A 110,748-nucleotide genomic window follows, 5' to 3' on the forward strand; every position below is an offset into this window, starting at 1 on the left:
CTCAGACTAAACAGGTATTCTTGACTGGACCATTCACCCTTTCTTTTCTTTTTTTTTAAGATTTTATTATTTATTTGAGATGGAGAGAGAGAGAGAGAGAGAAAGCACAAGACAGGGGAGGGTCAGAGGGAGAAGCAGACTCCCTGCTGAGCCAGGAGCCTGATGTGGGACTCAGTCCCTGGACTCCAGGATTGTGACCTGAGCTGAAGGCACTTGCTAAACCGACTGAGCCACCCAGGCGCCCCATGCATGTATTTCTACAGTATGCATAGGTGATACTTAAAAATTCTCTACTACAATAATACATTGATTTGAGATTTCAAATTAAAACCTAATCCATTTTCAGGGGCACCTGGGTGGCTCAGCTGTTAACGTCTAGCTTTGGCTCAGGTCATGATCCCAGGGTCTTGGGAAGTAGCCCCGTATTGGGCTCCTTGCTCAGCGGGAAGCCTGCTTCCCCCTCTCTCACTCCCTCTGCTTGTGTTCCCTCTCTCCTGGTCTCTCTCTGTCAAATAAATAAATAAAATCTTTAGGAAAAAAAGAAAACAAAACCTAATCCATTTTCAGCTTCCCAATGTTCATATTACTCAAATTTATTTACTCTTTGGGACATGCTATCTTTGTGATATGCAGGTTGTGCATAATCACACTTCAATAATCTGGTAAGTCAGAAACAAAGACCGAAATCAGAACCACAACCTTGTTGGATGAAATAACTTCTTGTTGAGTACATCCTTTAATATACGACTCTCAGTAGATGTTTCAAAGAGAATGTTCCCTTTGGATTTGGATAGCATAAATTTATTGTAGAACTTACACTAAACTAGAATCAGATTTAGAAGAGAAACAAAACTGTCCTTGTATCCAGTAGTCTGAGAATGATTTACCATCACCACAGATATTATTTCTTTCAAAAGACAACTTTTGTTTTTCAAACTGCTATACACAGAAAAATACAAACTTTTACATTAAAATTGAGAAATTTATTGATATTTTTTCATGATGGAGTAAGCAGAAATTAAACAAAAAATATACAGCTTGAAACAGTGGAAATAATCCTAAAAATTTTATGACAGTTACACACTTATGGCCAAAATAAAATGAACAGTTTTTAATAATTAAATCACTTTAAAAATTCTGCCCAATAATTTATCTGAAATTAAACACATGTGACGATAACTGGGTTCTGGGTACCTTGTAAAATGAAATGTCACTTTACCCTTCCCCCAAAATTGTGATCCTAGTAAAACAGTGGTTCAGTTCGGCTCCTCACCCAAAGAAGCCACTTCTCCATTCTATCACTTATAAGCAAGTCAACTATCAGTCTTTTCTGATCTGTAAGGATGACAATTTTGGTTCCATTTAAAAAATGTTTCCATAGGCAGTCAGAGATGTAGAACTCAGCCTCACTCAGAAGAGTAGAGGATCAGTATTTCAACATATCGGTCATGGCTTTCTTCTAGTGCTCACTGAGGTCAAATGTCCTCATTTAATTATAAATGTTAAAAGGTAAAATTACATCTTAACAGCAGCCAAAAATTTATATCTTTTTTTATGTATTTACAATATTGTACATATTTACATGACCACATCAAATACTGAATTATAGAAATAAGAGACCATTTACAGAGGCATTCATTTAATGCCCCAGCATTATTTTCTTGTGCAAACTAAAACTGTTCTCAAACTTCCCAGAAAGCTAAAGACAGTCAACATTGCGAAGGCCGCCATCCATGGTTAAAGAGCCAAACCTAAAACACAAAAGGAAAAAGGAAATCTCAGATGATTCCTTTATTTGGCCCCAACATTTTAAAGAAGAATATAGGAGACTTTTCAGATGAGTAAGCTATTAAAGAATTTAAGCAACTATGATTTGCTCTATTTCTTACTGAAACACAGTGGTATTATTATAAATATGTGAAAAAAAATCAGTGGCTTAGAAGGACTTTTTTTTTTTTAAAGATATTTATTTACTTATTTATTTGACAGAGAGAGAGAGAGGGAGGGAGCAAGCACACAAGCAGGGGGAGGAGAAGAGGGAGAGGGAGAAGCAGGCGCCACACTGAGCAGGGAGCCCGATGTAGGACTTGATCCCAGACCCATCCCAGATCATGACCTGAGTCAATGGTAGATGCCTGACCGACCGAGCCACCCAGGAGTCCCAGAAATTGATTAGGTTTTAATATGGAATCTCAAATCAATGGGAGGACTTCTTAAGAGAAAAGGATGAGGGATGTGATCTAGGAAGTGTTAGGAAAAACTGGGTAAATTTTTTTTGGTGGGGTGGGATTTAGAAAACCAAAGGTAAGAAGTTGGGAGTAAGTGTGACATCTCAATGGAAAGTAAGGAATGCAACTCTGCTGTTCTAGAGCAGAATGTTATTTTAGGGGCCAGCAGGAAGTAAAGTTGAGTGAATGAGCTGGGCCAGAGTATTCTATTCTTTGAATTCAAGTGTGAATTTAGATTTGACCTTTTAGGTAACAGGAGTTTAGAAATTTCTGAGCCGAAGGAGTATGTCAGTAGATAGTGTTTGGGAAGATTGTTTTGGCTATAATAGCCATGACAGATGGGAAAAGCCTGGTCTTAGGAAGATAGGTGGTAGGTTATCACCACAGCTCCTGTGTGAGGAGGAAGGAGGTCTGATGAGGCCAAGAGGGGGAATATGGAAACATTCTGAAGGAAGATCACCAAACTTGATGAAAGGCAGCAAAAGAGTTAGTATCTAAAATAACCTATGTTCAAGGGATCAGGAAAACGGTGGTTCTATTGAAGAGAATGAGGAAATTGGAGGGGAAACTGAGTTGGGAAGGGTGGTATGATGAGATTTTAGATACAAAAGAAGTGATAATGAGACAGCCACATGGAGACAGTGGTCAAGACCTGGAGTCCATTATTAGTTCTGGTGAAAATCCTTAAGCAGTCATTTAACATTTAAGCTGTGATAATGCCATGTTAAATCACCCATATATTGTCAAATAAATTTGCAAATAAAACAGGGGAAAGTGACTTATGGGACATGTTTTAAGAAGTGGGATTTTACGTCACAAGGCAGAAGAGATTCAATATAAGTTTGTGAAAGCATATCTTAATAGTCTTTTCTTGCTGATATTTAAGCTCAAGTTGTGAAAAAACTAAGTTGGGTACTATAAAAAGGTTAGATAATTACTATGTAATTGCTATAAACCAACAGAAAAAAAGATTTTAAAACCAAAAGGCAATTCACATACACAAATTTGAATAAAACATAAAAAGATGCTTTCATATCACTATTAACCAAAGAAATGCAAATTAAAACAAGGTATCAGTTTTTACCAAATAAATCAGCATACATTAAAAATGGTAACATTAAAAAAAAAAAAGGTAACATTTGGGGTGCCTGAGTGGCTTAGTCGATTAAGCCTCTGTCTCTTGATTTTGGCTCAGGTCATGATCTCAAGTTTGGGAGATCAAGCCCAGCCTCGCTCTGAGCTCACCAGGGCATCTGCTTGAGATTCTCTCTCTCCCTCTCATTTTGCCCACCTCTCACTTGTGCATGTGCACTCTCTCAAATAAATATTTTAAAAATAATGATTCTAAATTTATTTATTTAGAGAGTGAACAAGCATGGGGACGGGCAGAGGGAGAGAAATCTTCAATCATATTCCCTGCCAAGCACAGAGTCCGAGGCAGGGCTCGATCTCCTGAACCTGAGATCATGACCTGAGCCAAAATCGAGTGGTATGCTTAACCCACTGAGCCACCCAGAAACCCCAATAAATTACAATTCTAACGAGAAGATGTATGAAAAATAATGTGCAAAAGATTTTCAGTTTCACAAATGGATTCAAATTAGCAAATAATTCTATTAACCAGTGCTACTATACAATGGAATCAATCACAGTTGACTTGTCTTTATCCAAGCAACCCCAAACACATTAAAGGGCACCATGGAAATCACAAAACAAAAGGGTTCTGACTTTATATCCTTTCCCCACTACTTTAACCTAATTAAAAAGGAAGACAGACAGGTACAAATATAGATCTATATGTATTCCACTGCATGTAAAATCACAGGGCAGAGTTAATATTTGCATTACTTACCTTTCTAAGATATGATTATTTTCAGCAAGTTCTTTAACCACCCCTTCCATTTCTTCCTTTAATTTCTTCATACTATACAAACAAAACAAGTATCAATGTCTCTGCTCAAAGAAAGTATGCAAATGTTTTAGAATTCTATTAATATGTTTTAGTTCTCTAGATTGGACTAAGCCATTAAATACCATTAATAAATGTATTCACAACAAATACCAAAAATTTCAAAATAAAAGAGCAAGATCACAAACTGAAATAAAAATGAATGAAAACATCATAGCTACCAAATAATAAATCTCTTACCCAAGAGTCATTTCCACTAATGTATTAGAACATGGATAAATTGGGGTCATGGTATGTTTGATTCCACTGGAGGCTGCAAACATTTTCTGGGGCAAAGTTTCTTGTAACTGAAACATCAAAAAAACCTACATCAATCACTGAACAAAGTATAAACTACAGATCTTACATTAAAGGTTACACCTTTTTTTGCTTTTGTTTTTTTAAAGATTTGATTTACTTATCTGACAGAGAGAGAGCACAAGCGGGGGGAGTGGCAAGCCCAGAGACAAAGGGAGAGGGAGAAGTAGGCTCCCTGCTGAGATCCCAAGACCCTGGGATCAGGACCGGAGCTGAAGGTAGACATTATTAACTAACTGGAGCCACCCAGGTGCCCCAAATGTTACACAATTTAGTAAGCCCTTATAGCTTTAAATTTTAATTTCAAATGTGTGAACGATACAGTACTTAAACCACCACTTTAAAAAAGGTTCTTTTCATAGATGATTAAAAAGAATGATCTATCAGATGCTTTTTAAAATAATTTTTAAATTTTTTATTTTATCAGATGCTTTTAAGTGTAAAATATCTAAGTTCTGAAAAATTGGTTCAAAACACGTATAACAAATGGGCAAACAGAACTGAACATAAGGTGTATTAAATCCTATTTCTCTCTTTTCAATCATTTCAAATATAAACTGAGAAGAAATGTATTTTTTCCTAATAGGAAAAAGATTTTTTTCTGGACACTTTTGATAGTTATACCTCATTTGTGTAGTCTTGATACTTTGATACTTCTTCTTCAATATCAAAACACTGATTAGTTAGGGATAATAACTGTTTCCTAAGATGAAGCATCTTTCTAAAAACCAAAAAGAATCAATTAGTAAGCAGTCTAATGAGATACTATCTTACTTACAATATACAATGTACACCGAATTGTACTTTGCGCAGTCAGCCACTAAAGTTCCTTACCTCATCCATTCTTCTGACTTATCCAAAAATGCCTCATATTTTTTAACACATTCGTCTGTAAAGTGGGTCATAGCTTTTGTTGCATGGTAATACAGTTTTTGCCTATAATTTAGAGATAATCACATGCTTAAACCAATGTGACGGTTTCTATTTCCAATATTAAAAACTTTTCAAATACATAAAATTTATGTTTCTTAATAATGACTATTCTGGCTTTAGAATATTGATAGTAGAAAGCCAAAGGTTTCTAAGATAGGCATTATAGCAGCAAGACATGAAAGAGAAGGTTCATGATGGAGAATGGTTAGAAAATATTTTTTAATGAAGTTAAGGTTAAGAAAGTGGTTAATTCTGTCCTTGCTTATGTTCTCTATTATCTATCCTTCTGCAATCAGAGCACATGATGTAGAAGATTCCCTTCTACATCATTCTCCCTTCTCCTTAACCTCTCAACCGGACCAGACAAAGTGGGCCTCAAATACATGCACACACAGTAACAATTCCGTAAAGCCAAGATTAAAAACGTACTTTTTATCTGAATTAATTTCAACTTTAAGAGGAACTGTATTAATTACATAACCAGAAATAATTATTAAACACAATAAGGACACTTACTTATCGAATTTGTGGATCTGTTCTTCATTGTAAGCTAATCCTAAAAATAAGAAATATCACTTCTGCAAATACAGAATCACAAAATCATGCACACTTCTTTTTGGGAGTATGACTTCGAAAAAGCTAAGAGTTTAGAGTAGATGACACAACCTTACAACCCATGGGTTAGATATATAGCTTACAAACATTTTTAATTGATCTCTACATTGTTAACATAAAAAAAATTAACTGCCAACATTTAAAAATCAGGATATTTCTTTCTTTTAAATATTTATTTATTTATTTAAGTGCTCTCTACAACCAGTGTGGGGTTCAAACCCATGACCCTGAGATCAAGAGTTGCATGCTCCACTGACTGAGCCAGCCAGGTACCCACAGGATATTCTAATAAAATCTGTATTTCCAGCTTCTCTTAAGAATAGGAAGATTTTGGTGCAATGAATTTCATGAATCTGAGTAGTGACTCTCCCCTTCAGATGGGTATCTACTCTCTTATCCTCCTCCACCAATTTTGTTCCCTTTAGTTACATGACTGGGCTCTAGAGATTTGAGAGTTCAGGACCCTTAATTTAAAATACTCAAAAAACGTTGGTTTTAAGAATAATTTTTAGTATATTCAACCTCCTTCCCAAGAGAATCAAATCTCTGAAATAAGGAGCCACCCTTATAAATATACCAAATTAATTCACCTGAATTACAACTAGTAGAGCTGATTCATTAGATTAATAAAAATTTTACTTACTACGTTCTGCTTTGTCTTTTTTGAACTGATAATAAATCTCTGTGATGCAATTTAGCAGGACTTGTAGCTTTTCTACACTATATAAGGAAAAAAAATCCAAATAAATTAATTGAGTCAATGTGAAAAAGGACATTTAATAATAAGAGCAGACGCTACCAATAAAATTATATAACCTACTGTCTATCTTTTGGATGAGTGCCTTCTTGATGGGCCCATGTATCTGCCAGCAATCCACCTGGAGATAATTTGCTTTCAATATCCTGAAGACTGGTTTCTATTGTTCCCTGAGAACTGGAAAGCTAAATAAAACCAGTGGGTTCAGATTCAGATTAGCAAAATACAGAAATGATACACTGCCAATGGAGTCTACAGTCTGAATCATATTTCTTTTGTAGATTATGGCAATTCAAAGTCAAAAAAATTATTTTTATTTTTATTTTATTTATTTATTTATTTTTTTTTAGAGAGAGAGAGACAGACAGACAGACAGACAGACATATCACAAGTAGGCAGAGCAGCAGGCAGAGAGGAAGGGAAGCAGGCTCCCCGCTGAGCAGAGAGCCTGATGCGGGGCTCGATCCCAGGACCCTGAGACTGTGACCTGAGCCGAAGGCAGAGGCTCAACCCACTGAGCCACCCAGGCGCCCCTTATTTTTATTTTTAAATGCAAGGACAGTTTCTTGGTTTGATTTTCCACAAAGAGTATCACATGATAATAAAATAAGAGATTAACTAGTATTAATACATTTTATAAAGCATTTCTTACACTAAATATCCTTTCTTAAAAAAACATGCAAAATACTTTCCATCATTCAATTAAGCTTGATTCTTTACCTGTAAAATATGGTTAATACTCTGTATCTCATAGAGTTGTTGCAAAAGTCAAATAGAACCATTAGCATAGTTAACCATTAGCATAGCAAACCAATGACTGTCATAATTTTGTAAATACTTACTCTCAACAATTTGGTGTGTATGTCTGAAATTTCACCTAATTCTGCTGCTTCTAGGTTGATCTTCATCAACTTTTCGTATCTGTATAAAAAACAATTATGGAACAATTAAATGAGCATAATGAATACATAGATTTTAAAATTTATAAATTATAAATTTTATAAATTATATCTGAGTTTTTAATCACAACTATTTGAGAATAAAATATTGAAATGCAAAGCCTACAACAGATTCCAAAAAAAGTTGATGTCTCTGTAAAGAAGGAATTTCCAATAGTCTTATGCCAAGAAAACAGTCAAAATACTAGACTGCAGAATGGCAGTCAATAGTACACACTGATTTCATTTATTATATTTCCTCTGCAATATAAATAATACAGCCCAGGAACAGGAAAATCTAAAATATTCTGTTTCAAAAAATAGTCTCAGGGATAAGATTAATTAATAAGTACTAGTAAACTAAAAGTAAACCCCAAATTCTGTAAATCCTACCAAAACACAGTTCTAGAACACCCCTTCCCACTTCCTTTGTTGACTGCAGTTTTTGTATTTTCCTATTCAGAGTGGCTGTTTTTGCAAGGTTAAAAAATGAGACGTTTCTATGTCAGAGTACCTTTTCCTTTGCAAAGGGTAGGAGAAAAATGTCACCAATGTTCTCTTCTTACTGAGAAGACTAAATTTTGTCTTTGCAAGGAATTAACTTAATCTAAGGTTGTATCTTAATACAAATATTTGCACAGCATACTGTATGATGCCAAGGATATGGGACAATATTTAACATTTTAGCCACTATTCGTATGGAAGTAATCTACTCACACTTTCACAGTTTTTTCAATGTTTCTGATGCAGAAATCCAATGTGATCACAACTTCTGTCTTTTTGTGAACAGTTTCATTATAATCATCTTTAACTAATTCTCTAAAAAATAATAATATTCTCATTAGTTTATCTAATGAATGATTTTTTTTTCTAAAAACACTCAATTTATTTGCCAGAGAGACAGACAGCAAGAGAAGGAATACAAACAGGGGGAGTGGGAAAGGGAGAAGCAGGTTTCCAGCTGAGCAAGGACTTGATCCTAGACCCCAGGATCATGACCTGAGCCAAAGGCAGATGCATAACGACTGAGCCACGCAGGTGCCCCTGTTTTTGTTTTTTTTTTAAAGAATTATTTGTTTTCTCCTATCACTAATTACACTACTGTTACTATTGTTCAGACAAATTTATTGATAATCTTGTTATATTATGAAAGCCAGTTCATTTCCTCCCTGCCTTGGGCTGAGTCTTGCCAATTCACTTTTTATTACTGAAAGCATCACTGTGACCCCTATGCTTTCCCAAGACACAAACTATTAATTACTACCTATTAAGAGTTTGGAAATCTAAGGCATTAAAATTATATTAAGGAATTAAAAACAAATCTATAATCACATGAATAAGCTAAACAGCATTATGCCTTATACCACCAGAATTAATTTTAATTATTATTACGATCTCTGAAGAAGCAGAATGACATAGTAAATAATAAAACTGGAGGGCTTTTGGTTTACATTAAAGGTCAACAAGCCAAACCTGTTTTTGCTAAGGATGACATTTATATTTTCAAAGGTTATAAAAACAAAGTAAAAACAAAGAAGAGAGGGGTGCCTGGGTGGTTCAGTCGTTAAGCATCTGCCTTCGGCTCAGGTCATGATCCCAGGTCCTGGGATTGAGCCCCACATCGGGCTCCTTCCCCAGCACGAAGCCTGCTTCTCCCTCTCCCATTCCCCCTGCTTGTGTTCCCTCTCTTGCCATGTCTCCCTCAGTCAAATAAATAAATAAGATCTTTAAAAAAAAAAAACAAAAAAACCCAAAGAGAACTCATGTAGCTCATGGAGTCTAAAATATTCACTAACTGAAAAAGTTTATCAACAGTGATCTATCTTAAAAACTATTAAAAAAAAACCCAAAACCAAAAAACAAAGCAAAGAACTATTTTCTCATGGCTTACTAAACTACAAGTTACTAGATAAAAGAAATCCAAGCTTTATGGAGCAGTGACTGTAGTAGATAACAACTGCATGAACATGAGAGAGTAAGTAACAATACCACAAAAGTAAACAGAGTCAACACTTAAGAGTTTTCTAGAAATTATTTAGTAAAAATGAAGAGGCTTTTTAATAGAAAGAAAAAAGCACAGGCTTACAAGCTGGGTATGTGAACACCTAAAAAACCCCATCAATTTATGGATTTAACATAAAGGTGACAGGCAAAAAAATGTCATTCTTCTTTCTTCTTAAAGCACCAGCAGAATGAGAATGATGAAATACTTCAAGTTTTTGCAAGAAAGGATGAATAGGTGTGAGGCAGATATACATAAACTGTCACAAGCATGAAAGCCAAGCAGCATTATGAGCCCAGGGAACATGAGGCCAGTACTATGTGTACATAAAATTCAAAAGCCTCAAATGATGTACAGAAACTGGAGGCACGACGTTCAAGGGAGACTATTTGTTCTCTGGTTCTAGCAGGTGAAAGACTGCATCTACAAATCATGAAACATAAAAAAGGGCAAGTCATACTCATCCACAGAACATTTCTTAGGGTTACTTTCAGGGAAGAGAATACTTAACTAGATGATCAATATTCTGACCTAGAATAACTATATTAAGTGATTCAGTAAAAAAGTTTTTTATTGGGGCGCCTGGGTGGCTCAGTGGGTTAAAGCCTCTGCCTTCGGCTCGGGTCATGATCCCAGGGTCCTGGGATCGAGCCCCGCGTTGGGCTCTCTGCTCAGCGGGGAGCCTGCTTCCTCCTCTCTCTCTCTGCCTGCCTCTCTGCCTATTTGTGATCTCTCTCTCTGTCAAATAAATAAATAAAATCTTTAAAAAAAAAAAAAAGTTTTTTATTGCTTGTCAAAGTGACTGTGTATTTCACTGTATAATTTCACTTACATGAACAGTTTAGAACAGGCAAATCTATATAGATAGAAAGCATATTTGTGGTTGCCTGGGGATAGGAGGTTATGGGGGAAATAGGGTGTGGCTGCTAATGGGTATAGGATTTCTTTTTGGGGTGACAAAAATAATTTATGAGTGGTGATGGCTGCACAACTCTGTGAATGTACTAAAAACCACTGAATTATACACTTAGAAATGGGTGAATTAAACAGTATGTGAATTGCAGCTCAATAATGCTATTAGAAAAATGAAGTTGAATGTATGCTTCATTTGAGAAAAAGGCAAGAAAGAAAGGAAGATTCTGAGGACATAAACTCTAGAACAAGTACAGATTTGTACTGCATTATAATAATGCCAAAGCCAGGGCAGCTGGGTAGCTCAGTCAGTTAAGTGTCTGCCTTTGGCTCAGGTCATGGTCCTGGAGTCCTGGGGTCCTAGGGTCCTGGAGTCAAGCCCCGTGACGGGCTCCCCTGCTCAGCAGAGAGCCTGCTTCTCCCTCTCCCTCTTCCCCTTGCTCATGCTCTTTCTCTCTCTCAATTAAATAAATAAAATCTTAAAAAACAAAACAAATAAACATAAAACAAAAAATGACAAAGCCTACCAAGACAGTGAAATGACAGCCCCAGCCAAGGTCCTTGGAAAAAGATTTCATTTACCATCACATTGTATAGTGTGGCATGTTTTAAAATTCAGATACTATTTGTCCTATCTGTTTCACAAGGTTGTTGTAGGTATCAAATGAAAAAACAGTTGCTAATTTTTTTAAAAAGATTTTATTTATTTATTTGACACAGAAAGAGAGACATCACAAGTAGGCAGAGAGGCAGGCAGAGGGAGAGGGGGAAGCAGGCTCCCCACCAAGCAGAGAGCCCGATGCGGGGCTTGGTCCCAGGACCCTGAGACCATGACCTGAGCCGAAGGCAGAGGCTTAACCCACTGAGCCACCCAGGCGCCCCAGTTGTTAAATGTTTTGTAACCAAATGTAGAACAAATGTATCATCATAAAACCCAAGGGACACCCGGCTGGTTTTGCTGGTAGAGCATGTGACTCTTGATCCCAGGGTCACTGAGTTCAAGCCCCACCACTGCCTGCAGAGATTACTTAAAAACAAAGTCTTTAAAAACAAAACAAAACAAAACGAAACAATAAAAAACCCCCAAGCACTTGACCCTACCTAGTCTGAAGAGGTAAAGTATCAATGATGGGGTGGTTACCACTTATTTTTAAATTTCAATTTCTTACTTACATCAACCATCGTATCCCCTTTCGCATTAATTCCTGATAAAGCAGCAAGGTACTGGCAACTTTACAGGCATAACACACAACTCCTGTTATTGCCTAATGAAGAAACACAATATTTGGTGCTAATTGTGGTACAGGATAAAAAAAAGCTTCTACATAACAACTTTCCAGCTTATATATTTTATATATAAAATATATAAATATATATATAAATATATCATTTAAATGAATAATTTCCTAGATCACATACGCATATGTAAAGATAATACATTTTGCTGTTTCCACTATTGATAATTTTAATTCACGTTTACAGAGTAATTTTTTTTCATAGTAATTTAATTAAATACTAACCTTAGCCATGCTAGCATCTCCATCTAAATCGTAACGTGGATGTACTTTAGGGAGGGAAACTGAAATATGAAGTAAAATAATTAAAATCAGAAATAAATTATTTTGAATAGGTTACTATATCCTTTATATAGCATTTTTCAAAATTAAACATTAACCTCTAAATTAAACATTAGTAGCAAAACTCTTTAAAGTTCTTTTTTTTAACTATTTCATTTATTTATTTGAGAGGGGGAGAGAGACACTGAGAGAAAGAGGGAGAGAGCACATACACAGGAGCAGGGGGAGGGGAGAAGGAGACTCCCTGCTGAGCAGGGAGCCTGAAGTAGGGCTTGATCCCAGGACCCTGGGATCATGACCTGAAGGTAAACACTCAACCTACTGAGCCACCCAGGCGCCCCAAAGTTCTTTTCCAGGTTAAAAAAAAAAAATCACCCGAAACAATTAGCACTCAATCCTTAACAACGAAGAAATTACCTGAAATATTTCTAAAGAATTCAGTTTTTTCTTAAATGTATTTCTACACAATAAGCTCAATGCTTCTTTTTAAATCTAAATCAAATCCCAAAGACCCAAACAGAAAAGTAAAAATCTGGGGGCTTTAAAATCTTTAAAAACAACAAAAAGATAAAAATCTGGGTAACCCCTCACCCCCCACTGGTAAGATTAATAATTTAAGATCTCAAAATGTAGATCTAATTTTTCTTAGACTCCAAAGCCTGGCAAAGTGTCCTAGTCACACTGGACACAATAAACATTTGCTCATATTTATGATACAAAAGGTTATTTTGAGTGTTAGTAAAATACTAAAAGCAGAGAGCTACAGTAAAACATACATGGCAAACTATTTTACCATTTTTTTAAAGGATTTTATTTGTTTATTTGACAGACAGAGATCACAAGTAGGCAGAGACGCAGGTAGAGGGGGGGGGGGAAACAGGCTCCCTGCTGAGCAGAGAGCCTGATTCGGGGCTCGATCCCAGGATCCCGGGATCATGACCTGAGCGGAAGGCAGAGGCTTTAACCCACTGAGCCACCCAGGCACCCTTACCATTTTTTTTTTTTTAAAGATTTTATTTATTTATTTGACACAGAGATAGAGGGAAGCAGGCTCCCTGTTAAGCAGAGAGCCTGATGCGGGGCTCAATCCCAGGACCCTGAGATCATGACCTGAGCCAAAGGCAGACACTTAACGCACTGAGCTGCCCAGGTGCCCCTATTTTACCATCTTTTGAAACAATATTTAAGGTCAAATTCTGTAGTCTACAAAGGCTCTTCAATTTTATTACTAGTCTCATTCAACTAATTTACAAAATACTAGTATTTATGAAAATTCTACATTACTATCATCATCAAGCTTTATGAAGATGCCAATTATTTCTACAGATCATCTTTTTTTTAGTGGCTAGCAGGATCACTAAGAAAATCCCCACTTACTTTTTTCATATATCAATCCAATGGTATTCAGAGGTTCCCGACTTACTACAAAGATGGGATTTTCTTCTGTTGTTTTAGGGAAATGCTGTACCAGTCTTCCAGGTTCGATGACTAAACGTCGTCCCTCATATATAAGTTCTTGATTTGAAGAAATAATTTTGGTTTGTTTATACACCAGTTCATGAAATACAGTAGCACTGTGTGAGAAAAATTCAAAAGGACAACATAATTGGGGTGGAGTAAGAAGTTTTAAAATCTTTTTTTTTTTGTGCTGAGTATAACATTCATTTCTACGTGATACTTCAGATCATGGGCAGTCTATAGAAACACTGCTTTGTTGATGTGGGTACTATGATGTCTACTAAACTGAAAATTCCACATAACCTGTCTAGACAGCTATCAATCCCAAAATACTTTTAGGTCTGAATACCCATGTTGGATATGTGTAAGATACAGGATTCTTAATGTTTACTAATGGGGAGCCAACATGGCAGATCACTTCAGAGCATGGACTCTGGATCAGACTACCTGGGTTCAAATTCCAGTTCTTGCTGAATTACCTTAAGTTACTTAACTACTTTGTGCTAAGTTTCCTCATCTATAAAACACAAGCAGTATCACCCACCTCACAGAACCGTGGAAGATTTAATCCCTTTAACAGCTGAGAACGGTCTCTGAGATATGGTTGTAGAATATGTTAAATGAATGAATAAAACCAGATTTTTTCAAAATGATATTTTGGGGAAAAAGGCAGATTCTCCCTGAACAGACCTATGCAATCAAAGAAACATTTCATCAGCAATGCTGTGATTTGTCTCAGGCTTGGGTGGGCTTTTTTATGTTCAAATGTATTCTGAAAATGAAATAATGACCAGCACCTAACTATGATATATCTTAAAATCTTTTTTTTTTTAAGATTTTATTTATTTATTTGACAGAGAGAGATCACAAGTAGGCAGAGAGGCAGGCAGAGAGAGAGAGAGAGGGAAGCAGGCTCCCTGCTGAGCAGAGAGCCCGATGCGGGACTCGAACCCAGGACCCCGAGATCATGACCTGAGCCGAAGGCAGCGGCTTAACCTTACACTGAGCCACCCAGGCGCCCCTATCTTTAAATCTTTTTAAAAAGATTTTACTTATTTATTTGAGAGAGAGAGAGCACGAGTCAGGGAAGGAGCGGAGAGAAAGGGACAAGCAGACTCCCTGCTGTGCTCAGAGCCGGACTTGTGGACTCTGGGCTTGATCCCAGGGCCCTGAGATCATCATGACCTGAGACAAAATCAAGAGTCAGCTGCTTAACTGACTGAACCACCTAGGTGCCCCTATGATACACATTTATTCATGCTATCACATACCAAAACAAAGATGAATAATACACACCTAACCTAATGTTATATTAATATTTTATAATATCGATGTTATATTTAATGTTTATATTATTATTATACATGTTACATATTAAAATCTAAAATATTATTTTATCTAATTGATTTTACTCTTTGATAAATTGCCAGTAAAGGTATCTTTTTGAGTTTTATGAGACATCAAAACTGCTATTTGAATCTTGTCAAAACAGACACTGAGGTACATAGAATGGGTGTAATTTTTTTCCCCTTCATTTTATTTATTTTTTAAATAAAAGATTTTATTTATTTGACAGACAAGGATCACAAGTAGGCAGAGAGGCAGGCAGAGAGGGAGGAAGGGAAGCAGGCTCCCCGCTGAGGAGAAAGCCGATGCAGGGCTCGATCCCAGGACCCCGGGATCATGACCTGAGCTGAAGGCAGAGGCTTCAACCCACTGAGCCACCCAGGCGCCCCTCCCCTTCATTTTGTTTAGTTATTTATTTTTATAAAAAGATTTATTTATTTATTTATTTGACAGACAGAGATCACAAACAGGCAGAGAAGCAGGCAGAGAGAGAGGAGGAAGCAGGCTCCCCACTGAGCAGAGAGCCCAATGCGGGGCTCAATCCCAAGACCCTGGGATCATGACCTGAGCCGAAGGCAGAGGCCCTAACCCACTGAGCCACCCAGGCACCCCGCTCCCCTTCATTTTAAAAAACATTTGAGATCACTGTAGATTCATGCAGTTTTGTTTTTTTGTAGGATTTTATCTGACACACAGAGAGAGAAAGAAACACAGTGAGAGAGAGAACACAAGCAGGGGGAATGGGAGAAGGAGAAGCAGGGTTCCCACTGAGCAGAGCGCCTGATGCGGGGCTCAATCCTAGGACCCTGGGATCATGACCTGAGCAGAAGGTAGCTGCTTAACGACTGAGCCACCCAGGTGCCCCGATTCATGCAGTTCTAAGGAAAAAATACCCATTGATACTGTATGCCCTTTGCCCAGTTTCCCCCAATGGTAACATCTTGCATATATTATAGTGTAATATTATAACCAGGATATTCTTATATAGTCCACCTATGATTTCAGATTTCCCTAGTTTTACATATAAGTGTGTGTGTATTTAGTTATATGTAGTTCTATCAAATAGGTAGATTTTTAAAAATAATATAGGCATAATGTGTGTTTTTTAAGGTAAAACAAATACTTATTTCTCCAACACCTAATACAGGGTTTATGCCACATATGTAAATAATAACATACTGACTATATTTAAGACATATGCTTTAATGTTTTTTAAGTGACAGGGTAATACTCTTAAATTTTTTCTTTTTTTTTTTTTTAAGATTTTATTTATTTATTTGACAGATCACAAGTAGGCAGAGAGGTAAGCAGAGAGAGAAGGGAGGAAGCAGGCTCCCTGCTGAGCAGAGAGCCCGATGTGGGGCTCGATCCCAGGACGCTGGGATCATGACCTGAGCCAAAGGCAGCGGCTTTAACCCACTGAGCCACCCAGGCGCCCTTCTTTTTTTTTTTTAAGTAGGTTCTTTGCCTAACATGGGGTTTGAAATCAGGAACTGGAGATCAAGAGTCACAGGCTCCTCTGACTGAGCCAGCCAGGCAACCCTGACAGGGCAGCACTCTTAACCCAGCCCATTCACTGGCAGATGTTATCTGTGGTTATGTGATTATGTAAGAGAGAAGGCATGGAAACAAAAACAGTTTTGTAAAACCTGCACTTTAAGAAGAAACCAAGTTGACTACAAATTTTATAAAAGTAGAAAATTAATCCTTTCACTCTAAAAATAAGTGAAAAAGAATTTACTAAGCACGCAGACTTAATTTCCTAAGTGGGAAGTGGGTGCCTTTGGAGAAGCTGAGACATCTTTTCCATTTCTTCTACTAATTTAGAAAGATAATTATACAATACAACATTATGGTATAGGATGAAAACATAAAGAGGTACTTACGTATTATAGCTATGAATATAAATCTTATGAGCTGTCATTTGTTGCAGTGAAAAAACATGAATTATCATTCGATGAAGTATATCACTAGTTTCTGCAAAAAACTGGTCAAAACCCCAACACTTTTCCTGATCTGCCTCCAGGATGTTTGCAAGAACAGGGGTAAGTAGAACCTGAAGACCCCTAAAATAGTATTGAAAAAGTTACTTGAAAAGTGAATGTTGCATTTGCTCTAGATACAAAAATATTAATATTTACAAAAAATCAAAGTAACTGCTATTGCTTAAGATTGATCTAAATTTTTTTTTTAAGATTTTATTTATTTGAGAGAGAGAAAGACACTTTTCCAAACACTCCAACGTTATACACCCATGGACATCAAGACAAGATCAGTGGATTAGAACCAGGCAGTGATGAGGATAAGATAATGGCTTAATTTCAAGATCTTTAATATTCTTTTAATATGGCTCTCCAATATATAATTTTTAATGTTGAATTTATATACTTTTGTAGTATACTTTTTTTGGTAGTATATTTCTTTAGGAAGTAAAATTAATATAATCATCTAGAGATCAATGAGTGCCAATTCAACTAGAGATAATCTTTGACTAATAAGCTTAAATTTTTAAAAAATAAAAAAAAGAATGTAAAGTTTTTTTTAATTAACATATAACGTATTATTTGCTTCAGGGGTACAGGTCTGTTAATCAACAGTCAAGAATTATTTTTTCTCATGCTTTCACTGAATTATACAATACACTCAAAAAGACTCTCAATTATGGAATTTCAAAGTTTTTTATATATATATATACACATACATGTATATATATATATGTATTTTTAAGCTTTGCGCAGTGGCAGTATCATAGCCAATGAGGTTTATCCGAGGCGCGATTATTGCTATATATGTATTTTTAAATGCAGGCTCCATGCCCAGCATGGGGCCCAATGTGGGGTGTGAACTCACAACTCTGAGATCAAGACCTGATGTGAAATCAAGAGTCAGGCGCTTAACTGAGCCACCCAGGTGCCCCTAAAATATATTCTTGACTATCTAACAGACACTGGAATAATCCCTTGGTGTGCTTAATTACAATTACTTAGAGGTGGACAGGTGATAGCATGCAAGTTAGTTAAATGAGAACCAGAAATCTTTGCTATCGGTCTCTCTTCCTACTGTGCTTTCAAAGCTTTGAGAATGTGAGTCTGGGAATGGCAGCAGCTACCTTGTGGCTGTCAGCAAAGAGCCTGACCTAGAGTAAAGACGAATCAGAGAAAAGGAGATGTGAATGATTTGAAGAGACCAAGTCTTGACGTCACAGTCTAAGTCCAAGGATTCAGCTGGGCTTTGAGTCATATGCACATATGAACTTTCAATTATATCCTTTTTCACTTAAACCAGCTGAATTAGGTCTTTCTCGATTGCTACCCAGTCTTGGCTAATACATATGACTGTTCTTTTTTTTTTTTTAACAGTTGTTCTATTTTTCATAGTTGTTTTCATTGCTGATTTGTAGTACTTAAAGTACTTACTATTTCAAAAAAAGATTATATAATATACTTTCTGGTACCTAAGCAAATTTTTTTTTTTTAAAGATTTTATTTATTTGTCAGAGAGAGAGAGAGAAAGCGAGCGAGCAATGGCAGATGGAGGCAGAGGGAGAAGCAGGCTCCCTGTTGAGCAAGGAACCCGATGTGGGGGACTCGATCCCAGGACGCTAGGATCATGACCTGAGCCGAAGGCAGCTGCTTAACCAACTGAGCCACCCAGGCATCCCCCCAAGCAATTTTTATAAAAGTATTTGTAACTTGGTGTGCTAAAGACTGATAGGTAACACCTGCATCCTGAAATATACAATCTGTAGTTCAGATTGTCAAATTACTCATTCCGAATTTCAGCAATATAATGATTAGCCAGTGCTCACTTCCTGACCCTTTGACATTTTATCAATTTTGCCTGGAATTCCAAAAATGAGTATTTTCTAAAACAAAATTTAACACAAACCACTATTAAAACGTTCAACTTCTGCTCTCCAATCAAATGAATTTCTCTGGATAATACTGGCTGCATGACCCAATTTCATTTCAGAGACTTTTTTTAAACACACAAAAATGAAACTGTCAGAATAGTGGTTCTCAAAACTGATTTTATACCATGTTGTACACCTGAAACTAGTATAACACTGTGTGTAAACTATACTCAAAAAAAATTTTTTTAAGCCCCCCCAAAAGATTTTAGAACTCTTAGTTTAAATGAGTATTACAGACATCAAAAATATAAAAAACAGTAATAGATGGTATTTTATTAGCTTATGTTATATATGGTTTTTTGGATATATATGGTTTAAATGAGTAATATCTAATATTTAAAATATTAAATATTTAAATTTATTTATTTATTTGTAGAAAATCATGCAAAAAGCACCCACAAATTACAATGGATGTTAAGCCAGTAAATCATAACCTATGTTACTTGTAGATTATACAACTGCCAGACTCAGGAAAAATGGAAGTCTATTCAGTAATCAGAAATTCTAAATATTGATGAGTGTCTTGGGTTTGTTTCCAGAATAAAACCTAAAATAATTTACTCTCTAAATTTCTTTCTCCTTAAATTTTTCTTTGTGGTAACAGAATTCATGTCTGACAATAAAATTTTTTTGAGTTCTGCTTACTAAGTTAAATAAGACCCACCTGAACACTTGAAATAGTGAAAAAAGTAGTAGAAAAGTATTAATTCTCACCTTTACAATAATATACTTTTAAAAATGAGGATAATACTAAACTTTTTTTTTTTTTTAAGATCTTATTTATTTATTTGACAGAGAGAGAGCACAAGTAGGTACAGCAGAAGGCAGTGGGAGAGGGAGAAACAGGCTCTCCACGGAGAAGGGAGCCCAATGCGGGACTCGATCCCAGCACCCTGGGATCATGACCCAAGACGAAGGGAGCTGCCCAACCAAGTGAGCCACCCCTAAACTTCTTGACTGTTTTGTTTTTTTTTTAAAGATTTTATTTATTTGACAGAGATCACACGTAGGCAGAGAGGCAGGCAGAGAGAGAGAGGAAGGGAAGCAGGCTCCCCGCTGAGCAGAGAGCCCAACTCGGGGCTCCATCCCAGGACCCTGAGATCATGACCTGAGCCGAAGGCAGAGGCTTTAATCCACTGAGCCACCCAGGTGCCCCTTGACTGTTTGTTTTTTAGAACTCTAGTTATTACCATCTGTATCACTATTTGTGGTCTGTCCATATGGATGGTCAGTACAAAATATACCAAGGTCCTAAGCGAAATCTCTACATTGGACAGAATTCTAAGACTAGTGATTAGCAATCTCAAAAATGCCTGCCCTGTATCCTAATAGAGATCTGGCAAAACTATTTATATAGATCTATAAATCTTTACATTGCCACAAAGACAAACACCACACTTCAAAGTACGCTTAAAATATAGTAACATCTTAAAAAAAAACCCCAAACCAAACCACACTAAGTATTTGCGATTTTAGTCAACAAAGATCTCAAACATCAAAGTGCAAAAAAGAGAACTGGATACACCATACTGACCGAGAAAGACTACAAGAAATAGGCATGTCTCCACTCCAGTCGATTGGTCCATTTTCTGCTTTCTGTACGCCAGATATTGCACCAGAAGGCTTTCCAGTAATTATTTTATACCTTGGGAGGAATAAATGCAAAATAAAATAAGTAGTTCATTATTTCATAGCATATCAATGGGCTTTGCAAAAATATTTCCTCAGTTGCACCTACAATTATCTACTAGACGAAACTTTGTGATTGATGTTCACAGGATCCATAAAACAATCAAAATACTTTGAATCTGACTGACTGAAGTAGAATAGTGGTTGTACGATTATTTTATATATGCCATAATTAATTTTCATTGGGATCTCAGAGTGCCATATAACAGCATCTTGATGTTCACAACAAAAATATTAATTTTTCCATCTGAAAAAATCGAGCAAACACAAAAAAAGTTATGTTACAGAATGTTTCTAGGCCATAAAAATCCCTTTTACCCATATTATCCAAAGGCAGTCAACTGGACTATGAAATTACCGCAGAATGAACAGTAGCATTTTTTTCTTTTAAAAGAAGACAACACTATACACAGCACAGTATCACAAAGATTCTTTGCAAATTGAAAAAATATGTAACACATACAAGAATAGGCGTGTGTACCAAAATTAAAAGCCAAATTTAACTGGATCCTTGAGGTAGGTGATAAAAATAAAGATGGCCTAGAGAAAGAGATGGAGGGGGAAGCAAAAGAATACCATAAAGATGGAGCAAGTCAATGAGAGCAGTCTGGCAGGTTTCAGCACTTTTCTAAACAAAACCTGAGAGTGGGAGAGAAAGAAGGGTTCCATGCTTTCAAAAATACTTTCTTCCAGATGAAAATGCAAAACATAATACAGCAGTCTTACATAAGTTTATAGACATTTTTTCTAGCATATTTTTTATTTTTTAAAAGATTTTATTTATTTATTTGACACAAAAAGATCACAAGTAGGCAGAGAGGCAGGCAGAGAGAGAGGGGGAAGCAGGCTCCCTGCTGAGCAGAGAGCCCGATGTGGGGCTCGATCCCAGGACCCTGAGATCACGACCCGAGCCGAAGGCAGAGGCTTTAACCCACTGAGCCACCCAGGCGCCCCTCTAGCATATTTTAAAAAAAATACTTTTTTATTTGACAGAGAGAGAGAGCACGAGATGGGGGAGGGTCAGAGGGAGAAGCAGACTGCCCGCTGAGCAGGGAAGCCCTGAAGTGGGGCTCGATCCCAGGACCCTGAGATCACGACCCGAGCCGAAGGCAGAGGCTTTAACCCACTGAGCCACCCAGGCGCCCCTCTAGCATATTTAAAAAAAAATACTTTTTTATTTGACAGAGAGAGAGAGCACGAGATGGGGGAGGGTCAGAGGGAGAAGCAGACTGCCCGCTGAGCAGGGAAGCCCTGAAGTGGGGCTCGATCCCAGGACCCTGAGATCATGATCTGTGCCGAAGGCAGACACTCAACTGACTGAGCCACCCAGGTGCCCTTCTAGCATAATTTTTTTTCATTTGTTTAATGTGCTCTGAGCGTATCAATATATTCTCTAAAAAAGCAGAAGACACCAGGTACCACTGATTTGGACCACTTGCTGCTTCTACAGGAGAGGCAGCAGGAGTTTTGCCTTAACGTATTTTTCACAGAAGGAATTTAATGTGAAAAATAAGTTGCATTCATATGAGAAAGATCTGACTGTGGAAGAATAAGTAGAGATATGTGAGATTAATGCAAAAAAGAAGAAGTGAAGAGAATGATGGCAGAACCCTTAAAATATTTGGAAAAGCTTTACTCATTTTGCTAAGACATATATATAAATACACTAACAAAATGTAAATGATAGGCTGAGGGAACGACACTGATATAATGTGAAACAAAAGCATCCTTCAATAGTAAAACAGTCTTTATTACTATTTCAGGCACCTTGGAACATTATCAGGGTTCATGAAAAGCTGTGCATAGAAAGAAATAAATTCTTCTGGGGCGCCTCGGTGGCTCAGCGGGTTGAAACCTCTGCCTTCAGCTCGGGTCATGATCCCAGGGTCCTGGGAACGAGCCCCGCATCAGGCTCTCTGCTCAGCAGGGAGCCTGCTTCCTCTTCTCTCTCTCTCTGCCTGCCTCTCTGCCTACTTGTGATCTGTCTTGCAAATAAATAAATAAATAAAATCTTTAAAAAAAAAAAAAGAAAGAAATTCTTCTAATGGTATATCTGTGCACATGATGACAAAATTATCAGGTATTTCTAGCTGCTGATGAGTCACATGTTTCCTTCGTTAGGGAGCATGATGTTTTTTAGGGCAGCAAGAAATGCGCAAAAGCTTTAAAGTGTACGTGTGACAAAAACATGATTAAACTGTTAGGCACAATTTACGTTTAAAGAGAAAAACACAGGGCGCCTGGGTGGCTCAGTGGGTTAAAGCCTCTGCCTTCGGCTCGGGTCATGATCCCAGGGTCCTGGGATCGAGCCCCGAGTCGGGCTCTGTGCTCAGCCGGGAGCCTGCTTCCTTCCTCTCTCTCTCTCTGCCTGCCTCTCTGCCTACTTGTGATCTGTCAAATAAATAAGTGGAATCTTTAAAAAAAAAAAAAAAAAGAGAAAAACACAAATTGACTCTCAGCCTTCATTAATGAAGAGATTTTATAAAATGGGCACTGCTACAAAGCAGGCTCAAAATAACATTATACCAAAATCATCAGTACAGTAATGGATGTCTTCCTCCCATGAATATGCAGACTGTTCTTGCTGAAAACATTTAGATAGCCAGCTTTTAGCAAAAGTCATTGTATCAGCTGGTTTTACCTCCTCAAATCAACAAACAGAAAAATACCCTTCTCTCTCGATTTCCTGAAGTAAGATTAGATGAAAGATTATATTTTTATAGTTGTGATTACTGAAGTCATGTTTACTTACAAAATGCAGGGGTAAATATAAAGGTCTGAGAGAAATGTTAAGATCTAAAGAATGATTGGACACACTGGGATGTCAGTGAGTTACTGTCCCAGAACATGCCCTAAACAACATTTATAACCTTATAGTTTTATGTGTACATAGATTAGCTATTTCTCATGACACAGGCTCATTCACTAATTTCTTTTATGATAAAAAGATGTATGATTGGTGTACAGATGTTTATAAAAAATTTTACATCTAAAGGTGCCTGGGTGGCTCAGTCAGTTAAGCATCTGCCTTCAGCTCGGGTCATGATCTTGGGGTCCTGGGATTGGGAGCCTGCTTCTCCCTCTCCCTTTGCTTGCTGCTCACCCTGCTTGCTTCTCTCTCTCCGTCAAATACGTAAGATCTTAAAAAAAAAAATTTCATATCTAGAATTCCATCTCTTTCCTTCTTTTTGCTTTTTAAAATTTTATTTATTTGGGAGAGCAAGCTTAAGAGAGAAAGCAGAGAGAGCACGGAGGGCGGAGGTTGGGGTAAAGGGGCAGAGGAAGAGGGAGAAGCAGGCTGCCCGCCGAGCAAGGAGTCCGATGTGGGGCTCGATCCCAGGACCCTAGGATCATGACCTGAGTCAAAGGCAGACACTTAATCCCCTGAGTAGAAGGCAGCCACTACCCAGGCACCTCTCTCTTTTCTCCTTTATTTGGTTTAAACAGTGATTTTATACACAGTAACTATTTCCCATTAATTATGGCAGTAGATAAAGGTATAATGTACTAGTAAAATACATTCAGTCTTTGACCGAAACCACACTAGAAAAAAACTTATTAAATGTTATATATGTATATTAAATGTTATTTCTGAAATGGTAAAAAAAGATCAGTTCAGGGTAAAATTTTTTTCTTTCTTTTTAAAAATTTTTTTAAATTTTTTTTTTTTAAGATTTTATTTATTTAGTTGACAGAGAGAAACACAGCTAGAGAGGGAACACAAGCAGGGTGAGTGGGAGAGGGAGAACCAGGCATCCCGCAGAGCAGGGAGCCCGATGTAGGACTTGATCCCAGGACCCTGGGATCATGACCTGAGCCAAAGGCAGATGCTTAACGACTGTGCCACCTGGGTGCCCCGTTTTTAAAATTTTATTTCTTTTAGATCTGGTAATGGTTCTAACAGAAATACTATTTTTTTTTCCAGTTATATAAATGAAAAACCCTGATAAGTAGTACACAAAGAGAAATAAACAGTGTGCTGAAATAGACTCCAGAAAGCAGGGTATTTTTAATAATGGACCAAAGGCTGATGCCATTTACACTTTGTATATAAGATACTTAAACACAATATGAAAAATTATGCCTATATACTTTATAAAGCTGTATTCTTATTCAAAACAAAATAGATTAATACATCAGAAATGATGGCTAAAATCAATATTCATTAGTATACACCCCTAAAGTATGATGACACAAAGACAGAAATACATTTTTAAAATTGTTTTGAATTTTTTTTTTTTTTTTTTTTTTTTTTTAAAGATTTTATTTATTTATTTGACAGATAGAGAGATCACAAGTAGGCAGAGAGGCAGGCAGAGAGAGAAGGGGAAGCAGGCTCCCCGCTGAGCAGAGAGCCCGATGCGGGGCTCGATCCCAGGACCCTGAGATCATGACCTGAGCCGAAGGCAGCGGCTTAATCCACTGAGCCACCCAGGCGCCCCAAATTGTTTTGAATTTTAGACAGAGAAACCACTTACATCACTTCCTTATTCCTACGTGGCCCTTCAAATGGTCTAAATGGCAGGGATCCAGTAGCTGCATGGTAAAATGTTACCCCAATGCTCCAAAGATCAACTGTTGCTCCATACTTCTTCTGATGATCTTTTCTCAGCACTGCTCTCTCATACATATCAGGATGCTTTAAAAAAAAGGATGAAGAAATGAACTTGTGTTCTATAGTAATACATTACACACAAATGGGTAATCAATAACTCCTACAAATTCCACCATATTTTCCTTATAATTTCACTTTCCCAATCTAAAAAGACTATTTCATGTTTTCTTTTCCCTCCTCAAGCCTCCAAACTACCCTTCTTTGACTCTCAATTTTGAAACCTCACTTCATACTTCAGCAAGGAAATGGAAGCAATCAGAGATCAATTCTCCCTATGCCTTTTATCAAATACCAACCTATCTGAATCTGTGTCTAGACTCCAGGCCTACTTTCCAGTTACGATGGAACTGCTCCTGTCAAGGGCTAACTTTTCCATCTCTGCTGTGGAACCCACCTTATTGAGACTCACCAATTCCAGAAATCAGTTCCTGCAATTAACCCTTTTATTTTAAGTATCAATTTCCCCCTACTGGATCATTCCTTTCAGCTTACATACATGCTTTAAGATCTCCCATTTTCCTTCTCTTTTTGGAAGGGGGTGGCGGGAGAGGGAGTAGGGGAGAGAATCTTAAGCAGGCTCCACACCCAGCACAGAGCCTGATGCATGACTTGATCTTGCGATCCTGACCTTAGCTGAAATCAACAGCCACCCAGGTGCCCCTAAGATCTCCCCCTTTTTTTTTTTTTTTTAAAAAAAAAAGCCCTAAACTGACCCCACCACCCTTTCTACATATGACCCAATTCTCTGCTTCCCATCATAGTAAAACTTCTCAAAATAGCTGTTTACATTTATAACTGTCTCATTTCCTCATCTCCTATTTAGGCCTATGGCATTAAATATTATTTATATACTCTAAGATTTTATTTATTTCAGAGAGAGAGAGAGAGACAGCACAAATAGGCAGAGTAGAGTGGCAGTCACAAGGAGAAGCAGGCTCCTGATGAGCATGGAGCCTAATATGGGGGCTCAATCCCAGGACCCCGGGCTCATGACCTGAACAGAAGGCAGATGCTTAACCGACTGAGTCACCCAGGTGCCCCTTATCTAATACTTTAATTCCCAAAACTATCTCCCGCCCTGAGCTCCAGATTCATATATTCTACTGATTTCTCTAATATCTAAAAAGTAGCTCAAACTTCACATATCTAAAATAGACTCTTGGTCTTCATTCTCAAACTGGTTTCCTTCTAATCTTTACCCTCTTAAGTAAGCAGTACCACCATCTACCCAGTGGCTTATACCCCAAACCTTTCAGGCAGCCTTGATTCCTTTTCCTCGTCCCTGACATGCAGTCCATCAGAGCAAGTCAGATGGACTCTGAGATAAAAATCAAATTTTCTAAAATTATTTCACAGACTAGCCTGACTGGGTTGACTGGGATGGAGCAACCCTGACAAGTAGGTGGTCTGATGTTGAACACATGACTTTAAGCCCAGGAGATACTATACGAGAGTTCTGGAGTAGAGACAAATCTTAGAAGACATGGCTTAGGAGCTTACAGATCCAGACAGAGATTCTGGTGGACATTAAGCCCTGCAGAGTATAACCAGGAGTCATACATGCTTTGCCTCTGGACATTTGCCTTCACAGAAGTGACGCATTAGAACTTTAAGATTCTTGAAAGATAAAGCTACAAGAGTGTATTATTATGGACCAAAGTAGAGCAGAGTTGACCAAAGATTTGATCATCCAAATCAAAACAAATGCCTTATGACACTGCGATATGTGGCTGTGGCCCAAGGGCCTGGGAACCAATGCAAATGGCACTACTAGGAGGGTGTTTCTAAATAACACAATCTATGAATCTGACTCCCAAAGGGTCACAATCCCTGGATTTTGTGTGTGGTGTATGGGAGGGGTGGGAGATGGGGATGGGGGATACTCTTTCGGGAAATACGCTTTATTTTTTTAAGATTTTATTTATTTATTTGAGACAGAATGAGAGAGAGAGAGAGAGCATGAGAGAGGAGGTCAGAGCAAGAAGCAGACTTCCTGCCAAGCAGGGAGCCTGATGCGGGACTTGATCATGACCTGAGTGGAAGGCAGTTGCTTAACCAACAGAGCCACCCAGATGCCTGGGAAATAGATTTTAATGTAAAATCAAAAGAGATGATAAGCATGAGGGGTTTGAATTGAGTGTCCAAACTTATGCCTACCAGACATATGGGGTACAAGTGGTTTTGCTGTTTTATGGTGTAGCACATAAACTATTGTCCTTAGAAGTGCTAGCCAGACCTTTGACCCAATAGATGGTACTTAGTATATAAATGGGGCTGTGAACAGAGTACCTGGATATGCCTGATAATCCTCTAGCACACAAGGAGTAGATACAGTGATTCTAGAAGAAGACAAAGGGGGAATCTCCTCAAAAGGTACAATAATACACTACCTAACTGGTATAATTCCCTGCAGAGTGACTGAATGATATTGGCTTAATACAGGGTGGTTAGATGTATCTGTGTTCACTGGCTCTCTCCTGAATGTAAGACTTGTGTTTCTGGAGGGTTTGGTATTACTGGGCCTGGCCTTCCACACTTGGAATAGGAACATAAGAATAAACCTACTATAAAACTCTCAGTTTATATTATTAAAATATCCATCATATTAAAAATGGTGGAAGAATGAATGTTGACGTTTTCTTTGGACTTTCACAAACAAAGGGTGGTGGGAGATTAAACATCTGGCCTGGGAATTCCAAAATGAGAAATTTTTTCATTTAAATATAAATATTTCTGTGGGACACCTGGGTGGCTCTTAAAAAAAAAAATATATATATATATATATGTATGTATGTATATATAAATGTATTTCTAGATTGCTGAGCTTCAGGCTTTTATTTAACTCTTTTCTTTTTTTAAAGATTTTATTTATTTATTTGACAGACAGAGATCACAAGTAGGCAGAGAGAGAGGAGGAAGCAGGCTCCCTGCTGAGCAGAGAGCCCGATGCAGGGCTCGATCCCAGGACCCTGAGATCATGACCCAAGCCGAAGGCAGAGAGTTAACCCACTGAGCCACCAAGGCGCCCCTTCTTAAGTGTTTCAAATGCTTACTAACTTTACACAAACACACCTACACAGTTTGAAACACAGAGCTTTTCTAGCTTTCTAGCATTTCAAGTTAGATCTTTTCAAAAGCATTTCATTTTTTGTGTTTCTAATAATGTTCCTTTCTGTCTTTCAATAACCAACCTCCCTGAATAGAATCCTATGCTTCAGAATTATAACGAAATTTGCTCTATAGGGGTATCATTATAACAAACTTGTAATATATACTAACTGCTGTGATCCAAAAAAGGGAGCATTTACTAGCTACATGCTTCTGAAACATATATACAGCTTTTTCTCTTAATATAGATCCACAGCATTAGAAAAATTAAAAAACTTGAGTGTTATAAAACTTAAAAGAATCTTTAAAAGAAAAATAACAGCATCGCTAGATGGCAATATCTAATTCCCTCATTACACACCATACACATGAGAATAAAAGCTTAATTTTTGTTGTAAAAGTTAGTGACATTTTATAGTTGACCAGTCACCCATATTTACAACATATTCAGCTTTAAATAAGTGATACAGGACTTACCAAATATTCTTCTGTGCCATACAGAGAAACAAACTGCTCATCATCTTCTAATTCTCTAGCTGCACCAAAATCTGTGAGTTTGTACACAGACTGTCCATCTTCCCCTATAACACGCATGATATTCCCTGGCTTGATATCACGGTGCACTATGCCATTCTCTCGGAGATGATTCATTCCACCGACTTGATAAAATAAAACAAAGGAAATCATAATGTAGGCATCTATGTACATGTGTATGCACATCAAATTCAGCCACATTCACTCAGTATGTTTTTCCATAAGTTGGTCTAAAATCATTTTTACCAAAGAAATAATACATGGTGTTTACATTTTATATCTCATGTCTGAGTAATACAGTTTAAGGATAAGGATCAATATGGTTTAGGGAAGAGTCCAATCTCTCTTAATTAAATACTATTGGAAATGGAACAAAATGGTCTTCAGCATAAAGACTTCCTGAATTACTTCTGGTTATATACATGTGGGTAATGTACCTAAACTTAAGAATAATGATTCCTGAGAAATTGCCAATCTTTCACCACAGTTTCATATTTCTTTAGCTTGGAGAAAAATTCCATAAAATAGTAAACTGGACTCAATACATAAAACAGTAAAAAAGTAATTGAGGCAAAGTGTCAGACTGGCTTCCATAAGCATATATTTCTTACATGCTTAAAGCTATTCTTCAAAGGTCATTTTCCTTTTTTTTTTTTAAGGGTAAAGGGGCTACATTGCTGAAATTAATCTGTTTTGGCTAACTGACAAGCAGTGCCACTGAACACTAGTTTGAAACATTTGACAGCTGATAGATGGATGTCCAAATAGAACATACAAAAATAAGCTTATGGGTATCACACTCAATTACGAAAATTCAGGGCTACCTGTACACTTAGGAAGTCATCAATTATCTATAACTTCTACTTGGTTAAACGGGCTGTAGCATATATTGTTTTTCTCTCATCTTATCCTCACCTAAAGGGTCTCCACACTGCTTTCACTATCAAGTTCAAGAATTCCCACTAACCTTATGCCTTCTTTATCACTGGACTTTTCCCATTCCTCAAATACTGATTCACTTCTCGTCAAGAAGATATTATTCCCTTTGGTTGCCATATTCTTTTTTTTTTTTAAATAGCTTTGAGATAAAATTCATGTATCATAAAATTCAGCCTTTAAAGTATACAACTGAGTAGTTTTTAGAAGAGTAAAAGTGTACAACCATCACCACTATTCTCAGAACATTTTCATTATGCCAAAAAGAAACCCCATACCCGTTAGCAGTCACTCCTCATACCTGCCATCCCCTCAAATCCCTGGAAATGACTAATCTGCTTTCTGTTTCTGTGGATTTGCCTATTCTGGACATTTCGTATGAACAAAATCATAAATATTATGACCTTTGTGTCTGGTTTCCTTCACTTAGCATCATTTTTCAAGGTGCATCCATTTTATAGCATGTATCACTACTTTCTCTTTTTTTTTTTAAGTAAGCTCTAGGCCCAACTCATGACCCCAAGATCAAGAGTCACATGCTCCACCGAATGAGCGAGTCAAGTGCCCCATTTTTCTTTTTCATGAACGAGTAATATGTCATTGCATGGATAATGGACATTTTATTTATACATCAGTTGATGGACACTTGGGCTACTTCCATTTTTGGCTAATAGGAATACTGGTATACAAGTTTCTGTATGGACAAGTTTTTAATTCTTTTTTTTTTTTTTTAAATATTTTATTTATTTATTTCACAGACAGTGATTACAAGTAGTCAGAGAGGCAGGCAGAGGAGGAGGAAGCAGGCTCCCTGCTGAGCAGACAGCCCGATGTGGGGCTTGATCCCAGGACCCTGGGACCATGACCTAAGCTGAAGGCAGAGGCTTTAACCCACTGAGCCACCCAGGCGCCCCAAGTTTTTAATTCTTATAGGTAAATACCTAGCATTGGAATTGCTAAGTCACATGGTAATTCTGTTTAATCTTTTGAGGAACTGCTAGACTATTTTCCCAAGTGGCTGTACTTTTTTACGATCCCACCACCTATATATTAGGGTCCAACTTTTTCACATCCTTGCCAACACCTGTTTTTGTTGTCTTTTTTTAAAAAAATAATTAATTAATTAAGAGAGACAGAACATTCATGAATAGAGGGAGGGGCAGAGGGAGAGGACCTTAAGCAGACTCCCTGCTGAGTGAGGAGCCCAAGACCAGGCTCAATCACATGACCCTGAGATCATCATCTGAGCTGAAACCAAGGAGTTGGACACTCAATGGAATGAGCCACCCGGGTGCCCATTTTATCTTTTTGATTTGGCCATGCTAGTGAGTATGAAGTGGTATCACTTTGTAGTTTTGATTTGCATTTCCCTAATGGCTAATAATCTTGATTCTCTTTTTATGTTCTCACTGGCCATATATGTTCACCTTCTTTGGAGAGATGTTTATCATTTTTATTTATTTTTATTTACTTATTTTTTCCTTTTGCCCATTTTTAAATTGCGTTATTTGTCTTTTGATTAAGTTGTTAGGATCAAAAATTCCTTATCGTATATGTGATTTGCAAATAACTTCTCTCGTTCTGTGGGTTGTCTTTTTACTTACTTGATACTGTCCTCTGAAACACAAATGTTTTTAATGTTGATGAAGTCCAGCTTACCTATTTTTTCTTTGTGTATGTATACTCTTGCTGTTGTATCTAAGAAAGTACTGCATAAAGATCTTCAGTTTTGAATACAAAAATAATATATTTAAAATTCTTACGTCATTAGGGGCACCTAGGTGTCTCAGTTGGTTAAGAGTTAGACTCGATTACGGCTTGGGTCTTGATCTTGGGGTCATGAGTTCAAGCCCCCTGTTGGGCTCCATGCTGAGTCTGGAGCCTACTTAAAAAAAAAAAATTCTTGGGGCACGTGGGTGGCTCAGCTGATTAATAATCTGCCTTTGGCTCAGGTCATGATCCCAGGGTACTGGGATTGAGCCCGGCATCCGGCTCCCTGCTCAGTGCGGAGTCTGCTCCTCCCCCCACTCCTCCCACCACTCGTGCTCTCTTTCTGTCTCTCAAATAAAATCTTAAAAAAAAAAAACCCTTATGTCATTAAATTATATACACATATAACTATAAAATCACACGTATATTTATATACACATATATTTATAAAATCATATAAACAAACGTACCCACATCTCGCAAAACAATTAAAAATTCAGACTCTGGTAGTCCATAGGCATTAGATGGCTCTTCTAAAACAGTGTATAAACTTCCACATGGACAAAATTCCATAATAAGTACTTTATGTCTTGTTGTTGTCTGGAAAAAAAAAATCACCGATTGGGACTCAATATAAAAGTTTTTATTATAGGCTAGTACTTATCTGATTTCACTTAAATGTAGAATATACTACAATAATGAACGCACTATGAATTGCTTTACCTGGGATTTGTTAACTACCTATTGACTATACTCATATAATGATTAACAGCTTCTAAATTCCTATTGGATTTGTTTTTGAAAGATGATCAAACCACGACGAAAGCTGGCTAAATCTGAAATAGGAAAAAATCACTGCTACACTGTTATAATGGTTCTTTAAAAATTTCTTTAATTTCTAATACATAATAGTACATTTAGGACATTAATGTTTGAACAGAGCTCTTAAAACACTTGAAATTCTTCTCATGACAAGTACTTCCACTTCAGGGAATGGAGTGCTAGTCTTAAAAACAAACAGATGGCAGAAGAGCCTAGTGGTTCCCCTCACAGCAGTCTGAGCTTGCTGATTTGCATATGAGCTGCTGATTTGTTTCAAACCTTTCAATGCATCATTGATTATAAGATACATCACCAATTTAATAACAGCTTTTTAGGGAAAAAGAAATACTACCAAATTACATATATACACTGATTATAAGATACGTTCCCATTTCAGGAACTTGAAAATGTGATTATGAGTCTTAAAATCCAGTATTCGTCTCCAATTTTTTTTGTGGTTATTTCCAATTTTTTGTCCTTCCTTCCTTTTATATTTTTTTCCTGCATATCCCCAAAACACTTTTATTGTTTTTTAGATTTTATTTATTTATTTATTTGATAGAGAGAAAGAGAAACAGCAAGAGAGGGAATACAAGCAGGGGGAGTGGAAGAGGGAGAAGGCTTCCTGCCAAGCAGGGAGCCCAACTCAGCTCCGACCTGAGCCCAAGGTAGATGCTTAACGACTGAGCCACCAGGCGCCCCAGGATTTTATTTATATGAGAGAGAGACAGCATGAAAGGGGGAGTCAGAGGGAGAAGCAGATAGCACAAGAGGGGGTAAGGTCAAAAGGAGAAGCAGACTTCCTACTGAGCAGGGAGCTGGGAGTCTGATATGGGACTTGATCCTGGGCCTCCAGGAGCATGACCTGAGCCAAAGGCAGTCATTTAAACAGCTGAGCTACTCAGGTGCCCACCCCCCCAACCACTTTCATAAACTATTTTATTTATTTTTAAAAATATTTTATTTATTTGATGGGGGGGCGGGGACACAAGCTGAGGGGAGGGGCAGAGGGAGAAGCAGACTCCTCACGGAGCAGAGAGCCAGAACCGGGACTTGATTCTAGGACCCCGAGATTATGACCTGAGTTGAAGGCAGCCACTTAACCAACTGAGTCACCCAGGTGCCCCTTTCATAAGACTATTTTAAATTTCTCTACTATTGAGTAGTTATATAAAGAGAGAAATAACTTTAAAAGATTTTTGTTTTTAAATAATGAAGTAGTATGATGATGGTTGAAAATCTGGGAAATACCCATAATTCCATTACCCAGAGATAATTATGCTAATATTTTGGTGCATTTCCTTTCAGTCTATTTCTTATCTATCAAATCACATAAGAGATACACAACATGATACTGTATATTCAAGATCACATTGTGTATTTATTTTTAATCCTGTTTTTCTGACATAACATTATACATAAACGTGTTTCCAGAAAATTAAAACTTTGGTAAATACCTCTTTTCGTTACTGCTTAACTATTGTGTAGTGAAAAATAAATTTCACCCCAAGAGAGGTCAGGCTTTTGTTTGGCTTTGGCTACTAACAGGTGATTACTAGGCATCTGGAGTATCCTGTCTGCTAGAAGTCTTTCTCTGAATGGGGGCTTTGGCCATTAACAGTCTAATGATGTGATTTATGATGGAGGTTTTAGGATGTACAAGTCCATCTCAATTTCCAAAGGAAAACACAACTAAAGGTATTAGCCTGAACTTCTGGAAAGGGCTAAAGACTAAAAGTCAGCCATCCAGGCAGTATGTGATTGAGTCCCAACACAAACTCTAGACACCAAAGGCTCAGGTGAGTTTCTGAGGCTGACAATATTTTGTGTACACTATTATACATCAATACCAGGAGGGTACTGTATCTGTGAGGAAAAGGAAGATTCATGTTTGGAATCCTCCTATATTCTGTTCTATGAATTTCTTCCTTTGACTAGTTCTAATTTGCCTTCTTTTGCTAGAATAAAACTGTAACTACATTCCTTTCCTGAATTCTCTGAGTCATTCAAGATTCTATTTTTTTTTAAAGACCTTATTTATTTATTTATTTAGAAAGCATGAGCATATGAGCCGGGGGAAAGGGCAGGGGAAAAAGGAGAGAACCGAAAGCAGAGTGCGAGGGCCAATGTGGGGCTCAATCCCAGGACCCTGAGATCATGACCTGAGCGGAAATCAAGAGTTGGACATTCAGGGCACCTGGGTGGCTCAGTTGTTAAGTATCTACCTTTGGCTCAGGTCATGATCCCAGGGTCATGGGATCGAGCCGTGAATCCAACTCCCTGCTCGGCAAGAAGCTGGCTTCTCCCTCTTCCACTCCCCGTGCTTGTGTTCCCTCTCTCACTGTCATTCTCTCTGTCAAATAAATAAATAAAATCTTAGAAAAAAAAAAAAGAGCTGGACACTTAACTGACTGAGCCACCCAGGCATCCTGAGTCATTCAACATTCTAGCATATTATCAAATCTGGGGGTGCCTGGGTGGCTCAGTGGGTTAAAGCCTCTGCCTTCGGCTCAGGTTATGATCCCAGGGTCCTGGGATCGAGCCCCACATTGGGCTCCCTGATCAGCAGGGAGCCTGCTTCCCCCCTCTCTCTCTGCCTGTCTCTCTGCCTACTTGTTATCTCTCTCCCTGTTAAATAAATAAATAAATAAATAAATAAAATCTTAAAAAAAAAAAAAAATCTGGGGGCGCCTGGGTGGCTCAGTGGGTTAAGCCTCTGCCTTCGGCTCAGGCCATGATCTCAGGGTACTGGGATCGAGCCCTGCATCGGGCTCTCTGCTCAGCGGGGAGCCTGCTTCCTCCTCTCTCTCTCTGCCTGCCTCTCTGTCTACTTGTGATCTCTGTCAAATAAATAAATAAAATCTTTAAAAAAAAAAATCTGGGGACAGTCATGGGGAGCCCCAAATTTGTAGCCAGCTTGTCTGATGTGATGGTAGCCCTAGAGGACTGGTGAACTTACAGCTAGTGTCTGAAAAAGCACAGTCTTCTGGGGACTGTTCTCTTTGTACAGTACGCCAAACTCTTCTGCAGCTGGTATCGGAGATCTTGAACAAACCTGGCAGGTGGAAGGCTACATTCTTTTTTTTTTTTTAAAGATTTTATTTATTTATTTGACAGAGAGAGACACAATGAGAGAGGGAACACAAGCAGAGGGAGCAGGAAAGGGAGAAGCCAACTTCCTGCCAAGCAGGGAGCCCAATGTAGGGCTCGATCCCATAACCCTGGGATCATGACCTGAGCCAAAGGCAACCACTGAACGACTGCACCACCCAGGTGCCCCTGGATGGCTACATTCTTAATCTCGAGTGTAACAAACTGAGTAACTATCCATCACATATTCTAACTTATTTAACCATTCTTTATCATAAACAGGGCAGCAATGAACATCTTTGTGCATAAAACTCTATTTAAATTTCTGATTAGTTCCTAAGAAGTACTCACTAAAAATGAAATCACTATTATAAGGAATATAAAAAGTGCCAAATTATTATTTAAAAAGTGTGATTTGACTGATTACTCATCCACATCTACGGGGATTAAACTAAATTTCTATTTCCATTACTTCTAGATAATTTTTCTTGTGACATTCTTTTTTCTTCCTAATGACATTCTTCTTTTCAGTTTCTTCCTAAAGTCAATTGTATCTTTTATATACTGTATTAACATATACAGTATGTACTTATATACTGTATTAATTTCTGGATTCCTAGGATTTTTATTCTTTTACAAAGCCTTCTTCGTATTGTTTGACTTGCTCCTTTTATAATTATGTCAATTTAACTTCACTTAGTTTTTATTTCTAGTAAAAATACTAGTAACCACAGCCTAGTATAAGAAATAGACTACTTTTTCTGATTCCATGATACTTTATTTCCTTTTTATGTCTCTTCAAGAATCCTTGAGGACAAAAAAAAAAAAAAAAAGAATCTTTGAGGACAGGATATTTGGTTATATGAGCTCTAATTTTCATCACTTAAAAAACTTCATTGTTTATAAAACAATTTTTTATATTAGGTCATTTCTCCCGGATTGCAATAATTACAATAAATAAGATAAGATTAACTAAAGCTTGACTACTTACCTCCTCTTCAATAGCAAATAATTTGACAATATTTTTGTGATTGAGTTTTTTTAACACTTCAAATTCTCTCATTTGAACATCCACTGGACGAAGGAAGCTTATGTTATTAAATACTTTGATAGCAAATAAGTCACCAGTTTTCTAAAAAAAAGAGAGAAAGATTTTATTTATCTATAGTATTATAAAGAAGATTAAAAGGTACTATTAGAACTATAGCAATTTATTTATCTTACAGAACATCCAAATATTTTTTAAGCATAGGTAACTGTACTAGAGCTCTTGATTTTTTTTTTAAAGCTAAAATCAATTAGTCAGCTGCTCCAAATTTCTCTCAAATTGTATGCTTTGAAATGAAGTAAAGGCTTTCTTTCAAAATAAAAAGCTTCCAGGGGTGCCTGGCTGGCTTAGTCAGTAAAGCATGCAACTGTTGATCTCAGGGTCTTGAGTTCAAGCCCCACACTGGACCTACAGCCTACTTAAAAATAAACAAATACATAAAAGTTAAAAAAAAAAAAAAAGCTTCCATTATATGAGGCAAAGACAGTCACATATAAGAAGAGCTCTAGTAATATCAAATGTGAAAGTATATTTTAGATAGGAAAGTAGTATTTTAGAAGGATTTCTCCAGGACTTAATAATTTAAACAAAACAGGAAAAGAGAGATTGAAAACTATACTCCATATACAAAATTTCATTAAGAAGCTCAAAACAGGGATGCATGGATGGCTCATTCAGTTAAGCGTCCACCTTTGGATCAGGTCATCACTCCAGGGTCCTGGGATCCAGTCCTGCATCGGGTTACCTGCTCAGTGGGGAGCCTGCTTCTCCCTCTACTTGTTCTGCCTGCAGCTCTCCCTGCTCATGTTCTCTCTCCCTCTGACAAATAAAATCTCAAAAAAAAACCCCACCAGGGACGCCTGGGTGGCTCAGTTGGTTAAGCAGCTGCCTTCGGCTCGGGTCATGATCCCAGCGTCCTGGGATCGAGTCCCGCATCGGGCTCCTTGCTCAGCGGGAAGCCTGCTTCTCCCTCTGCCTCTGCCTGCCACTCTGCCTGCCTGTGCTCGTTCGCTCTCTCTCCCTCTCTCTCTCTCTGACAAATAAATAAATAAAATCTTAAAAAAAAAAAAAAAAAAACCCCACCAAAAAACAAAAACCTCGAAGTAATGAAATTAACCGTTAAGAAATACTCCAGAGCACCTGGGTGCCTCAGTTAGTTAAGTGCCCTACTCTTGGTTTCAGCTCCAGTCACGATGTCATGGGTCATAGAATTAAGCCCTGAGTCAGGCTCCATGCTCAGTGGGGAGTCTGCTTTAAGATTCTCTCTCTCTGGGGGCACCTGGGTGGCTCAGTGGGTTAAGGCCTCTGCTTTCGGCTCGGGTCGTGGTCCCAGGGTCCTGGGATCGAGCCCCGCATTGGGCTCTCTGCTCAGCAGGGAGCCTGCTTCCACCTCTCTCTCTCTGCCTGCTTCTCTGTCTACTTGTGATCTCTGTCTGTCAAATAAATAAATAAAATCTTTAAAAAAAAAAAAAGATTCTTTCTCTCTGCCCCTCCCCCCAATTGCACATATGTGTATTCTCTCTCTCAAAATAAATTAACAAAATCTTAAAAAAAAGGAAAAGAAAAGGGTCAAGGAAAAGAAAAATGGGTGCCTGGGTGGCTCATTCGGTTAAGCCTCTGCCTTTGACTCACATGATCCCAGGGTCCTGGGATCAAGACCCATGTTGGGTTCCATGCTCCGTGAGGAGCCTGCTTCTTCCTTTTCCTTGACCCTTCCCCCGTGCATGTTTCTCTCTCTTCCCTCTCTCTCAGAGAATAAAAAAAAATCTTAAAAAAAAAAAAACCCTAAAACACAAAAACACCACTCCCTAGCTGTAATACTGTGTGTGTGCAGATGTGCTTATGGAAGTAGAAGCTGGAGTTGGTCAGGTTCAAGTAGCCTATCCTCACTGGATTGCATCACTGCTGCCTTGGAGATCTTTCTGCAACTTCACCCAGATGACTAGAGCAGATTGTTTCTTTCTTTTTAAAGATTTTATTTATTTACTTGACAGAGAGAGGCACAGCAAGAGAGGGAACACATGCAGGAGGAGTGAGAGAAAGAGAAACAGACTTCTTGCTGAGCAGGGAGCCCAATGCGGGGCTCAATCCCAGGACCCTGGGATCATGACCTGAGCCGAAGGCAGATACTTAACCACTGAGCCACCCAGGTGCCCCAAGATTGTTTCTGTACAGAGCCTTCTCTTAGAGGATCAAAGACATTTCCTTTTCTCTATGGATGTACCTGCAGCACCCCACTCTCACCCTCTCATGGAATACTGAAGTAGATTGCAAAGAAAATTATAATGCACAACTGTAGCTGGGAGGGACTCTTAGAGGTGCAAATGCTTAATTTCAGGTAAACATCACCTTCTTATATTCTTCATATTAACTTTGCTTTAAGGTTCTCTTCCAGACCCTCCCACCTCCTCCCAGTCATTCCAAGTGGCAAGCCTTTCCTTGGTGGTCAGTCCAGATTCTTTGAGTTTAATCTTACTTTTCCCATAATCCAAGGCTGAACTTCCCTGGAGCAAGTGGAACGATCATTTCCTCTTTGACTTTGGGGTTTAAGCACCACCTGCCTAAAGATATTTCATGGGGGCCTGTCTGTCAGGATCTCCGTGCTATGCCTGCTTTGATGCCCTCTCCATAGCTTTCCACACAGATTCACTGCTCATAGCCACAATCACCTCAGAAGCTCACAATCTTTTTCTCAGTCAGAATCTCATGATCTTTTCTCTTAAAACCATTTAACTGCCTGGGACGCCTGGGTGGCTCAGTTGGTTAAGCCGCTGCCTTAGGCTCAGGTCATGATTCCAGGGTCCTGGGATCGAGTCCCACATCGCATTGGGCTCCTTGCTCAGCAGGGAGCCTGCTTCTCTCTCCACCTCTGCCTGCCGCTCTGCCCTGCTTGTGCGCTTGCACACAGAGTCTATCTCTCTCTCTCTCTGGCAAATAAATAAATAAATAAAATCTTTAAAAAAACCCCAAAAACCCATTTAACTGCTTCACAACCTCTCATCAACATCACTATTTGGAGACCACAATCTATGTGACATGATCACACCTCCCTCACTTTAGCTTACCACCCATTTTCAGACAATACGAAAACAGAATAATAACCAAACCACAGTTTAATTACACCGTTTTCCTATTTGTTCAACCAAAGTAAGAACACTGCTAAATCTATCTAGCTAAATCTATTTACCAAAATATACCACCAAGATTTCTCTTGAGGATACTTATTTTCAACTTAATCTAAAATTAGGAGAATCCTAACAGAGGAGCAACTAGGGAAAATAATACAAGATTGCAAAGTGCCCACTGTGATCAAGGCTAGCATTTTCTATACTTTTGTAGTCCAAATTATACCTGTGAGATTACCGGCATATGTGTGGGAATGTACTGTTTCCCCTTTATTCAACTGCACAGTCACCTGTCATTCACTGTCCCTAACTCAAAGCACAGAGGAGGAATATTTAAAGGATCTCCATGTAGTTGCGATCTACATATAGCCAACCCTCGAACAATGAGGGTTAAGGGTTCTGACCCTCTGTGCAGTCAAAAATCCATATTTACCTTTGACTCTCCAAAGACTTAACTACCAATAGCTTATTGCTGCAGCCTTACCGAGAATATAAACAATTGATTAACGTATATTTTGTATGTTACATGTATCCTTACAATAAAGCCAGAAGAGAAAATGTTATAAGAAATCATAAGGAAAATACATTTACAGTACTGTACTGTATGTATTGAAGACAAAATTCACATATAAGTGGACCCACACAGTTCAAACCATGTTGTTTAACGGTTAAATGTATACATATAGGAAAATCAACACATCCTTCCTATAGCTCTTCCCTTTAACTTCACCATGATTTTTTTTTAAGATTTTATTTATTTATTTGACAGACAGAGATCACAAGTAGGCAGAGAGGCAGGCAGAGAGAGAGGAGGAAGCAGGCTCCCTGCTGAGCAGAGAGCCCGATGCAGGGCTCAATCCCAGGACCCCGGGATCATGACCTGGCCAAAGGCAGAGGCTTTAACCCACTGAGCCACCCAGGTGCCCCTAACTTCATCATGATTAACATATACATACACATTCATCACATACACTAGTAACTAAAAACAGCTCAATGAGAAAGAGACAGATTACAGAAGTAATATACTTTGAATAACAAATAGTAAATTTGGAAACTTGGTCCAGGCGGTAATACTAAAAGGTCTAACTAATATCATGGTTAAAAATTCTTAAATAGGGGTGCCTGGGTGGCTCAGTGGGTTAGGCCTCTGTCTTTGGCTCAGGTCATGATCTCAGGGTCCTGGGATTGAGTCCCACATTGGGCTCTCTGCTCAGTGGGGAGCCTGCTTCCTCCTCTCTCTCTCTGCCTGCCTCTCTGCCTACTTGTGATCTCTGTCTGTCAAATAAATAAATAAATAAATAAATAAAACCTTTTTAAAAAAAAATTCTTAAATAAAATGGTGAGTGCTGTGAAGTGTGTAAGCCTGATGATTCACAGACCTGTACCCCTGGGGCAAATAACACATTATAAGTTAATAAAAATAATTAATTTAAAAAAGGGGGAGAGGAAAAAAAATTCTTCTTCTTCTTTTTTTTTTTTAGAAGTGCAGAGGGAGGGGCGCCTGGGTGGCTCAGTGGGTTAAAGCCTCTGCCTTCGGCTCAGGTCATGATCCCAGGGTCCTGGGATTGAGCCCCACATCGGGCTCTCTGCTCAGCGGGGAGCATGCTTCCTCCTCCCTCTCTGCCTGCTTCTCTGCCTACTTGTGATCTCTGTCTGTCAAATAAATAAATAAAATCTTAAAAAAAAAAAAGTGCAGAGGGAGAGAAAGAATCTTTTTTTTTTTTTTAAGATTTTATTTATTTATTTGACAGAGAGAGAGATCACAGTAGGCAGGCAGAGAGAGAGGGGAAGCAGGCTCTCCGCTGAGCCAAGAGCCCAATGTGGGGCTCGATCCCAGGACCCTGAGATCATGACCTAAGCCAAAGGTAGAGGCTTAACCCACTGAGCCACCCAGGCGCCCTGGAAAAAAAAATTCTTAAATAGTTAAGGGCAAGCAGGATTTTTCGGGTATAGTCCTCAACCTGTGAAATTGATGTCACTGAGAACAAACATGATTTCTCAAAATACATCCGTGGGAAGAATACTAGGGACTGAATACTAAACTGACTCTTCACAGTCTTTTAAGTAAATTCCCATGACTCTCAAATCCTTATTTTAGGCCTTCTGACTATACGGGATAAAATACATTTCCATTCCCTTTGAAGAAGAACTTTGGGTTATCTTAGGGTGGTCTAATCTGTCCTCATTCTTCATTCTTTTATTCCACAAACATTTGCAGAATGCCTACTATATATAGGAACTTAAATGAAGGACTCCAAGTATCTAAGTAAGGAAAGAGAACCAGAATACATGGAATATGCCTCACCTAATTTCTGTCACTACTGACTACCTATGATCCCATCAGTTTCCAATTTACGTCCTTTCCAACACCAGCTAAACCCAAAACTCTTTGTGGGACGGAACTGCACGTTATTTGCGGTTATGTTCACTAGATCCGTCACAGTGCCTGTCATGTACCAAGTGATTATTAAAGTATGTTAAGTTAATCTGGGTCACAGGAAGACAGACAGTCAGATGTGGTCTCAACACTAAATCTTGTGTCACCACCCATTTTCTTTTCTTCTTGGCACAGGGCATAAAACAAAAACAATTTCTAGGACAGGAATATCCAAAGTTGACCATATGGACTTGATAAAGGACCCAGAACCTGTGGACAATTCTGGAATCTGAGGGAAAAAGGCTAAAAGCTGTATGACACTTCCGATTCAGTCGCTCCGAACCAGAGGCTGTTTACAGTCAGTGTCTCTCCTCAGAGGAAACAGCCCCTCCCCTCTGAATGCTTATCTTACTGTTTCTGACAGAACTGACTGGCAATCACACAGCTATAGGAAAACATGAAACTCCTCCTTACTCAAATATCTAAAGCTCTTGTTTCTGAAAACAAGAATTTAAAAGTCTCCGAATGTCATTTAGTCAAAAAGTTCACAGTGCTGAAAAATTAGTGGATTATTTGCACTATAAAAGATTTTTTTCCTCTATTATTTTTCCAGCTTTCTTCCCAGAATAGAAACTTTAATGATCTTAAATTTCTTCATTTTAAGTTATTTTAATTATCTTTAATTTCATCTTCCAATATAGAATCGGGCAGAAAATCTTTTTTGGTTCTTGAAGTGCCTCCAAGATTAGCTTTTTATTGTATTCTCACTTCCACTAACAAGTTCTGTTTACGTCATACCTTTTAAGTGTGGGCTCCTTGCTGATAATCTCTTTTTATTCCAAACTACCTTGTAGGATGCTGTTTACTAGGACATGAAACTGTAATACAGCATATCAGAATCATCTGTGGATTCCCCTCAAACTATACATCTGCCTTTGCATACTTCCTTCATCTGTTGCCCACCCCAATGCACTCACTGCCATAAGGAACTTCTCTGCTAGTGAGGTCATTCACTATGAGGACTAGGTTGGGGAAAGAATCAAAAGGCACAACACCAATCTTCCTAGTCCCTTTTTTAAACCAATCTCTTTTTCTCCACTCTCAACACATAACCTCTGCCACTATCAGGTAGGTATCACTAACTCTAACACAAGCTATACTTGAACCACAAAAACAAGAACTCTCTTTAGACAGGATAAGCGAAAACATCAAGTCTCATATTTTAGTACAACTGTACTTCCCAAAAGAGAACATATACAGTGATAAAAAGCCTTCACAGTTTTCTCTGAACCAACCTTATGCCTTCCACGAAAGACATTTGCAGTAGCTCCTTGGCCTAAAATATCAGATAAAAGCCACAGATGATTAGAAGTGCTCTGCATCTCGGCCTGGTCAGGAGTTCTTGTTAAACTAAGAGAGAAGAAAAAAAGTGCATGCTGTTTTAAGGGAACAACACATTTAAGAACAAATGTTAGCTATTTTTAGTCTCCAGTAAGATCATCACTTAGTTATTGCTAAACTTAAAAGTGCAGTCTAATGTAAAAATCTAAGCTTCCAACAATATTAAAGACTAAAATGCCGTGTGGGCTCTGAAAAAAACATTAACCAATGACATCTTATATATTCACTTTAACTCACTTATCCCAGGGTGGCATAAAATATCTATTTCCCTTCTAATTTTATCTTTCTCAGGAGAGTGATACTGGCCACTTATCTCCTTCAAATGTTTTGAAAGATTAGTCAGTGATGAATTATAAGGTGTTTTAAAGTCATAAAGTAAAATATAACAGAAGTATAGAAAATAATTACTTTGTTTCTTTAAGGGCAGGGCTACACTAATGAAAACAACTGTTGCCATGGCATAACATTTCCATAAGGTAAAATTTCATCTGCATGGTGCCTGACAATCATAATGGAAAGGTGCAAAAGTTTTTATTCTTGAAAGGTTGCTAACTCTTGTGAAATTAAGGATAATCTGTCCAATCTCCAAGTATATAAATATACACATATTAGGTGTATATTACCAATGTCTTAAAAAATAAGCAAATGGATGCTATTATGTATTAAGTAAAATCTCTGTATCTTCTGCTCACTTTTGCTAAATCTAAAACTGCTCTAAAAAATAAAGTTGATTTAAAAAAAAAGCCCCACCCCTACCTAGCCTTCTCCTTTAGTAACTGGAAAACTACATCACTACAAGGATATTAAAAATACTTGAGCTCCATGTTGGAATAAAAATTAGTAGCATAAACAATATTCTCACCATGCCACATTAAATCTGCTGTAATATCAGATCAAATCAGATCCTGATATCCCTTTGTAGTCCACTAGAACAGACTAGGTATTCAGTGATGAATTAATGACTACCAATATTCCAAGAAGGATTAGAAACATAAAGAACGGTCCATTTTCAATAATCTTATATATTAAGATACATAATCTTTACCATCCATCTAATTTAGATAAGGAATGTTATCTAAACAGCAACTTATTGGAAATAAGCAATAAAAATAAGAAGCACTTTTCACAAGGAATACACATCTGTCAGCTGAGGTTAATAGTATCAACTATCTTTTCAGTATTTTCAAATATTTTTCAATAATGAAAAATCTTCCCTAATTACTGTAACTGTGCTGAGATAACTGTAAATGTAAAACAGTGTAGTCAGGTACCCACACGTACCTAGTGAATAATATATAAGCACTTTTATCAGCTAAGATATCTGCTCTCTATATGAAGATTTAAGACTAGTTTCACAATGATGAGGGGAAATGTCTTTTGAAACTATCTTCCAATAAACCCACAATAACAGCATGCTAAAACATGACTCAGCGCATCCACAAGGTGTTTGCTTTTTAAATCTTCCCCAAATTTTGATACATGATAGGCAGGCACTCAACAAGTATGTTACTAGTGCCTGCCTTAAGCCTACTTCCTCATACTGTCCAAAACGAAAGTTACCATTTGTCTATGGATGAAAACAAGTTTGATGACAGGCATCGGGACAAAGTTCAAGGATTTCCAAACTCTACCACTATGTTAATAATTCAGCGTTCTAGAGTGAAAAAAGTGGGTCTTTGGTTATGCACTGGACAGTTAACGGGTAGACCTTGTTTTGAAGCCATCTACTGAAAATACCTGGGAAACGGACAGGAAGATAAACCCGTAAGCAATTTCCCAAAGGAAATGTTTGGGAATTCACATTATATGTGTGTATACTAATAGACGTCCTCTGCTTCCAGCTTCCGGTTAGTCAATCCCCGCCGTTACCATCACCAAAACCCTAACGAAACGTCTCTTGAATCATCTGTAAAATCAAACCATTTGAACACTGCTGTTCGTGTCAACGCTCAGAAAGGGGTAGAAAGCTGTCAAACTCTTTAAAAAAAAGGGGGAATCCCTCTCTCCGGGGCGGCCAGGGCCCATACCCGGTAATGAGCACCACCTCTTTCTTCGTGCCCAACGTCGCTGAACGCTGACCCGGGAGGGCCCCGGTCAGAGGGCCGCCCAGGGGGGCGAGAAGTAGAGGTGGAAGGGACCGGGCCCGCACGACCATTCTACCGGGTTTCGGACGCACCTAACACCCGGGGAGGAGGCGTCCACCCAGCCAAGGTCCCGGCAGGGTTCGGCCTCCGGTCGTGCTGGGCTTCCCGGGTCGCCCGCCCCGCCCCCGCTCTGACTCAGCAACCCAATTTCCCACAGGGGGCGGGAGCGCTCCGCGCCGGCCCCTGAGGGCCTCCCTGCCCGTGCCCCGCGCGGCTCGGCCCCTCTGCCCGCGCCGCCCCACTTACCGCGCCCGGTCTCCGTCGCACCACCTCCAGTGGGCTCCCGCGGCCTCCGTGAGCCTCGGGACACTTCCGGCTTCGCGAGCCCTGGCCGGGGGCCACGTGACCGACGGCCGGCGCGCGCCGGTGCGCGTGCGCACCTCCGCCGGACGGGCCTCGGCCTCCGCTGCCTACCCTGCAGCCAGGGCTGGTGGGGTTGCTGGTTTCCACGTTCTTCGTAGAGAGGGGCGGGGAGACTGGGGGGTTGCCTGGAGTCGGAACTGGTCCACACCCTCTGCCTGCCCCTCCCTCACCCTAAGGGTGAAGCTAGGTAGCCCTGCGCAGTGAGCAGTTTCGGTTTCCCAGAACTGCAAATCCCGCCCCGTCCTCGAGAGCCACCGACAGAGCGCGACGTGCGGTGACAGTGGGGAAGACAGACATTGAACTGATTGCAAACATTCTAATAGTCACAGGTGTGCAGAATGCTGGACACGTGCGAAGCTGTCCCTGGGGAGTAACATTAAGTCTGGACGGATAGATCTGAAAGTGTTTTAAAGGCTGTGTTGGCTGCAGGGGAGTCCCATGATCGCCTCAGAGTAATCCAGACGTGAAATTCTTAATATAAATAAGCTCATTTAATTACTTATTTACCTTTTTTTTTTTTTTTGGCGTTGAGTGAGGAAGTCAGGAATGAAAGTTGTCTTAACTCCCTCTTTACACGGTATTTGGAAAATGGCAGTATTGGAGAACTTGACTGAAATCAGGTCCTGAATACTCGTGCCTCCAGGATCTCAAGCAGCTCTTCCCTATAGTGATCCCTTCTGCCCACTGACTGCACTGCAGCCTTTCTCAACATAGGGAGAGGTCAGAGACACTCCGGCTGTTTCAGGGCTAAACTTAAAAGACTGACGAGGAAGAATTCTTCCCAATTGAGAACTACAGCAACCAGGAATGAAATAGGAAACCAGGGGCTTTTGAATGGAACACATCCGGGTTTGCAGTCCCAACTCTCCCCACCAAATACTGACTCTAAGCACGTTCCCCCGCCCCATAACATAAGTCTGTTATGTTCCTTGCACAATGGAGATAACAAAAGTCCACAGTAATGCGTTGTTACAAAGGAAGTTACTTTATTAGACTTTTAAACAATGTTAAAATGAACCATTTAATTAACCAATGTTAGATGGAATCATTCTAACAACAAATCTATTTACTGCTTACAATTCCAACCAATTTCAGTTCTGTATCTAACACCAAGAAGGGGACCTGTCCAGGTTCCTTACAACAGTAAGACCTACAGCTCAAAAGTTTTATGGGAGAAAATGTAATTAGCTGAGCCAAAGGCCTTGATTCAAATATTTACCAAATTATTTATCACTGAAATACCACAGGTATTTTCTTAAAGGTAGAGCTGTTTGTGAACCAATTAACGTTAACATTTAAGACTTTAAATAAACTGTTAGGCACATAACTAGACCAGGCATCTTAAAACCCTTGCTGTTCCATAGTCAAGCCACACAAATCCATCTTTGCCTTAGTGACCTCACCTTTCAAGAGATGAGATTCACTCTTGTGACAATTATTTGGGGGCTTATTTTTGGAAACTAAATACAAGTAAGTAATTCATGAGGAAGCAGAATTTCCTAATTGCTATGGTACTCCCTAAAAAAAAGTGCTCTGGGTAACTTCAGGGAAAGATGGGTATTATACATGAATATAGAACATGAAGTTTATTTTCTACTGCAGACTCTTAATTTCCATGTTTTGTTTTCTCTTGATCCTGAACATACACAATCTTTTGAAGGGCTTTAAACAGGGAAAAAGGAGGTGTCATCTTTACATATATGGAACTAATAGTACAGCGATCATAGCTAATACTACCTTCGTGCGTAGGTAGTGTAAGAAGATATTCATACTTAAATTCTTGGTTGTGAGGTAGCTACCATTATCTCCCCCATTTTACAGATGTGGAAATGTATATGGAGAAGTTATTTAAATTACTTAAACTTTTTAAAACCAGTGACTAGTAGAACTGTTATTTGAACCTACTTAAATCTGCAACCTGCCTTAGCTCTTAAGCACTATGCTGACTTGTTAGTGTACTTTGAAAAATTAGTGCTATTGCACTAGATGCCATGATCTTTCTTACAGTCCAAGAAAGCTTATCAATGGAACACTCAAGCTTTCACATACCCATTTTAATTTATTTAGTGAGAGAGAGCACTTGTGAGCGAGTGGGGGTGGAGGGTGAGGGAGAGGGAGAAAGAATCTTAAGCAGGCTCCACACTTAGTACAGAGCCTGACGTGGGACTTGATCCCATGACCCTGAGATCATAACATGAGCTGAAATCAAGAGTAGGATGCTTAACTTACTGAACCACCCAGGTATCCCATTTTTTTTCTTTTTTTAAGAGAGAATTTATTTTTTAAAAGTAAGTTCTATGGGGGTGCCTGGGTGGCTCAGGTCATGATCTCAGGGTTCTGGGATCTGGCCCCGTATCAGGCTAGCACTCAGCAGGGTCTGCTTGTCCTCTCCTGCTGCCCCTCCCCCTGCTCATGCGCTCTTTTGGATAAATAAAATCTTAAAAAAACAACAAAAAAAACCAAAGTAGGCTCTTTGCCCAAGATGGGGCTTAAACTCATGACCCTGAGATCAAGAGTCCTATGCTTTACCCAACTGAGCCAGCTAGGTCCCCCTCACTTACCTATTCTTAAAAACATTTTTATTTAAGTATAATACACATTTCATCCATCTTTTTTTTTTAAAGTTTATTTAGTTTAACAGTTAATTTAGTTTAGTACTTTTATTCTACAATGTAAGGAAAATGTTTAAAATCACTACTGCAATTAACGCCAAGAAAGATTTATGTATATAATTTAGAATAGTTTTAGGGAGTTTATAGACCACTGAAGTCATCATGAAAACTTCAGGGAGGGGAACCACATGGGCCAAAGGTTAAAAAAAAAAGCCAACCCTCACCTAAAATCTTGAGCTTGTAAAATTTAAATTTAAATGACTGTAGTAATCGTTCTTTCTTTGAATTCAGTTAACATATAATATATTATTTGTTTCAGGAATACAGGTCTGTGATTCATCAGTCTTATAATATCCAGGGCTCATTACAACACATACCCTCCCCAATGATTGTAGTAATTTAATTCTGCTGCTCAGTTTATCCCTCCTCTCTTAATTTCCTAATACTACTTACTATTATTTTCCTCTTGCTTTCTTGCAGGATCACGAATAAAAACGGGAAGAAGTACTTCTCGTTAACTAAATGGGCACCTACTTGTAAGCATCATTAACGCATAGGTACAGTGTCCCAAGTAAATCCAATAAAAGAGGGGAAAATTGGATTTTAAATTCTAGCAATAGATTGAAATAGGCTTTTTAAAGCATTTTAAAAAGAATCTGAGAGAATTAAGCTCCATGTAACCTTTTGGGAGCATAGATAATCATCTATAAGCTTCTATGTGCAATTCTTTAAATGAGAAATCAGAAAGAGATGAGAAAATAAAACTAAAGTACTTATAATAATGCCAAAAAAGACTTGGTAGATTTCACTACGTAAAATTTATTTTTATTTTTTTATAAAAAGTGTATAACACTGGTACCTACTCTTAAATCAGTTAATTTATGAAACCATTCTCTTCTGTAGAACCCACATTGGCATCGAAATAGTTTAAAGAAATGTAATGGCTATCTACGAAAAATTAGTTTTGATTTGTTATATTCCCCCCATATTTTGAGACAGCACACATAAAAGAAAATTAAAATTTTCAAACATTTTATATTTAGCAATTGAAAAAAAAGTACACAGTTTTCCTGCTATGGTCTTTATAAAGGATTTAACGTTTCAAGTAAAAAAAAAAAAAGGTACTAGAATAACCGTGCTGTATCTTTTAACAGCATTTTTATAAGGAACAAATTTGAACTGGCATGCAAGCAACTTCTCTTGTTGTCACATACCTATATTCAGAGAAAATTACACCCATTTTACAGAGAAATCCCAATACATATACTGCAATAAGCTTAAAGCAATGTTAAAAAGACCAGTGTGAATGGCACACAAAACTGCTTCCTTATAAATCAACTGGAATTCCTGATCATAAAGTAGGCACAGGGAGATCCAGTCCTTAGGGCTTTGCTCTCTGGAAGAATACCTGTAAATAAAATATTAGTACAATTAGTACTGATGTCAGAAGATGTCGCCTTTTACCTGAAGAATGGCTCCAAGTCAGTAAGTGCTAATCATTCTTTTGCAAAATAAAATCAGTATTTAGAACATTTCACATACTGCATAAATCCACACATGGCACAGACCTGTACCCCTGCAGCAAATAACACATTATATGATAATTAAAAAAAAAAATCCACACACGGTACAAGAACTTCCTTTTCTGGACAATTTGATCAAATCTCGAGATAACTTATGTTGACATTAGTTGGGAAACTAGTAAAAATATGGTTATTAACGCTAATGTGAGAACTCAAGTGGTCAGAGGAAAACATGCTCTTTATACCTTTTGCTGATTGGCACACAGTCATAGCTAATACAGGCCAATTAAATTTTGAGAAAGAAATAAACAAACCAAAGCTAAAGATAGCAGCTGTTATCCCCTAAGGAATTTACTATTTATTTGATTATAAAGATTTTTTTTTTTAAATTCATTTGACAGAGATCACAAGTAGGCAGAGGCAGGCAGAGAGAGAGGTGGAAGCAGGCTCCCCTGCTGAGCAGAGAGCCCAATGCAGGGCTCTATCCCAGGACCCCGGGATCATGACTCAAGCTGAAGGCAGAGGCTTTAACCCACTGAGCCATCCAGATGCCCCTATTTATTTGATTATAAAAAAATACTTTCAGGTGCCTGAGTGGCTCAGTGGGTTAAAGCCTCTGCCTTCAGCTCGGGTCATGATCCCAGGGTCCTGGGATCGAGCCCCACATCGGGCTCTCTGTTCCGTGGGGAGCCTGCTTCCTCCTCTCTCTCTGCCTTCCTCTCTGCCTACTTGTGATCTCTGTCAAATAAATAAATAGAATCTTTAAAAAAAAACAAACTTGCAATTCAACATTTGACAGTATGAATGAATAGGCTAGAGGTTGTGCTGGTGACCGGTCCAATATTACATACTACCTTCCATAGTTAGGTACATGTTTTTTGTTTTTTTTCAAATACAGATTTTATTTTTAAGTAATCTCTGCACCCAATGTGGGGCACGAAATCATGATCCTGACAGTAAGCCAGCCAGGAGCCCACATAGTTAGGTATATGTTAAGTGAGCACTAGAAAGACTACTGGCTGTAAACTCACGAAGGACTGTATTCATCATTGTATCCTTAGCATCTAGCAGATCACGCATTCCCTTAACAAATAATCTGTTGACTAAGTGAAGAGAGGAATGATCACTACATGAGCAAAACAAAGCCTCACAAAGAGGCCATGCTTGAGGCAAGCCTAAAGAATGGGTAGAATTCATAAAGGGGGAGGGTTGCTAATAAGGCAGAATTTTTGAAGAACAGCATGAACAGCAAAGACCATTCCAACAAGAGAAATCAGAAAGGTGCTCTAATACCAGAAATAGGAAACAACAACAACTATAACAACAAAAAACCCTGAATGTCAAACTAAGAAACATGAGTTTATTTTTAATCAACGATATAGGTTTATGAAGAGTATAAGGGGAATGAATTTTAGAGGACTATTCAGGGTTTTCCAACAGCTGAGCTTGGCTACAGGGAAGGGATATCGGCACGAGAGAACCCAACTCCACACCAGAGCAGCAGCAGTGGAGACAGAGCAAATTCAGAGTGAGAAGGAGAGAATCCGCAAGATCTAAGGATCGATCACATCTAAAGAGAGTAGGCACAAAGATGGAACTTCACTTTCCCAAAAACAAGAATAGTGCTATCCTGGAGATAATGTTCCCACTGAAAAAAAAGTTGGGCTTGGGAGGAAGACTTTATAAATGCAGCTGGATGAATTACTATGTTTGGAGTACAAGCCTGCAACATTGTACCTGGATCGGCTGTTACAGATCCCTTTAATAGAAAGTTGCAATTTTTGTGAGTCCTTTCACCAGCTGGATCAGTTACATAACAGACGTCACCTCCACACGCACTTTGCTTTTATAGGGAAATGGCAGTGTGGAGGGTCCCCAATCTTAAACAGTAACTTCTAATCTTCTTCTCACAAACTCCTATCAGTTTAAGCTGACAAACTACTACCAGGGAAAAAATGGACAAGGACAGATGTTACAGAAGCAAAGTTAAGGACAACACACACTTACTTCCTCAGCAAAGGCCCTGACTTATCAATGTTACAGAGTGCCTTAGACAAAAGAACCAGGTGGCTATTCATTAAGTCACCTGCTTCCAATATATTTAGCATAGTGTTTTGTCCTCAAATTTGTTGAATGAGGGTAATACAAACAAAAAACAGTTCTTCATCTTGTCACACTGCAATTTTATTTCTAAAACATGAGCTCTTTATTGGCAAGGAAAGTAACTCATACAGTTATTTGCAGCAGTTAGAGTTATTTGCAACAGTACCTGTTACATAAAAAGCCATCATGGAGTAATGAATGACTACCCAGGTGAGAGCAAGACAGTTCTGCCTCACGGATTTAAATTGTAAATTTGAATACCTAGAGAGGTTTTATTTTATTTATTTACTGATTGATTGATTTTACTTATTTATTTGACAGAGAGCACAAGTAGGCAGAGCGGCAGGCAGAGGGAGATGGAGAAGGAGGCTCTCAGCTGAGCAGGGAGCCCAATGTGGGGCTTGATCCCAGCCTGCACCAAATGCCCCGCATTGAGGTGCACACCCTCAACCGACTGAGCCACCCAGGCACCCCAACCCGGAGAGTTTTTTTTTTTTTTTAAATTCACTCAATTTATGGGGCGCCTGGGTAGCTCAGTTGGTTAAGCATCCAACTCTTGGTTTTGGCTCAGGGTTGTGAGATCAAGTCTGGATCAGGCTCCATGCTGAGTGCAGTCTGCTGAAGATTCTTTCCCTTCCTTTACCTTCCTTTACCCTCCCGCTCTGCTCCTCTCCCATGTCCTCTCTCAAATAAATATTTAAAATAAAAAATCTGTTCAATTTATGAATGTAAAAAAGCCTTGACTGCTCAATCTGAGGATTCTTTCTGTCCGTTTTACAATTCAGAAGTTTCAAAAACAGGATATAACCAAGTAACTCATACTTCTGTTTTTGTATTTTTAGTTTCTTTCTTTCAACTCAATATGGGCACATGTCCTCTCTCTCTTTTTTTTAAAAGATTTTATTTATTTATTTGACACAGAGAGAGAGATCACAGGTAAGCAGAGAGGCAGGTAGAGAGAGAGGGGGAAGCAGGATCCCTGCTGAGCAGAGAGCCCGATGCGGGGTTCTATCCCAGGACCCTGGCATCATGACCTGAGCGGAAGGCAGATGTTCAATGACTGAGCCACCCAGGCACCCTAGGCACGTGTTCGTAAACATTACTTGCTGTCTCAATTCTGTACCTCCTACTTAATTACATTACAAACTGTAAAAGGAAATTGACTGGCATTTTCATAGTATGTTCAAGCATGTACACAGTCTGCTTACCTCACTTTTTATGATCTCTTCTAAGAACTCAGTTGAAAGGGGCTTTATAGAAAACTCTAATGTATAACATTTAAAACTACAGATTTTTATAAGCAGGTTTTAGAAGACATCCCCAAATAAGTAATGATTGGTAAGGCCACAGTATGACACAGTATCCTGTAATACGTATTCTCTCTCCTCTCTAAAATATTACCTGATGGTATGAAGATATCTATGTTTTCCAAATACCTACCTTTAAGTAATTTTTAAAAACTTTAGCATCAGGCTGTTGAAGCGCTTGACAAAACTCCTGAGGGGCCGAGATAGGAGAGAAAGAGAATGAATCTAATTGTATTAAATTCACTGTAATTCAAATCCAGTTTTCTTTTTTGAATTGTGTTTAAAAAAACAAAACAAAACATGTAACTGAACATCTTAATCACTGTTTTTTTTTTTAAGGATTTAAAACAAATTATTTATTTATTTATTTATTTATTTGACACAGAGAGAGAAATCACACATAGGCAGAAAGGCAGGCAGAGAGGGGGGGAAGCGGGCTCCCTCCTGAGCAGAAAGCCAGATGTGGGGCTCGATCCCAGGATCCTGAGATCGTGACCTGAGCTGAAGGCAGAGGCTTAACCCACTAAGCCACCCAGGTGTCCCTTAACCACTGTTTTTGTATGTATAGTACACTAGTATTAACTACATACATAGTGTTGTGCAACAGACCTCTGGAACTTTTCACCTTGTAAAACTGAAACTATACCCATTGACCATCAATTCCCGCCCCCCGCCCCCCCACTGCAAACCCCTGGCCACCACCATTCTACTTTCTGTTCCTAAGGGTTGGACTACTTTAGATATTCCATTTAGGTGGAATTACACAATATTTCTCTTTCCGTGACTGGCTTATTTCATTTAGCATAATGTCCTCAATGTTCATTCATATTGTAGCACGTGAGAGCATGTCTTTTAAGGCTGAATAATATTCCATTGTATGTATATAATACATTTTACTTACCCATTCATCTGTCAAAAGGCATTTAAGTTGCTTTAAATCTACAGTAGTAGTAGTAGTAGTAGTAGTATGATAACTTATCAAAGTCAACTAGAACAGCTCCTCACCAAAAAAGGTTCTATGGCATTTTCAAATGTAATACTTGTCAGATATAGGTTGCTTTCACTTTTGAGAGCATGGCTCTCCTAAACAAGGTTGACTCATGCCTGAGAAGGAAAAACGGAACAAAAACTACATTGCTCTGACTGTTCTCACCTAGTAAGGGTGGTAACTGAGCAGGGCTTGACCAAAAGAAAAAGAGGTTAAGTCTCTCTAAAAGAATTCTGCTAACAGTGTTGTCAGAAGGCATACGAAAAAAGGAAAACTGGGGATGCTTATTTTTTATCATCAGATTAGACAGAAATATAATTTTGCTTTACTTAACAATCTAGTGTATTTCTATTTTTGATTGGCATTAAGATCATTGAGTAGCAATTTATTGCTTTCATTAAAATATTATCTTCCTTATGTAACAAATAATAGCTGAGAAAATTCATTAATACCTTCAAAGATGGTATGTCATGAAATAGATCATAAATTCATTAAAAATGAGTTTTATGATCAATCTTATGCAAGATCTATCCTATTTTTCATTCAATTTTTTCACTGTCTTTCATAAAATAGCATAAAAACTTTTTAAAAACACTGTTGGTGAAGAAACAATTCTTAGAATCTGATGAAGAGATTTGTAATCAAAACTTTGATACCTCAATTAGATCTATGTGCTGTTGGACAAGTCTAGGTAACTATATGCCAAGAAAATCACCAAATGCCATTAAAAAAATTACTCTGCAATAGTGTAAAAATGTAAGATTGGTTTCCAGATACTTCACAGTATAGTTTCAGTTTTAGAAAGTAAGCACTGATAAGCTTCACATATGTAAAATAAACTACCTACCACAAATCTTCACAATAGGTTTGTGTGTTGTAGTGCCCTTTGGCAATCTGAGGAGCCTACTGGACTCTTTATAGAATGCTTTTTAAAATTTATAATTTACAATATATGGGATTAAAAAAGAAACTTTGGTTATCAAAATGGTTATTAAAAATTTTTTGATATGTGCTGGAATAATACGATTACTGACTGACTCGGAAAGCAAGGTCTAGTGGTGTATCTTCAGAACTCGTAATTTCAATATACTGAAGTATAAATAGTATTCTGAGATTCCTAGAACAACTAATGTGACACAAAAACAGCTGTGATTTCTACCAGTGACAAAGTCAAAGGCAATGTGAATGCTACTGTGATTTGTAATTTGTCACCTACACAATGGTAGGAAATTAAACTTTTGGTTAAAGGTTAGTAAAAATAAAAACATAATTTTCTCCCATTCAATTTCATGTACCCCTGAAGTCTGAACTCTGTGATCCTGTAAATAGTGAAACATCAAGCTGAATGCAGTTTAACTTTCTTTAAAAAAAAAAATTTTTTTTTTAAGGTTTTATTTATCCATTTGACAGAGAGAGAGAGCACAAGTAGGCAGAGAGGCAGGCAGAGAGAGGGGGAGGCAAGCTCCCTGCTGAGCAGAGAGCCCAATGCAGGGCTTGGTCCCAGGACCCCGAGACTATGACCTGAGCTGAAGGCAGAGGCTCAATCTACTGAGCCACCCAGGTGCCCCGCAGTTTAACTTTCTTGAATCAATATTTAGGTTGAACTACATAGTCTTATTTCTTTAATTGAATTAAGAGGCATGTCTGCTCTGATAGCTCTTACCTGAATTATTTCTGGAGCTACTTGCAAGGAAGGCAGATATTCTTGTTGAAGATACTGAACACATTCTGGGCCCTGAAAACCAAAAGATAATTATAACTGAATTATCTTGATATTAATGATGCATAAAAAGAAGTTAGAATGATACATGTATATGTCAAAAACAGTATGGTATTGTGATTAAGAATATAGTCTGGGGGTGCCTGGGTGGCTCAGTGGATTAAGTGTCTGCCTTTGACTTGGGTCATGATCCTGGGATCCTGGGATGGAGCCCTCCACTGGGCTTCCTGCTCAGAAGGGGCCTGCTTCGCCCTCTCCTTCTGCCGCTCCCCCTGCTCGTGCTGTCAAACAAATAAATAAAATCTTACAAAAGAAGAATATAGTCTGGAGTCAGACTGCTTTGGTTTGAGGCTTGACTCTGCAAAATTTCTGGTAACTTGAGGTTACTTAACCTGAGTCTCAGTTTCCCCATCCGAAAAATGGAGTTATTGTGAGGAGTGGATGAGTTAAGAAATATAAAGCTTTCAGAATAGTGCTTAGCATTCACTGCATGTTAACATTACTTAGCATTATATCTATATTCTTTTTTTTTTTTTTGCTGCATTTCACTGCAAAATACAAGTTATTTCCCCACCCCCCCGCCCTTTCTCTCTTTTTTAAAGTAAGCCCTATAGCCACTGTGGGGCTTGAACTCACAACCCCAAGATCAAGAGTTGCATGTTCTACCGACTGAGCCAGCCAGGTGCCTTTCATCTTTTTCTTCAGTGTACACTCCTATATTTAGTGCCCATGCATTGCCCATCACCTCATATAACCCCACTGTTCTCACTTAAAAATGGAGTGTTGTTGTTTTTTTAAATCAGGAAAAGTAAATGTGTACCTCAAGAGAAAATCAGTCAAATGAATAAATGAGAAAATAGAACCAAGGGAAACATTTTCAAACAGAATATTCTGTTTGATTCAATTCTGTGTGTCTAAATTAGAGCTTCCAAAAACCAGACAAATATTTTGGAATTACAAATATCATTCTCACTATTTCTATTCATTCTTCATCCTTGATTTTCCTTTTTTAAAGGATTTTATTTTTAAATAATCTCTACACCCAACATGAGGCTCAAACTCACAATCTCATGATTAAGAGCTACATGCTTCACCAACTAAGCTAGCCAGGTGCCCCCCTCGACTTTCTAGCATCCTCTCTTATGACTCTTTTCTCCTAGCATTCATACCTCTGGTTATACTTCTAGCTTTCTCTTAACTCTTGCTTTAGCCAGGGTTTTTTCTATTCTGGTCTTAGACAGTCTCATTCATTCCTACCACTTTGCACTGACTATACACTGTTGACTCCAAAATCAGTATTTAGTTCTAACTGCTTCAGACCCATATTCCAAACTGCTCTCTGAATCTGCTTCAAGCTATCCTCAGTTATAACCCTAGTGCCCACTGACTTCCCAACTTTTCATATATGACACAAGGCTTTTTACCACCTAGTCCTATTTTACTTCTTAACTATGACTTTTACCTCCCTATTTTAGCTAAACAGGATAATTCTATTATTTCCTATCAAATCTACAAGGCAATGTCTGCTCTGTCTTCATATACCTGCTTAACTTTGCCCAGAATGACAGCTCCTCCTCCTGTCAGTCCAATGAATCTACATGTGTCCTAAAGCCTATCAAAAAACGAAACCAAGGGACGCCTGGGTGGCTCAGCTGGTTAAGCCGCTGCCTTGGGTTCAGGTCATGATTCCAGGGTCCTAGGATCGAGTCCCGCATCAGGCTCCTTGCTCAGCAGGGAGCCTGGTTCTCTCTCTGCCTCTGCCTGCTTATGTGCTCTCTCTCTGACAAATAAATAAATAAAATCTTTAAAAAAAAAAACAAAAAACAAACGAGGGACGCCTGGGTGGCTCAGTTGGTTGGGCAGCTGCCTTCGGCTCAGGTCATGATCCCGGCGTCGTGGGATCCAGTCCCACGTCGGGCTCCTTGCTCTGCAGGGAGCCTGCTTCTCCCTCTGCCACTCTGTCTGCCTGTGCTCACTCTCTCTCTCTCTCTGATAAATAAATAAAATCTTTAAAAAAAAAAAAAACCAAAAAAAAAAAAAACCAAACGAAACCAAGACTACTTCTATCCTATGGCTTTCTCATATTGCCATCAGAGCCAAATTACTTGCTCATCTTTAGTCTCACAATATTACATTTAATATAGATGTATTAATTTATTTCTATTCAAGTACTTAACCCACTGAGTTATTTACATATTGTGTCCCCTGAGTCTAAGTCCTAAAAATATTGGGGGACTTTTAAACTTAATTCATCTTTATACAGCTCCCCTGCTACACCTGCCCCGCACCCAGTCCCCACATACTCTTCACTCTAGCATACAGCAGGCCTAGAGAAATTACTGCAGAAATGAAAACCCTCCAAATCTTTATCAGAATCAAAAACTCAAGTTCAAATGAGGGAGTGGACTGCGTGGAGACTGGTGAATACTCTTTTGAAGGGTTGGGGGAAGCTGCTCTGTGGGAATGCCAGTCCTTTGTTGGCATCCTGGCTTTGAGAAGGTTGGAGACAGGAATTATTCTTTTTAAAAGAAGTATATGATTTTTATTTTTAAAATTTTATTATTTTTTTAAGTAGCCTCCATGCCCAACAGGAGGCTCAAACTCACAATCCTGAAATCAGGAGATGCATGCTCCACTGAGTGAGCCAGCTGGGCACCTCAGTACCTGATTTTTAAATGTTCACAATCAATTCATGTTACTAAAATATATTGTACCAGGTAAACAAGTCACCAACTGGATTTAGCCCGGAATCACTTAAAATTTTACAAACAATTAGACTGACAAGGAGAACAAAACATTCTGAAGTAGTGAAGAACTCTAACCATTTATAATACTTAAGAATTTGGAGAAATCTGGCTGTGAAAAGCCAACTAAGTCATGAAACGTGGATCTTTTTACAATTTTTCACATTATTTGTCAAACCAAAACAAACATACATTTTAAACTTCTTGTTACCTAAAACATAAAGGATAGTAATAGGTACTGTTACTTTTATTCAACCTCTTCCTCACCTTCAAAAAAGAACTAAATCAACTTTTACAAAAGATACAGTAACGAGACAAGTCAAACACAATTAAAACCATAACAAATGTCCATGTATGATGAAAACAAAGGGGCACACAACGCAAGGCTTACCCGTTTGAGATGAATTGTTTTCAATGTCACCGCACACTCAGATAAAGCCTATGAAAAACAAGTGTGAGTATTTTAATACACTTCATTTTTGGTTACTGATCCCACTTGTCTCTTTATTTCCCTGGACACTGCTCATTAACAATTACTCCCAAACAAGGGACAGAGGAAGGAAAGTGACAAGCATATGGAATAAGTGGGTTGGATAGGAAAAGGAAAAAAACTAAAAAATGCTGTCTTAATGCACAGTGTATCAAATCATAAAATCTAGGTTTTATTAGGTTTTGGGGAAACGAGGAATGGATTCTGCCTGACATCAGCATTCTGAAAATGAGATCTAGGGAAACTACTGTCCAAGCAAAAGAAAGTTACTCTTAATGGTTAGGAAAAAACCATTGTGCACAAGGTTTAGAATGAAAGTAATAGAAAACTAATAACTCAATCAAGTTTTAGTAAGTGCTTACATCATGTACACTTTCAAGGTTCTAGAAAAAGAGGAGTTGGAGGCTGTTAAAATTGAAGGAGCTGGATTTTACATATGAAACTTTAGTATCAGGATTCAGTAAGAATATACAAAAGGTTGAGAAAATATCAACCTTTTAAAAATGAATCCTAATTTGAAATTAATTAAAAATAATGGCAATGAGACTAATATAGTCAGCCTGGCATTAAAGAAATTGTGAGTTAGAATATACAAGATGTACACAAGGTAAACAAAGATTCCTAGGTGCTTACCAACACTGTTTGTGCATCTGCCAGGTCAAAGGTTTGTTTTAAAGGTGCTAGGAAACATGCGGGGACAATGTGCTTATAAACAAAATCAGCAAATCCCACTGGTCCATCTTTACCTCCTGTCAAGAGAATTCAAATTTTCATCTTGTATAAAAAGAAAGTCAATTAGTTATCACTGGGGACAGTTAACTCCCAGCTCCTGTCTATGTTAGAGCCAGGGTTCCATTTCATCTCTAAGGGTCTTAAGAAACAGGTTGTGGAATGAAGTTTTTTGTTTTTTTATTTTTTTAAATCCTCTTACCCCAGAGTTCTACCAACTTGGAGAGGATGATAAAACAGGTTTTCTGTGCAATTGGATCTGGATATTCAACTGCTCCTTGGATAACAGTCACCAGCACTCGTTCTACATTCTCTGCACCTGAAGAGAAATAAAAAATTGAGTTTAATCTTAAAATTTATTTGAGAGACAGAGAGAGAGAACAAGTGAGGTTAGAGGAAGAATCTTCTAGTAGACTCCCCACTGAGCAGGGAACCTGACATGGGGATCCATCCCACAACCCTGCCATCATGACCTGAGCTGAAACCAAGAGTCTGACACTTAATGGACTGACTGAGATACCCAGGTGCCCTAAGCTTAATTTTAAAAAGAACCTAGAAAGGCAACCTGAAGCACTCTGTTGTTTCTTTTCTTGTAAAAGATTTTATTTATTTATTTGAGAGAGAGAGAAATGGAGCAGGGGCAGGGCAGAGGGAGAAGCAGACTCCCTTCTGAGTAGGGAGCCCAACAGGGGGCTCAACCCCGGGACTCTAGGATCATAGAAGCTTAACTGACTGAGCCACCCAGGCAGCCCTCATTGTTTCTTTTAATTTTTATTTTTGGATAATTTAATTACCTTTTATTTTTATTTTTAAATTTTTTAATATTTACATTTTAGGTGGTTAACACAGTGCAATACTGGTTTCTGGAGTAGAATACAGTGATTCATCAACACACATACATACATACAACACTGAGCGCTCATAATACCTTCCTTAATACCCATCTCCCATGTAACCCATCCCCACCCACCTCCCTCCATCAACCTTGTTTGTAATCTATAGTTGAGTCTTTTATAGCTTGTTTTGCTCTCTCCTTTCTTTTCCCCATTCCCATATGTTCATGTTTTCTTTCTTAAATTCCACAAGAGTAAGATCATACAGTATTTGTCTTTTTCTGACTGACTTCACTTGGCATAACACACTCTAGCTCCCACCTATGTTGGTGCAAAGAGCAAGATTTCATTTTTTGATAGCTAATATTCCACTGTATTTATCTGCCACATCTTTATCCCTTCATCAGTCCATGGACATTTGGGCTCTTTCCATAGTTTGGCTACTGTTATTAATGATGCTATAAACATCCAGTGCTATAAACACCCTTCAAAATCTGTATTTCTGTATCCTCTGGGTAAATACCTAGTAATGAAATCGTTGGGTCATAGGGTAGTTCTATTTTTAACTTGTTGAGGAACTTCCATACTCTTCTCCAGAATGGCTGCACGTTAACATTCCCACTAATAGTGCAAGAGTGCTTCCTTTTCTCCACATACTTGCCAACATCTGGTGTTTCTTGGGTTAATTTTAGCCATCCTGACAGGTGTGAGATGGTATCTCATCTGCTTTTGATTTGCATTTCCCTGATGATGAGAGATGTTGGGCAGCTTTTCATGTGTCTGTTAGCCATCTTGATGTCATTTTTAGAACAGTGTCTCTTCATGTCTTCTGCCCACTTCTTTTTTTAATTTTTTTTAAATCTTTTTTTTTTTTTTTAAAGATTTTATTTAATTTGACAGACAGAGATCACAGGTAGGCAGAGAGGCAGGCAGAGAGAGAGGAAGGGAAGCAGGCTCGCCGCCGAGCAGAGAGCCCGATGTGGGACTTGATCCCAGGACCCTGGGATCATGACCTGAGCCGAAGGCAGAGGCTTTAACCCACTGAGCCACCCAGGCGCCCCGTCTTCTGCCCACTTCTTAACTGGGTTATTTGTTCTGGGTGTTGAGCTTGATAAGTTCTTTATAGATTTTGAATACTATCCCTTTATCCGATAAAACATTTGCTAATATCTTCTCCTACTCTGTCAGTTGTCTTTTGGTTTTGTCGACTATTTCCTTTTGCTGTGCAGAAGCTTTTTATCTTGATGAAGATCCTTTTGTTTCCTTGCCTGTGATGATGTGTCTCGTAAGGAGTGGCTACGGCTGAGGTTAAAGAGGTTTCTGCCTTTGTTCTCCTCTAGGATTTGGATGGTTTCCCATCTCATATTTGGGTCTTTTATCCATTTTGAATTTATTTTTGTGTATGATATAGGAAAGTGGTCCAGTTTCTTTCTTCTGCATGTGGCTGTCTGGTTTTCCCAACACCGTTTGTTGGAGAGACTGTCTTTTTTCCATTGGATATTCTTTCCTGCTTTGTCAAACACCAGTTGACCGTATAGTTATGGGTTCATTTCTGGGGTTTCTATTCTGTTCCATTGATCTAGGTGTCTGTTTTAATGCCAGGACTGTACTATCTGGATGACTGCAGTTTTGTAATATAGCTTAAAATCTGGAATCCTTATACCTCCATCCGGATTTTTCTGTTTCAGAATTGCTTCGGCTATTCAAGGTCTTCTGTGGTTCCATATAAATTTTAGGATTGTTTTTTCTAACTCTGTAGAAAATACTGGTGGTATTTTGATGGAGATTGCATTAAATGTGTAGATTGCTTTGAGCAATATAGACATTTTAACAGTGTTTGTCTTCCAATTCATGAGCATGGAATGCTTTTCCATTTCTTTGTGTCCTCTTCAATTTCTTTCATAAGTGTTTTATAGTTTTCAGAGTATAGATCTTTTACTTCTTTAGTTAGTTTATTCCTAGGTATCCTATGCTTTTGATGCAATTACAAATGGGATTGATTCCTTGATTTATTTTTCTGCTGCTTTGTATTGGTGTATAGAAATGCAACAGATTTCTACACATTGGTTTTATATCCTGTGACTTCGCTGAATTCCTATATAAATTCCAGTAATTATTTGGTGGAGTCTTTTGGGTTTTCTACACAGAGTATCATGTTGTCTGCAAATAGTGTAAATTTGAGTTCTTCCTTCCCAATCTGCATGCCTTTTATTTATTTATTTTTTTTGGTCATATGATTGCTGAGGCTAAGACTTCCAGGACTATGTTAAATGTGGTGAGAGTGGATATCCCTGTCTTGTTCCTGACCATGGGGGAAAGGCTCTGTTTTTCACCACCAAGGATGATATTAGCTGTGCATCTTTCATACATGGCCTTATGATGTTGAGGTATGTTACCTTTATTCCTACTTTGTTGAAGGTTTTGTTTTGTTTTTAAAGATTTTATTTATTCAGGGCACCTGGGTGGCTCAGTTGGTTAAGCGACTGACTTCGGCTTGGTCATGATTCTGGAGTCCCAGGATCAGGTCCCGCAATGGGCTCCCAGCTCCACGTGGAGTCTGCTTCTCCCTCTGACCTTTTCCCCCTCTCATGCTGTCTCCCACTGTCCCTCAAAATAAAATAAATAAAAATCCTTTAAAAAAAAAGATTTTATTTATTTATTTGAGAGAGTACAAGCAGGGAGACAGACAGAGGGAGAAGCAGATTCCTGCTGAGCTGGGAGCCTGACATGGGGCTTGATCCCAGGATCAGATTATGACCCAAGCTGAAGGCAGATGCCCAACCATCTGAGCCAGCCAGGTGCCCCTTGCTGAGGATTTTTTTCAGGAAAAGATGCTGTATTTTGTCAGATGCTTTCTCTGCATCTATTGACAGGATCATATAGTTCCTATCCATTCTTTTATTATTATCATGTATCATGACTTACAAATATTGAAACACCCCTGCAGCCTAGGAAGAAATACTACTTGATCGTGGTGAATAATTCTTTAAAAATACTGTTGGGTTCAATTTACTAGTATTTTATTGAGAACTTCTGCATCCATGTTCATCAGGATCTCCATGTTCATCAAATTCTCCTTTTCAGTGGGGTCTTTGGTTTTGGAATCAAGGTAATGCTGGGTTTGTAGAAGTTCTCACTTCATATAGTGTAACAAGACAAAACCATTTACAGAATTGATAAGATCCCTCAATTTTTACTAACCTGGATCTTAAATTTTAAGCATAAAACACTGAAAAGTAACTAGTCCCCTGTTATATTGCCCTCTGGATTTCTTACATAGCAAAATTCTCTATGTTGCTCAATACAGTCCCATTTATTTTTCAATTAGCAACAATCGCACCTCATATAAACCTCATTGGCTACAATACTGCCACTGCACAGAGCTAGTCCCATTTACTTTTAATTTCAAAATGGCAAACTGGCCAGTAAGATTCAACTGTCAGGTCAATGCTCACAAGCTGCCACCATGCTATTTATGCCACTAAGGAATCAATTAAAAAATACTGCCCTAGGAAAAAGGGAACTGAATACAAATTATTTTTAAGGTCCTCTACATGAAATTCATTCCCACCTTGATAATAATGAACTGTCACCCCAGGGTCAAACACACAACCACTTTAAAAGTTTGGTATTTACTTCAACTAGCTCTTGCTCATACTAATGTACAACAGCAACAAGGCCTCAAGCAGATAATCTCAGCGTCCCACCTTGATTTGCTATGACTTCGCTCATTCCACTGCCTGTGACTGTTTGCAGGAAAGCAAAGTAACTCCTTCGCAACATTTGCTTCTCTAAAGCAGCAGACTGGTCATTTTCTTCTGCTGGTCGGAGCAATACCTCAAAAATTGCATGAAGTAGAGGCATGAACATTTGCTGTAAAAATGGAGATACCTGTATCTGAAGATAAAAACCAAAAATTACTATTTCAGAAATGTGAAAAATATTAATACAAAACTTAGAAAAACACATTTTACATAAAGCCTTTATGCAGAGTTTCTATTTAGGATATGTATTTACATAATTCTGTTGGCAAATATCAATATTAGGACAAAAATCTGTGTTAAGCATATACATTATTTAAATCTTCAAAACTGTTAGTTCAACTCATTTCCTACAGTTAAGAATCAGGTTAAAATAATAAGGATTCAGGGGCGCCTGGGTGGCTCAGTCATTAAGCATCTGCCTTTGGCTCAGGTCCTGACCCTAGGGTCCTGGGATCGAGCGCCTCATGAGGTTCCCTGCTCAGCAGGAAGCCTGCTTCTCCCTCTCCCCGCCTTGTGTTCGCTTTCTCGCTATCTGTCAAATAAATAAAATCTCAAAAAAAAAAAAACCCAAAAACCCCAAAACAGGGATTCAGATATATTTCACAACTGAATATTGCCATGAATTATCAAGAAATGAATTCTATTGCTAAATTACATGCAGAATTTATAAGACTGGGCTCTCAAGGCTTTACGTGCCTTGATGCAAATTGCTTAACTTCTGTGTCTCAGTTTCTTCATCTATAAAATACAATGGTTCTCTCTAGGGCTATTTGGAGGATCAAATGAATTAATGTACCAAAAAAAGGCTTAGAACAGATTTTGAACAGAAAGCACTACATGTTAGCCATTTTTATTTGCCAGCTTATATTTGGTTTACATTTCCTTGTACAATAAAACTGACTTTAGCACACTGAATTAACTTCAAACTTCTGCTTGGGCACCCAAGGTGCAAGTTTTTATTTACCTCTAGACATTTTAGTACTCAATGGCATTTTCATTTGCTTTTCTAAAATAGCAGATTGTTTCTTCTGCACAGAGCAGATCAGGTTTGTTTTTATTAAAACATCCATTAAGCATGGCCTATGTGTCAGGTAGTGTGTGAGTCACTGGAGATGACAACAATATTTATGGTCTATGCCCTCAAGTGACTTCTATTAAAAAACAAAACAAAACAAAATGTATCTAAAGATCAATGTATCTGATTTGTAAGTCAGGAGATTCTCTGGGCTCTAAGAGGTCTGTGGTACCTTAAATTTGGCTGTAATCTGGTTGATAAGAGGAATGAACTCCTGGAGGTCTTTTGCTTCACAATCTTTGAGCATGTGTTCTGAGGCAGATGGGATGAATGGAAGAACTTCTTCCTCTAGGCAAATAATCATGCGATGAAGGAAAGTACGAACTCCACTTCTGAGAATATCCTTTTGCAAGGGACAACTGAGAGCTGGCAAGAATGTCTGTAAACAGTCCAGATAAACTTCGGAACAGCCACACTGTTTCACAGTCTGCTTGTTGCTGAAAGCTTTGCTGGTTCGGCTACACAAGCAAATCAGGCAACTAGTTTTAACTTTTTGCTTTAATAAAAGTTTTATGGAGTAATGAAAAATAATGCACAGCTAATTACACATTTGACAAAACTTAGAAGCCAATTGTTTACATTCTATGTCACGACTGCTTCCATCTTTAACTAATATGGCTATTTGTACTATTATTGCTTCCAGTTGCCATTCCAGAAATTAATTCAAATAAATGGGTTCAAATTAAATGAATGAGAGGTAATTGATATAAGCCTTCTAATGAGAACCCACCTAAATGTTTTACTAAAATCCTACTGATAAAGTACGTAGAAAAAAGGAAAAAAAAAATCCACTGCAATGACTAGGCTGTACTAGACAATCTACAAACTCCTGATTTAAATTTAGTAAACAATCTTTAGAATCAAGTTATTTATAAAACCTAACATTAGCTTTTGCACTGAAGTACTCTCTAGAACAATTTCTCTGTGCAGCTTCTAAATAGCAATCACTACAACTTTCATATTGTTATTGTTTGCCAATAAAATATATGGGCCAAGAGAAAGAAGAGGCAGCTTGGGTAGTCTTCAGGACAAAATGAGAGAGCTAAAAAGAAGCCTCAACATTATCAATACTGGGGCGCCTGGGTAGCTCAGTGGGTTAAAGCCTCTGCTTTCGGCTCAGGTCATGATCCCACGGTCCTGGGATCAAGCCCTGCATCAGGCTCTCTGCTTGGCAGGGAGCCTGCTTCCCTTCTTCTCTCTCTGCCTACTTGTGATCTCTGTCTGCCAAATAAATAAATAAATAATCTTAAAAAAAAAAAAAAAAAAAAGATTATCAGTACCAAGACTGATCCAAGATGTCCCAGTATGTTACTGTTCTATAAACTCTCAAGCCAGGGACACCTGAGCGGCTCAGTCAGTTAAGCATCTGTCTGCCTTTGGCTCAGGCCATGATCCCAGGGTCCTGGGATCGAGCCCTACATCGGGGTCCTTGCTCAGCAGACAGCATGCTTCTCCCTCTGCCTGCCGCTCCCTGCTGCTTGTGCTCTCTGACAAATATTCTTCTGAAAAACAAAAACAAAAAACTCTTCAGCTAATCCCCCCAAACACACTAACAGTTTATTCTAAAGAAGTCAGAGGAGTTAATGCTTCAGACAGTTGTCAAACCAGAAATGCAGAATGTTATATGATCTATTCCCTTCTTCAGCTAAATCTTCTAATTCACTGGATTTAGAGAAGAAAGGTTTAGATAATTCTCTCCACAATTTGGTCTTTGAAATATGGGTGTGTATGCCCAATTCTAACAGATCCATGTAAATGGTTCTTTGTGTGTAGAGACACTCAATTTACAATGCTAATTATAATCACACTCACCTGGCAAATCCAACAGCATGGTTCAGACAGTCTGCTAGTGATGCCTGTCTTTCTTCATCTTGTGCCAGCATCAATTTTTCTAACAGAATTTTAAACTTCTCCATCAGTGGGGTCAACAGATTTCTCATTAAGGCTTGTTTCCGTTCAGCTGGATATTCACTATTAACAATCAGCACTCCAGCTGTCTCATAAATAAACAGTTGATCATCGCTGCTCAACAAAGACTGGTAACCATTCTCCTAGAAAGAAATTCAGTCCTATTGGTGTTTATCATTGTTCATTCAGTCCCTCTCATTTAAGCACAGTAAGTCCCTCTATCAAAGCAGCTAAAGCATTTAAGTACCACTAGGACTATTACTGCTGTAGCAGTTGAGAAAACAAAGATAAAGGAGCTATATAAGGTAGTTTAAAAATTTATACTTAAAACCCTATTAAGCAGACAACATCCAGTAAACACAATTTGAATGAAGTCTTTTTATATACTAAAAAGAGATTACAGGTATAGTACAAGCTGTTTATATGACTGGTATAAAAAACATGAAAAACTTCTAACATTGATAAGATAATATGGCTAACAGGAATTTTTTTAAAAGTAGGCTCCATGCCCAGCACGGAGCCCAACACAGGGCTTGAACTCACAACCCTGTGATCAAGATCTGAGCTGACATCAAGAGTCAGATGCTTAAGGGACTGAGCCACCCAGGTGCCTGAGGACTTTCTGAATGCCTAAGTCTTACAAGTCAGTGTGAACTGCCACAGAAAATAGGCATTAATCAAATGAAGTACTTTAATATATAGGGTTCTGTAATATGCAAAGATAATTTAACCATAAAATTCATTAGTAATCTTTCATGCAGTTTAATTATGTAATCACTATACCCTAAATACTGATATTTATTTATAAGAATAAAAGTTTTTGTTTTTTTTTAAAGATTTTACTTATTTGACAGAAAGAGACACAGCGAGAGAGAGAACAAAAGCAGGGGGAGTGGGAGAGGGAGAAGCTGGCTTGCCGCCAAGCAGGGAGCCTAATGTGGGGCTCGAACCCAGGACCCTGGGATCATGACCTGAGCTGAAGGCTGACACTTAATGACTGAGCCACACAGGCACCCCAAATAAAAGTATTTTTATGTTTAACATTTCTCAAGTGGCTGCTCCAATAGAAACTTTTATCAAAATGAAAAAAAAAAGAGTCAATGTCAGTATACAAAAACATGTAGAAGTCAAAACATAATTACAAAGTAGCTCAACTTAAATATTTCTTGTGAAATGAATACCAAAATATCGACCAGCATTTAAATTTTACCCAAAGCCTTAAGCTACCCCCCAAAACTCAATCTAATGCATTCACTTAGCAGGCTAATCACTTAGCCTGGCAGTCACTTAGAATGGCTAATATGATCTTATACTAAGTAGGAAATAATTTAGAAATTGAATTTTTCCTTCTCCATAAAATACTTCAGCATTTAACAGAGGGCAGACCTTATCTCACTCAGCCAAATTTATCAGTCAGCTCCTTCCCATTGTTATTTTCTTTTTTTAAGATTTATTTATTTATTGGCAGGGGGAACAGAGGGAGAGGGAGAGAGAAACTCAAGCAAACTCTGTGCTGAGTGAAAAACCCAACTGATGGTGGTGGTGAGGGGGCTTGAATCCATAAACCTGAGATCATGACCCAAGCAAAAACTAAGTGTTGGGGCACCTGGGTGGCTCAGTGGGTTAAGCCTTTACCTTCAGCTCAGGTCATGATCTCAGGGTCCTGGGATTGAGCCCCACATGGGGCTCTCTGCTCAGCATGGAGCCTGCTTTCCTCCCCTCTCTCTGCCTGCCTCTTTGCCTGTGATCTCTGTCAAGTAAATAAATAAAATCTTAAAAAAGAAAAACCAAAAAACACCAGGTGTTGGACGCCTAATTGACTGTGCCACCCAGGCGCCCCCCCATTTTTATTAATTCTATTACTATGCTTTGTTTGCCAATATCAACAGAATCGTGGTAAAGAGAACTAACTAATCCCTCAACTCTGATGAGGGAACTAAGAGAACTAACACAACCCCTCATCTTTGCCATCACCCCCCATTAAGAAAACTGTTTACAAGGCATTAGCATTAAAGGCTAAAGGCAGGTGTGGCATCAATGATACTTGGGGAAAATCTGTAATTTGGAAAGATAGATACTTACAGGTGGAGAAAGCTCTAGTAAATCTTGTATTCTATTCAGAATATCCTCAATGAAAGGATTCATTTGTTTACTGAATAAAGGCAAAAAAGGAAAATCACAATTACATAAACCAGTGTGCTCAAAATACCAAATTTCCTTTTAAAGAGGATGGAACTAAAAAAAAGTTCAATTCTAAGCTAGTCAGATGTTATCATTAAGACAAGTTAGGATTTTTAAGAATTACATCCTTATAAGTCTAAGAATAAGTAGTTTTCATACCAAGAAAATTGTACTAGTAAAAAACACCACAAAACAGAAAGGTCAAAACATTTATTTCTAGGAAATATATTACTTAGGATTTCAAATAAACCAGAAAGTAATCCACAGCAATAAAACTGTTAGTTAAATAAATAATGTCATTAATGATGATAGGTGTTATATATAGAAGTATGCAAACAAATCATTTCACAGTGATGAACATGGCTAATGAAAAGTAAAAGAAGTCATAACATTAGGATACCAAGAAAGTAAACCTGACTGAAAAAACAAAACAAAACAAAAAACCAAATCTATCATAGGCTTTTAGAAAATAACATATAGGTCTTATTTAACAATCTTAAAAACAAAAGTAAACATAACAGCTGACGTTTAGTACTTACTTCAGAGATTTGACAAATCTGGAAAACAGGTAAGCAGTTCTGCTCCGTACTTTTGCACTAGAATGCCGCAGACCCCTATGATCTAAGAAAGCCATCTAAAGAAAGACAATTTTACTTAAAATTTTTATTGGTATTGTCACAATATATTTTTGTTCACATCAAATTTTACTTCTTAAAAAAAAAAAATTTTACTTCTTAGCTCCTGGAAGACAAGAACCAGGTATATATAACACATAATCTCTGAGGACACCAAGAAGCCCTTGAGGACTTGTTTTAGATGACTTATTAAGCCAGAAACTGTCCATTTTAAAGAAATAGAGGAGAGGCTGGTTTCAGTACATTCAAGAGTCTCTCAGAGCTTTTGGTTCTGGGAAAGGTTATAAAGATAGAATCCTATCTGCTCATTAACTGAAATAAATCAAAAAACAAAAAACAAAAAACAAAAAACCAACCCAGAAATGGAGAATAAATGTATACTTACTAATACACATGGAATGTGTTGAGGTTCAACTGTAAAAAACTTTTCATATCTAACAACTGTTTCGAAGAACTCCAATGTCACAGATGTATGCTGATAGGAACTAACTCCTGATGTTACCAACTGGGCAAGAAAAAGTTAAGAAATCTGTCCTTATTCATTGTAACATCAAAATGCCCCAGAGTATTAACAGATGCTAAATTAAAGAACTCCCACTAGCTTATAGTGAAAACAGAAAATTATGTTCAAAATAAATTATCTGTAGTATACTTACAGTTCGCATCATATCCTGCAAAGCACTAGCTTTTGAAACATCACCTGAGAAGTGAGCACCATGAGACACTGGAAGAGCTTCTGCCAGCATATACAGCAATCTTATTGCTACTTCAACTTCCATAAAACGTGTTGTCTGCCAATTCCTACCATAAGAGAGTATATATGAGAGATCGGAGTATAAACATTTTCTATAACGCTGACAAAAGCCTCTTTAATTAAGAAGTCATAGCAATTATTAATTTTAACAGGCAACAAAATTCACATCACAAAAGTAGAAATAACTGATGTGATCCATTTTTGTTTACATTCCAAAGAGCAGTGTTTCCCCACAAGGAGGATGATAAATGGAGATAACAATGATATGGATGGAGCTAGAGTGTATCATGCTAAGGGAAATAAGCCAGTCAGAGAACAACAAATACCGTATGATTTCACTCACATGTGGAATTTAAGAAACAAAACAGATGAACCAAGAGGAAAAGGAGAGACAAACCAAAAAACAGACTCTACGACAGAGAACAAACAGATGGTATCCATAGGGAAGGTGAGTGGAGCGATGAGTCAAATACGTGATGGGGATTAAGAGTACACTTGTCATGATGAGCAATAAACAACGTATAGAATTGCTGAATCACTACAATGCACACGTAAAACTAATATAACACTATGTTAACTATACTGGAATTAAAAAAAGATGAAGACAAATGCATTGGTTCAGAGATACAAAAAGATCTTAGTAAGTAACAAAGATTAGTTATGTGAATCACTTATTGTAGACCATATCACAGAGAAAAGGAAGGAGGTAGAATCGTTAGAAAAACAGTAACAAACTTACTGCAGTGTAGAACTAAAAACTCGACGCACAGAAGCCAGCAGTAACTCTGGTGAAACTTGAGCAAGCCTGTCCAACAGTAATTTCAGTTGTTTTCTATACTCTACAAACATGGCTTCATCTTCACCCTAAGATGTATTTCAAAATTCTTATTTTAAAACTTAAAAGACCCTACAATTCATATAAGTGGTTAGTTCTCATATAGTTTTCTGCATTTCTAAATGTAACATGTACTTTTATTTTTTCATTAACATTTACTTACACAGGAAAACTTACTATGGTCAGTAGCCTTTCCTCTCCTGCCCACAAGGAAGCATTTCTGAACATAGCCCTAGATCTCAAAAGCCTAGAGCCAGGAATAGTATAGATAGGCAGGAGGTTAAGGACAAGAATCTAGAGCCAGAATGGGTTCACATTGGGCTTTATGATAACTTCACCACCTTATTCATACTCCTTGTATCTTATAATACTCTATGAATGAGGATATATATATAAACAAGTCTGGTTCTTTGCAAGTGTGTAATGCTTTGGTTATCATCACCATTATCTTTTTATAGTCCAAGGTTTTTGAAAGCCTCAGGTGGGGAATTAAACACTTAGCATGTTGCAAAACAGTATAAGTCATGCTTGAGTTGATAGAAAGTACCTGATGATGATCCTTGTGCTTGAGGCTAAACGCCTCACTGGCAACCCTGGATGAGACTTATAAATGGAACAAGTCCAGAGAGTTGAGTGACTCATTCGCACTTTCCCACAGACACTTAACAATCTGAGGTCCACTGACCAGGCCTCAACTCATCACTCTTATAATTACAAAGTGAAATGTGATCACCAATGATACTGTCAATATTTTACAAAGTTCAATGCTACAAAGTGTTTTAAAAAGGGACACAATACCAAGAAGGTATTTTTTGAAGGTCTTATGAAGGCTTATGAAGCTTCTATTAATTCCACCTAAGGTTGAGGTCAATGATAAACAAGTGATTATTAAAATACTTCTTACTTTAAAGCACCCTAAAGTAATCAAAACTTAAAATGTTAACTTGAGTTAAGTAAATAATGACTTAAAAATGATTTCTCCCTAATGTAAAATCCTTACCTCATTTTCAAAGTTATATTCTTCATCATAAGTCAGTTTTTTCATAACGGCCAACATGATTGCCTAAAATTAAGAATGAAATGTCTTTTGTCAGTTTGCTTTTATCGGATATATTTTGAAATTAAGCTGCATTTCAAGACAGACTGCAGATACAGATTCTGGTATCAGTTTATAAGCAAAAAGAAGTCAATTACCTCTACGTTAGCTTTTTGCTGATCCGAGAGCACTGGAAGCTGTTAAAAAGTAAGCAATAAGTTTATAAGGTTTCCTAAAGTCATCCTCGCTTATCAAAATATTTTTAAGATTTTATTTATTTATTTGAGAGGGAGCACAAGCAGGGTGGGGAGTGGGAGATGGAAGAGTGAGATGCAGACTCCCTGCTGAGCAGGGCTCAATCCCAAGACCCAAGGATCATGACCTGAGCCCAAAGCAGACTCTTAACTACGTGATCCACCCAAGCACCCCTCAAAATATTTTTCTAATCAATCAAGATCTTTTAAAACATGCACACTTCTTTGGAGGGAGGTTTGGCAATACCCTTCTATATTTCAAATGCACCTAACATAAGATCTAGCAATTCCATTTCTACTAAATAACTTGACATGTAGATGAATTTTAACTTTAAGCATATTTATAATATATTCACCGAAGAAATTTATAGGACAGTAAAGTATGGTCTTCCCTTGTTTTCAAGCAAGGCAAAAAAAAAAGCTAGAGGTCCATTAAGAGACACACAGTGAGATTACCAGGAGTCATTTTAACTTTTTTCATATCTTCATGTCTTTCCCATTACCTAAAATTTCTTAAGGTATGTAGGCAGAAGTGTATTTCATTTATAACAATAATACGGAAACTAGTATTTTAAGCTTGACTTGATTTAGTTAATCAAATGTAAGTAAAATAGGAATGGTTTTCTCATCTAATGACATAATGGGAAATTACTAATTTTTAAAAGGCTATCAGCCATAATAAGGAGACTATTACCGTCTACATTTTAAGTTCTTAGTGGAAGCAATTCTCCAAGAGAAAATTTTTAATTGAAAAAAATTGCTTGTAAGAAATGCTCTATATGTAATTAAAATAATGAACAATGTTTAACAAGATTTCTACTATATTTAAAACAAACACAGGGGTGCGTGGGTGGCTTAGTCGGTTAAGTGTCTGACTCTTTTTTTTTTTTAAAGATTTTATTTATTTATTTATTTGATAGACAGTGATCACAAGTAGGCAGAGGCAGGCAGATAGAGAGGAGGAAACCGGCTCCCTGCTGAGCAGAGAGCCCAGCGTGGGGCTCGATCCCAGGACCCTGGGATCATGACCAGAGCCGAAGGCAGAGGCTTTAACCCACTGAGCCACCCAGGTGCCCCAGGTGTCTGACTCTTGATGTCAGCTCAGGTCTTGATCTCTGGTTCATGAGTTTAAGGCCTGCCCTGGGCTCCATGCTAGGTGTGAAGCCTACTTAATAAAAAAAGAAAAAGAAAAGGAAAAAAAAATAATAAAAACATATTCAAATGAAAAAATAACCTAAACCTGTAGCTTTTAATTAGTTACCAATTTTTAATTTGTCAAAGTCTAGTGAATTTTAGAACCTGGCTATTCCCATTTTCTGGCTAAGTTGAGTTGGGGGGCGGGGGAGAGACAGAAGTACATTACTATTTAACAGTAAATATCATTAGCTAGTAGGATTATAAGTATTTTCTTCTTCTCATTTTTCCTGTATTTTCTAATTCTCTATGGCTTGCTTATATTATCTACTGGGCAAAAAAGAGCAAAACAAGGACTCACCTGTTTCAAAATATGAAGATAATCATAACAGAATCCAATAATGTTAGAAGAGATGTCGTCATCCTCATGAATTAGTAGCTGAAGCATCAGCGCCACTTTTGTTTCAATAGCTTGTAGTGCCTCTTGAGCATTCTTGATATCCCCATTCTTAATTAATTTAGTCCAACTAACTATCAATGACTGTCCCATTCCATTTACCAGCTTAGAAAATCTGGCTAGAAAGTCAACATCTTCTTCCTATTAAGCAATCAAGAGAGACCTCAATTTAAAACCACCCACATAAACAACAAACAAATAAAAAAAAACACCCACATAAAAGTAAGAAGAAAAACTCTGAACTTTAGTATGAATCAAGTGCCAATTGTAAGATTCAATTTTAAGCTAACATTAGACATTTAACCATTCTACTATCTGGACTGAAAAATTTTTAGAATTTGAATTGTACTATTATTAACCACTTGTACTCTTTCAAGCAACTCTTTTTAATGGTTATAGACCTATAGATATTGCCAATTTTATAAAAGCTTAAAAAAAAGAGAACTGTGGTTTCAAAACCTTCCTTCTAAACTGCTCAAGTTAGGGGCACCTGGGTGGCTCAGTGGGTTAAAGCCTCTGCCTTAGGCTCAGGTCATGATCCCAGTGTCCTGGGATCGAGCCCCGCAGTGGGCTCTCTGCTCAGTGGGGAGCCGGTTTCCTCCTCTCTCTCTGCCTGCCTCTCTACCTACTTGTAATCTCCGTCTGTCAAATAAATAAATAAAATCTTAAAAAACAAACAAACAAACAAAAAACCCTGCTCAAGTTAGTAGACATGCTGTATAAGTTATGTCATATTACAGTATGTGTAACAATTTATAACAATTTGAGCCTTAACTATGCTGCAAAGTGACAAAACTGCTATTATAACTACCTGCCTAAGGTCATACCAGTGTGTCAGAACTCAAACTTCAGATTCTTTTCATTAACTATCCTTCTGATGTTCTCATATAGAAAGAGATGTTACCTTCATCATTTTAGGTCTTTTACCACAGACTAAATAAGACAATTATTAACAATGTAAGAAAATGTTACTATTCTTTTGTCAGCAAGAACAACACTAAAGCTGACATAACAACAAAACAGGTTTCTTACTAGTTTTTTTTTTATCATTGTCACAGTAAAATAGAAATCTTCAAATTCTGTTTCTAAATTACTTACCACACTCAGAGCCTTCATTCTGTTGGGGCTAAATTCCAACAGCTCAAGTGAGTAACAATTCAAAAGTATAGTGAAAATGTAATATTTATAACTAAGTCTAGTTGTGGTCAAAATATATTGGCATATATACAGTATAGTTCTTTGCTACGTAAAGTATAGACCAGTAGTATCAGAATCAACTTGAAGTTTGTTAGAAATCCACAATTGCAGGTACCATCCCAGATTTCAAGTTTAATAACTGGTATAATCTACCATGGGGGCCAATGCTACAGATAACATTATGGCTTTCTGGATACAATGTTTCCTTATAGTTACCGAGAATTTATAATACTAAAAAAAAAAAAAAAAAAAAAAGAAAAGAAAAAGAAAGCATGTTTAAATTAGTACCCTTCCTACTTTGTTGTAACAATTCTCAAAACTTCATACATAAATTTACTGACCTGGTCAATGCTGAAAAATCCAGCAGACTGTAATACTTGACACAAAGATTCTACTAGTTTCATTTTATCAACAGGATCCATTCCTTTATTTACAATTTCAAATAAACAGTCACATGCTTCTTCCCGTAGAACTTCTATTGACATATGACCTAGCAGCATATTTATAAACCTGGAAATAGGAGGAAAAAATTGTTAACAATGTTTTCAAATTCATGAGTTTTACATACTGTATTCTGTAGGTCTATCTTTAAAGTATAGGTATACTTACCTATCATTGGCTATAAGGGATAAGTCTATCCAAGAGACATAAGCCCCAACTACTTCAAGGCACTGACATGTCACTTCTGAATTAGTATACTGATAATTTTGTAAAATTTGGTACCATGATTCCACCAAGTTTGGAATGCACTGTTCCCTCATGGTATCTTTTATTAGAGTATTCCTACGAGCCTCCTAAAAAACAAAACAAAACACCTTATGTGCAAAGTAGATATCACACAAACTAATTTTTGACATCTGAATACTTGTGTATAGTAGTATCTCACAATTAAACTTCTAGACTTGTTAACACATTCCCTGCCACTATTTCCTACTTATCAACTCTAAAATCATATCCTGTGATTCTTTTAATTTCCTTTTTCCGTTGTATTTCTTAGAGCCAGATTTAAGTCCTTATTAAACACACTACGAATAAGCATTACTTAGAAATCTAAAGCATATGATAAAAGGTACTTCTCAATACTATGCAAACATGATACTTAAACTACTTAAGAGAATGGAAATTTGTTTTTAATTAAAAGAATTTTTTTTAGTCTAGTTGACACAAGATGGTACATTAGTTTCAAGTGTACAACACAGTGACTCTGTATCTCCATAAATTCTGCAAGAATGGCAGTATTTTTTTATTTTTATTTTAAAATATTTTTATTTATTTGACAAAGTGAGAGAGAGTAGAAGTAGGCAGAGCAGCAGCCAGAGGGAGAGGAAGAAGCAGGCTTCCCACTGAGCAGAGAGCCTGATGTGGGGCTCGATTCCAGGACCCCAGGATCATGACCCAAGAATGGCAGTATTTTTTTTTTTTTTTTTAAAGATTTTATTTATTTATTTGTCAGAGAGAGAGAGGGAGAGAGAGAGAGAGCAAGCACAGGCAGAGGCAGAGGGAGAAGCAGGCTCCCCGTCAGGCAAGGAGCCCGATGTGGGACTCGATCCCAGGACGCTGGGATCATGACCTGAGCCGAAGGCAGCTGCTTAACCCACTGAGCCACCCAGGCGTCCCTATTTTTTTTTTTTTTGAGAGAAGGATAGAGAGAGATGGGTGAGGGCTAGAGGGAAAGGGGAGAGGGAGAGAAAGAAAATCTTTTTTTTTTAAATAAAAAGATTTTATTTGATCTGTTCCATTTCCGACCTGGGCCGGTTCACCCCTCCTTAGGCAACTTGGTGGTCCCCCATTCCCGGGATGTCACCATATTGATGCCGAACTTAGTGCGGACACCTGATCGGCATAGCGCACTACAGCCCAGAACTCCTGGGCTTAAGCGATCCTCCTGTCTCAGCCTTTCGCGTAGCTGGGACTACAGGTGCATGCCACCGTGCACAGCAGGTTTTGAGAGAGAAAAGAGAGAGCACATGCAAGCAGGGGAGGAGCAGAGGGAGAAACAGATTTCGCCCTGAACAGGGAGCCTGAGACAGGGCTTGATCCCAGGACTCTGGGATCATGACCTGAGCTAACGGCAGATGCCTAACTGAGCCACCTAAGCACCCTGAGACTCTTAAGCAGGCTCCACATCCAGAGTGAAGTCCAACCCAGGGCTTGATCTCATGACCCTGAGATCATGACCTGAGCCGAAATCAAGAGTTTGATGCTGACCCACCCAGGCGCCCCAGGAATGGCAATAATTTAAATGTATGATAACAACCTTTAAAGTTATATGACATAGGGGTGCCTGGGTGGCTCAGTGGGTTAAAGCCTCTGCCTTCGGCTCAGGTCATGATCCCAGGGTCCTGGGATTGAGCCCCGCATTGGGCTCTCTGCTCAGCAAGGAGCCTGCTTCCTCCTCTCTCTCTGCCTGCCTCTCTGCCACTTGTCATCTCTGTCAAATAAAATCTTAAAAAAAAAAAAAAAGTTATATGACATATAATGACCTTAAATTATTAAACACATTTGAATCAAACAATTTCCTTTTTTTCTTTCTTTTTTTTTTTTTTTTTTAAAGATTTTTTATTTATTTATTTGACAGACAGAGATCACAAGTAGGCAGAGAGGCAAGCAGAGAGGGAGGAAGGGAAGCAGGCTCCCCGCTGAGCAGAGAGCCCGATGCGGGGCTCGATCCCAGGACCCTGGGATCATGACCTGAGCTGAAGGCAGAGGCTTTAACCCACTGAGCCACCCAGGCGCCCCTCCTTTTTTTCTTTATCTTTTCTTTTTTCTTTTTTGAATCAAGCAACTTCTACTGTGTTAACATTAAAGAAAAAGTTTTATGGGATAAGAAATAGAGAAAGACTACGGTGATGGGCTTTATTACTGAGAATACACAAGAAACTAGCAGATTCATTAGCAATGATTCCTCCTCACTAACTATATAGCAGTAGTAAATACAGACTATATTTCTCTAGAAATTCATAAAACAGAACCGATTTGTGTATTTTACTGGAGAAGGTGCTTGCATAGTTAAGAAAATCTAAAGTAATACTCTAATTTCAACATACACTTGGGGGGGGGGAAGCCCAGTTCAAGCTCCTTTGTAAAACAAAATTCAAAATGCTGGGTGAATTTAGAGGTACCTGGCTGGCTCAGTTGTTAGAACATGTGACTCTTGATCTCAGGGTCATGAGTTCAAGCCTCACTTAAAAACAAACAAACAAAACCCCCAAAACTAGAGAAAATTCAGAATTTTCTTTAAGATTTCATTTATTTGACAGAGAGAGAAAACAAGCAGGCAGAGCCAAAGGCAGAGGGAGAGGGAGAAGCAGACTCCCCCCTGAGCAGAATGCTTGATACAGGGCTCAATCCCAGACCCCAGAATCATGACCTGAGCCAAAGGCAGATGACCGACTGAGCCACCCAGGTACCTCTGAATTTAGAATTATTAAGAAAATTTGAGGGTGGCTTAATTGGAAGTGCATGAGACTTCTGGTCTCAGAGTTATGAGTTTGAGCCTCACGTTGGGTAGAAGATTACTAAAAAAATAAATATGCTTAAAAAAAAAAAAGGCAGAAAGAACAGAAAATTTGTTTCCAAAGAAAGACTTCCTGCTCTTTTTATTATGTGCCCATCATCTCCTACAAAATCCACATTAAGAACTAACAATTAATGGGAAGTTACTTGCCTCTGATGTATGCACCACATCACGATCCACCAACTCTGAATCAATAGCCATGAGGATTCGGAGGTACAGATCTACTCCCCTTGGATTTAGGTCCACTACTGAGAGAATGTCAAAAAAAAATTTGGGCCATCTAGTGAGATATTCTGTAACAAAAAGTAAGGCGAAGACTTGGGCCGCTTTATTTCGTATAAAGGTCTTCTCTGGTTGGGGATTCAGCATCTGACAAAGAGAAATAGTCCATGAAATTAAATGTAAGCTGTAAAGTCTCAAAAAAGTTTTCCTATTTATCATCAACAGGCAAAAACTCACCAAGCCTCAATATGGTCTAGATTAGCTATGCAACAAATATGCTGGAAAATTACCAAAGTAATTTAAGTGATTACCCAGATGGAAAATAAACAAAGGTGCTATGTTTACTTCTTATTCTCATACTTTTTTTTTTTTAAAGATTTTATTTATTTATTTGACAGACAGAGATCACAAATAGGCAGAGAGGAAGGCAGAGAGAGAGAAGGAAGCAGGCTCCCTGCGGAGCAGAGAGCCCAATGTGGGGCTCGATCCCAGGACACTGGGATCATGACCTGAGCTGAAGGCAGAGGCTTTAACCCACTGAGCCACTCAGGCGCCCCTATTCTCATACTTTTAAAGAAAGTTTCATGTGCAGAATTTTACTAGTTTTTGGTTCTACTAGTTAAATTGTTTTTCTTCTGTTTGCTCTTTAAGAAAAATAGAAATTCTAGCTACCTAACTGCTTCATATGTTAAGATTAAAATTAACAAAAAAGAACGTAATGTGAATAAAGAACTCTAATGGCTCTCTTGTAAAGGGCCCTTTGTGAAGAAGCTGTCTAGGAGGGCTCACCTTTAGGAGTGAGCAAAAAAATCTGTTTTTGTCAAGTAGTTAAAAACAAAACAAAATAAAACAACAAAAACCTACCTTAAAACCAAGGTTTCAACAACGTGTCATGTAAAGCATAAAAGTTTCAGTGACTGATATAATTTTAAATTACTGCTAAGTTTCATATACCCAAGATCTTTGAAATCAGCACTTTCTAAAAAAGCTATGGGGTCAAAGGGAGGATAAACGATGAACATTTCTGAGGCAAAGTTCTAAACTCTCGCAACACTAAAAATTTAAATATCTGGTAACTTAACGTACTGAATGAAATTACTATTTTACCTGAGCTTGAAGCCAAGATATGAGCGTCTCCCTAATTAGTTGTTGTTGAACAGTAGTTAGTTCTGAGTATCTGTTCAAAATAGAGAAGAAAGATAATGACGGCTATATTTGATGTCTGTGTTTTAAAAAGTAACAGCCTCATATATCTGAAAGGGAAAATTTGTGTAACACTCAATTACTTAAAATTTCCTAAAAGAAACTGATAACGCTTCTCATCATGGCTTAAAAGAAAAAATAGGGGTGGGCCCGACAGGTAGCGTCATTGATCTTAGTTTGATTTGTGGTCCAGTCCATGTTAAAATAAAATGACAGCTGTGGAATTTCTCAAATGGAAATACATCTACATTTTGAGGTCTGTGGCTTACAGAATAAATCAATAGGCAAATGAAGGGTCCTCTAAGCAGTGATTCACTGTTTTTGCTTATTTAAAGCAGGGTTCTAAATACAAGTGGCCATGCGGCCACTAACCTCTAACAGAGCTGGCTTACAGAAAGAGGTCTGGCGTTGCTAGATCTTCTGATTTTTCCAGAGAAGCTCGAAATGAATTTTTTCTGTGAAATGTCTGGATTTTTTTATACGTAATCAATTAACTCAGTATTTTTAAAACACTTGGATAAATCAAAAACACATCCATAAACTGGATGTGTCTCATACACCCTCATTTACAGCCTGTATTATGATTTTCCCAAAGAGAGAAAAACTAATTTAGAAAGTGACCTCTCCCCATATATTGCAGAGTCAAAACAGTGAGAAAAGCCTTACTTGTATTTAACTTGATGTTCTAGTACTTGAAAGCAGAAAAACTTTATGTGATCATCACTGAAAAAGAAAAAAGGAAAATCAGATAAGCAGAATATAATTTAAAGAAAAAACAAAAGTAAAGTACTAGTGAAACACAGTTGAAAAGTTTCTCAAACAAGACATCTGGCTTACTTTCTACTTAGCAATCTCATTTATTACACTGTTTAGAACTTAATTATTCCATGCTCAATAGTTCTATTAAATCTCACAAGCAAAGCAATGAAAAAAAAATTAAGATGCACCTTAAGTATACTGCAAACAGAAGGAATTTCCCTAAATTCTAGATGTTAAGATTACTGGAACCGCTCTTACACCTTACAGTAGAAAGGCTAGGTGTAAAATGACAAATGGTCACACAGCCAGGGATTGAGTCAAATCAGAGATGGTAACTCGTCATACCTAAAATTCAATCCTACACAGTTCCACTGAAGCCAAATCTAAAACAAGCAGGGTCACACAGACTGGTAGTTCAGCCTCAAAAGTTATACAGAAAACCAAGTTACAAATATACTGCCCTTATAGAAAGAGCAGAAATCTACCAATTATCTACTCTCAAGGTCTCTACAGGGCTGATACAGAGTTAGTCACAGTGAGCCAGCTACAATCTCTGACAAAAATCTCTTTAGTGAACAACAATCTGTTCATCCAAGACAGTTGGTTTGGGCCAGGCTTAGTCACGGAAGACAATTTTCATAAATAAAGCTAACTGGTCAATATACGAATAGACAATATCTTAACTTAGACTACATGAATGAATTAAATAAAGTAATTTCACAAACAAGAAGATGAAACTTAATCTTTAAAAGTTTTAAGTTAGGTTTAATCAGCGCCTCTTGTAAGTAAGAACTTAGGGTTTCTATTTTTTTTTTTTTAAGATTTTATTTATTTATTTGACAGATGGAGATCATAAGTAGGCACAGAGGCAGGCAGAGAGGGGGGGGGGAGCAGGCTCCCTGTTGAGCAGAGAGCCTGATGCGGGGCTTGATCCCAGGACTCTGGGATCATGACCTGAGCTGAAGGCAGAGGCTTTAGCCCACTGAGCCACCCAAGCACCCCTAGGGTTTCTATTCTTAACACAGATGACACTGAAGCCTTAAATCAAGTATACAAGACTCTTATTCTCCACTCAAAAATAAACTATAGGAATCCTTTAATTAAAAGCCAGATCTTAAAAAAAAAGCCAGGTCTTCTATACTCCCAGGCATATAGTATATGTTCTCAAAATTATCTCTCACTGGAGCACTTGCTTCTGACTATAAAAGGTGGCAAGTATGATAGCCACAGCATGCTGAGGAGCCAGCTAGAAGTATCACTAATATCCATGAGCGTCTATTCCCACCAGTGAGTTGTTTGCTTATCATTAGTCAGCTGTGTTTCCTTAACCCTTACTATGTCAGTTGTAGGTCTTTTTTTAATTAAGTAACTGAATTAACTATTATATAAACTAATTAAGTGAGTGTGAAAGTGCCTATTTTTGTAAAAATTAAGTTGAAGGCTTTGGAAAGACTTCACAGAAAGTCATATTGCAAAAAGGAAAAACCTTAGAACACTAATTCAAAGGGATACACGCACCCCTATGTTTATACCAGCATTATTTATAATAGCCAATATATAAAAGTAGCCCAATTGTCCATTAATTGATGAATGGATAAAGATGTGGTGTACACACACACACACAACACAGGAATATTATTCAGCCATAAAAAGAGTGAAATCTTGACACTTGCAATGACATGGATGGAGCTAGAGTATATAACGCTAAGTGAAACCAGTCAGTCCGAGAAAGACACCCTATGATTTCATTCATATGTGGAATTTAAGAAACAAAAGAATGAACAAAGGGAAAAAAATGAGGGAGAGAGAGAGTGACAAATCAAGAAACAGACTTATATAACTACAGAGTTTAAACTGATGGTTACCAGAGGGGAAGGAGGGTACAGGTATGAGTTAAGTACATGACGGGGATTAAGGAGGGCAGTTGCTGTGATGAGCACAGGGCGTTGTATGGAAGTGGTGAATCACTACACTGTACACCTGGAACTAACACAATACTGCATGTAAACTAACTAGAATCCACATAAAATTTAAAATAAAAAAAATCTGAAAAAGGGAAAAACCTTGTGTGTATTTGATGTGGGCTAGATAACCAGAAGACTTAGGAGAGGTAGAAGAAAATAACCAAAAGTCTAGGAATCTGTACTAATTGTTCCTCAATCCACTAGAGACCGAAAGAAATTATAGAGGATGGATCACTGAGTGTGATCTCTGCAAGAAAGATGAAGCGAATGCTAATGGAATATACATAAAGGAAAGACCTTGGCCCAATATAAAAATATTGTCAACTGAATGTTTCTATACTTTTAAATTAAAATAAAAATGCAAGATACATACAATTCATGATTACCTCCTTTGCCAACTTTTTAGAAAACCAATGATCACTTCCCATCTTAAGAAGTTTTTACTGTATTGTATTCCAGCTGGGATCTGCTATCAGGTACACAGCATAAGGCAGAGTCTAGTTTTGCTGAAAGTTAATCCTGGAATGGCCAAATTACTGGTTTACTATTTTTCTCATTTCTATACTAAATGGTTTTCCAAAACACAAGCCATAAAAATGTTTTTATGAAAACATTTTCTAAATACAGGTCTCACAGAAATTTAAATTCCTCTAAGTCATGTAAATTTTCTTATAATTACCTGTATGTCCTCTGGGCTAGAGCTTCTGCACACACTTGCCAGGCATCTGGGGAAATCTTTAATTGCTCAAAATAGGCCAGGGCCTGTAAGATTGCAAAGGTATAAATGCATTTGGAATAGTTGATCTCAGTGTCCTACTGATATTAAAATATTCTAGGAGTAGCTAACCAATAATAAATCAGTCAACCTGAAGAAAAATAGCTAAAACACTGAATTCTTGCTTCTGAATAAGTGCAGCTTCTGAATAAGTGCAACTACTGATCATTCCTAGAAAAAAAGTTTTAAGTTAAAAAAAAAATTCCATCAGTTAGATACTCAAATCTGTTTCCTTATAGCAAAGGAGACAACATAAAAATGCCCTGCTGACCTCAATGGGTAATTATGAGTATTAAGAGAAAAAATACACAAGTGCTATGCTCAGGTCATGATCCTGGAGTCCCAGGATAGAGTCCCTCATCGGGCTCCCCGCTCAGTAGGGAGTCTGCTTCTCCGTCTGACCCTCCCCCCCGCCAATCTCGTGCTCGCTCTCTCTCTCTCAAATAAATAAAATCTTCAAAGAAAAAAAATTCTTAAAAAAAGAAAAACCAGGGGTGCCTGTATGGCTCAGTCAGTTAAGCATTCAACTCTTGATTTCAATTCCAGTCTTGCTCTCAGGGTTCTGAGGTCAAGTCCTGTGTTAGGCACTACACTGGGTGTGGAGCCTAGTTTAAAAAATTAATTAATTAAAAATAAAAGTAAATAAAATAATAAAAATCTTAAAAAAAAAAAGCACACATACAAAAACAAAATAAAAAAACCCAAACCCAAATTAGAGTCCAACTGTATGATACAAGTTTTGGAAAAGTATGAATAATTGAAACGCTTTAGGAAATGTATCTCATTTCATGAATTCAGGGCTTTGTTATAAGAGTAGATATACTCGGGGCGCCTGGGTGGCTCAGTGGGTTAAAGCCTCTGCCTTCGGCTCGGGTCATGATCCCAGGGTCCTGGGATCGAGTCCCGAGTCAGGCTCTCTGCTCGGCAGGGAGCCTGCTTCCTCCTCTCTCTCTGCCTGCTTCTCTGCCTACTTGTGAACTGTCTGTCAAATAAATAAATAAAATCTTTAAAAAAAAAAAAAAAGAGTAGATATACTCTAGGGGCACCTGGTTGGTTAAGCATCTGCCTTTGCCTCAGGTCATGATCCTGAGGTCTTGGGATTGGACCCCGCATTATGCTCCCTGCTCCGTGGCGGGGAGGGGGGGGGCGGGCAGCTTGCTTCTCTTCTTCTCGTTCCCCCAACTGCACTATCAAATAACTAAATAAAATCTTAAAAAAAAAAAAAAAGTATACTCTAGAATGGGTGCAGCACCAAGTCCATGGGCTCTTTACCAGATTGTTGGGAAAATGAGAATTACTTCTGCTACTCTTCTCCATTAGCATGTTGCAACTGGAATCAATGACAGATGCAGAAGTCACATGTGACAATGGACAAACAGTAATCCTAACAAGCTATGAAAAGCATCTCAGTCAAGACAATCACAAAAACAGTGCTAGATAATTTTAAAGCAACTAATGTACTGATCAAATTTCGAAATCATGTAGAAAGAACATTAAGCATTAGAGGAACCTCATTTTTTTTTTTTAAAGAGAGGGAGAGAGAAGGGGTAGGAAGGGGCAGAGGGCAGAGGAAGGAATCCCAAGCAGGCTCTACTCCCAGCACAGAGCCCTATGTGGGGCTCGATCTCACAACCTTCGGCTCAGGTCATGAGCTGAAAATGAGGGTTAGACAATTAACTGACTGAGCCACTGAGGCATCCCTAGAGGAGCCTAATTTTAATTAGTAAATATCTTTAAAACTGTGGTTTGTGCCCCCCTAGTGATGACATCAATTTTATAGGTCTTGATCCACAATAAAAAAATGAAAAACAGTATCATAGTGCATTGCACATAATAAAATAACTTATTTTGATTCACAGACCTGTACCCCTGGGGCTAATAATACATTATATGTTTATAAAAAAATAATTATTTAAAAAAAATTAAATGCATTCCAAGGATGGAAAAAAAATAACTTATTTTGTGTAAATTGTTTTAGTTGTGTGCATATATATACTATATATAGTAAAAATATATATTTACAAACACAGAGTCAAGATGTAAAATTTTTTTTCCTTTAGGTTAGAGATTTATTTTTTTTTTAAAGATTTTATTTATTTATTCGACAGAGACAGAGGGAACACAAGCAGGGGGAGTGGGAGAGGGAGAAGCAGGCTTCCAGCCAAGCAGGGAGCCCAATGCAGGGCTTGATCCTAGGACCCTGGGATCAAGAACTGAGCCGAAGGCAGATGCTTAATGACTGAGCCACCCAGGCGCCCCAGGTTAGAGATTTTAAAAGAAATCAAAAAAGCTCTGTTAGAGTTGTATAAATGGGGTAATGGGTTTTCATATGTGTTCTCACTGGCTGCTCCCACTGATAAGATCCATGTAAATGAAGGTAAGTAGATGAACATCACCAGTTATTATCTTAAGTATAAATAATGGCTGTCTTTGGAAATTAAGAAAAGAAGAACCCAGGTGCTGCAAAGAACCTAATTCAGTTGTCAACTAACAATATTCCTAAAACCTAGGTTTTCCTTTAGGAACATTTACTGTCCCATTTAAGGACAAGGTGGAAGCCACTCATGTATGCTGCATTACCACCTAATACTTCACTTACCAAAAAAAAGAAGGGGGTGGATTCAGCTGCTAGAATTATCACTGACATGCCATTTTCTTTAAATAATAGCAAGTTTTAAGCCAAAGACAGCGATTCTATTAAAAAAGTAAAAATAATATGAAAGTTTTCAGTTTTTAATGAAAGTATTTGCATTCTGAGTGCATGCATTACTAGCATTTTTGTTTTTTTTTTTTAGATTTATTTATTTGAGGAAGAGCAAGCAAGTGTGGGGGGAGGAGCAGAGGGAAAGAAGAAAGATAATCTCAAGCAGACTCTCAGCTGAGAGCAGAGCCCCAATGTGGGGCTCGATCCCTCAACCCTGAGATCATGACCTGAGACCAAGAGTCAGATGCTCAACCAACTGTACTACCCAGATGCCGCATTTACTGGCATTATTAAGTGAAATTCTGTGGCAATTATGAATAAGTCAAAGCTTTTATCATCTTTTCTTCTATGCCATACCTCTTCTCTAATGCTCTCCTGCCTCTAAGTGGCAAGAGTCACTTTAGCTACTGTCCCTGAAAAAAACAGAACTACAGCCAGACAATGGAGAATTGGGGTTGGCAGACAGTTATGATCAAAATGAATTATGTTCCACTACTCTTGATTTCTAACAACAAAACTATCAGAATTCACTTTCCTTAAGATTCCTTCTTTTTTTGTCCTAATTAAATCTGTTACTCAGGTTGGCTTAATGGATATCAAATTAAGCCTGAATTTGGAAGCTTAACATCAACTTGTAGATGAAAAAAAAAGAAAAAAAAAAACCAAACCTGTAGCTGACAGAACTCATTTTTATTGATAAAAAGCATAATTGTGTATTAAGACCACTAACAATGCACTGGATTTACTTTTCTGAAAAAGAAAATTACTGTATATTTAAGAAATCTGTCGGATAGTGGTATTTAATAAAAAACAAATGACTTCCGGGGTGCCTGGGTGGCTCAGTGGGTTAAGGCTCTGCCTTCGGCTCAGGTCATGATCCCAGCATCCTGGGATCGAGCCCCATTCTGAGCTCCCTGCTTGGCGGGAAGCCAGCTTCTCCCTCTCCCACTCCCCCTGCTTGTATTTCCTCTCTCGCTGGGTCTCTCTCTGTCAAATAAATAAATAAAATCTTATAAAACAAAACAAATAAACAAAAAAACAAATGATTTCCAAAAAGGATCATAAAAATAACAAAAAAGGCTATTTAATAACTAAACAAAATAGTAAAAGGCTTTTAGTTATAGTCATGCAATACCAAGATAAAGATCTATGATACTTCAACTATGTGACTAAGGCTTTGAAGGTAGGCAGCTTAAACTCTTAAATAAAGAAATTTATCTACATACAAAAAACATGGCTTTTATTTTATTTTTTAAGATTTTATTTATTTGAGAGAGAGAGGGACAGAGGTAGTGAGAGAATGAGAGAGAGAGAGAGAGAGATTTTATTTTTTAAAATATTTTATTTATTGGGATGCTTAGGTGGCTCGGTTGGTTGAGCCGCTGCCTTCGGCTCAGGTCATGATTCCAGGGTCCTGGGATCGAGTCCCGCATCAGGTTCCTTGCTTGGCGGGGAACCTGCTTCTCTTGCTGCCTCTGCCTGCCTCTCTGCCTGCTTGTGTGTTCTCTCTCTCTCTCTCTCTGGCAAATAAATAAAATCTTAAAATATATATATATATATATTTATTTATTTGAAAGAGAGAATGAGAGAGCATGAGAGGGGAGAGATCAGAGGGAGAAGCAGACTCCCCACTGAGCAGGGAGCCTGACATGAGACTCGATCCCAGGACTCTAGGATCATGACCTGAGCCGAAGGCAGTTGCTTAAACCAACTGAGCCACCCAGGTACTCCGCAAAAACATGGATTTTAAATGTCTTTTGATGTCCTAACTAGTTTGTTAGGTATCTTGTTACTAGCCAGATTACCTAAATCTCAATCCCTGTTATTTCCCTTTATGTGGATGGCTGGTTACTTATTTAACAGCAGAGGCATAGAACCATGTTAGATATTACTTGAGATTTTTGTTTTGTTTTGTTTTGTTTTTACTTAAAAAAAGTTCTCCGGGGATGCCTGGAGCAAGGAGCAAGCAGGCTCCTTGCTCAGTGCAGGGCCTGCTTCTCCCTCTGCTCCACTCCACACTTGCAGTCTCTCTTTCCCTCTGACAAATAAGTAAATAAAATCCTTAAAAAATAAAATAAAATTAAGGAAGTTCTTCCAAAAAATTCTCCTTGGGCACCTGGGTGGCTCAGTCGGTTAAGCACCTACCTTTGGCTCAGGTCATGATCCTAGGGTCCTGGGACTGAGTCCTGCATCAGGCTCCCTACCCAGTGGTGAGTCTGCTTCTCCCTCCACACCTACGTCCTGCTCACCCCCACTCACTCACATTTTCTCTCTCTCTCTCTCAAAAATAAATAAAATCTTAAAAAAAAATTCTCCTTAAAAGCACTACAAAAACTGCAATAATATTTAGTGAGACTGTTACCCTCATTAGGTCATTTATAAAAAATATCCTTTGCTATGAGAAGCAGAAAGAAAAAATGCTTCTCCTTCCTCTTACCCTATACTTCAAAACACCCATGTCTTTAAAAAAAACTTAATTATAGGCTTATTCTTTAAATTCTTCTTTTATCATTCAGCTATAGCCCTGATTACAGGTATAGCCTACATCATGTTTAACTGTTTATTTTTGCTCAAATATCCCAGCACCTCATAATGGATTCCTTGTCATCTAATCATTTTATGTAACCTAAGACATATCATATATAACCACTAATTTACATGTCTGCCTGGAGTAAATAACAAGGACGCTAAATATCACCAACACGAAGGTTAAACAACTTGTCCAGACCAATATAAAGATAAAATATGCATGTCTGCTATTATGGAGAATTCCTTGAGCAATCCTTTGCACTGCAACTTTTAAATAATTAGAAATAATGATTGATGTGACATAAAGAGCTGCCCTGAATCACATCAGATTTTACTATCTTTGTTGAGCCATCTAAAAAGAACATCAGTCACAATGCTACCGTTTCTGTATTCAGAATATATTCAAGTACCTCAAATTTCTCTCTTTTCATTTCTACTCAAATGAAACCTTTATCATCAAATGTGTTTTGTTTTTAAATCCAAGCCCTCTAATGCAAATTTGGGGTAACAACCTTTAAAAACTGATTCAGCTGACTTAACTTACCCTTTGTCTGAAGTCTGAATCAGCATTTGGATTTAGCCCTAAAAGAGCCTGTTCATCCATCCCTGCTGCTATTCTTGGAGTTTTCTGATTACAACAGGCGTGCCCTCTGATCCCACAGAAGAATCCACAAACATCTGCACACACACAAAAAAACGAGAAAGAAAACAATATTTGATAAACAAAATTGACGCTTATCCGGAATATCGTAACAAGTGGATGACATTACGCAAAGAAGTGTAAATGTTGAAAGAACTTCTTTTGAAACTATCCCAAATTACAACTAAAGGAACATAAGTCTCAGAAGAATGCGCCTACTAAATACTCCACAATGTGTAATTTCTAAAAATCTAACATATGGAATTAATGTTCTCAAATTTTCTTATTCTTCAGGATCAAGTATAGAAAGTAATTCTTTTCTACTTGAAATAGAAGCATCTGATTTATGTGGTATAATTATCCCCAGTACTTAAAAATGCAACTCTGCAACTACATTAAAATACGACACATCTAGATTCTTATACTAATTTGCCTACTTCCATTTACCAATATCACAAACCTTTAGGAAAAAAAATAACTTAGAGTGGTTGACTAAATAGTTAACCTTGGAGTTCAATATCCTTATTTGAGAGTCTATCAAGTACTTCAAGATAAGTCAAATGAAAGAGGAAGGAGCAGAAGAGTGAAAAACCAGTCATTTAACTTTTAAACAATAGACACTCTGGATAATTTTAGAAATTTATTTCAAAAACCATTTTTTTTAGTCTTTGGAAAGCAATGCACTTTTTCATAGTGTAGGGTCTATCATTCTCAAATAAGAACATGATTAAGCCCCAAAAGGCAACTTAGTTTTTGATAGAACGTATAACTGAGGGAACAAGGAACAAATTCTAAATGATGTGAAAATCACATTTATTATCTCAATGCCTATGAGGTAGGGAGAACATGCCTACTCCTCCCAACAAAAGGCTGTAGGGCTTTGTGAGTGTGTGTGTGTGTGTGTGTGTGTGTGTGTGTGTGTTTTAATGATCATAAACCGAAGAGAAGATCAGAGCCTAAAGAAGCCAAGAGACTGAAGGCAGGGGGTGAGGGTGCACAGCATACTGGAAACGGTGAGGCCAGTATCTGATCCAGGTTAAGAGGACTCCAACTACAATATGCTTTTCTGTCTTCCCCTGGGCGTGCCTGAAACAAGTTAAGTCAGGGTATGCGCTGAGAGCCCTTTGAGGGAAAAGCTCAGCTTTCTCTTGTGATTACTATCATATGTTCAGACTACAGCAAGGCAGGATCCACTGCCCTCAGGGTTAAGATGCAAACTCTTCTGAATGACTCCTCACTATTCTGCACCCCAACCCTGCAAGGACAGTGGTATTCTGCCTTTTATCTTTGCACTCACTGCTTTTCTTGTTACTTGGTTAACCCCTGCCTGTCCTTCAAAATTCAGTTTAGAAGTCCTCTTTCAAGAACACTTCTTTGACCCCTATTGTCCAATTCTTCCAAACTGGATTAAATGCCTCTCTTAAGTGCTATGTTGTCACCACTGCCTACTTACCAGTTTTCTCTCTATAATCTTAAAGGGAAAGGGCTGTCTTAAATACTCCTCATTATATCTCTAGGACATAGTACAACATAGGCTTTGGGTTTGGAAATACCTGGGTTTGTACTCCAATCTAGTCATTTTCAAACTGGGGCCACGTGGACAACTAGAAATTGTGAAAGAGAGAGGCCTAGAGAGGGGTCATCATAGAGATGAAGTGGGAAAGACCATCTATCTCAAAAGTTGTAAAGACCTCAGTGAGATAAGGTATGTAAAGGATGTCTGGCATATAGTGGGCCCTCAACAGATTATTTATAATTCAGAGCTAGTCACATGGGGAATGGGAACTACTTGGAGCAGTCCGGATTTATCATTTCATACTAATAAACGGGCATTTGAATAGATGGGAAAATGCAAAAAAAGGCAATGGTTTTCCTCCCCATCCTTGCCATAAATGACTAGAAAATTTGATGATTCCCTGGAAAAAATGCATACACAAAAAAGAAAATTTGAATTTATGTGAATCCCAGGTTAAAAAGTCCTATGTCGGAGCAGCTGGGTGGCTCAGTTGGTTAAGCATCTGCCTTTGGCTCAGGTCATGATCCCAGGGTGCTGGGATCAAGCCAAGAAGGGCTCCCTGCTCAGCAAGGAGTCTGCTTCTCCCTCTCCCTCTGCTTTCTGCTCCCCCTGCCTGTGCAGCTCTCTGTCAAATAAATAAATAAAATCTTTTTTTTTTTAAAGATTTTTTTTATTTGACAGAGATCATAAGTAGGCAGAGAGGCAGGCAGAGAGAGGAGGAAGCAGGCTTCCCGATGAGCAGAGAGCCCAATGTAGGGCTCGATCCCAGGACCCTGAGATCATGACCTGAGCCGAAGGCAGAGGCTTTAACCCACTGAGCCACCCAGGTGCCCCAATAAATAAAATCTTAAAAAAAAAAAAAAAAGTCCCCTGGGGCTCCTGGGTGGCCTCTCGTTTAACAGGCTGCCTTAGGCTCATGCCATGATCCCAAGGTCCTGAGATCTCTCTCTTCCTGCTCCCTTCTCAGCAGGGAGCCTGCTTCTCCCTCTCCTGCTCCTCCTCCCCCCCACTTGTGCTCTCTCAAATAAATAAATCTTAAAAAAAAAAAAAGTCTTATAAAAGAATCCTTTAATTTAGGGAAAATTCCTTAAGCTTGGTCGAGTCACTTTAATTCTATCAAGAGAAACAGCACTGAAGAGAAACAGGTCTTAAAAAACTTGGCCAATAAATAACCTAAGGAAACATAAACTTGTTACAGTTGTCAGTACAGAAAGAATCCCCCACAGAGCAGGAATTTGCATAATAATCAATATGCAGTGCAACATAACCATAAAACTGAATTACCCACATGTGTGACAACTGAAAAGTTACAACCTGTGCAGAAAAGGTAACAGTTCCCTCAGTTAAAGGTTGTGCATGAACACATAATGTTCACATAACGTGGCACAGACATGCAGGCTTAAACATTTGTTACAATGCGATAAACACTTCAATTATGCATCTAGTAAATGTTTTGGGAGAAGGTAAGCAACATACTTAAAATATCAAGCCCTAACTTTTCTTTGATAGCCATTAAATTAAAAAATCAAACAATCTGGGGAAACTCCTCCACACCTACTAGAGATTGTTCAAAGACCAGGACTGAATCTTTCCAGTCTTTTAACACCACGCTGACAAGTCGCTTTAATAAAACGTAACTTCCCCCAGTAACAGCTAATTAGCACTTTCAAAAAGTACTCTGTTTCTTCTGGTTACAGGGAAACATCACGCTTGCCTACCCTACAGAACTGTGAGGAAGGGAAGAGAAGAAATGGCGTGTCTGTGCTGGCAAATTACTACACAGGAATAACACTTTTCTCCTTTTTGTCCTGGGGCGGGGGGTGGCGGGGCTGCGGGTAGGCAAAGCAAGTTTGAGGTCTCTGCAGTTGAAACTGGAGGGACACGCTGCTATTACAAATGACGCTGGCCACTTTCACTACATTAGCGGCCAGAGACGATGCCGACCCTCCTCGGCCGCCCTTGCCCCCTCCTCACCCCCTCTCCGTCCCTCCCCTAAAGGAAGCCTCGTGGCAATTCGGGTGATGAAACACCCGGCAACGGGCGGCCACGCACTCGGGACGCGCTCCGCTGCGACGGCCGCAGCTCGTACCCACCCCCACCCAGTCCGCCCAGCCTCGGGGTGCGCCATGGAGGCCCCCGGCCCGCACCCCTCCCCGGCTGGGGGCTCCCCGGGCCAGTCCGCCCGGCCAACTTCCCCGCAGCCTCGCGCGGACCAAGCCGGGTCCGAGTCCCGCCGCCCCCGAGCTCCGAGTCACCTTCCCTATCACTCCATCCCGCCTCCCCGCCTGCACTCCCGAGGGCTGGTCAGCGGAGCGGAGCGGCGCCGCACTCAGGGAGCGGGGAGAGCGGCCCTCGTCCTTGTCGCCGTCGTCCTCCGCCACGGCCGCAGCACTAACGCCGGAGACCCAGCTGGCTGGGGCCGCGCGCCGCTCCGCGTCCCCTGGCGCCTTCTCTTGCGTGGCGCCCGGCCGGCAAGCTAGCAAGCAGGCGGGCGGGGTCGGCGCCCCAGGAAGGGAAAGAGCGCGAGGGGCCGGCTAACGCCGCCGCCGCCGCCTCCGTCGCCGCTGAGTCAGCGCGAAGCGCGCTCCCCGCGTCGGCGCCGCGCGGGCCAGCGCTAGCAGCCTCATGGAGAGTGCGGACGACAGCCCGCGGGCCCCGACCGGGAGCCTACAACTCCCGGCATGCAATAGCCAGGCGGCGCTTCCGGGCGCTCGCCGAGGCCTGTGGTGCATGCCGGGATGGGGCGTCCGGCACGAGTCCCTCCCACCCCGGTGAATCTCGCGTGGGTCCTCGCCGCCGGTCAGGTGTGCTTAGAATGTTCCATAAGGGATTCATTAGCTAGTTGGTAGGTTAGAGCACAGAGCTCTTGAGATCCAGATGACGTAGTCCAAACCACGTGTGATTTAGACGTTTAATTGCTCTTCTATGGTCCCACGTGTTTAGGGGCCGGGAGCGTGAGGATCCTCTCAGGAGAGCTGAAAATTCCTAAGCTTCACTTTAAACGTACTAATATGTTACCGTTCACAAAAAGGAGAGCATTCTTAGGGAGTTCTACTCGTAGGTTACTTTTCTGGTACTGCTGCTTCGTTTATTCAGAGGCAGTATTGGCTCAAGGTGTCCGCATTTGAATCCCCACCCTAACCCAACCCCTTTCCCCTCCCACACTTGATCTGAGTTTCAGGCACTTTACATAATCTTATCTGTACCTCCGTTTACTCATTTGTAAAATGGGGACAACAGTAGTACTGACCTTAAAGGGTTCTTGTGACGACTGGGAATGATATATGTTTGCACACAATAAGTGCTCAATACTTAGTTTTCATTGTTGATTATTTACTACTGGATGCAGACTAGGTTGCAGTCCCCCAGACTACAGTGAGGAACAAACAAAACTTGGGAAGGGAAATTCGGAAAAGAAGTAGAATACAATTAATGTAACAATTAAGCAGCTACATTTGTTTAGTGACCCACCGTGTGCAAGACACTACAACATGTATTTCATATATACAATATTTTCCATCACTTTTGCATCACGTTTGTAGTTTTAAAATGTCAGGCAAGGATTTCTGTCCTATTTCAGTGTATCTCCAGAGTCTAGCACATAGGACAGTGCCAGCCTGTAGTTAAAACTCAGTAAGTAGATAATTGCATAGATTGATTCTTACATTACCTGTGTCCGTCAACTATGGACTGTGAAAACCCAATATTAATCCTAGTCTGAGTGGCTCCAAAATCTTTAATATATTCAGACTATGTATGTCCCATTTACCTATTATCTACAGCTTATCTATAGTTTCTCTAATGACATTGGCCCTTTATGGTAGTTCAAATACCTAGGATTATAAAAATCTTTCAGTTTTGAAAACTTACATTATTTTGAAATAAAGAAGCACTTGGTGGAATCCAACCAAAAAGGACCAGAAAGGGTTATTAAATTTGACCACTTTACAGTCTGGCTTTCTCATCTCAGACTAAAATGCCAGCTATTAAAGTGTTCATAGGGATGCCTGCGTGGCTCAGTTGGTTAAGCATCTGCCTTCCTCTCAGATCCTGGTCCCAGAGTCCTGGAATGGAATAGGAATCCCTGCTCAGCGGGGAGCCTGCTTCGTTGCCCTCCCTCTGTCTGCCTGCTCCCCCTGTTTGTGCTCTCTCATTATCTCTCTCCATATCAAATAAAGTCTTTTAAAAAAAGTTTATAAATAAGACATTTTAATTTAAAGCATGTATTCTTGCATATAGCGTTTTTACATATTAATTGCCAATGTTTTGGAGCATTTATTATGTGCCACAAACAGCTTTAAGTGTTCCTAAATTAATCCTCACAACAATTCTATGAGGTACTATCATCATCTATGAGGTACTATGAGGTACTATCATTATCCGTATTTTATAGATAAGGAAACTGAAAGTAGCAGAGCTGAGATTCAAACCCACTTCATATGTACTGAAAGGTTGTTATCTCAAGGTGGTGAGATTGCAGATGATTTTTTTTCTTCCTTGTACATTTTTGGATTTAAAAAAAATCCTCCATGATGTGATGTTATGAGCACAGGGTATTATATAAGACTGGTGAATCACTGAGCTGTACCTCTGAAACTAATAATACCTTGTATGTTAATTAATTGAATTTAAATTTTTTAAAGAGTAAGTAAATAAATAGGCCAAAAAAAAAAAATCCTCCACAGTGACCATGTAGTATTTTCATAATCAGAAAAACATTAAAAAAAAAACTGACTCTAATAAAAGGAAAAAAGAAATAGTTTCATTCAGTCTTTGAGCATTTATAAATGCTATGTCCCTTGGGAAGCATTTCCAGATTTCTTCAACCAGGTCTGTTTAATCATTTCTTTGATGTTGCTTTTTTTAAATCCTCTTTTATGTCATGAATATATCTTAATATGTTTTGTTTTGTATTAAATTTTTGTGTTTGTCTTTCCTGTGACTCAATTCTTGAAGACTGAAAAATCTTATTTTGATTCTGTTTATGGATAGTGATTTTTCAGTAAATATTTGTGAAATGCATTAAATTGAATAAAAAAATAATGCAACCGTGAGCTGTTAACCACTGAGTTCTGTGTCAACTTCTCTTCCTCATATGCTTCATCTTGATGCTTGTTAAGTCCAGTGCCATTGTCACCAAAAGCTCACTCATTCAAGATGGGTTTTCTGGCAGAGAAGGAAATTGGAAAATAGGTCAGGTAAGCTGTCTTCACTTGTCCTAGCCCAATCATTGATTTTTCTTAGAGGAAGTGGGTGTGAGGCAGGAAGCCTCAGGCAGAATAGAGCATTGAAGCATTATTAAGCATAGGAAAAAGTTTTTTATTTTTTATCCAAAACATGGTATAGTCCCTTAGGCTTCATTACAATGACATCTCTCCTCCGTGTCAGTTGATTGCTAATTGTTAATAGTTACTTAAATAGTCGGTATCCGTTGATACTGAATAGAAACACTGAGAGATTCCTAAATCAGACACTTTTAAATATTCAGATTCTATTTACCTACTACAGATTTCAAGTTTCTTACTATGCATATTGTCTGTCTTTAGTTTTAAATTGGGAGATGGGAATACTAGGGATCCTTGGATTGAAGAACATTTCTAGTTTGAAATCCTTACAGGGTTCTTATGACCTATGGTTCACTGATCACTTACACACCAAAAACATAACTTAAAAAAACCCACCATTTTTTGTCTGTGTGTATATATGTAGATTTGATTTTTGTCTTGAGCCTTAATCTAAAGTTTAAAAAGTTAGGCTAGCATCCAAAAGAGAAGAATTTGATATTACTTTGTATATGGGGAACCAAATGCCCATATATATGCCAGGAAATCACACACTTGTTCAATTTATCTTTGAAATCTTTAAATAATATTTACTCTGTTTCAGGTACCTGTCATAAAGTACTTCAGAAACATTGTTAATCCTCATAATAACCCTATGGAGTTAGTACTATTACCCCATTTCACAGATGGGAAAATTAAGGGACTAAGAAATTAAAGTAACTTGTCTAAGATCATTTAGCTCCTGAATGTGAGAGCTGAAATTTGAACCCGGGTCATCTGGCTCTACGCTCCTGTGCTCATAACTACTGCCCTTTTAAACTAGTTGAATCGACCATACCTCAACCTAAGGCTGCTCTGTTCTGGTGAACATTCTTCTGGTTAACAAAAGTGTCTTGGGAATTAGTTATGGGTAAGTAATGTTCCATTACTTTTGATAGTTTCATCAAGAAACACCTATTAAGGCTTAATTGCACAGGAATTGTACTAAATGGTTCTTGAGTTTAGATGGACTTAGAAGATAGAGTAATCGCCCATCTTGGATATATGTATGTCAATTATCCACACAAAGCTTACCAAAAGATAAGGAAATACAAATTATGAATATATGTCTATAGTACTTTTAAAATTCATAATTCATTGCATTTGATCCTCATACCAACTCACTGGTTAGCCAGGCAAGTATTGATAGTTTCATTTTACGGATGATGAAACTGAAGTCAAAAAAGTTTCAGAGACTTTCCAGAAATCTCACAGATACTGAATAATGGGGTTTGTGCTGGAATCCAGTTCTCCTGACTCCAAATCCAAATCCTGACTCCAAATTTGCGCAGCTCCAGATAGCAAGGTTTCATTCTGGGGGACAGGAGGAGTCCTGTTTTGTGGCTCAGGGGTCCCACATATGGAGGGATTTGAGACCAGGCCTCTGGTTATGGATGCCTGAAATCCTGAGTAAGGGTTAGGATTAGGGCCTAGGGGCATGGCAAGCCAGATCTGCTGGTTGTGGTGCAAGCTACCTTGGGGGCTCAGATGAGGGCGGGCTCAGGCTGAGTGTCAGAATGTGCATTAGTGTCCATGGTGGGCCTCCCAAAGTGGGGGTGTCCTTGGGAGCTGTCCAAAATTCTCCTAATCTGGGGGGTTTGTGTAGCTCCATAGGGCACGGTTTCCTTCTGGAGGGCAGGCAGAGTCCTGTGGTTTTAGCTCTAGAGTCTCCAATCTAGAGGGCTTGTGGTCCAGGACTCTGGGGACCATTGTCTGAAAACCCAAGTTAGGGTTAGGGATACGGCCTAGGGTATGGCAGGTCTGATCTGCAGATGCTGAGGCAAGCTCCCTGGGATCTGAAGTTAGGGCTGGTGTCAGGTGATCATTCAGGCTGGAGCTTGTGTCCGTGAGGGCCACTGAATGTGCAGGAGACCTAAGGGGGCCACGAAGGTTTTTCCCCCTCTGGGTGTTTGTGCAGCTCCAAGTAGCAAGGTTTCATTCTAGGGGATAGGAGGAGTCCTGTTTTGTGACTTGGGGTCTCCCATATGGAGGGATTTGAGACCAGGCCTCTGCGTATGGATGCCTGAAAACCCAAGCTAGGGTTAGAATTAGGGCCTAGGGCCATGGCAGGACTGATCTGCTGGCTATGGGATGAGCTACCCAGGGGGCTGAGTTGAAAACAGGTCTCAGGCTAAGGGTCACAATGCAGGTTTGTGTCCATGATGTCTCCAAATGTGGGGGTAGCTTCAGGGACAATGCAGGTTTTTTCTACTCTGAGGTTTTCACACAGCTCCAAATAGCATGGTTTCCTTCTTGGGGTTAGGAGGAGTTCTGTATTGTGGCTCAGGGGTCCCCCATATGGAGGGATTCGAAACCAGGCTTCTGGAGACGATGTCTGAAAACCCAAGCTAGGGTTAGGATTAGGGCCCAGGGGCATGGCAGGGCCTATCTGCTGGCTGTGGGAGGAGCTACCTTGGTGGCTGAGTGGAGGGTGGGGCTCAGGCCGAGTGTCAGAATGTGCATTAGTGTCCAGTTGGGCCTCCAACAGAGGGGGTGGCCTTAGGGTCCATGCAGGTTTCTCCTAATCTGGGGGTTTTGTGCAGCTCCATAGGGCATGGTTTCCTTCTGGAGGGCAGGCAGAATCCTGTGGTGTGGCTCCAGAGTCCCCAGTAGGAGGGCTTGTGGGCCAGGACTCTGGGGACCAAAGTCTGAAAACCCAAGCTAGGGTGAGGGATAGGGCCTAGGGCATGGCAGGCCTGATCTATAGACACTGAGGCGAGCTCCCTGGGATTTGAAGTTAGGGTGGTTGTCAGTCTGTGGGTCAGGCTCAGTTTGTGTCCATGAGGGCGGTCGAATATGGGGGTGGCCTTAGGGTGCCTCCTGATATTCAGAGGTGACCAGGACCACATGTGCACCTGCCCTTTAGAGCGCTTTCCTGGCTCCCCGGGGGCAGAGTTGAGTTAGGGTGTGAGCCGGAGGCTCAGGCTCTGGCTTCTTTTGGCAGAAGGTGGCACTGAAGGTGAGGGTTGCTTGAGGTGGACGTGCAGGTTTCTCCCACTCTGAGTGTTTCCCGCAGCTCCCAATGGCACGTTTTCCTCCTGGGTGGCAGGCGGAGTCCTGCGGTATGCCTCAGGGGTCCCCGATCTGGAGGGCTTGAGGGCCAGGCCTCTGAGGATAGAAGCCTGAGAATCCGACCCAGTGTTAGGTCTTGGGCCTAGGGGCATGGCAGACCCCACCTGGTGGTGCTGAGGCTGGCTCCCAGGGGGGCTGAGTGGAGGGCGGGTTTCGCCAGCATCTGGAGATGACTGGTACCACGTGTGCACCCGCCCTTTAGAGGGCTTTCCCGTAGGGTTTGGGCGACACTACTTGGGACCCCGGGCCGGGCCCAGGTGTCTCCCCCAAAGGCCCCTGCCACTGGTATCGAGTTGGCCAGGGCTTTCCGGACAGTTCTCGTGAGATTTCTGCCCAAATCGATGTCGATTTGGGCAGAAAGCTTGTGAGAATTAGCCGGCATTGGGTGGCGATTGGGGCCCATGTCAGCCCCATGCTGAGAGTGCTTTCTCGCTAGGTATGTGCTGCAGCCTTGCGAGAACTCGAGCCGGGCCCACCTGGCTCCCAGAAGCCCCCTGCAGAGGCGAGCTCCCCCGGGACAAAGTTGAGTTGGGGTGTGGGCCTGAGCCTCAGTCTCTGGCTTCTTTTGGCAGAAGGGGGCGCCCAAGGTGAGGGTGACCTGAGGTGGGTGTGCAGGTGGGTGTGCTGAGTGTTTCCCGCAGCTCCCAATGGTACGGTTTCCACTTGGGTGGCAGGTGGACTCTTGGGGTGTAGCTCAGGGGTCCCCAATTGTGGAGTGCTTTGGGACCAGTCCTCTTGGGATGGAAGCCTGAAAACCCAAGATCAGGCATGGCGGCCTGATCTGCTGGCATTGAGGTGGGATCCCCAGGTGTGAGTTGAGGACAAGGGTGACACTCTGCGTCAGGCTCTGGGTTGGTGGACAGGGGCGGCTGCTGAATTTGGGGGTGGCCTCAGGGCGGCATGCAGGTTTCTCTCCATCTGAGGGTTCTGAGCAGCTCCAAACGGCAGTTTCCATGTGGGTGGAAGGCGAATTCCTGGGGTGTGGTTCCGGGGTCCACAATCTGGAGGGCAAGCAGGTTCCTCCCACTCTGATGGTTTTGTGCAGCTCCAAATGGCACGGTTTCCTCTGTGTAGCAAGCTGAGTCCTGGGGAGTGGCTCAGGCTTCCGCAATCTGGAGGGCTTGGGGGACAGGCCACTGGGAACAGAAGCCTGAAAATCCAACATAGGGTTCGGGTTAGGGCCTAGGGGCATGTCAGGCTCAATCTGCCAGTGATGACTGGCTCATCACTGAGTAGAGGGAGTTTTTGGCCATGAGTGTGCCTGGCTTTAAGAACGCTTTCTCGCAGGGTTCAGTCAGCGACCACTCAGGACCTTGGACCATGCCCAGGCGGCTCCCTTGAAGGGCCGCACAGCTGTAAGGGTGTTCGCTGGGGGTTTCTGGCCAATTCTCACAAGCTTTCAGCCCAAACTGATATCCATTTGAGAATTGGTCAGGGCACGTTCACGCCCGCTGTTGAGAGCGCTTTCTGCTTAGGTGTGTTGCAAATATCCAGGAATTCGGGCCGAGGACACCCAGTTTCATGGGTGGTGAAGTTGGAAGGAGAGTGTTTGGGAATTCTCCTGGATAGAGGCATGCTGGTGGCTTCAAGGGGTTTCGTGTCAGCAACCCTGGGGTGAATTTCATGCCTGACGCTGGGTAAGTCAGGTTATCTCACAGGTTTTCCATTTCCTCCTTAGGAAATTGCTGGCAGGTAATGTTCTGCTTGGAGCAGTACCCTCCTGCACTGTCGGTGGGCATGCGGGCTGTTGCAGCCATTCTGGAAGAGAGTATGGTGGTTCCTCCAAAAGCTAAAAACTGAACAACCCTAGGATCCAGAAAATGCACTCCTAAGTATTTACCCAAAGGACACAAAAATGCACGTTCAATGGGGCACAAGCACTGTGATTTTTTTTTAAAGATTTTATTTATTCATTTGACAGACAGTGATCACAAGTAGGTGGAGAGGCAGGCAGAGAGAGAGGAGGAAGCAGGATCCCTGCTGAGCAGAGAGCCCAATGTGGGGCTCGATCTGAGGACCCTGGGATCATGACCTGAGCTGAAGGCAGAGGCTTTAAACCACTGAGCCACCCAGATGCCCCCACTGTGATGTTTATAGCAGCATTATCAACCATAGTGAAACTGTGGAGGGAGTCCCAATGTCCATTCACTGAAGAATGGAGAAAGAAGATGTGGGTGATCTATATCTATATCTATATCTATATTTATATATCTATACACAATGGATAGGACCCAGCTTCAAAAAGAATGAAATCTTACCATCTGCAAGGATGTGGATGGATCTATAGTGCATTAAGCTGAGCAAAATCAGTAGGGTAAGACCAATAGCCTATGACTTGAATTCTGTGGAATTTTCAGAAAGAGAACAGATGAACATAGTGAGGGGAGAGAGATAGGTCAATGAGGAAACAGACTCCACCTTAGAGCACAAACCGAGGGTTGCTAGAGGGCAGGGGTGTGGGGGGAAGGGTTCAGTGGGTGATGGCTATTGGGGAGGGCACTTGCTGTGATGAGCTCTGGGTGTTCTGTGCTGGTGAGGAATTGTGAAATCCTATCCCTGAAGCAAAGGCATTACCACTGCATGGAAACGAATTGGAATTGAAGTCCATGAAGAAAAGAAGACCACGTTCTGCTTCATGAAGAGTGAGGTAGATGGAGTGATTTTCACTCTCCTATTCTGTAGAGGATCATTTTCAAACACACTGTGGTAGGATACACTAGTTTCTTATTATATAAGGAGCCCTCAGAAAGCTGCAGTGAGGGACGCCTGGGTAGCTCAGTGGGTTAAAGCCTCTGACTTCGGCTCAGGTCATGATCCCAGGGTCCTGGGATCGAGCCCCACATCGGGCTCTCTGCTCAGCAGGAAGCCTGCTTCCCCCCCCCCTCTGCCTGCCTCTCTGCCTACTTGTGATCTGTCAAATAAATAAATAAAATATTAAAAAAAAAAAGAAAGAAAGCTGCTGTGAAAGATTCAGATCTCAGAGCATGTACATGTTCCATTCATATTTTACTTACAGTTTGCCCAGGTACAAAGATAAGTGGAGAGAAATAGGAAAGGAGAAAGAGAGAAAGAGGAAAGGAGGTGTTAAGCATTCAGGAGGTAGCCTTTTCCATTTCTCATGAAAGACTTGGGCCAGTGTAATTTTGGAAGAAGGAGGGGGGATCCCAGAGTGTTACGGCCAATGGGAGTTCCAGGTCTGCCTGGAGCTGACAGTGGTCCCTGAGGTGAGCTGAGGTAAGGGCATGCAGGCCCCATCTGCCAGTGCTGAAGCGGGTTCCCTGGGGTGCTGAGTTGAGGGTGGGGTCAGGTGGAGTGTCAGGCTGTGGGTTTGTAGCCAGGCTGCTGCAGAAGGTGGGATTGTCCTCAGGGGGCATGCGGGTTTCTCTGGCTCTGAAGGGTTCTGCGCAGCTCCAAATGGCACAGTTTCCATCTGGGTGGCAAGCGGACTCCTGGGGTGTGGCTCTGGGGTCCCGAATCTGGAGGGCTTGGGGGAGGCTCCTGGGGACAGAAGCCTAAAAATCCAACCTTGGGGTCGGGATAGGGCCTAGGGTCATGGCAGGCCCAATCTGCCAGCGCTGAAAACGAAACCCCAGGGGGCTGAATAGAGGGAGGTTTTGACCACCCGTACATCTGGCTTTTAGAGCGCTTTGTCGCAGGGTTCCAGACACAAGCACTTGGGACCTCGGGCCAAGCCCAGGCAGCTTCCCTGAAGGCCTGGGCAACCGGAAGCGAGTTCCGCCAGGGGTTTCCGGCCAAATCTCATGAGCATTCTGCACAAATCAACATCGATTTGGAAAGAAAGCTCGTGAGAATTGGGTGGTGTTGGGTGGCGTTTTGGGCCGCGCTCCGGGCTGGGACGAGAGCGTTTGTCGGTAGGCGAGTGCTGCAGCCAGGTGAGACTGCAAGCTGGTCCCAAGAGGCTCCTGGAGGGCCCCCCCGCCCCCCACCCCTCACCCTCCGGCAGAGGCGAGCCCCCGGGGGCAGAGTTGAGTTAGGGTGTGAGCCTGAGGCTCAGGCTCTGGCTTTTTTTGGCAGAATGGGGTGCCCAAAGTGACAGTGGCCTGAGGTGGGCGTGCAGGTTTCTCCCGCTCTGTTTCCCGCAGCTCCCAATGGCACGCTTTCCTCCTGGGTGGCAGGCAGAGTCCTGCGGTATGGCCAGGGGTCCCCAGTCTGGAGGGCTTGAGGGCTGGGCCTACTGGGGATGGAAGCCTGAGACCCAACCCAGGTTTAGGGTTCAGGCCTAGGGTTGTGGCAGGCCCCACCTGCCGGTGCTGAGGAAGGCTCCCAGGGGGCCTGGGTAGAGGGCCTGTTTGGCCTGCGTTTGTAGGGGAATGGGCTGCGCATGCGCCCACCCTTCAGAGCGCTTTCCTGTAGCCTTCGGGCTACACCACGTGAGACCAGAAGGTTCCCCAGAACCTTCACCAGAAGGTTCCTCCATAGGCCCCTACCACTGGAAGCGAGTTCACCGGGGCATTCAGGCCAGTTCTCACGAGCTTTCTGCCCAAATTGACATCGATTTGGGCAGAAAGCTCGTGAGAATTGGCTGGCGTTGGGCGGCATTTCGGGCCACACTCCGGCCCCCAGATGAGCGCGTTCGTCGGTATGTGCGTGTTGTGGCCATGCGAGGCCGGGAGCTGGCCCACCTGGCTTCCGGAGGCCGCCCGCAGAGGTGAGCTCCCCGGGGGCAGAGTTGAGTTAGGGTGTGAGCCTGAGCCTCAGGCACAGGCTTCTTTTGGCAGAAAGGGGCCCCGAAGGTGAGGGTTGCCTGAGGTGGACGTGCAGGTTTCTCCTACTCTGTTTCCCGCAGCTCCCGGTGGTACACTTTTCTCCTGGGTGGCAGGCTGAGTCCTGTGGTATGCCTCAGGGGTCCCCAATCTGGAGGGCTTGAGGGCCAGGCCTCTTGGGCGAAAGCCTGTGAACCCAACTCAGGGTTAGGGTTAAGGCCTATGGTTATGGCAGGCCCCATCTGCCAGCTATAAGGCAGGTTTCCCAGAGGGCAGACTAGAGGACAGGTTTGACCTGCGTTCAGAGGCCATCCACACTGCGATTGCACTTGGCGTTTAGAGGGCTTTCTTGCAAGCTTCGGCCCACGACTATGTGGGACCCCTGTGACTGGCCAACGCGGCCCCCCCAAATGCCCTCACCGCCAAAAGCTAGTTCACTGGGGTACGCAACCAATTCTCACAAGCTTTCTGCCCAAATCGGCATTCGTTTGGGCAGAAAACTAGTGCGAATTGGCCGTTGTTGTGAGGCAATACTGGATGCGTGCCCACCCGGTGTTGGGACATGTATGACTGTGGTCCAGGTCCAGGCGGCTTCCCTGTTGGCCACCAGGGATGCGAGCTCCCTGGGGTCAAAGTTAAGGGAGGGGGGAGGCAGATCCTGGGGCTCTGGGTTTGTAGCCTAGGGTGGCACAGAAGGTGGGGGTGGCCTGAGGATGGCATGCAGGTTTCTCCAGTCTGAGGGTTTTGCACAGGTCCCAATGGCACAGTCTCCTCCTGGGTGGCAGGCAGAGTCCTGGAGTGTGGCTAGGGGTTCCCAGGAGGGACTGGGGACCAGGCTTCTGGGGATGGAAGACTGACAACCCAAACTAGAGTTAGGGTTTGGGCCTCGGTGCATGGCAGACCCTATCCGCCAGCACTGAGGCAGGATTGCTGGGGAGCTGGTGGGAGGGCATGGTTCAAACGGGGTGTCAAACCCGGGTTTGTGGCCCAGGGGGCCGCCGAGTATGGGGGTCACCTCTGGGGTACATGCAGGATTCTCCCGCTCTGAGGGTTCTCAGCAGCTCCGAAGGGCACAGTTTCCTCCTGGGTGGCAGGTGAACTCCTGGGGGTGTGGCACAGGGGTCCACTATCAGGATGGGTTGGGGACCAGGCCTCTGGGGATGGAAGCCCAAGAACCAAACCCAGGCTTAGGGTTAGGGCCTAGGGGCATGGTAGGCCCATCTGCCAGGGCTGAGGTGGGCTCCACAGAGGACTGAGTACAAGAAAGCCTTGGTCGGCAATCAGAGGTGATCCTGGAGGATTTCTGGCCCCCCCCAGCACACCCCAGCCCTGAGTGTCCCCTGTGGTGGCACTTGTCACACAAGACTGTCATTTGTTGTTTCTCAGTCTGTCCTTTCTGCTTGGAGTAGATCTCTCTCACAGATGCCTGGCTGGATGGCAGGCAGATGAATGGTTTTGGGATCTTTGGTCCTGGAACAGCAGGCATCCCTCAAAACCCTAATGGGCAGGGGGAGTCTCTGTCCTTCTGTGTGCCCCCAGCCTCAGTGGAATCTAGTATCTAGGACAAGGGACTGGGAGTCCTCCCAGATGAAGTTTGTTTTATGAAGGTGGCTTCCTTCTGAGATCACTAGGCAACATGGCATGGCCATTCCTGCGAGGGAGTTCCAAGAAGCAGGCTGGTGTCATGGGGTAGGGGGTGTTTCGTGGAGGCTTGTCAAACCTCAGGAGGCTTGTCACGGGTTCCAACAGGGCAGCATCAGGGTGTGCGCTCTGCCTGCCCCACGACCCCCGGGGGCCCTGGGCGCATCTAGCTCCAGAGGATCTACAGAAATGCAAACTGGCCTGAGCAGAGCCTTAGTGATCTGTCTTCTAGGTTCCTGGGTGTGGCTCTTTCTCTGTTTCTGGAGGCTGTTGATTCCCCTTTGTTTTCCTCTGAGCCGCACCATTTTGCACTGTTTTTTTGGTGTGGATTCAGTGCTGGTAGTTGAGACAAATTCTTCCTGAAAAGAAGTGGAATAGAAGCTGTCCTTGTTTCCTAAGGAGACCTGAGCAGATTCCATAGTCATAGCCCTTTGCCAGGCCCCTGGGCCTTCACGTCTTCTATTCTTAACAGGTTGAAAGACTTAGTTTCATTTTTAAAAAATTCAACAAAGTCACACTTTTCCTCATCTCTGCCATGATCTGCAAGCATTGAATGAACAGGGTTTGACTGGGTGAAGGAAGAATGGGCTTTCCCTTGGGGTTTGGGGCACTGTTGACTCACTGCTGCCCTCGTGTGGCCACTCTCCAGATAGCACGTGGCTGAATGGGTTCCGATTTACAGGATTCAAGGGAGAATAATAAGACCCAAGAAGGTTGGTCCCTGAAGTCCTTAGCTCCTAAAAACCATCCTCTAATTTATGAGCGGTATTCTACATCGAGTATCTCTTAACTATATGTGAGGGTTAGGGTCAGGGTCAAGTTACATACATTAACTAGGAAGAGCTTTCTGTATGCCAATCTTACCTGCCTAAGGTGTTTTTTAAAAATACAACGGGAGAGGATATAGTTACCAAAGCACTGAGCACATGACCTGTCCCTGGAAGGAGGTCACTGCACATAAGGATTGTTTCATCTTAGCTGAGTACCAGGAGCTGGTCCTCTAGGGCCTTGGCAGGTAGCATCTCCAGCTGGCCATCTCCCCCTGACAGCCACACCCAGCTCAGCACATCCTCTGCTCTGCTCAAGGGCAGCAAACAGATGGACCAGGTGCAGGTGGGACTCCCTCCTGTCAGACATGGCTTGCTTCCAACAGGTATACAAGTGGGCCTGCTCACCATGCACATGACGTTTTCCCTTGGTTCCGTGCTATCAGCCTCCCCTTTCTGTCACCCTGGTCCTGAAACTTTAGTTTCTGTGAGAACTTGGGTTTGCAGATTTCTGTTGATCACCGAAGTGTAGATCTGTGTTGCCTTTGTTCCCTGTCCTGGGGTCAGAGAGCAAGTTGGGAAAAGTCATCCTACTCTGAAAGCAGCCAAAAAAAAGATCAAGTGTGCTCTGCCCGCGGCACCTCAGGTTTGAAAGCCATGGCCAACTACATACTTCATGTTCTCCATGATCAGCTTTAGGGATCCACGGATGCATGTGACATGAAATCGAACTGAAAGAAATCTCGTGACCAAACTTTTGCCTTGCAGAAGACAGTTTCGGACACCGCCCCACGCCCATGCTGTTATTTTCAGTCTGGCCAATGCCCAGTCATACTGACACGTGTAGCCACCCAAGGGCACTTCTGTGACATCCTCCTGGAGCCCCCCTGGTCCCCCTGATGAAGTTCTAGAACCTGGGTGAGGTTCGGTGGGCTGAGGTCCGGAGCCGATGACCAAGAAAGAATTCTTGAGACATCTTTGGTGCAAAATGGTGGTTTATTAAAGCACGGGAACAGGACCCGTGGGCAGGAAGAGCTGCTGCCCGGATTGTGAGGGATGGCGGGTTATGTACCCTGCGGTTGGGGGAAGGTGAGGGAAATGGAGGTTTGAACAGAGTTTTCATATGTTAAAGGAGGTCTACAAGGCTGGGGAAGGCAGGGATACCGGAGGCTTGATCAATGTTGTCTTTTGGCAAGCCATTAACATCAAGATAGTTGGGAGATTCCTGGTGGAATGTCATAATCCTGCTATCAAGCGTCTTTGTTAGTGAGATTTAGGTATAGAAGAAACTTAACTTCACTTACATTTCCTTCTACCCCAGCCTCCTTCAGTTTTGTTTATGGAGGGGAGGGTGACATTAAGGCTTGAGGAACTGAGTTATTTGCCTCTGGAAATTGTGCTATTGATAATGTAACTTCTTTGTTAAACCAAGGGAGACTCCTGTCTTGCGGGATTGTGATCTCAGCAAGTTAACTATTTGTTTTGGCAGTCAGGGGTACCTGAGGAATGCCACACACATCACCGAGGGGAGCGGATGGAGAGGGGGTGCAAGGTGCCAGCTTTTGCTTTGTCCTAAGCCAGCCTCCCGCTCCCTCATCACCCCTGCCCCGCAGTCTGGCCAGCCCTGCACAGCCCCAGTCCTCCCAAGCATCCCCTGTTATGACACAGCTGTGATCACCCTCCTGGAGCATTCCCTGTCCCCCTACCCCCAGGTCTGGCCAACCCTGCACACCCCCAGTCCTCCTGAGTGTCCCCTGTCATGGCACTTGTCACACAAGGCTGTCATTTGTTGTCTCTTGGTCTGTCCTTTCTGCTTGGAGTAGATCTCTCTCACAGATGTCTGGTGAATGAATGGTTTTGAGATCTTTGGTCTTGGAACAGCAGGTGTCCCTCAAAACCCTGATGTGCAGGGGGAGTCTCTGTCCTTCTGTGTGTCCCCAGCCTTGGTGGAACCTAGTGTCCAGGACAAGGGACTTGGGAATCCTTCCAGATGAAGTTTATTCTACGAAGGTGCCTTCCTTCTGAGGTCACTCTGCAGCAACATTGCATAGCCATTCCTGTGGGACAGAAGGTATGCTACTCTATTGTATTCTCCTTGCACACTGTGCCTACCAAAGAGGAAACACACGCTCACCCTCACGCGTTCATACTTACACCTCCATTTTTGAGCATCACTACCCTGTAAACAAGAGTGAATTCCCATTGGGCGGCAGACCTGTAGACGTGCCATTCCAGGTGTCAGTAGAGGAGGATGAGATGGCGTAGTGGTGAAAAGGATGGAAGTCGTTGCCTCTGGGGGGGAAGAAATTAGATTTTACCCAGAAGGTGCTACATTCTACTCAAAGAAGGGACATGATCCCAGGATCTTTGAGACCAGGAATTGGTACAGAAGTTTCTGGGAAGTCTTCTGTAAAGATTTTCTGTTAGGTGTTGCAGTCCATGTGGTGTCTCTGGCAATGATTCCACTCTTGCACTGTGGCTTGAAAGCAGCCACAGACCATCCATAACTAATGTCCCAGATACACTTGATTGCAAGAATACAGGGGGAGGTCCCATCTGGCCCATGGGTGGTAGTTTCCCACACCCCAGATCTGCAACATGATGGATGATGGGGGAGAGGGCTCTTCTTTTCCATTGGCAGAGTGGGAAGAAGACACTGGCATCTACCCTGCCTGAACCCAGTCCCTGCTCGTGAAAGCAAAAAAAGATGATAGTGAGATTGGCCAACAGTGAAGGCCTCAGGAATTCTCTCTCCCCTACTATTTCTCTGTAGGCCTTGAGCTTCCCACAACACGTTTGTCTGTGGTTGAATCCCATGTAGGTATTGTTTGGCTGAGTCAGTCCCCATTGCCTGGTGGGTATATCTTGCAGGTTCTGCACCATACAGATGCTCATCTTGTTCAGGCCAAGACCATGAGCACATTTGGGGTTCTGCTGAGTTAGTGGAGGATCTAGCATGTGTGGGCTTCAGGACGAGTCTGATTGAGCCCTCAGCAATGTTATGGAGCACCTGGCTTCCTGGGCTCTCTGTGGCACTGGCACAGGCCTGGCCTAGGCCACTTGTGCTGTCTCAATGGAGAAGCCTAGCTTTTTCCATCTTTCTCTACCCTCTATCAGCATGTGGGTTTCCCACCAACCATGTCTTTGCAGACAAACTCTGAGAGGGCTCATGGCTTGGGATTCCACTGACATCCCAGAGTCTCATTA

General features: G+C 40.1%; 2 protein-coding genes across 6 annotated transcripts; both read right to left on the bottom strand.

Moving 5' to 3' along the window:
- Nucleotides 1-965: 965 nt before the first annotated feature.
- TBK1 (TANK binding kinase 1) lies at nucleotides 966-46,072 on the bottom strand. 3 transcript variants are annotated; one of them, XM_080812505.1, is made up of 22 exons: nucleotides 45,792-46,072; nucleotides 43,296-43,410; nucleotides 36,442-36,582; nucleotides 32,009-32,138; nucleotides 28,836-29,017; nucleotides 25,114-25,274; nucleotides 20,481-20,591; nucleotides 18,143-18,169; nucleotides 16,920-17,099; nucleotides 13,606-13,802; nucleotides 12,172-12,230; nucleotides 11,825-11,916; nucleotides 8,455-8,556; nucleotides 7,642-7,720; nucleotides 6,863-6,984; nucleotides 6,686-6,762; nucleotides 5,944-5,983; nucleotides 5,329-5,430; nucleotides 5,119-5,215; nucleotides 4,378-4,484; nucleotides 4,081-4,152; nucleotides 966-1,751 (listed from the first exon to the last, which is right to left on the bottom strand). In XM_080812505.1, the coding sequence occupies exons 2-22, from the start codon at nucleotides 43,380-43,382 to the stop codon at nucleotides 1,700-1,702; spliced, it is 2,217 nt and encodes a 738-aa protein (XP_080668631.1). In that variant the 5' UTR covers nucleotides 43,383-43,410; nucleotides 45,792-46,072; the 3' UTR covers nucleotides 966-1,699. The 3 variants fall into 3 exon arrangements, with proteins under 3 accessions (XP_080668631.1, XP_080668632.1, XP_080668633.1); XM_080812506.1 differs by lacking the exon at nucleotides 18,143-18,169; XM_080812507.1 differs by lacking the exons at nucleotides 16,920-17,099; nucleotides 18,143-18,169.
- Nucleotides 46,073-49,319: 3,247 nt separating this feature from the next.
- On the bottom strand, nucleotides 49,320-94,671 carry XPOT (exportin for tRNA). 3 transcript variants are annotated; one of them, XM_080809932.1, is made up of 25 exons: nucleotides 94,272-94,671; nucleotides 90,405-90,538; nucleotides 84,532-84,614; nucleotides 81,796-81,852; nucleotides 81,034-81,103; nucleotides 79,855-80,073; nucleotides 76,797-76,981; nucleotides 76,529-76,697; nucleotides 74,895-75,131; nucleotides 73,304-73,342; nucleotides 73,110-73,172; nucleotides 72,014-72,138; nucleotides 71,177-71,321; nucleotides 70,906-71,025; nucleotides 70,425-70,519; nucleotides 69,787-69,856; nucleotides 67,609-67,847; nucleotides 65,969-66,254; nucleotides 64,665-64,854; nucleotides 60,327-60,443; nucleotides 60,029-60,144; nucleotides 59,297-59,344; nucleotides 56,105-56,176; nucleotides 53,587-53,643; nucleotides 49,320-49,928 (listed from the first exon to the last, which is right to left on the bottom strand). In XM_080809932.1, exons 2-25 carry the CDS (start codon nucleotides 90,462-90,464, stop codon nucleotides 49,902-49,904), a joined length of 2,889 nt encoding a protein of 962 aa, XP_080666058.1. In that variant the 5' UTR covers nucleotides 90,465-90,538; nucleotides 94,272-94,671; the 3' UTR covers nucleotides 49,320-49,901. The 3 variants fall into 3 exon arrangements, with proteins under 3 accessions (XP_080666058.1, XP_080666059.1, XP_080666060.1); XM_080809933.1 differs by lacking the exon at nucleotides 94,272-94,671 and having other exon boundaries at nucleotides 90,405-91,656; XM_080809934.1 differs by lacking the exons at nucleotides 79,855-80,073; nucleotides 81,034-81,103; nucleotides 81,796-81,852; nucleotides 84,532-84,614 and having other exon boundaries at nucleotides 94,272-94,412.
- Nucleotides 94,672-110,748: the final 16,077 nt, after the last annotated feature.

The sequence above is a fragment of the Martes martes genome, assembly GCF_963455335.1.
Source record: "Martes martes genome assembly, chromosome: 8".
Taxonomy (NCBI): domain Eukaryota; kingdom Metazoa; phylum Chordata; class Mammalia; order Carnivora; family Mustelidae; genus Martes; species Martes martes.

Bases quoted from the DNA above. Each gene is read 5' to 3' on its own strand.
- TBK1 (XM_080812505.1), bottom strand. From the start codon at position 43,382: ATGCAGAGCACTTCTAATCATCTGTGGCTTTTATCTGATATTTTAGGC. The intron at 20,592-25,113 runs GTAAGTGGTTTC...ATTCCTCCCAAG, and splicing joins CGTAGGAATAAGGAAGTGAT to GTATAAAATAATTACTGGAA. The intron at 5,984-6,685 runs GTAAGTAAAATT...TCTTATTTTTAG, and splicing joins AAAAGACAAAGCAGAACGTA to GATTAGCTTACAATGAAGAA.
- XPOT (XM_080809932.1), bottom strand. From the start codon at position 90,464: ATGGATGAACAGGCTCTTTTAGGGCTAAATCCAAATGCTGATTCAGAC. The intron at 75,132-76,528 runs GTCAGTAAATTT...ATTGCTTAATAG, and splicing joins GATTTTTCAGCATTGACCAG to GAAGAAGATGTTGACTTTCT. The intron at 60,444-64,664 runs GTGGGACGCTGA...ATTTCTCTTCAG, and splicing joins CGAAGTCATAGCAAATCAAG to GTGCAGAGAATGTAGAACGA.